Source organism: Typopeltis vanoorti, chromosome 3 (assembly GCF_054136105.1).
Source record: "Typopeltis vanoorti isolate ZY-2024b chromosome 3, IOZ_Tvanoo_1.0, whole genome shotgun sequence".
NCBI lineage: Eukaryota > Metazoa > Arthropoda > Arachnida > Uropygi > Thelyphonidae > Typopeltis > Typopeltis vanoorti.
Window position 1 is genome coordinate 77,397,505 of NC_143551.1, and position 144,179 is coordinate 77,541,683.

The window sequence follows — 144,179 nt, forward strand, 5'->3', positions numbered from 1 at the left end:
ATTAGGACTGGTTTTTATTTTTATTTATTTATTTTATTTATTATTAGTATTAATATTTTTTGAAGAGTGGTGAATGAGTAGAATTGGTTGCCATAGGCAACTGTAAATGCTTTGTCAATGAATGAGGTTAAGTAAAGATATGCTGAGTATTATATGAATAATAGCTTGTGTAAGCCTCCTACAATGAGTTTTCAGAGTCACTGGAAATGCCTGTACAAATAATACTTATAATAATAATTTAACATGGTACCAGACTGAGTGTAGTGAGAATGGACCCACAATAAGTCTCTTGACTTCATGGAGATCAAGTGATGGCAACAATAATAAGTTAATTATTAATATTATTATTATTAAAAATAAAGGAAGATTTATTTTTATTTATATAAATTATCATAAATTTGTAAGACCATGTTTTTTTAATATGCTCTAAGACACTATGAGGATGCTGAAAAGTTGTGATAATCACCATGAAGGAAATTGACATGTCTTCTTATATATTATTATTATTATTATTATTACCACCCCAAGACCTCATGGAGTCAAAGACTCATCTGGGAGGTCCTTTTATCACACACACAGCTCATCATACTGTGTTTTAAACATTCAAACTCTTTGCAGACACCACATTCTCAGGCAAGGCATTCCAATCATTTCACAATTCTGCATGAAAAAACCCTGCCTCTCACTCCCGTACTCACACCCTCTTTATACAGTTTCCAGGGATGACCTCTGGTTCTCCCCCTGATCTCCCACTATTCTCTAAAACTTCTCCAGCATTGATCCTATAACAACCTCTTAACAACTTGTAGGTCTCTATCATATCTCCCCTCTTCCTCCTGTCCACCAAACTCTGCAAATTACATCTTCTCAATCTTTCCTCATACTCGACATTCCAGAGGTCAGAAACTACCTTAGTCAGTCTCCTTTGGACCCTTTCCAACATCTCTTCATCCTTCTGAAAACCTGGTGACCAAATCTGGGCACAATAGTCCATGTGTGGCCTAATCAAAGCCTTATACAACGGAACAAGAATCTCCCTACTTCTACACATCAGTGTCCTCTGCATCATTCCCAAAAGCCTTTGTGTTGTCTTCACAATTCTGGCGATGTGTCCCCTAAATTTTAGATCCTTATCCACTATCACCCCCAGATCTCTTATTTCCTCTGCTTCCAACAATATGTTCTTACCAAGCACAAATTCTGCATCCCATCTTTGTTTTCCAAATTTTAAAACCTTACATTTTGCAACAATATATTCACATCCCCATTTCCATGCCCAATCACTCAATCTATTCAAGTCTTCCTGTAAGGTCACAACATCTTCACTACACTTCATGGTTCGTCCCAACTTTGCATCATCTGCAAACAACTGAATATCTCCATCCAAATCTTCACCTATATCATTAATATATAAGTTAAACAGCAATGGACCTAAAACAGACCCCTGAGGCACTCCACTAGTGACTTTCCTTTTCCTGGATAACGCTCCCCCATACACAACTTATTGATACCTATCAGATAGCCAGTCTCCAATCCAATGCACCAATCTAATATCCAACCCCATCTGCTCTAGTTTGACTGTCAACCTATCATGAGGTACTCTATCAAAAGCTGCGTGGATAGGCTTATGTGTTCGTCAGACATTTTTGTAATAGATTTCACGGTTTGATATGAACACAGATGATTAAGAAAATAACTATTTATTAACTTAAAAGCTAATATTAAAGATAATAATTTTTTATTTATTTATTTTTAAACCTAGATGGTGCCATATTAGGACTTTAGTCTTGTGGTGCATGCTGCAATTACTTTTACTAGCCCCACTGTTACACTGGATTGTGGTTGTTTTGCATTTGTAACATACTTTGTGTTGTGTGCTCTGAAGATGCGGGATATAATACCAGCGAAATATTAGCTTTTAAGTAAATAAATAGTTATTTTCTTAATCATCTGTTCGTATCAAACCGTGAAATCTATCAAAAGCCTTTGTGAAATCCAAGTATATTACTGTGCATCCTTTTCCTCTGTCCAAGGAAGCAGTCACTTTATTGTAATAAGTAGATTACTAAAACATGACCTCCCTTTAGCAAATCCATGCTGTCCATCAAAGATAATACCATTGTTATCAACCCAACTCTGGATCCTAGTTCTCACAAGCTTCTCCAACAACTTAACCACAACACCTGACACACAGATAGGCCTATAGTTTGATGCTTGAGTTCGATCACCTCCTTTATGAAGTGGCACAATCTTGCACTCCTTCCACTCCTTAGGAACTTGACAGAGTGCAAGACTCATATTAAAAAAATATGTCAAGGCAGATGTCAACTCCCTGGCATATTCTTTCAGAATACATGATGATATATTATCAAGTCCCACAGCCTTATTAACATCTAGTTTACTCAACTCCCCATACACCTCTTGCTCACCTACAGTCAGTCTCTCCTCGCCATCATCAACTGCTCTCAATTCCTCCATGAAGTCACATTCACAAGATTGAAAGATCTTTATGAACTGCTCATTAAGTATCTCCACCACACATTCTGCATCAGCTGTCTTTATACCATTTTCTCCAATCAATGTCATCCTTCCATAATTATTCTTTCTTTTGCTGGCTACATATCGAAAGAACTCCTTAGGATTCTTTTTGGCTTCATTAGCCCACTGCTGTTCATACCTCTCTTTAGCTACCCTCACCAACCAAGTCACCCTCCTTGCTTGGTCTTTGTAGACCTCATGGAATTGGTTATTTCCACTTCTCTTATGCTGCCTCCACAATGCCCTTTTTCTCTGTATCGCATACTTAATCTCTTTATTCATCCATCTCACACCCACCTTATTTAATCTTTTCACCCTTGGAATACATTTAGACATTGCATCTACTAAACAGTTTTTGAAAATCCCCCAAGCTGCATTGATCTCTTTTCCAGCTAACTCCTCATTCCACGCTACACCGAGGTCTGTCAGCACTGCTCTCTGGTTGTTGCTTCATGAATATGCTTAAAACACCATCATATATAGTGGTCCAAATAGAAAATACTTGTGTTAGAAACCCCAGAATTCTTTTTTCAGACACCAGTATTAGAATATAGAAAAATCCAGTGCTTATTTTATAAAACAACAGGTGCCGGTACTCTTTATTTGATATACTAGGTAAATGTGTAAAAAAAATTACACATTAACCTAGTACTTGTTATGTCAAAATGTCACTATTAATATAGGTGCCAGTATGCTGTGCTGTTGTGTACCATCCAAAAAAAAAAAAAAAAGGCTGAAGCAAATCAGGGCACTGTTGTCAGAATTCTCATCTCTTGAAATATAATTTTCTTCTTTCATCAAATGCTTTCCAAGCATGCACATATTTCCAGACCTCTCTTTTTTACATTCTCACCATCATATCATTCATTATCGCTGCTCCTCTCCTAAACTTTGCATTATCACACATAGGCAACAAATTCATTATCTTCGCTCTCACACTTTTCTGCAAGTTAGACACACATGAAAGCATACATATGTGCAGTGCCTATATTTCAATGCATGAAATATAGGCAATGTTTCTCAACCACCACAATTTTTATGTGATGGGTGAGGAATATATTTTATAGGAAGCACATATGCCAAACATAGCATGCTACAAAATCCTCTACTATGTTATGTAAAATGTAGTCATTAAATGGTAGTAGGCTGGGCAACACGTTCTTGTTCTTGTTTTGTCGTGAAATGTCATTTTTTTTTCCTATGAAATAAAATGTTAATGTTTTTTGTTTAAAAAAGGAGTAAATAATGTAAACAGGAATACAAGTAAAATACCCACAAACTGTGGCAACATGTTCAGAGATTGCTACAATTTGACTTAAGCTTCAATTCATATTCACATCCACTGCACAAAGCCTATATACAACAAAAGTAAAGCTAAGACAAGTCATAGTTCATGATATAATCCAACAATAAGAGTCCATTTCAAAACCAACAATTTACTGTTTGAGCAGTTCTAGTCCAAACCTAATTACAAAAGTGAAACTTTACTTTTTTTTTTCATTTTTTATTATTAACAACCAATGACAAAATGCAAGAGAAGCAAATGAATGAAAAGACTAGTGTATACTTATTAGAAGTCTGCTGATGGGATATCGATGAGAAAGCTGTCATTACTGGCATTAATTTTTAAAACAACAAAAACTGCACTTGCCATTTATATATTTCACATAGGTTTTGAAAATATTTTTTGAACATAAGTAATATAATGGGCATACATGTGAAATGAAGTTCCCAAAATTTAATCAAAAATTTATATGGGGACATCACGGTCAACCTCTGATAATCAACATTGCACACGCCACACACAAAACTGTACATATGGACCATAAAAAGTCACTTTCTTCAGATAAACGTTATCTACAAGAAAAAAAAAAGCTTTGTGATATCCTCATCAGTTCTTTTAAAGACCTCGCCAAAGTATGTGGTAGAAAACCACTTGCATTTTGCACTCTTGGGATCAGCAGTCCCCTAAACCATTATAGTTTAAGTTGGAAAGTCTTTAGTTCACAGTTCTTTCAGGTTTTCGTATGCCATGCATCCGAATATTAAACATGAGGTACTGGACTACAAGGATATGCTCCTCTTTCTCCATAACTATACCTTTCTGGCAAATATAAGTGATTACGTGACTGAAACACACTACCATTCATTTTTTCTACCTTCACTGGTCGACAAAAAGTAAAGTTCACAGAGATACTTACAGGATGGAGAACAGGGATGGAATCATCAACAGCACTGAAATAAGGAGCTACAAGTGTTGAATCTAAGGTAAGAGGAATGTAAAAGGTGCCTTTTGGATGTAAGGCAAATATTGGGACTCCAGGTGTTTGTAACAGCGGTTGCGGACTGGGAGAACAGTTGGACAGATTCTCAGGAGTGTGAGGATATGGAGAAGTAGCTGGTGACTGCCGACCATGTAGCTGTGATCTAAGTTTACAAGAAGAAATGTCACCTGATGTGCTGTAGCCCGAACTACTACCATTCGACCTCCCAATTGATGGTGGACTTGGATTTGAACCACAACTACTACCACAATCACCATGAGAATCCCAGGCTCCTGAGGATGCAGGACCTAAATCATTAATATTTCTTTCAGGTATTTTCACTGAGAGTTCTGCAGTATGGTTTTGTGCTACACTGAATGGGGGGAATGTCTGGCGTCCAAGATTACGTAAATTGTTATGAGTTGTAGGTGAATTACCTTCAGGAGAAAGAGACATGCAATTAGGTCCTGATCCTTGTGAGTGAGAGTACCGAAGTTGATCTGCATGTGACCTCTCATCCTCAGAAAATGGCATTAGTTCAGAATGGCTTTCAGTTGGAGAAGATGTGTGGTGCCTTAAATCTGCATTGAAACGATGCTTTATGTTATTTTTGAATTTATACACTTCATCTCCTTTAGTGTGAGAGACATTCTCAGAAACAAGGCAACTTGTTGATACATGTGAATTAGGTAAACCGATATTGTTTGTCAGCATATTAGTGTTACTAGATGCACGTTCCTTTGGCGGGCCTGGATTTTGTAACATCTCTCTTAGCTGACTTGTAATTTTTACTGGTGGTCCATTACTCTGAGGATTTTCTTCAGTTTTTTCTGTCTTCTCAATGTCTATAGGTAATGACACACTTTCTTGGCACTCTGGCATGCTTTGAGAGACCTGTTCATTGTCATCCATTGGCTTTGAATCAGAATGACAAGGAAGTTCTTCTGATGCAGGTGTGTCTGGATAAGATTCTCCTCCAGGAGTAAATGGTGAATGATCGAGCTCCATTGATATTCCTTTTGTATCATCCATACCAGTCATCATTCCTACAACGGGAGTAAAACAAATTCCTGAAAACAAAAATATTATTCGTCAAATTTTAAAATAATTTCAAATTCATATAGTGTACTGATAATATATAAATTAAATCACAAAATTTTCAATATTTTAAGATAAATGCCACATGAAAAAAGATTCAGAGGGAGTCTAAGATCTAGGTAGATTGGTGTAGTTAGAAGTACTTTAGAAGATCAAAAGATAAGATCTGACAATATTAGAGTCCTGATAGATAACAGACTAATTTGGAGGAAAACTGTTTATAGGAAGTAAGTTTTTTTATGTAGTGCTATCATGGTATCAATGTCCTGTATACCCTTTGAGGATGCCTATTAGGAATTTGTTGATGATGAAATAAGAAAAAACTTTCTCTGAATCTACATCGCCTCTCTCTTAAGCTTTAATCCTCATGATCACTCAAGTATCTTTAGATTCCAAAATCATAATTTAGTGGTAGTTATATGTTAATTGAAATATTTCTTGTCTGTATGCCTGCATTCTTCTGGCTGGTTTGCCTTTTTGCATGTTGAAAAATCTGAATTCCACGTGGAAAGATCCTGCCACCTTCATGAGAGAATGGCTAACTCAACTTCAGTCAAAAAAGACATTATAAAGGTTCTTTGTATCTTACATGGAATTTCAACTATTTTTTTTCCCCTCCAACCAAAGTGTTATACTGCCCTCTATTTGAAAACAACACCTTAATGAGTGATCTTTACATTTAAGTATTAAATACTATGTTTAAGATAATGAAATTCACAGGAATCTCACTTGATTAGCTTAGTTCTTGGAAGCAGTTAATAACATGGATAACCATCTAATAGATTTGTCTGTCCATTCATATGTATGTTATTCAGATACTCTGGCTAGATAAATTTTTTTGAAATTCACTATTTAAAATTATAAAAATTTGTTGCACCATCTCAAATTTTTGATTCAGTCAAGCATTTGTAGAAGCATTGAAGAGATAAACTATTTTAGTATATATAACTATGCTCTATTAGATGTAATTTAATAGAATTTAGAATATACACTAGTCCAAACAGTTCAATTGTGGTTTCAACTAAGCCACTACAACTGCTTTTATTAAAACTGAAATTGCATAGTCATGAAAACAAAAATGCAAAATCTGATAAAATAAATTTATATATCTGCAAGTACACAGTTCAAAAATGGCTGTTTCATGAGGCATGCTATAATTTTTAACACACTAGATTTTTACATATGCACCATCATTCAAAAGAATGCTGATACTTTTGTAAAAAACACACTGTAAACTTTTGTCATAGACATCACAACAGTTCTTGCAAAATTGATGAATGTATTGACAATTCAGAATTCACTATTGAACAATGTCAAACTGTATTGTATGTATGCAATTATAAGAGCTTATTAATATAATGTATAATTGGCAGAGGCGTAGCTGGGGGGGGAGTGTAGAGGGGGCGGTCTGCCCCGGGCGGCACTTTGAACCTTTTTGAGCTTTTGCAGTTAATTCTAAAATACAGTCTCGAGAACTCATTTCAAAATATTGTAATACTACTGCAAATTTTCCTCCCAATTGCTGTAAGTGTTGCTAGTTGTGAGAGGAATTTTACTAAATAAAATTGATTAAGAATTACCTACATTACCATGAAATTGACTTCGGCAATGTCATCGACGATTTTGCTAACAGAAAAGCAAGAAAAATAGCATTTTTGAATGTTGAAATTGAAGTTTTACTTCAAAAATAAACATAGTGTTTTAATTTATTTCCCTATACATCGTTTTGACTTTTTATAGTATTTTTGGTGTGTATTGAGAGGGGTGGCAAATGCTCTAGCTACACCACTAATAATTGGTTATAATTTTTAGTAGTTTTCAGTCTTAAGTTCAAGACTATTGATGAAAAATTCTTTGCAATTTTCTTTTTCCTAAAAAAAAATCCAAATTTAGAGTCAGTTTAGTTCAATTTTGGTTTCGATCAGACTTTAACATGAGGATCATGATCATTTCAAAAAGTATTCTACATACTGTGCATGAGTGGCCAGTGGATAACATAAGAGTTTCCACCTTCTCATCAATTGTACTGGAATCTACTGAGTAAAAGTGTTGTGTTCATTTTTTTGCTTCTAGTTATGTTCTATGAAACACGCATATACAACACACACACACACACACACACACACACACACACACACACACACACACACACACACACACACACACACACACACACAAAAAAAAAAAACATGTGCTTGTTTCCTGTTTCTGGACTTGTCTCACTCTGATCAGACATCATGCAATGACCAGCATTTGAATACCAAAATTAAAATCTTACACATATAACATGATTCACAATGCTTTTCACAAAAAAATACTTTTCAGAATGAGATTTATAAAAACTACTCTGTGGGAAATGCTTCACTACCATCCAGCAAGAGAGTAGTGAATCCACGAATACGAGATATCGAAATATATTGGCAGCAGTGATAAGGCAGAATGGAGATTATATATTGAAGGCCTGTAAATTTATTTTGTTAATTTTTTGAAATACCTTCACATTATATGGAATTCAATACCTTGATGTGATTAATCAAGCAACAAGTCTGAATTCTAGATGCAAGAGAGTAGTGGGAACATGTATGGACAAAAGATAGACCCACTGGCCTTGGCAAGGGATCAAAAGGCACAACTTCCATCTGGACAGGAGACAATCTTACAGCATTTGGTCCTCTAAAAGATTTTTTTTTTCCCAGTTGTGAACTGCAGACCGAGTTTGATGATAGAATTTTAGTCTCAAGACACTTACAGTATGCCTGAACTGCCTTGACACACTTGTTGGAGAACCAAGGTTTGTAGAGTGGTCAGGTATTTTGGGTGAAATTGGGATGAAGGCCTTCATTCCAGTAAGAACTGTTTCTGTTTTCTTTCTGTACAAGTGCATAAATCTACCAACTTTGCCACAAGTTGCCCCAGTTCTGAAAATACTTCAGGCACAAACTTTGTTTGCTTACACTTGGATAATGGATTAAACTAAGTATATAATTTCTTGGTATCTTTAATTTATTTTCATCTATGGAGATATAGACTGGAAGGAAGAAAGATCACATGACAGGAAGTAAATGGAATATTTACTTCCTGTCATGTGATCTGCTGAGAGATAATTACTTGAGGCAGCATGTGATGGAGGGGACTCAAAGTGCAAAAGTATAGGATCAGAATAGCCATCCATAACTAAGGTGGTCACATTGCCTCTGATTGGGGAAAGTAACCATGCGGGCTTGACTTAGGCGATCACAGAAAATGAGGAATATTGTCAAGAATTACAAGGCGGGTGATTATGACAAGCTTAGGAGGAAGCTCCAAGCTGTACCATGCCATAAAACCCTGCAAGGGAAGGATGTTAGTAGTGCATGGAAGATAGTTAAGGGGCATCTAGAAGAAGCTATATTAAATTGTATACCTAAGGTAAGGAGGGTTAATCAGGTGTTAGATGGATCAGTAATATCATTAAACATGAACTTCAGAAAAAGAAAATACTGTGGAAGGTATAGAAGGAGAAAGGTGACCAGAAAGATCATGAACAATATAAGGGTCAAGCAGGAAGGATTACAAGAAAAAAACTGTTCTTTTGCTGTGTAGCAAATAAGAGGAAGAACTATAGAAGAATAAAATTAATGAGTGCTGATGGTCAAGAAGTGACAGAAGCAGATAAAATAATTGAGTTACTGAGTGACCACTTTGTAAGGGTCTATCACACAAATAAGGTTAATGCTGTGATATATATGACAGACGTTGCCTTAGGTCATGCCTTAGTAATTTACTAACTTTTTATAATGGAGTGACAGCTGAGTTAGAACAAATGGGAATGTATATGACACTAGTTATGTGGATAAAAAGGTGGCTGCTGAACAGATATCAAAAAATGGTATATGGAGAAGCAGAATCCAGGTGAAAGCTGGTGACGAGTGGTGTGCTGCAAAGTTCAGTGCTAGGACCGCTGCTGTTTAATTTGTAAATAAATGATATAGGAAATAACCTGAAGGGGAATATTCAGTTGTTTGCTGATGATGCAAAATTAGGTAGAGAAATACTGAATCAAGGTGATGCAGAGAGCTTGCAGAATTTAAATAGGCTGTTAGTATGGGCAAAAGATAATGGGTATCAGTTTAATGTGGAGAAATGTAAAGTTATGCATTTTGGGATAAACAGATTACAAGCTGTGTACCACATTGATGGAACTGTACTCCAGGAAACATATGAAGATGGGATTTAGGGGTGCGATAGGCAGAGAGTTGAAGCTTAGAGGCGATACTGCTAAAGTTGCTTGTAAGATTATTTGGCTATTGAAGAACACACTAACAAGTAGAGATAAGGAAATTGTTATTCCTCTTTATAAGGCCTTGATATGTCCACATCTGGATTACTGTGCTCAGGTCTGGTCTCCTGGGTTTCTTGCAGATGAGAAAGTGGTGGAGAGGATTCAGAGGTAAGCAACTAAGATGGCGAGTTTTCCGTGGAATTTTCCTATGAAGATAGATTGAGGAGGGTATGCGTGGACTGCAGAATTTGGTTGATAGCTGCAAAAGACTGAATATGATAGAAACGTTTAAGTTACTTAAAGGGTTTTATAGGATCGATGCAGGGGAAATGTTTCCACACTTAGCTAGAGGGGCAGAAGAACAAGAGGTCATACCTGGAAGTTGAGTAAAAGTGTTGTTAGTAAGTGTGTGAGGACTAGATTTTTCATTTGAAGAGTTGTGAATGAATGGAATGGGTTCCCAGAGTCAGCTGTTAGTGCTTTGTTTGTTAATGCTTTGCCTGTTCAAGGAAAGGTATGATAGATTGTGACTAATTTGGGTCTCCCAAAATAAGTCTTTGGACTCCATGAAGGTAGTACAGTAATGATAATAATAATAATAATAAAAATCAACTGTAAAAAAATCCAGCTTTGGAGATAGGTAGTCAAATACAGTGGTTATCAATGGGAAAGTTTGGTAAGGAGATTTTGAGTCAGAGTAAATCATCCAGAGGACATGAGGTTTCTCTGACATGGGATGTCATCTCTTGAATGTACAAACACAGTCCTTGCGGCAGAAAGAACTGTGAGGTTTTAGTTTGCACATCTGAAATGGACAACAGTTGTTAATGATGCTAGGTAAGGTTTCATTAGGAATAATAAGTTTGGTTTGGATTACTGTAAGTGGTGGCAAACATCATTAACATTGACGCTGTAAATGTTGATCAAGTGGATAGAACATTTTTTCTTTTTTGTAAGGATTTTTAAAATTCTTACAAAAAAAAAAATTGTTTTTGATTGGATTTTCATTGCTTTTTTGATTTATGATAAGATTTTGTTTTTTTTTAATGCTTATTTAAATCATTTTTTGTGATTTGCAATAAAACTGCATATGTTACATTGACTTTCATTGTTAGTGTGGAGGAAGGGTTGAATAAACAGAAGGAGCATGCAATGCGATATGAGAGACTTGTAAACATACTGCCTATACAGAGGAATCATAATCTGAGCCTCTCACAAACTGCTCAAACAGAGAAAATTCTGTTTCCCTCTGCTTACCACCCTATTGGGCTTCCTCCTGGCAGAAGTAATCAGCAGCAGCAGTAGAATTTTCCATCAGCTAGTTCAGAAATGAGAAACCTTCTGCTGCATTATGATCAGGTTTCATTCTGAGTACAATTCAGTACAGCATTAATGATAAATTTTAAGTTTTCATCATTCATCACTGTCAACCTGGTTGTCGAAATGGATAGCATCACTGCTCTCAAAACAATGAGACAGAGGTCTAAATTCCTCTGTGGGGAATGAATGTTTGTAAATGTCTTTAGATAGTAAATGATCTTCATTGTCCAGTGCAAGACTACCACCCTTATTGGAAGTTTGAAAGGAAGTATTGCAGCTGGTCTCTAGAAAAGGAAAAATGGATTATCTAACCTTAGCCTCCCTGCTACTTGAATGTCTGAGGTTTACAACCTTTCGTGGGTGGTATTCACACACACAAAAAAAAAAAAAAATTGAAAGAATGTTCTTTATCCTATCCCATCCTCTCTATTAAATGTATAAAACCCAATGGTTTGTTAAGGCCAAATAGTATAGCAGTTTATAAACCTAATTTTGCTAATGATGGAGTAGTTAACAATGTCAAAATGTCAGAGCTAGGGGTGGATGAGTGGACATTCACTCCCTAAATAATAATCAGAGGCACAATGACTTATATGAAAAATAGTAAATAAATAAATATAAAAAATAAACATTTTGTTATCTCACATTATTAATGCTTATTAACAAATTGATTTTGACGAAAATTATTATTATTATGTGACACCTCCAGGGAGTCCAAGGACTCATCGTGGGAGGACACTCTATTCTACTTCACTAAATACATCTCACCCACTCCACTACTACTTAATTTTCCTACCATCAACTGCTTATCATCACCAACAACAGTATTTTTTGTCTGTAAGTTGTATGTGTTCTGCAGGCCAATTTGTCTATACACAGGATGAAAAACCGGAGTTTCCAGGAGAAAAAACTCTGCTGCCTCCGTATGAGATCTGCTAACTCACCTTCAATTGAAAAAGTCCATATAAGGATACCTCTTGTAATGACTAGAATCAAACTCAGGTCTTTTGCAATTGAAGGAAACAACTATAATAAATTTAATTTAATCCTTTATCCAAGTGTAGGCAAACAAAGTTTGTGGAGGACTGAGGACAAACAAAGGACTGCGGCAACTCCTGGTAAAGGTGGACCAAGCTCTCATCACTCCTTTTCTCAGTATCTCCCATAATGCAAAGCGCATCTCCTTGCGGACATGTATAATGCTATACATTAAGGGAAGGGCCACTACCCAGACCGGTTTCGACGTTTATTGAGGTCTCGTCAGTGGGAGGCAGAACCCAGAAATGGTGATACTAAGGCAGAAGCAATGGAGAGGTCATATTTATGTTACATCCTGAATGAAGAACTTTTAAAAGGAAACAATTCATTCGGGATTTAACAAGTCAGAAAAATCAGCTGAGAAAAAAAACTTGTACTCGAGCAGAAGAAATAAAGTACTAACTGTAAATAGAAATAGAATTACCTCCTTTTAGTAGAATTGTAATACCATGTAAAGAACTTCATGTATAAATTAGTATTATATGAATGCATCATGTATACAATGAATGGGTAAATTAGATGTAAGCAATAGTCCAAATGTCACGGGCGGGCCTGAGGCATTGGCAATCTCGGAAAGCGATGCACATTCGTTTCCCGGAAGACACTGCTAGAGATCTCGCGATGTGCCAAAATCCCCGCGGACGAAGAAAGTAGTGGGCAGGAAAAGATCGCAGAAAGTAAGAAGGCACTATCGCAGCTAGAGGGTGCTAAAAAGGGGGAAAGTGAAGGGAGAATAAAAAGGGTTTGCACCCCCTTTCCCAAGGCTTTTTTCGCCTATTTTGCTGGATGATGATTCGACTTCTCCCGTGGACCGGAAGTTTCTGATGGTGTTTCTTAGTGATAGTATGATATCGGACGGTGCGCCTTTCCCTTCGATGTCTGAATTTCTGCTGGTGCTAAAGCATGAGATGTCGGCATATGCTGTCTTCGCTCCTTCGCTGAAAGTTCCGATGGAATAATATCGCGGATGTATCCTATGAACCGGCAGTAGAAACAAGGATGGCCCGAAACAGATCCAGAATTGACGTGGGAACAATGCCAAGTGCAGAGCATAGCTTAATCTGATGATCATAGTGACCCACCATGTGGACGCAGGCTTATGGAAGTATCGAGAGGTAATTCAAACAAAGAAAGACAATTCAGACGGACCTGGAGATCCTGCCCCAAGAAATGATAAAGTACAGATTTTGTTGTATAATTACCCAGTCAGTAAAAGGGAAAGATCATTGTAGTATAATAATCGAGTATGGACAGTATTTGAGAACTTTAAGTGATTATTTAGCAGTGGCTAATGTCCATAAGACAAACTGTCTGGAATGATTATAGATGATTGTGACTAGTTTAATGTGCAAGAATAACATAGTAGGTAGAATATTGATTAGAAGTATATAATGTGTATATTATGTGTGTTTAATCTCTAACTTAAAAGAAGGATTTATTGTTTGCATTAGAGTATTAATTAGTTTGATACAGTTTGATTTAGCATGTAATTGAACTAATTGAAAGTGAGATTGGTCTACGTGTATATGTCTTTAGATTCCAATAAATATGTTTTTTCTTCTATACCTGAGTTTTGCCTGTGATATGAATCAAAATTACCATGCATTAATCTGAACCATGGTGAGGGGGGAATTGAAAGAAAGGTATAACATGTTGTTATAGAGGTTACGACTGCAAACCAAAATTTACTTAGCCACAGTAAAGCGTTTAATTCATGAGTTTAAGCACTAAATTTATTCACCTATGTGCACCAGAAGTCTGGAAAAATCTCCCTGAACAAGAGTCCCCCTCTGTTCTAAGCTATTGGCTGGTGCAGCTTTAAAAAATAAATTTGTCAATATCTGAAGAGGAGACAGCCCCAGAAAGAAATTAGAGGATTCGTTTCTTTTAGCAAGGAATAACCTTTAACAGTCAGGGTAAGCACGTGAGTAAAATTAGGAATTGGCTAGAGATATAGAATTTGCTTTCCTTATAGAAGTGATACAGAGGAATCATATAAGAAGTGATACAGATATTAGAGTCAGGGAAATTTTGTAAGTCTTGTAGTTATTGTAGAGAAGTAAATTCATAAAGAAAGTAAATTATTTAAGGAAAAGTAACGACATAACACTTATATGAGTTGCCCAAAGGTGTATCACCTTATTATTAATTTACTCTGGATTTAGAGAAAGATGTTGGAAGTTTATTTTCCACTTGGTTAGACTATAATAAATTTAGTTTAATCCTTTACCCAAGCGTAGGCAACTCGTAGTAAAGGTGGACCAAGCTGAGACAAGGAGTGATGAAAGTTTGGTCCACCTTTACTACGAGTTGCCTCAGTCCTGAAGATACTTCAGGCGCAAACTTTGTTTGCCTACACTTGGGTAAAGGATTAAACTAAATTTATTATAGTCTAACCAAGTGGAAAATAAACTTCCAACATCTTTCTCTAAATCCAGAGTAAATTAATAATAAGGTGGTATACCTTTGGGCAACTCGTATAAGTAAATATGACCTCTCCATATCTTCTGCCTTAGTATCACCACTTCTGGGTCTGCCTCCCACTGACGAGACCTCAATAAAGGTCGAAACTGGTCTGGGTAGAGGCCCTTCCCTTAATGCATAGCATTATACATGTCTGCAAGGAGATGTACTTTGCATTATGGGAGATACTGAGAAAAGGAGTGATGAGAGCTTGGTCTACCTTTACTATGAGTTGCCTCAGTCCTGAAGATACTTCACACGCAAACTTTGTTTGTTTTCCACTGAGGACCCTGAGTTTCTAGGAGGAAAATCCTCGCAGAAACGCAAGGAAGTATATGATATTTCCACATAAGAAACTGATCTTCAGTCATGACTCCTACACATAATTTGAACCTGGTTCTTTCAAAACAATGAGCATGCTTATTCTGATTCTTGTGACTGTGCTACAAAAGCAAGAATATTCCTTATATAAGTAAATTTCAGTTGTCATCTTTATATATCAGAACAGCCTAATTGATTCTCCATTTTGAATAATCTGTTTAAATGCTCTAAATATGCAATTAGAAGACTATTATTTATGCACATACAATAATACCATTTACAGGTGTTAATGTTAGTTAAAGAGTAATTTGGTACATATATTTCTATCAGTTGTTGAAGTGCCATATGCAGGGCCATTGCCAGATTAGATTGCGCCCTGAGGCAAACAATTAAATATCATCCCTGATGGATTATAAGACAAAAATATAAGAAAATCTCCAACTGCTATTTTGTTTTTATTACAAGAGAAACATTAATGCCAAACGATTACATAATAATATTAATTAAATGTTTACTGTATGAGGATATCGCATAATAAAACTGTTTTTAACCTCTTCTAAATTTAAATTATAAGCTGTGTCCACCTCTACCGATATAGTTGCTAGACCAACCAATCTCTCTTGGGTCATTGCTGTTCACAAATAATTTTTAATCAGTTTAAGCTTGGAAAAACTTCATTCCACACTTGCTATGATAACAGGAATTGTTAGCATAGAGATGGCACCTACCTCAATATGGTTGAACGAGCGCCCTTATTAAGCACACCATGAGGCAGGCTGCCTCTATGCTAACACCCTGTTGACAGTACTGGCTATATGATATACAAATCTCATATCCATTACTTTACTCAGAAAAGTTTTCTGTAAAACAAGTGACAAATGAGAGAATAGCCCCAAGCAATGCCAGCCACTGAAAGTTGTATAATATTCATTATACCACTACTGCTGCTGCTACTACCTACTAAAAGAAATTTATAATGGTAAAACAAGTATCAGGAGAGTCTGTTACATTATTTCATGGAATGCAGAGGGAATTGATTGGATAGATTGGGTCCCCCACGATGAGTCTTCGGATTCCATGGAGGTGCCCGTATCATAATAATAATAAACTGATTGGATAACAAATGAATTATTATTATTATTATTATTGTTCTGGGAAACTCCAAGGAGTCGACAGACTCATCGAGGGAGGCCCTAACATCATGTCTGGAACAACTATTCAATATTCACACAGTATCTATCATATCTTGCCTTGAACTCATTCACGGTCGTAGCACCCACAACAGACTCTGGAAGCTTATTCCACTCATTCACCACTCTCCAAGTAAAAAACCTAGCTCTAACACCCTTGTCAACCACGCTCTTGCCCAGCTTCCATGCATGGCCCCTAGTCCTCCCACCACCAGTCATATTTTCAAAAATATCTTCTGGATCAATCTTATAAAAACCCTTCAGTAATTTGAATGTCTCAATCATATCACCCCTCCTTCGCCTATCGTCCAATTTCTGCAACCCACAAATCCTCAACCTATTCTCATAAGGTTCATTCCACAGACCTGCTATTATCTTGATCACTCGTCTCTGGACCCTCTCCACTTCCTCCCCATCACAAAGAAACCTTGATAAGACCCCATCTGGACTTCTGTGCCCATAACTGGGCACAGAAGTCCAGATGGGGTCTTATCAAGGCTCGATACAGAGGAACAACAACTTGCTTCTCTCTGCATGTTAAAGTATTTTTCATAAGCCAAGTGATTTGGTGAGCTGTTTTAGTTACTTTTGCAATGTGCCCCCTAAACTTCAACTCCCTATCCACCAGCACTCCCAAATCCCTGGTCTCATCAATCTCCTGGAGTACGGTTCCACCTATGCGATATACTGCTGCTATTCTTTTCACCCCAAAGTGCATAACCTTACACTTTGCCACATTAAACTGACATCCATTTTTCCTAGCCCAGTCCTCCAAACTATCCAAATCATCCTGTAAAATTTTGACATCCTGTGCACTCACAATTGCTCTACCCAACTTTGCATCATCAGCAAACAAGTGAACACTTCCTCTCAAATCCTTTCCAATATCATTGATGAACAAATTGAAAAGCAGTGGTCCAAGAACAGAGCCCTGTGGCACTCCACTAGTCACAAGACGTCTTTTTGACTCCACTCCTGAATAAACCACTCTCTGGTATCTCTCCTTCAACCACCCTCCTATCCATCTTACCAACCCTATATCTATCCCCATCTGCTCCAGTTTACTGATTAGGGTTCCATGTGGTATCCTGTCAAAGGCCTTGGCAAGGTCCAGTAGTATCACTGTAAACCCATTACCCCTATCCAGTTCAGCTGTCACTGTGTTATAAAACATGAGCAAGTTACTGAGGCATGATCTACCCTTCACAAAACCATGTTGTTCCCCATACAATATCCCATTTTCATCTATCCAATCCTGTATTCTTTTCTTGACTAATTTCTCTAAGATCTTGACAATGATTCCTGATATGCTAATCGGTCGGTAATTTACAACAGCGGTCTTGGAACCACCTTTATGCAGTGGAACTATTTTCCCCTCCTTCCACCCGCTCGGGACTAACCCAGACCCGAGACTCAAATTAAACAAAATGGTCAAGGGTACTGACAATTCATTAGCTGCTTCTCGTACTACACGAGCTGGTATACCATCCAACCCCACAGATGTATTGACATTGAGGTTATGCAATAGACTACTCACCTCCACTTCATTCACCACAATTCCCGTATAATCTACTGGTTTATTCGTTTCTGCAATGTCACCACCTGGATGATATATTCTTGCAAAGTGCTCACTCAGTAACTCAGCTATCTCAACTGATTCAGTTACCTCCCTACCATCGGCATTCTTTAAAATCATTCTGTCATGTACATTTTTCCTTTTACTTGCTACATATCTAAAAAACTGTTTAGGATTCTCTTTAGCCCGCATGGCCAATGTTCTTTCGTAATCCTTTTTTGCTTTTCTTACCACACTCATCACCCTTCTGGCCTGCGCTTTATACCGTTCATGTGCCTGCCGGTCACCTTTCTCCTTAAATTCCCTCCATAGTTGTTTCTTTTTTTGCAGCTCAAGCTTAATGGTGTTATTCATCCATTTAACCCCTACTTGATTTATTATTCGGACTCTAGGTATACAGTCAGCCATTGCTTCATGCAAGCACTTCTTAACTACCTCCCATGCACTATCAACTTCTAGTCCTTGCAGTTGTACATGCCATGGCACTGAGCCAATCAAACTCCTAAGCTTGTCATACTTTCCAGCCCGATAATTCCACATGTACCCTGTCTTAATTGAAAATTCTACACATTTAGCCACCTCCCAAGTCAAGACCCTATGATCACTCTCACCGATTGGTGGCAATGTGGTCATATTTGTTACAGCCAAATCCTCAGATGTAATTACTAGGTCAAGCACTCTCTGACCCCTAGTATTTTCCATTACATGCTGTCGCAGATAGTTATCCCTTAATAACCGCATAAAATCCAATTCCTTCCTCCCGTGTGTCCTCTCCTCACTCCAATCAATGCGACCATAGTTGAAATCTCCCATAATAATCACCCTCCTTCCACTCATTTCTTCTATTTGCTTGTGCATACTGTCACCACCATCTTTTCCATCACCTGGTCTATAGCAGCACCCAATTGTATATTTAGTTCTGCTAGCCACAATCTCACACCAAATGGCCTCAAATGTGCTCTTTTCTCTATCCTGCAATTCAACTTCTATTCTCCTTGGCTGTAGCTCATCAGCTATCATCAACAATACTCCTCCCCCCATTTTATTCTCTCTGTCATTCCTGAACACACTATACCCATCACATTCAATCCCACTAGCTATATCATCTACAGTCAGCCATGTTTCACTAATACCAATAACCTGTGGTCTGGAAGTGCCAACCATGGCCAAAAACTCTTCCTTCTTGTTCCTAATACTCCTAGTATTAGTGTACATGAATTTAAGACCCCCATTAGCCCCAACCCTACCTTGATGCCTTATATTAACTATCCCACTCTGGTTTGTTGTCCTTATTTGCTCTAGCATATTATATTCATTCTTACATTCAACTGCCTCCCTAAGGACTGTATATCTACTCCATCCCTTAACGAATCTAGTTTCCCTGAATTTGCACATCCACTACATTCAGCAACACTTTCTCAAGTCTTCTTACACCATAACCATTCAAATGCAAGCCATCCATCTTATATAGATCCTTTCGCCCATCAAACTCACTCCACACGTCCACAAATTCCACACCACTCGTCATACATAACCCACGCATAAAGTCATTCGCAATTATGGCCCTCCTTTTAAACATTTCACTGTCATACCGTGGCAAAAGACTAATCATTCTAACTCTCTCACTCTTTTCTTTTGCTACCTCAAACAATTCATTCAGGTCTTCTATCATTTCCATTTTATCTCCTTTCAAATCATTCGTACCTGCCACAACAATAATTTCTTTCACCCTTTCCTTTTGCTCTCTAATAGACTCAGTTACATCCTTTATGGTCGCACCAGGTTGGTACGATTTTGTCAAATCCTCTACTAACACACCTCGTACTAACAAGTCTCCATACAGCACTCTATCCTTCATTTTGTTCATGTTCACATTCATACGCCTATTTTTCCTGTCATACCTTTTATTATTGGTTGGTTCATTCAGTCGACTTTTGTTCATGCACTCTTAGCTGCTGTTTTGCCCTTTCTATCGCACCATTCAACAACGCGATCTCATTCAATGCATCTATCTCATCTTTTTTATTCTCTGAGAAACCATTAATACTATCATTCACACTTTCTACATTCACACTCTCAGAATTCTCATGTACAACCTTGCCGTTTCTTGTCATATCACTATTTTCTTCATTCTGAAGGTTGACAAAAATATCACACTCACGATCCGAAATACACTTCAATTCCTCATTCTCCCTACATTTTCTACACACATTCAATCCTTTATTATCATCTATCCACACTCCGACTGCACTCCGTAAAGCGTACATTTCACAGCTAGTACACTGACTCATTTCTTTTATACTACTGTTCTTTGATAACGATGGCGAACCATCGTTACTGGCCACCATTTTCCTTTGCACAGGTACCATAATTATTGCAACGTGTTTTATCAAATAATAAGTTATACACACCAAAAACACACAAACAGACGCACTAAAATATGCAAGGCAAACACAACTACGCAATATTAACTCATTTTATCAACGATAACTGAAAATAATACTTATCTTATCAGGAGCTTGCACGAACACTACACACTACGATATAACCACGAATTGAAAACATTTTTCCCATTTTCAATAATTCTAACTTGCATTATGCATAAAAAATTGGTACCAAATCTGAATATTTGAAATGAAGTCCATTTATAAGACTATTATATACTATTTATTATTATATGCTACAGATAAATGGATATAATTTTCTTTCACACTGAATGACATCATGGTCACCATTTTCTCTTCACACACTATTAAATCTGGTGGCCTATTCCAATCTCACATGCCATTTTGTTATATTTTCAATGGCTTTCTATTCACATGTTGAATCCATTTGTTTCTCTAATTATCTATTGTTTTTGTCAAGTAGGTTCTTGCTATAGTTCTTGTAAAAGTTCTGTATTTTTTTTTTATATAGTTTAGTGTAACCTGCTGTTCTTCTCAGAATATAATGAAATAAAAAAATAGCAAATCACAAAATAGCAAAATAAATTAAAAGAAAAAAAATTATTTTAAAAAATATGTAATATTTTTGTACTTGCCTCCAGCAACTTTATCATAATGTTTTTGAAGATGATTAACTAAACGAACACACAGTCCATCACCTGCATACAGTCCTTCAATTTCCACCAAAAACCTTACAGTTTCTGACATACATTCTTGAAATCCCAGCCTGTACTGCCTTTTATGATCTTGTTCTGTTGTCTTGGCTACTTCACAATTAGCTAAAAAAATAAACAAAAAATTTAAAAAATAAGATAATGTTACATAAAAACATATTTTACAATTGTTGCATTTTAACTGTTAATACATTAAATCAAAGTAACAGCATATGCAGGTTTTTCCTAAGGAAGGAAGACAACTTTTCTTCTTCTAATTTTAAAAGCATTTAACTTTTAATGAAAACAAAAGTAATGCTATTTTCACTAACATTGAAATTGTTAGTTTCAATCATCAAATAAAAGCAAAAAATTTAAATATTAGTAATCTACTGAAATATATTTTCATCTATTATTAATATTACCAATACAATAACTGACAAAATATGCCAAAATGACTGCACTGATTTATCATTCTCTCAATGTTGCTTTAAATATAAAAACCAGTCCTCATCACTTGATATCAAAGTGCAACCAAAACTAACTTAATTTATTTGAATTAAATTTTACATTTCTTTGGTTTGGTAAACTATTTTGAAATCCAGTAAGTTAAATTAGGTTAGAAGATTTGATAACTTCAAGGTATTGATAAATCATTATCTATGGGGGGGGGGGGGGAAGGAAAGAATCCAGACCTTATAGAGCCTTCCCTCCTAGGGACAGACTTGCCAGTCTGTGGTAAAAAGAATATTAGTGAACGTCAGTACTACACTGAGTATTTTAAACTCCAAAAGTGTGGTCTCACGTACATAGTACTGAGCATGAACAAATACAGTATCCAGCGGTATGATTTTCTCCTAATTTATAGAAGTTTTAAAGGTGAACAACTCTTCAGAGAAAGTTCAGAGGTACTATTACCCAACTGAATTTAATCAAAATGATTGCTTCTTAGTCCTCCTGAAAATTTGGTCGATTCTCATCCATGGTAAATATCAAAAATCATTAACTATCAATTTCAATGTTTCTCAAAGTGTGGTACGCATACCCCGGGGATACATGAAAAGTCTTCAGGGGGTACGTGGCAATTTTCAGCTATGCATCATTAACGCATGGAATCATTATATTTCTCAACAAATAGTGCAATTAGAGACAACTGAAATAAAAACGGCACTCAGGCCTCACCAGTAGTGTCCGGCGCCTGTGTTTAAAACTTTAGTTGGCACCCCTATCCCCCCCCCCCTCCAATAAAAAAATCACTTTAAAAAAAACGTTTTTTTAAGTATTTCCTTCTCTTTGGCGCCTTTACTATCCTGGCGCCTGTGTGCATCGCACACATTGCACATATGGCAGGCACACCCCTGACGGCACTAACTAATGAATCACATCTCCTCTCCAACAGAAACTGCTGTATAGAATCAAGCAAAACCATATGTTGCCGGTGCAACATATGGTTTTGCTTGACACTACCCCATCATGAATGTGTTAAAAATAATAAATATATAGTGAATGTGTTTCAGATATTATGGAATTCGGTTGAAGAGAATTGGCATTTCAACTCAACAGTTGAAATGCTAATTTGTCTTTGGTTCACACGATCTTTTGTTAATACTACACCAATCATATGCACTTCTTCATAGCTGCTCTATGTATCTCAAGTCTTGTAAATTACTGGTAATTGTTGCTTGAAATAATGGGAAAGAAGATGAAGCTATTTGGGTAGATGACTTTGACATTGCTAAATTTATTATACTCTAACCAAGTGAAAAATAAACTTTCAACATCTTTCTCTAAATCCAGAGTAATTTATTAAAAAAGGGTGGCACACGATTTGGCAACTCCTATAGGTAGAGATGACCTGCTAATGCTTCTGCCTGGTATCTCCACTCGGGCCTGGCTCCCACTGAAGAGACCTCAATAAAGGTCGAAACTAGTCTGGGTTGTGGCCCTTCCCTTAATGCATAACATTAGACATATCCGCAAGGAGATGTGTTTTGCATTATGGGAGATACTGAGATAGGAGTGTTGGTAGCTTGCTCCACCTTTGCAAGGAGTGCCCTGTTGTTGTACCACCTTACCCCAGTCCTGAATCCTTTAGTTTAATCCTTTATCCCAGTTCACACATGGATAAAGGATTAAACTAAATTTATTATTTGACATTGCATACAAGGAAACTGTTCTCGATGCCTAAAGTAGCGATACTGAGTAGGAAAGTCACATCATTTGCAGTTTTTTTTTCTGAAAATTTTAGTTTCCGAAAATCCCCGCATATATCTCGCACCACAATTTTTTAGCTTTAATTTTGGGAAAAAAGTGCTAATTATATTCGAGTAAATACGGTAATTTTTTAGCTCTCAAATTCTTAAGTATGGATCATTGGTTAAAGATTGGATTTATAAAACCCACAAAAGAGAGCAATATAGCAAATACAAGTAGCTGTAAGCAACAAGAAAACATTGATATTGCATCTGGATTAAATGATATTGATAAGGGTGTGTCATCTGACATCTCCAGAGAACCGACTAGGAAGATGATGAAAAATCTTCGTAAGTATGATAAGAATTACTAACTATTATAATAACGGAATTAACTCACGTAAATTATTCTTTATTCGTATTACGAATAAAGAATAATTTACGCGAGTTGATTCCATTATTATAATAGTTAGTAATATGTCTACTCACGGTATTTCCTTACTGAAACTTATATGATCAGAATTACTTGAAATGTGGATTTTCATGGACGGGAAATGAAGAGAAACCTATTCCAAATTTTGTTCTATTAGAAATAAATCGTATTTTTTGTTTACATGAAGATATAAATTCAAATAAAATAGACATTTACAATGAAATATACTTTATTATTTGATAAGGGGGTACGTGTTAATAATGAAAATTAAAGAAGGGGTACGTGGATATCTGAAGTTTGAGAAACACTAATATATTTGATAGGATCCTTCTGGCTCATGGTAACTGCTATTACTGGTTAACCAATTGTTGTTTGACTTTGTATTCTGTCTCTTTAAATTGCTTGATGTTTCACACTGATGATGTATATACCATTAATTTCATTATGAAATATTTTTTGTAATTTTCAATAAATTTATTAACGTGTTTTACACATTATTAGTATATCAAAGATATCATTAAAGCTAATAACTAGTTGCTGATTTGGCAGACAGTTGAGATGTCACAGACTATACTTATTCTGGAAGCTCTTAAATTCAAATCTTCAGTAATTACTCTACACAACACACGCACACACTACATGCAGGGGTGAATTCTCCATGTTTGCTGCGCAAGCTCATTAATTGAGAAAGAAATAATATTTATTTGTTAATAAATGCATGCATTTAGGCTTTTATTTTTGTAGACTGAAGACGTCTTAATCTTGCGCGGCAATAATTGAGCTTTGCATTGTGTATCGAAGGCCGATGCTTGCTCGTCTAGTCAAAGCTACCTTGGCTTGCTCAGTTGTAGGAGCTTCCAGGTCTTCGCTGCAGCACTGTGATATCTCATGCGTGCGCATAGCCATTTTTGCTCCCTTCACGTCGTCTTAAACACAAAGCCATAAGCAGTCAAAGTAGCTCTAGCCAGTGAGCTTCAGCCAGCCTTTACAAGTGTGCGTGTTGCTTGGGAAAATTAAGTTGCAACCAACTTTTTATGACTATGTTATTGACCAGTTCATAAAGAACTGTAGGGTAGAATTTGTATTCAAGTAGATAAATTGAAAAAGATAGAATATCATTTGTAAAATAAATGTTGTGTTTGTATGACTAAATGTACATACATTTCTAAATATATAGTTTTAAATGGTCAGTAATTCATTATTCTGCTAATCAGACTTAAGTCACACCTCTCACTCCCTGAATGATAACAAGAGCAAGCGTGAATTTCAAGACCAGCATTCGCCCCTGATGTAAACTAAGATAGTGCTAAACAATGAGTAATATTAATTAAAATATGTATGCATACCATTTGCTATTTGGGCGCAAACCTAGACCTTATGTGTCTAGGTTTGCGCCCAAACCTAGACACATAAGGTTAAAAATACTCTTAACATATAAGAAGCTATATGTAGAGTTATTTAGAATTTATACCCAGGCAGTTAAAGGGAGTGTATTATGTCTTTTATACTTAACAAGAAATTATATTCTTGTCCTGTTTTTATCCTATATCCAAGTGAGCATGTAAAGTAATTTCAAGATAGTATTATACATTCTGTCTGTCAAATGCATGTATGTATTTGGTAAGCAGTTATTTATGTTGCAGGAGAAAACACCTTGTTCTCTCCATTTGAGAGAGCAGGGTGTTTTCTGGTATCATTTGATTTGATTTTCTATTGTTATTTATAGATAAAATAGTCTATTTCTTATCAGTTTCATCCAAAAACCTCCAATAAAGAACTAATTCAATCTAAATGGAACTAATTAGATCTGATTCAGATATTATACCAAAAATAAATTACACAACAGTACAATTATTGATATTTAGTAAAGATAATCAACCAACATAACTTGCAATCCCCATCCAAATGTTACTAACTATGACATGAAACATTTGAGCAAAAAAGTATATTGCAAAGTGCAACAACAGATTAACAGATTACAGACAGTAATATAACAGTGTGTTTAAATCACCATGATTCAGCTCTAAAGATGGATATAATATAAACTGAAATACATATAATAGAGTCTTTTTATGATTCTATTATATGTCATTATCACCTAAGAACAATGAAAAGCATTACCTATCTCCATACTTTTCTCATGCAGATATATTTTAAAACTTAAAATTGTGAGTTATAAAAACATATATTGTGATAGTTCATCCTATAGTTTATTATAATGTTGTGGGTTATTTTTTATGTAACTAAATCTTTTATTTCAAAAATGGTGATACAACAAATGAAACTAACCTGGATCTTTGCATGGATGGGCTTGCAAATGTTTAAGATGTTTAATGGCCATCTCAATTATTTCTGTCTTCTCGATCCTTCCTCTTCCCTAAGGTACAAATCATAAAAATTGTAATATGCATGCAACTTTCATATAATGAACTATTACTACATAAAAACACTCTTGTATTATTAAACTCAAGAAAATTGACTATAGAATCCACACCAATTCAGACAATAATATATTGCATTAGGGTTAGTGACTACAAGATGGCAGTGACTACATCTCCGACTGGCTAAGGATGGAGATTGAATACCCCTCAGTCTCCAAAAGTTAGACAAGGCTAAAAACACTCTCCCCTCCTCCCTTTAGGGAATAAAATGCATTAGTAAAGCAGATTATTATGACATGGGCATCTCCATGGAGCCAAAAACTCATTGCATCCAGCCCACACTGATTCTGATCATACCTTTCCTCTCATATCTCTCCTTACATGTTCACTGACAAAGCACGTATGTTACACTATGGTAACTCATTTCACTCATCCATCACTCTCTGAGCAAAAAATCTAATCCTCCCACATTCTTGCTACACATATTTATATAACTTCCAATGGCGAGCCCTTGTTCTCTCCTTACTTGTTATACCTTGAAAAATTTCTTCTATATAAACAACTTATGATAGCCTTTTTAGAAGTTATACATTTCTGCTATATTCCTCTCTTTTCCACCTAACAAACTCTCAATCTCCATAGTAAGCATTCCACGGCCTACTCACCATCTTGATCACATGCATTTCGATTCTCCATCACTTCCTCATCATTTTTAGAAGATAAAAAAAGTGCACATCTGTGGGTTCGAATCCCACTGTGGGCATGGCTGTATGTGATTGTAGGTGAGAGATGAATGTCATTGCCTGGTGTGAGACCATCACCCTGCTTATTGGAGGCCTGAAGTGGCTTGAAAAAATTCCATGTTTGGTCTCTAGAGCAGGGTTTGCAGACTACGTAAAAAAAAAAAAAAATACAAAAAATTATATATAAAACTGATAAAAAAACATATCCCTAGCCTGCCCAAGGTACAAAATGTACTATAGGCTTACAAATAATCTTTTGTGGGTGGGAGCAACATGAAAAAAACATCTAGGGATAACAACTAACCAACTTTAGTTATTAAATTGTTAAAACAATATTTTGCCTTTTATCATCATGGTATCTTCATGGGCACAAAGATATACCTCAACTCATGAATGCAGGTACATCAGTAGGAAGACAAAGAATGAGTATTTAAAATAATAATAAAAAAGATGTGATCCTAAATTTCAAGTTGCTGGGTGAAGTGATGGAATCTTGCTTATTCTAGCGAAGGTCTCAAGATGACTGTTTCCCAGATTGGGCATATCCCACAATAGTGTGTGCCAGGTAGGACTTTAGAATCCTGTTTTTTTTTTTTTATACTCAGTCTTTGTTTGTCTTTTTTACTAGTGTGCCTATGTGCATGGGTAGAGTCTATATCTTTGTACCCATGAAATGTTTGGTGACTAAGTGAAATATTGGTCTAATAATTTAATATATTATTATTATTATTATTATTATTATTATTATTATTATTATTCAGGCCTCCATGGAGTCAAAAGACTCATCGTGGGAGGTCCTTCCTAAGGACATAAAGTCTGTCAAGAACTCATCGATGGGAAGTCCCCCCCTAAGAAACACAAAGTCTATCATACCACTCCTTAAACTCATTGACCGTTCTCGCTCTCACCACTCCATCAGGCAATGCATTCCATGGTTCAACCACCCTCCATGCAAAGAAACCACTCCTCACCCTCTTGCTCACAGTTTCCTTTCGTAACTTCCAGGGATGGCCTCTTGTCATCACTCCTTCCCACTGTTCAACCAAGCGAAAGAACTCCCCAGTGTCAACCTTGTAATCACCTCTCAACAGTTTAAAAGTCTCAATCATATCATATCACCTCTCCTTCTTCTATCCACCAAACTCTGCAGTCCAGATTCCCTCAGCCGATCCTCATAACCAAAATTGTACAGTCCTGAAACCATCTTTGTCATCCGTCTTTGTATCCTTTCCACAGTTAATTTATCCCCTTCAAATCCTGGGGACCAAATCTGAGAACAATAGTCTAAGTGTGGTCTGATCAGAGACTTATACAACAGAATGATAACCCTTTTATCTCTGCAGGTCAGTGTCCTTCTCATAATTGCAGCAATCCTCTGTGTTATATAAAAAACTAAGTTTTTTATTTAGTTATATGTCTTCCATGGAAGGCTGTAAACCTACAGTATATTAGTGTGACAGGGAGGGCTAAGAATTTCTTTTATCACTTGGTATTATTCTTATTGATTTTTTTAAATAGTCCAGTAACCCATACTGGGCAATGAAATTCATCTTCCACTTAAAGACAATCCCAAACATTCATGCATGTAGTGGGAGAGTTGGCAAACCTTGTTTGTTAACCAATAGTCTAACTAAATGCCAATCAGGCTGGCATTTAGTTAGTTAATTATATCCCCAGATCTGTTTTCACTTTCTCAACAACAAACAACAACAATGAGTGATGTCTAAGCATCCATACCAGATTCGTCATCTCAAAGACCTCGAGGTGACTAGATCTGTGCACAGAGTTAATTAGCCAATTTAATTAAATAAATTGAAGTATAAGTTTTTGTAGCTCAGATTAAAGTTAACTACATCAGTCAAAATTATATGCCTAAATTTTTTGTTTTGGAAGCCATGAGGTTAGAAACATTCCCGAGGTCCAGTTGAACAGATCTTTTGGTAAGTATAAACTAACAACTATATTTAAAGTATCTTCAAGGCTACTAAAGTTTAGCAGTGGCTACACAATTAAATTACAATTTTCTAGTTACAGTGAGTTACATGACATTCAATCTTTTAATATCCAACCTTATATAAAACTAATTATTCTGATGCATTATTTGCAGCTTAAGGGTCAAAGCTGTATAACTGAGAGGAAACCTCCACATAGCCTTTAAAGGAATGCAGAGAACCGACCAGGGCTTCTGACCTAATGTCCAATCCTCACCTTCTCGTGGTGCACCCTGTTGGGTAGCTACCTGGATAGTACATGAACAAGGATGGGCTGGCAATTTGGGATTTAGCCGACCAAATTGTATTCTTATTGGTTAAACCAAAATAAAAAATGATGGTACAACATGACAAAATTTCATGCTGGCTGGGGCGTCACCCGGTTAAACAAGGCCCCCGTTGTTTTTGCCAGGGAACCAGGGTGAACAGCGAAAAGTCAGCTACTGGAACAAATCTGAAAACACACTCCAACTCAACATCACCAGAGTTAAAGGATCAGTACTATCAATATAAGAAGCCTGAATGGCAAAGAAATGGAGCTAGCTGAGGAATTAGATAAGTACCAGATCGACAACATAATAGGGGTGACTGAAACAAAAAAGTCAAAAACTGGTGAGATCTTTCTGAGGAATAAATACAAAATGTTATATTCAGGTAATGACAATCAAGGAAAAGAAGGAGTAGCCATAGTATTCAACACAAAATCCGAGGCTAATCGTCTTGAATGGCAGTCGGTCTCAAGTAGAGTAATGTGGGCAAATATGGGAATGGGGAACTGGACAATGAGACTTATTTGTGCCTATGGTCCCACAGAAGGTTCTACTAAGGTAGAAGTGGAGGAATTTTTTGAGGCTTTAGAAAAAGCAACTGACACAATGAAAAAGGAAAAGTTGGCCCTTGTTGGGGATCTAAATATCAGAGTAGGAAATGATTGTGAGACATACAGAAATATTTTGGGAAAATTTGGAGAAAAGAGCAAAGCTAATAATAATGGCAAATATCTGTTGGATTTCTGCTCAGGACATGGACTGGTTATTACTAACACCATGTTCCAACATAAAAATGTGCACAAATTCACATGGAGAGAAGAGGCAAGGAATAAGAAAAGTCTCATTGACTATGTTATTGTTGACAGTGATGTTTTCTCCCTGGTGCAGGACACCAGAGTGTATACAGAGAATTTGAAATTGGAAGTGATCACTATTTAGTCTTGAGCAGGATAAAATTGAATTTCATATTGAAAAGAATAGCATGTAAGAAAGTTTAAAAGCGAATAAAAGTTGAGTAGCTCTCAGATGTGAACTGTAGACTAAAATACACAAAGATTATTGAAGAAAAAATGAAAGAGTTTCAGAACAGGAATCAAACCTTGGAGATTCGGTGGCAAGCCTTGAAGAAAGCTCTGATTGATTCAGCTAGAGAGGCATGTGGTGAAGTTGTCTGCAAGGATAGAAAAATTAGAACTCCATGGTGGACACAAGAAGTTAAAGGGGCAGTGAAGGAAAAGAAGAAAGCATATCAAAAGTTCCTGGCAAATAAGTCAGCTTGTGCTCTTAGAGAATATACAGAGACAAATGTAAGAAAGCTAAACACTGTAAAACTAGCTAAACAAAAGTCATGGGAGGACTTTGGCAAGAATATAGAAAATAAATATCAAGAAGGTGGCAAAATATTCTGGAGGTTGTTGAAGAAGCTTAGGAATGGAGGAAAGAGTGCTGTAAAAGGAGTCAGAGATGATAAAGGTGACATGAAAACGGGAGAAAAAGATATCCTTGAAGTATGGAGTAATTACTTTGAAAAACTGATAAATGAAACAAGCAGTGATGACAGCACAGTGGTAAAAAACACTGACCAGGCATGCAGTGTTTTTTACCATATCCATACTTGAAGTAGAAAAAGCTATCAAAGGCTTGAAATGTGGAAAGGCAGCAGCAGTAGATGATATTCAACCAGAAATGCTGAAGTATGGTGGTATAAGAGTCGTACAGTGGCTGCACTGCATAGTTCAGGAAGCCTGGACAGAGGGATGAATTCCCGATGATTGGAGAAGAGCTCTCATAGTACCCATATATAAAAAGGGAAATAAAACTCAATGTGAGAATTACAGAGGTATTTCCCTACTGAGTATTCCTGGCAAAATCTATGCAAGTATACTTGAGAAACGGTTGAGAAGAATTCTGGAAGAAAAGCTTGGTGAAGAACAAGCTGGATTCAGGCCAAATAGAGGCTGTCAGGTTCAGATCTTCACTTTACGACAGATAGTTGAGAAATCATGGGAATATAACAAAGATCTGTATTTAAGATTTGTCGATTTGGAAAAGGCATATGACAAGGTGCCAAGAGAGAAGCTATTCAATACGCTACAGTTATATGGTGTCAATGGGGCATTATATCAAGCAATACTTAGTCTTTATTTGAGTTGTAAGTCAGCAGTTAGAATTGAACGAAGTACAGGAAGATGGTTTAATGTTAAATCTGGTGTGAGACAAGGACGCACATTATCCCCTCTGTTATTCATTATCATATGGATCACATTATGAAAGAAAGTTGTATTAAACATGATATCAAATTTCGAGATGTTAATGTCAGCTCTTTGCTTTATGCGGATGATGTTATACTTCTAAATAAATCCACTACAAGTCTGCAAGATTCTCTGACTAAATTGAATAACTGTTGTAATAGATATGGCATGAAGGTCAGCATTAAAAAGATAAAGACAATGAAAATAGGCAGAATCATTGAAAATGTCAACTGTGTTATGAATGGAGAACCTGCGGAACAAGTAAAATATTTCACCTACTTGGGCACGATTTTTAGTGAAGATGGTAAATTAAATATAGAAATAGACAACAAAATCAGCAAAGCTGTTATGGTGGGAAGTCAATTGAATAAATTCATATGGAATAAGAGAGAAATTAGTCAGAACACTAAATTAGCTGTATACAAGACAGTGTTCAAACCAGTTTTAACTTATGGATCTGAGAGCTGGGTCAGAAGTAAAACACTTGACCAAAGACTAGAGACTGCAGATATGAGAGTCCTGAGAAAGATTAGAGGCGTGAACAGATGGCATCAATGGCAATATCATATTAAAAACGAGGATATTAGGAAAGATCTTGACATTATCAGCATCCAGCAATGCGTTAGCAGAGCTAATCTCAGGTGGTATGGTCAATTAAACAGAATGGGCAAAGAAAGACTAGCAAAACAAGTTTTCTCTGCCAGGTTGGCATCAAAACGATCCAGAGGAAGACCAAGATATAGGTGGCTTGATAAATCAAACTATCTATGACAAATCTATCATCTAAGGCACAAAGTGCCTTAGATGATAGAAATATAAGATCTGTTAATGTTGGAGTCTTGACAAGTAACAGACTGATTTGGAGCAAAACTGTAGATAGGAAGTTAGTAATGATGTAATTTTCTTCATGTAGTACTATCATATCCTGTACACCCCTTGAGGGTACATGGCAGGAATTTGATGATGATGATGATGACTAATTATCTAAAATCAAACCCTTATCTAACATCTGATTATCCCAACCACCTGAAATGAAGCAATCAAATATCATGAAACTCACCGTAATTTGATATTACATATGTTAAATAAAAGAGAAGTAAAATTTTTGTTATTAATCCTACAAAGGTACGTGAGGCATATCACACCAGAGATAAGTACCTGGTGAATCTATAACAATAACTGTACCTTTCCAAGGCTAAATTTATAGGTTATGTAGCACAGAGACCTACCTGAGAATTCACTCAGAAATGAATTTTAAAATATCTTAATAAAAATTAAACTGAAATATATTCTTTATACAAAAGACAGAAACAGCAGCTTAAAGAAGAAACTGTTGTTCAAAATACCATAAACCTTCCTAATTATATTATACTTTACTTAGTAAATTCATAAAATCTTTAATTTAAAATAACTATACTATTCAATGCAAGAAACTAATACAAAAAAAGTATGAAAAGCAAATTTTGCATTTCACTTTCTGACCAGAAAGCAAAAAGGTCAGAGGTGTAGCTAGACGGGGGTGGTCGCCCCAGGTGGCACTTTGAACATTTTTGAACTTTTGCAGTTAATTCTAAAATACAGTCTCGAGAACTCAGTTCCAACTATTGTAATACTGCAGTGAATTTTCCTCACAATTGCTGTAAGTGTTGCTAGTTGTGAGAGGAGTTTTTCTAAATAAAATTGATTAAGAATTACCTAGATTACTATGAAATAGACTTCACCAATGTCATCGACGATTTTGCTAACAGAAAAGAAAGAAAAATAACATTTTAGAATGTCGAAATTAAAGTTTTACTTAAAAAATAAACAGTGTTTTAATTTATTTCCCTATACATCGTTTTGACTTTTTGTAGTATTTTTGGTGTGTATTGAGAGGGGTGGCAAAAGCTCTAGCTACACCACTGAAAAAGGTATGCCTACTATTAAAGATAACACCAACAGACTGACTTGCATACAGTTCACTTTCTTTTTTTCTAGCAGATACCAGTAATCTAAAAATATAGCTAACCCATTAATAACTAGAATAATATCAAAATATATTTTTGACAAATGAAAAAAAACATACTTTTTTTAAGTAAGTAGTGGGAACAAGGCGACTAAGGTCAGCCAGACAGTTGTTCATCCTGTCTCGCCGCCTCTTTTCAATAATTCGATGAGACATGGGATCCTGTAAAGAAGAAAAGTAAACCACTAAAATTTATGCCTTTTAAAGTAATAAAAATATTTAATCACTTGCATATAATTCAAATAAAGACATATAGATATTTAAAAGTTACATACTTTAAAGGCATGAATTTAAACAACAAAAGTCATAATGTATGTTTGTTTTTTTTTATATTAAATATACCATTGAGTTGTGCTTTGAATAATCTACAATGAAAATTCAAAAAGAAGGTTTGCTGTGCTAAAAGATATTAGCTCTTTATAAAAGTAATGAATTTAAAAAATTGTTTAACAAGTTTCCTTTTGAGCTATACGTTTGGATAGCTTGAAATAGTTCAGGTGCTGAGATTATGGTAATTTACAGCACCTTTATTTTATTAAAATTAAAGATGTTATAAATTACCATAAAACTCAGCCTGATTATTATTATTATTACAGGCAGCTCCAGGGAGTCGACAGACTCATCGAGGGAGGCCCTAACATCGTGTCAAGAACAACTATTCGACATTCACACAGTATCTATCATACCTCGCCTTGAACTCATTCACAGTCATGGCACCCACAACAGACTCTGGCAGCTTATTCCACTCATTCACCACTTGCCAAGTAAAAAAACTAGCTCTAACACCCTTGCTAACCACATTCTTGCCCAGCTTCCATGTATGGCCCCTAGTCCTCCCACCACCAATCCTATTCTCAAAAATATCTTCTGAATTAATCTTATAGAAACCCTTCAGTAATTTGAATGTTTCAATCATATTACCCCTTTTCCACCTATCAACCAATTTCTGCAAGCCACAAATCTTCAACCTGTTCTCATAAGGTTCATTCCACAGACCTGCTATCATCTTGGTCACTCGTCTCTGGATCCTCTCCACCTCCTCCCCATCAAGAAGAAACCCTGGCACCCATATCTGGGCACAGTAGTCTAGATGGGGTCTTATCAAGGCTCCATACAGAGGAACAATAACTTGTTTGTCTCTGCTTGTTAAAGTATTTAACAAGCAGAGACAAAGAAACAAACAGCAACCAAGTGATTTGATGAGCTGATTTAGCCACTTTTGCAATGTGTCCCCTAAACTTCAACTCCCTATCCACCAACACTCCCAAATCCCTGACCTCATCAATCTCTTGGAGCATGATTCCACCAATGTGATATACTGCTGCTAATCTTTTCACCCCAAAATGCATAACCTTACACTTTGCCACATTAAATTGACATCCATTTTCCTTAGCCCAGTCCTCCAAACTATCCAAATCATCTTGCAAAATTTTGACATTCTGTGCGCTCATTATTGCTCTACCCAACTTTGCATCATCAGCAAACAAGTGAACACTTCCTCTCAGATCCTTTCCTATATCGTTAATGAAAAAATTGAAAAGTAGTGGTCCAAGAACAGAATCCTGCGACACACCACTAGTCACAGGCAGTCTTTTGGACTCTACTCCTGAATAAACCACTTTCTGATATCTCTCCATCTCCACCCTCCTATCCATCTCACCAACCCTATATCCATCCCCATATGCTGCAGTTTACTGATTAGAATTCCATGTGGTATCCTGTCAAAGGCCTTAGCAAGGTCCAGTAGAATCACTGTAAACCCATTACCCTTATCCAGTTCAGTCGTCACTGTGTTATAAAACGTGAGCAATTTACTGAGGCATGATCTATCCTTCACAAAACCAAGTTGTCCCCCATACAGTATCCCATTTTCATCTATCCAATCCTGTATTTTTCTCTTGACTAATTTCTCCAAGATCTTGACAATGATTCCTGATATGCTAATCGGTCGGTAATTTACAACAGCAGTCTTGGAACTTCCTTTATGCAGTGGAACTATTTTCCCCTCTTTCCACCCCCTCGGGACTAACCCAGACCCGAGACTCAAATTAAACAAAACGATGTATGTAATAACAAATTATTTTAAAAATGGATGAAACTAAAGCAGTTGCTACAGATGTCCTTTCCACAAGAGTAACACTAAAATTTATTTACAAAAATAAATTTTAATTTATGCACTATACTGAAGAAGAACTTTTTAATATGATTTGATTTTTAATCCAATCTGATGCACAAAGACTCTCAAAGGAGTAGCTAATGTAATTTTATTGCTGTTTATTTTTTTAATAAAAATTAAACCAATTAACACTTCATCAGCAAAATGCTTGATCTCAATTCTGAATGGATAAAAAAAAAGATCAAGACTGTTAAACATAATAGCTTATACTTTGATGAATAAATAAAAATAATAATAAATAATAAATTCTCTGGCACCTTTTTATTCTCTAGGAGGAGCGGCTGGAACTCTTTCATCCTTAATGAACTTTTGGAAATCAGTAGGTAACTGGTTCACCACCCATTCTCACCAAGAGTTTAGCCAATAGCTTTCACCGAATTTGAAAACTTCAGTGTAAGAGTATAGCAGACAACTTCCACAAACATTTTGTATAGAGCATTCAAATAAAATTGGCAAAATTCAAAAAAAATTTTAAGTTGCCCTTACAGAGGAAAGGAGATCAGTAACACATTGGAATTAATTAATTAACATTTGAAAAGAGCAATGCTGAACAGCACTTCTAGAGTTTGCTTGGTAGATAAATGTATGAAAAGGATCATTAAGCAAGATATTATAGAGGAATTAAAAGAAAGAGATGTGTGCACACCTTACAAAATTACATGCCAGATGACCACAACAAGTGGCACTATCTTTTATCATGGGCTTACAGAAACCATGTTCTGGCTCCCCAAATTTAAAGGGACTACAAAAGTGAAAATAATCTTTATAATTTATTGGTGTACTTTAGGTATCAGATACATGCACAGAATGAAACACACACACATACACACACTAGATATTATCATATGGATATGTCTATTAACATTACAATATTTCAATTTACATTAATTGCTCTTTGTTCTTTTAGTGTTTTTTTTTAAATTTTTGTATTGTGCAATAATAATCCTTTGAAAATGGCTTATTATTTCATTGTACAATATTAATTCTCTAACCAGGAGATTACAATACTGGCATGTCTGAATGCCAGTTCCTTAAATTTCATATATATTTTGTACATTACTGCCACACACGAAAGACAGTAGGGCTTGTAGCAAATAAATGCTAGGTGCAAACCTATATTGTTAGGTTCTTTAAATTTTATATTAAATGCGATCACATACACCATTTATCCGATTTTTGGAAATTACCCAAACAAAACAATTCCGTAAGTGAATTAATTTCATTAACTACCGCAAGATGGCAATACAATACTTGGTATTGAAATCCCTACATATTTACACTGATGTGTTTCAAAACCCTTTCGAGGGCGTTAACAGCTTCTGATTATTCTTATTCTTCTTCTTATTATTATTATTATTACGTGAGAAGGGCTCATCGCGGAAGATCACTCTAGACAACCAATCTACACTATTTAATCCATCACTTACAATCCATAAGGAGACAATCAGAATCTCCAATTTATGGAGTCAGTCTAATTTTTGACCCGATCTTTTATTTTATTCACCTTCTCGGATTATAATTGCCATTACGAGATATTATAGCAGTTCAAAAATCTCTGCTTGTCTTGTGAGGTATATTCAGTCAGAGAGAAACTGGCAGGAAATTTTGGTATATCGAATATGATACATTCTTCGGAAATAGATTTCACCTCCTGTTAAAATAAATGGAATAAAAATCTATCTTTTGTAAATTAGATATGTACAAATAAAATGTTTTTTTTTAAAAAAAAAAAAAGGTATCATTGAAAAATGGTGTCCCCATTTCCGAAGTTGCCAAGAAAATATGACTACTTTAACAATCGAGCTGCTATAAGTGAATAGTAGATGACTAACATTCACTAATAGAATTTCTGTTTGTTAACTGCAAGTGTTCTCTGGCTGTAATAATAATAATAAGCCGATTTGTCTGTAATAATAATAATAAATTAATGAATTAACTGAAGAAAATATCTTGTGAGCACACAGTGATAATAATACGCATTAAGAAGGAAAATAGAAGTTAAAACTGCCGAGAACGATTAAGTATAGAATTTTTTTTAAAAATTAAAAAAGATATAAATATTCGTAACAAAAATGTTTAATATTACAAACGCCTAACAAAATGAGAAATATCAAACCGGAAGTAAAAATATTACAAACATTATCATATGTGCAGAAAAATGATATCAATATAAATCATTCTCATATCAGAATATTGTTTCATAAATTTAATATGAAAATCCACGGTAATGTTTTTTCATAACTACAGTTTCTGGAGCGTAAAATAAATAACGCCATTGTCTACAAGATGTCTACGTAAATCGATAGTCATATTGGTTTTATATTTTTAAAGAAAAGACCGGAAATTTCTATATTTTACTAATAATATTTCATATTAGAGAGGTGATTGTGTAATATTAAAAGCTGAATACAATTGTAAACCAACAAAAATAAAATAATATAAGAAGTGCAGATGGCGCAGTAATCCCATCGACATGCAATGATTTCGATGGAATAACTGCGAAATATACAAAATCGTTAGCGCGGCATTCTATAAAAATTGTCTCGAAATAAACTCATAATTAAATACAAAAATCGAAAATGCAACTACATTCGCCAGCAATCCCGATTAATCTTATACTGTAACACCTACTAGTGAAATAACCTCTTATATTAAAGGGTTGAACAGGAAATGCGTTTTACCTGAACCGACCTCTAGAGCCACCCCAACATTAGCATCCTCTGATGACTCCAATCAGCATTAAGGCCTCATTAAACCCTTCTGTGTGTCACTGCCACCATTATCCTCACCATTCCTGTGCACCATGAAAGGTATGCATACAATGCGGATACCATCAATACAGACATTTCCGTTTAAATTTTTCCCCTAAGGCAGGCCGGTAGTAGAGATGCCCAATTTATCTCTCTCTCTCCCTGTTCCTCGTTTTCATTATGTGACTAACGCTACCATAGTACACTTGAGCTGTTGAAAAATCATGAGCCAACACCGTCGCTCGTGTCCCTCGTTTGGCCTTGACTGAAGCAAGGCGGAGCAGCTGTGGTAAAAATGAACATTGAGGTCACGCTGAACATCACGTGCTACGTCGGCAGTCACCACGCTCCAACTTGTGCTCCGCTAGTTGGTGCAGCTATTTCAAGGGTTTCCACAGAAGGGATTTTTGTTGTTTTATTGTCTGTTCTTTTTTAATCTCTTTTCCCATCCTGGTTGAATCCTATAAGTCTCGATAGGTTTGTTAAGAAGGATGACTAACTGTCCTCTATAAAGTGAGGAATGTTGCATCGCTTGATTAATATTTTGAATACATGTATAGAAGTGATGAGAATGTCTCAAACCACCAAAAATATTGCATTTATTAATCTCTTAACACAAAAGAGTTAACACATATCTACAATAACAGCTGTAGTGCTTATTTGAAAGAAAAAATGAATCATTTCGTATGGTTATAATATTTGCCACGTATAAGAAACACTGCATATACATTGTTAGCAAATGTTTCTTAAGATATACGATATTATCTTTCTCATGTGTTAGAATGTTACCCAAACAAACTTTTTATTACTTCTTTACAGCATACCCAGACAAGTCTCCGGCCAGGATGTCCTTCCTTTATATCAAACGTTGATTAATCATGGAATTAACCCTGGCCTACTTCCATATGTGTAACCGACTGCAGAGTACTCGCGAATATATTGTTGTTGTTTGTTTGTTTATGATGGAGAAAGGAAAGAACTGGAGGTAACATTAACAGAAAACTTCATTCCATAAAGCGAACTCGGAACTAATGGAGATTTACTGATAATTCCCCCCCCCCCCCAAATATATGATAATTGTACAGCTGTATAATACACGTACTAAGTAAACTACTTATTTCAATGTTGTTGTTTTTTTTATATTGCATCATGTCTGGTTTTATATTAACTATCGAACTGCATGAAAACTAACATAAAAATTGAAATAATAAAAATATAAAAAATATAAAATATCAAAATTAAAACATAAAAATGATCATTTTAAAACGGAATATATTAAGTGAAATAAAACATTAATTATCTTAATATTTCCTCGTCACGCTTCACAGTTTTCTGCTCGCTTCAATAGCGTAAATTGGATTTTTGACTCTCAGCTGCAGGCTTTTAGTGGATCCCTTCAAAAACATAAGTGAGTCCCTGTGCGCCTTCATTTGATTTGCCGTCTCCCTTTTCTCCTGGTTTTGACATGTGACACGTGCACTTTTTGGGGGGAGGGAGGGGGGAACAATACTATTCAACAATTCCCAACAGAATAAAGATGAATTTTCTTTTTCTTTTTTTTTTTTTAATTATATAATAATCAAAACTCTCCAAAAATTTATATAACTTGGAGAATCAATTTTATGTGAATGTGTGCGCACATAGAAACACTGTCGAGATGCAAATGAAGGCAAAAATACTCGAATTTTCACAAAACGAATAAGGAAAGCATCATCAAGAATCATAAAATGAAACAATTCATTATTGCATTCTTGTACAGCGACACCATTCGCTTCCACCATCACCATTTAACCTATAAGTTCTTTTAGGCACAAGCACTATAGATATAAGGCACAGATAAAGATTTAATGACTAAAACTGAGAATAGATTAATGTGGTATTTTTTTTAAAATATATAATTAATGGTATTTAAATTATGTGTGTGTGTGTGTGTGTGTGTGTGTGTGTGTGTGTGTGTGTGTGTGTGTGTGTGTGTGTGTGTGTGTGTGTGTGTGTGTGTGTGTGTGTGTGTTAAAGATACCAAGCTATTTTATATATATAAATAAATATAAATATTTATATATATAAAATAGCTTGGTATCTTTAACGTATATTATACCCAAGGTAAAAAAAAAAAAATCTATCTACATACATATATAAGTCTAGAGTACATAAGTCAAAAACGGATCGAAATTTCATAAATGCCCTTTAACTTCTGACACTCGTCGGATGTTTGCAAAAGTACCACCTCTGTCAAGCCTTATTCAAATAACGTCTGGTCTATCACAGACATCATAACAGAAAACAACGCAAATATTAAACACGAAAGACAGAGCACATGGATGTTATGCAAATATTATGCAATTAATATTCGAATGGTTTTTACCAAATTTTGCAATAAAAATTATCCGATGGAAATCCTAGTTATTATTACACCTCCAGGGAGTCCAAAGACTCATCGACGGAGGGCACCCACTCCCCAACTCTCCGTATCCGCCACCTTCAACTAATCGCAACTACACCAACTACCACCACTAGTATTTGGCCAACCAAGCTGGCAATTATGTTTAATTATTTTCAGTTTATACCTAGTCATAGCAGAATTATTGTAATGTATAATTTCAAATTATCGCACTGAAACAAAAATGAAGATGAGCTAAATCTTTTTAGAAATTCCAGATACAGAATTTTAATATCTCTCAAGCTAAAATTCAGGAAAAACTTGCATACGAACAAAAAAAAAAAAACGAATTTAATAGTCGCTTGCGCATATTGAGAAACGTACTTAAATATTAGGTAAAACTGAATATATACCTCAATTTAGGACACATTTATTTAACTGAAATATGGAAATCAGGAAAAAGTACGACTGCTCATACAAGGAGACGATTCGGAGGCATCATCATCATCATCCCTTGTAAAATGTAATGATCATCCTAAAAATCAGCGACGCATCTTTCATTCATCTCAGCCAGGAAATTTTCCACATCTGGGCATGGTCAAAATGATCCGGTGAAAAGAAGGAAAGATAAAGAAAAAAATATTTAAATCCATGTTCTTCCTTGTCTAAATTAAACTGATCTAATGTATTAAAAATGACTGATAATCAGCATGGATTCCAAATTTCTTCAAAATATATCCGGCTAGAACAATTTTGGCATATGATGATGTGCAAGATATCAGCGTATGCATCTAAAAATGACTGCGAGCCGATGTTACGGTGATAAAAATGGCAATGGTATTGTGTAACAATGTTTTAGCATGAATTTCCTATAAAACAATAAATAATTAACCATCTAGCTGGGTTTTTTTTTATTTCTCAAAACAGTAGTGGAATTCTTTAAGTCCAAATTTTTGGAAATCAGTAGGCAGCTGGTTTCCACCTTTAATCATCATAGGTAGTTGAGTTCATGATTACTGACAGTTTGAGGATAGGGTGACAAAGTATAATAGACAACTGCCGTCATCTGATGTCCCTAACGTCGAATGGTATTACTGTGTAAAAAAGCATGTTCTATGATCGATTATTTTGAGTTGTCGAGTAAAAAAAAAAAAACGGAGTTTCTAAGTAGAGTACACGTACTTGCTTGCATCAAAGATTGGCTAACTCTGAAATTGGATGAAAAATTAAAAATAAACAAATATGGGTTTTTGTTCATTTTTAATTTGTTATGGGTTTGCAACCTTTCGTGGGTGGAAGTCGCATAAAAATAATAACATGATGACAGAGAAATGTCTGTTGCCAAGACTACACAGCGCCATGACGTATAAACATGTCAACGTCTAAGTACTCGGTCATTCGAACTGCAGTGATTTTATTTCTTGTAAGCGCAGAAGGGGAAGCGGAAGATAAAAATCATAAGATCGAGGCAGAAGTTTAAAGGATATTTTCCACTAAAAATAAATAAATAAATAAAATATTAACGTATAACAAAATGTGGCATTAAAAACGGTGGGAATTTTTATGTATATTTAAAAATGAAGCATATTTTTATAGGGAGGGATTAACATCACATTAAATCATCTTATCAATAAAACGAAAATTACAACGAGGAAAAAAAAACAAACAAACAAAAAAACTTTCACCAATCAGTCTTCAACCAATCATTGTTACATATAAAACAGTTTGAAAAAGTTCAGAATGGAAGTTTAGTTTATCAAGAAATTTTACGTGATCCAAAAAAAAAAAAAAAAAACTGTAGCAAGTGGTGATATATTTATAAAACTTCGAATTTGTCGAAAGTCATAGCACGTTTATGAAACTCCGATCCGTTTTGGGTTTATACACATTAAGCATATAATTTTGTTTTCTCTAATTTTGTTACTACAAATGATTCAGTTGAAAGCAAACTTTTCAGTTTTGACTGAACAAATTTTGAAAGAGATCCTAAATACACAATTCATTAAATTTAATATAGCTAATAAGACGGGAAACTTTCTTGATTTATTGTCTTAATGTCGAAAATAATATTTACTAGAATGAAGCCATTCTCGATTACAAGAGAAAAACAGATATAGATATAAAAACATAAATGGTGTATATAATTTCATTATATCATTCGATTCGCTTCAAACCATCGGATACTAAAAATAATACACCCTCTTAGTTATATTACAACAGAAAATCATTAATATACGACTTGTCAAAGGAGTTAATTAAATTTAAAAAAAAAAAGATTATTCACATTAACTAACCACACTACACTACCTTAACAAGTTACCTATATTTAACTCGAAAAAAAAAAAAAAAATAGAACAGTGAACTTTTCCTCATCCTGTCACTTATCCCACATCCTGTTCTAATGTCCTGGATTTAAGCAAGTTCTCGTCTTGCATCACTAAAAAACTATGCAAAGATTCCATATTTAAATCGAGTGTAAACATTGCAAAGCATTTCTTTGGAGTATGAAAACATATACTATTATATATATACAATTTATATCAAAGTATAGCAAAGCGGCAAATAGACATTTTCAAGTTTGCATTGCTTAGCATATTATTCATAAATTTAACTGTCGTTTTAATGGTATAGTTTGATCTAAATGAAAACAAAGTGACTCTTATGGATTAAAATTTATCTCATAATATATTTCAAAGATACTTTCCTTTGAAGAGAATCTCGCACATTTATTTCAAACACAGCAATAATCTACGAGACTATTCATATTCACATACAGTTTTATTTTGAGAATGAAATATGAGACGTCTGCTTTCATTTCAAGATAAACAGTAACCAGAATCGCTACACACGAGGGTATTGTTGCTAGGAGACATTTGCTGAGAATTTTAAACGCTTTCTATGGGGTTTTTTTTTTTGGACATTTTTATGTTATGTTTTTTTTTTTTTTAATGGTCTAGCCTTAACGAAAGGTATTTCACTTATTCAACCGGGAAAATATCTAGGTCGTCACACAGAAAATAGTTCCGAATTTAAGGGGGGAAAAAATGTAGGCTGTGAACAGGTCAGTGCTCTTTGAATTTTGTTCATCGAATCTGATCTTTGAATTTTTGTTCTGTTAACGAGAAGTTTTAGTGGCAATCTAATTTAAGACAAAAAAAAAAAAAAAGTGAAGAGAATGTAAATTTAAAGAAATAACTGGAAATATCTTATAATGTATCGTTTAATAGATCTATGTATATAATTTATTTACTGACAATTTGGATCTCTCTGGTCACGCATAAAATAGAAACTTAAGTCTATATTCTCAGGAGGGAAAAAAAAATTCAATGCTAACCATAGCAAACTTATAGTGGACTGTTTAACTGTCACGCTTGCAGCGCCACCAGTATCAAATATCAAAAGCAATCTCTGTAACAATGACAGATACTAAGAAAATAGACAAAAACGGTATATGATTTATTTAATAATATTTTCCAGATGGAAAATTTGGAAGACACTAACTTGAAAGAATAATAAGAACAGGCAGTGGGTTATTTAAGTCTACACTCAGCCATATTCCAAGTAGGACCACTTATTATTATTATTATTCCTGATACCTCCAAGGAGTCCGAAGACTCATCGCGGGAGGACATCTTCAACTGTCTCTACACCTTACCTCTACTACGAATCAACGCCATCTACCGCCCACCTCCAACACCACCACAACTAGTAATTTTTGTCTGTAAATTGCGTGTGTTCTGAAGGGCCGATTTGTATGTATGCGGGATGAAAAACCCGAGTTTCCGGGAGAAAAAACCCTGCTACCTCCGTATGAGATCGGCTAACTCACCATCGATTGAAATAAAGATTCCTCCCGTCGCGACGAGAATCGAACTTAGGCCTATTCCAATCGAAGGGCGCAATGTACCGTCGTTCTTCCAATTGCGCTACGGAGGCGCTTATTCTTATTCTAAAAGATCTTCTTCCAAATATTTTGCAATAAAGGTCTGTATACGTTAACATTATATCTCTTTGCTGTCAGTTATTGTATGTGTTCTGTCACAGAATTGTGCAAATTCCTTTGAATTTGCACAATTCAAAGGAATTTGCTTTTTTATTTTCTTGATACAGGATACCCATCGTCAACTTCAGTTGCCGATAATTGCATAGTGCGTTTGGTTTACTTATTGCAGCTGTTGAGCTCTTCATCATAGAGATAGCCAAGGCCGAAGTAAATGGTCTGTCTCCTGCTCAAATGCACTTGGACATCGTCGATGACAGGACTTCTTTCGCCTTTCTTCCTTTTTACGTGATCTTTTCCCTTAATCCCTTAATCTGGGACTAGTCCTTGAAACCACATACTTCAACCGAACTGTCCAACTTATTTGTTCTAACAAATTACATATAGTCCTATCAAAATCCTTTCCAGAGATATTGGCTTGAATATTAATTATAGTTACGAAGCGTGTAGATATTTCATAATATAAAGCAAAAGTTATAATTTGTTGATATGTCATATCTTACTATTTAGCAATAGCTGATATATATGAGCTTTTTTGTATCTATTATACAGAAATGACTTTATATTATTTTATCAGTGATGAAGCAATTCACAGGATTCTTCATGCTTGGCCTATGCCATAGAACGAGTTCCAGGAATGCGACTGTATGGCCAAGGTCACAGAAAATGTTTTATTCAACAGTTACAAGTGTGTGATCAAAGTTATCTCATTACTTTATTGTTTAAGGTCTTATTTGTGTAGAGATATGCGTTATCCACACGTATGCCTTTGGTTATATGTATCATTATTATTATTATTTCGCCTGCATATATTTAGCTATAATATTAACCAACAATGTACTGAAATTTCCGTTTCCAGAATTACAAACTCCAACATTATTACACCGAAAGCCTGTTTATTTGTTGATGTTAGCAACACAAATTAATGACGACAATATGGCTTCTCCGAAACAATTAAAGAAGGAAAAAAAAAAAAAAAAAAACTCGTGGGAGGGCAGGCGTTTTTTTTTTTTTTTTTTTTTCGTTTGTTTTGCGATCTCTTCTCAAATAACATCCGTTACATAAATCGACTTTTTTCCTTTGATGAAAATGGCCGGTCTTAAGTGGAAATTTATTTTTAGAAAGAATTCTTGCAGAAATCACAAGAGGAAAAGATTGCTTATGGTGTGGAGTGTGTTGCAAACATGCAACACTGGGTTTGTTCAGGTACGATGACCCAAGTAACTAGGAGGGGGGGGGAATCGGTACCCACGTGCCTGTCACGACGCATACCTAAAGTCGTTGGTTAACGATTTAACCAACGTGCCTGACAACTTCCTTATGAAATATTCAACAATGATGGCAGTCCAACGATGTTCTTAGAAACGAAAGGTTGTTTTTAAAATGCTAAAACCACTTAAAACCACAGTTAGAAAGGTGGGAGTAACATTCTTCCTCATTCCCTTTTATGGCTTTTTTTTTTTTTTTACGACTCCAACTCCCAAAATGTTGTACACCTGTACATTAGTAAAGTAGTCTAAGAATTAGATACTTTGCTCCAGAGATCAAACAAGGACCTTTTTCAAGCCATTTCAGGCTTCGATTAAGCAGGATGGTGGTCTCACAATGGGCTATGAAATTTATTTCCCACCTAAAGAGTTCCTCAAGCATCTCCACGCTCACAGTGAGATTCGAACTATTAGTTGAGAGCGAAGACGCTATCCATTCCACTCATCAGGTCGGCAATAGTTAAACAATTCAATGATTTCTCCAATATTTTACTACAAAATTTTACATTCGCATTGCAATAAAAAAAAAGGATTTTTATTACTCAAAATTTTGTCGGAGTTTAACTCCTACAGGGGATTCAAACCAGGTCTTTCCACTCAAAGGTCGTCTTCACCATCTGAGTTACGGAGGCTTCATTCTCTCACAGGTTGAATTAAAATCCTAACCGGTCCTTTAATCTATTCTTCAATACAATTTTCTGTCGGTCTCTTCTCCCACCCCAACTGCGCAACACTGGCTTTCAGTTTTTCCTTTCACAGGACCCACCGATGCTTTCCTTACTCCCGCTAAGTTCTTCCTCATCGCTCATTGCCCTTTCATGACATGAAAGGTAGAACCTTAGTGTTTAGATTAGTATCCGGTTCATTCCAACAGACAGGGTCGTCGTAACCCAGTAAGCAACTAAGACAATGCCCAGGAACGTCAAGTTTGGAGAACGGCAAACCCCGAAAAAATTGTATTATCATGAAACACACCATTTTTTTTGTTTTTAATTTTTACATATTTTCTTGAATTTAGATGTGACAAAATAGTGCTTGAATAAGGGGCTGCATATACCCTAACATTGATCCTGCCAACAGAAGTTGTTCGTAAAAAAACAGTAAATTAAAAAAATTGCTGAAAAACTAAGTTTCGAGATATTGGATCGTTTTGAATCACAATCGAAGAAGCAAAAACCGAGGCCATTATATTGTGAAGGTTAACTGTGTGTGTGTGTGTGTTCTTCTGTCATGGTTGTCTGTTTTGGAAGGATTAAAAATCCTGAGTCTCGTGTGTCAATGAAAGGAGAACACTTCCTTTCATTGACGTACGAGACCGGTAACTCACCTTCAGTTGAAAAGCAACTTCAACAGACGTCTGGTATTGCATATGGTATTAAAAAATTTCATTATCCATACAAAAAAGATATTCATCGCTTAAAATTACGCAGTATTTTCTACACAAATAAAAGGCAAAAGTTTTCCCTACGATCTATACCCGAAGCAATTTCCTCGTACGTCCATCCCTTACAGCTATTCTTTGTTTTTGTTAATAATAGACGAACGATAGAGTCAACAACCAAAACACTATTGCAACATTCCAACTTCCTGTTTTTTCTTTCTTTCGTAATCTTCCTATAATTTAATCTTGCTCAAACTATTTTCAGTATACTTTTCAAGAATTGATTCCATAAAATTTCACCTAAATTTTCGGAGCTGAGACGATATCTAGCCAAACACAAGAAATAAATCAATAAAAAGGATTAAAAAATAAATAAAACAGCAGAAGAAAATCTACGAATGGGTTTAGCTGCCGAAAGCATAACAACAAGTACCGTGTATAGAAAACTGGGAAAATAATAATAATAATAATAATAACAGACATTTGTTAGTGAATGGTTATTTAAAAGGTAAAGGGGGGGAAATGGATGATGCTATGCAAATGAGACGTTTAATCTCATATTAAGTTATAATAAAGCAAAAAAGTATGCGAACAGCGTAAAATATCATGTTGATAACCCCTTTCGAAGATGACGCACATGGGAAGAGGCATAATATACTACAGTGTGGATCTCGGAGTCCCTAAACACCGAAGTTTAGGGATGGAAGGCACACATTTTCTGGGGCCATCGAGATTTCCTTCCACATCAGTATTGACGTAATTAGTACAAATGTTTGTATACACTTATTTAATTGGGAATAATTACTAATTACTAAGAATGGTAGAGTATAAAAATACTCACTGGAGTTCCAGCCAAAAGGGGGAGGGGAAACAAAAAAAAATCCAACGCTCCGCCTCCGAAGAAACGTTACACGAAGCAGCCTTCTCAACACGTGCTCAACGATAGGCAGTGCCCTACCCTAGCCAAGCCGCTGGCCACTAATACATTTACGACAGGGGGATTGTCTGATCGAAGTTTCAGCCAGGCGCGAACCACGCCACGGCAGACAACGTCACCTCGCAAGATACCACATGTTTAAAGCTCGTGCCATCTCAGACTCTGTGTATGCCGCCACTGTTCTGGCACGCAGTTTCAAAACTTCTCTTCTCTTTTTCTCTCTCTCCTTCCCCTCCTATCGCTAAACACATGTCCGGCACGTGATAGCTTGACGTTCGCTTCGAGGTCGCAGTGCGTTTCGTCTTGGGTACACATATCCTCACGTGCCCACGTGCCACAGCAGTAGCAGCGGGCTAAAAGCGATGACGAAACATCTCGCCAGCCAGCGTGCGCAATCTCTCTCTCTCTCTCTTTCTATCTTTCCGTGTGTGTGTGTGTGTGTCGGTTAATCGTTTCGCCTGAAAGTTCGCCGCTGAGAGCGCCGATCTGTCCTTGACGGGGGAACATGAACACGTGCATGGAGAATGACCGCGTGTCAATAGACTTATCGGCGTTCCTTTGGTTGTCCTTTCACTCGCATCTCTGATGACCAGAAAGCGATTCTTCAATAGAGGCAAAATGGGAATAAAAGAATTGATTTTACAATGGCGAACAGAAATTCATTTCTTTTCGCAAACTAAAACCATCCTTTTAGAAGTTGATACGTAAGAAACATCATCGACAATATATTTAGCAGCAGCATAATGTCTGAGTTAGTTCAAGGTCTCTTCTAGGCTGAGGTTATACGTATCCGCGTTTATTAGCATTCGTTGGAAAAGACCAGAACACGAGATCTGATACAATCAGTACAAGCAGTTGAATTGTTCTTTTTATGAGTCATATATTTAACTATTTTATATTAGCGTTGATGATCCGACAGGGGTTTCCATGAGAAGAAATCGCCGTTTCTTTCCGAGACTAGCCAACTCAGCCTCGATTATGTTCGAAACTTCTGAGGTGTCAAATGCAAGTTTAATTCCTTCCCTGAGAGAAGGAATTAAATTTAAAATATTAAATTAATTAATATTTTAAATATTAATTAATTAATTTAAAATAATCATTGGGGCCAGTGGTAGTATACGTTTCGCTTGTTATCATCGTCCAAAGACGATTTAGCACTAGGGGTGTGCAATTTGCAAATTTTTTTAACTGACTTCACACAGGAGAAGTCACAAGACCTATAACATGACAGCCCTCATGTTCGTCAAGTGATTAAGGAGAGAGAAGGACTCTGTTAACAAGTTAATACAGTGTATGGGGAAGGCTGTTGCAAAGAATAGAGGTGGGTGAATGAAGATGAGGAGTTGATTCAATATGTTAATTTGTTGAACTAAGCACGGATGTTGACTAGTGGTCCTTCGTAAAATGAACATCAGTAGCGTGGATAGGTTTGCAGTGCCCTTGACAGATTCGTAGCTACGCACCTTTTTTTTTTTTTTTTGACAGTTTCGATAATTGCTAAAATATCCTGTCACTGGCACCGTTGGCAACTGTCCCAATGCCATAGCGTTCGTACGCCACTGATGACAATGGCCAGTTTGGTGGACAACGCCCATGAACGTACTTATAAAAAATAAATAAATACTGTAATAAAAAAAAAAAGCATGCAGAAACAGAGCACCTATGAGAGAGTGCCCGAAGGGAGTCTGTGAGAAAGGGGAATCATCCATTAAGTAGACTACCCTTTACTGTATACAGTGAAGAATTTATAGAGGTTTTGGGTGCTCTATCTCTTATGTGACAACAATGTTCGAAGGTCGGATTGAGGAAATGTTAGGAGTTGAGCAAGAGAAAAATAGTGAGTGTTCGAACGAACTCCATCCACAGAATTAAAACATTCCGCGGACGGAGTAGCATCAGAAAATATGAGTGTCCATTAAAAATAAATAATAAATAAAATAAAGCTTTTAAAAAAACGCTTGGTTTTATTTTAGACTTTTTTTTTATCACTTATCTTACTTTAAAAATTGAATATGAAAACAAAAACTTAGGTCAGTGATCGAGAAAGTGCTATCTTCCACAAAAATAATACTGGTCTTGATTTTGCTTAGTTTTCGGAGGAAAAAAAAAAACATGTTAAAAAAAGGACCATAACCTCTAAAGGTTTTGAAATAGTCCCCAAGGTACCGATGGATAAACCAAATTCATGCTTAGAAAACGAATCTCATAATCGGGACGGTAAACTGAAGGAATCAATGCGTGTGTGCAAGCAAATCTGCCGCATTTAATGAAACAATTATATAAAAAAAAGTGTGTCAAGTCTTAAAGAAAAACTAATTTTTGCATCGACGTTGGCGCCGACGGAAACTTCTGAAGCCAAAGCCTCTTTTAAATATGCCGAAGCTTCGCTGATATATGTTCTTAAGCTTGGGACGTATATTTTTTTCACTATCAAAAATAAAATAAAATAAATTAAAAAAACAAAAATAAATACTGGAATAATCCTAAACTCACTCACAGTGCTAGTGTTGGATAGGTTTCCAACAATTCGTGGGTTGGACTGTTAGTTTTTAAAAAATATATTTCCTTCTCTCTTTTTACGATAAACACCTCTCACCTAAGTTATAAAAACCTTCATTTGCAAGAGACCTTCTTTCATTCTTGGCGAAATATCAAACCTAACCATGTTGCCAGGACACACTTATCGACTGATGGCCTTTGTACTGGTTTACGGATCCACTTTCTACTAGATCAGACTTCCACGAACAGCACGACCTTGAGAAAAGTGTCATCTTCAGTGAATGGAACTCGGAAGCTTATATGTACACATCTCTTCAACAAGATAATATAATTGCTATCTTTCATGCAAATATGTCTAGCGTCTGATTTAGTTGGGAAGGAGATGGTAATACATTAAGTAGAGAATTCATATTTCTTTGTTTAACAGTGTCGTTTATAAGAATTCTACCGGTTAAGACTAACTTGCTTACGCAAATGTAAACTGAATCTGCTGTTCAAGGGAAATATTTGAATTCCTTTAGTGTGGGAACAAAATACAAAATTTGTTTATTTGAGGGAGAATGTTCATGTGACGCTCTAAAAATTAAAAAAAAAAAATCACATTTTAAAATATGAAAGCGTATTTGCTTTATATAAAATACTTTCTTTTTCAAGGCTTTTACGACGATCTTGAAAGTGGGTTAGAAACTTCATTCAGAATTTTTTTACAGGAAAAAATATAATAAATATAAGCGGCCTGGTTTGCCCGAGTGGTTAGCGTACTGCTTTGCAACCAACACGTTGCCAGTTCGAATCCCGCCGTGGGCATGGATGTTTGTGATTATCTTTAGGTGGGAGATGAATTTCATCGCCTGGTGTGACACATCATCCTCCTTATTGAAGGCCTGAAGTGGCTTCAAAAAGTTTCATGTTTGGTATTTAGACCGAACATGGAGTGGGGTTTCCAGATCATTTAAAAATAAATAAAAATAGAAAAAAGAATTAATTTAAAATAGGAAAAATGTTTTAGTCCACTCACAGTATTAATGCACTATAGGCTAACATAATATATATATTATAAATAGTTGAGAAAGCATTGGAATATAACAAAGATCTGCATTTAAGTTTTGTCGATCTGGAAAAGGCATATGACAAGGTGCCAAGAGAGAAGCTATTCAATACGATACAGTTATATGGTGTCAATGGGGCATTATATCAGGCAATACTTAGTCGTTAATTGAGTTGTAAATCAGCAGTTAGAATTAAAGGAAGTATACAGGAAGATGGTTTAATGTAAAATCTGGTGTGAGACAAGGATGTACATTATCCCCTCTGTTATTCATTATCTATATGGATCACATTATGAAGGAAAGCAGTATTAAACATGATATCAAAATTGGAGATGTTAATGTCAGCTCTTTGCTTTATGCGGATGATGTTATACTTCTAAATAAATCCGCTACAAGTCTGCAAGATTCCCTGACTAAATTGAATTACTGCTGTAATAGATATGGTATGAAGGTCAGCAATAAAAAGACAAAGACAATGAAAATAGGCAAAATCATTGAAAATATCAACTGCGTTGTGAACGGAGAACCTGTGGAACAAGTAAAACATTTCAGCTACTTAGGCACGATTTTTTAGTGAAGATGATAAATTAAATATGGAAATAGACAATAGAATCAACAAAGCTGGTATGGTAGGAAGTCAATTGAATAAACTCATATGGAATAAGAGAGAAATTAGTCAGAACACTAAATTAGCTGTATACAAGACAGTGTTCAAACCAGTTTTAACTTATGGATCTGAGAGCTGGGTCAGAAGTAAAACACTTGACCAAAGACCAGAGACTGCAGATATGAGAGTCCTGAGAAAGATTATAGGCATGAGCAGATGGCATCAATGGCAATATCATATTAAAAAGGAGGATATTAGGAAAGAACTTGACATTGTCAGCATCCAGGAATGCGTTAGCAGAGCTAATCTCAGGTGGTATGGTCACTTAAACAGAATGGGCGAAGAAAGATTAGCAAAGGACGTGTTCTCTGCCAGATTGGCAGGGAAAATGACCCAGAAGAAGACCAAGATATAGGTGGATTGATACTGTACAAAGTGCCTTAGACGATAGAAATATAAGATCTGATAATGTTGGAGTCTTGACAAGTAACAGACTGATTTGGAGGAAAATTGTAGATAGGAAATTAGTAATGAAGTAAATTTTTCATGTAGTACTATCATATCCTGTACACCCCTTGAGGGTACATGTCGGGAATTTGATGATGAGGTTGACATAAAAATCTTGGCTGGGAGCCACATAAATAAAAATTTAAAAAAAAAAATCCACAATCTATTTCATAAGCCTTCACATATGAAAGAACGTTAAGCAACATCCGAACATTGCAGTAATTGCCAGTTTTAAAAATACACTATGGAACGAGCTTAGCCAGAAATAAATTGTTAAATGGAATTGTGTCTCACCGTTAACAAGAAGCTTACAAATTTTGGGAGTGGAGAGGCATCTTAAAGTAATAGTTCAAAAAATAAATTAATTAAAACAACAATATAATAATAATAATAATAATAATAATAATAATAATAATAATAATAATAATAATAATAATAATAATAATAATAAAGTGATTTATATAATTATGAAATTTATGTTAATATATATCGACTGCAGATTTTCACAATTGAAATATCCTAATCTATCCTTGATAAAATACGAATATGTCCTCTACCATATGTTTTGAGAAACTCCCATCTTACTCACGAAAGATAATTGAATAAATAAATAATTTATCAAAATACATTACATGTCGCGAAGACTTACTCATTGCGCCACCATCGGAGAAAAAGTGCATAAGCTATTAACACTAGCTCAGCTACCACATGTCATAGACTGGCATTGTGCAGCTACCAACGTCAGTTCGTGATCTTTTTCCACACGTGCAGCCAGACACATGAGGCTGTTCCAGTTACTATGGGCACAACCACCATAAGGTTATTTAAATATGTCTGTTTGTCTCGTTTGCGAACACAGCTAAGCTAGCGAATACCTTACTGCTAGCTAAAGAAAAAAAAAATAATAACAAGTATCGTGTCTATCAGTTTTGTACGAAGTATGCATTTACTTGATTCAACGGAACATCACTTCAGGGGGGGATAGGCTATTACCGTAATGGCAGCGGTCGTCTGAAGGTCACAGAATAGCTGCGCTACCGCAAACATCCACGAACTTCCTGAGGTCTGAAGGGCAAGTGTGATGGCTTTTACGTAAATCGTATCCTAGCAATAGATACACGTGATTTTCGTCTGGGATTTTTCCACCTCGGAGATGTGTTCAACAGTGTTTTCATTGTTCGTAAACAACGGAGACAAAACGCAATCGAAATATTTCGACTAAGAAAGTACAAATTGACTTAAGAACGATTATCAGATTACTTATAATTATTTGATGCTAACAGAAATGATCGAAGATATATTAATTACGATACAAACCATGGTTAATACGATTTAAACTTGCACAAAAGTGTTAGATTCAAGCACAATTTAAAGGAAAGCATGTGACCTTAAACAATTAATCATTTCCGCCCTCTTTTTCATTTCAATGATCAAAGAGAGAAAAAAAGAATAATAGCGGAACTTTTGTTCGAAATTAAAATATCGGGTCGTAAAGTAGGAAACAACCTACTCTTCATTAAAGTGTCGGGAACCGGAACCTCCCCACGCACGTGTTGACATGCAAGGGGGGAAGGCCACGGGGAGGAAAGATTAGTATAGTCACATAAGGAACAGCGCTGCTCAGGAATCTGCACCCGGTAGCTGAGGGCCGTTAGCGGGTGATGGTAGATAGACGTAGGTGGTCGTTATCATTGGCAAATGGGTAGGAAGGAGGAAGTGAGCGTGCAGAGAGCTCCGGTCGGACCACAGAGAAAGTTGAGGTTACAGATATCGCTATAAATAGTCAGGGATAATGGCTGATGACAGCATTTGTTTGACACCCTCCTGTCTGTGGCATTTTAAAGCTTTTTTTCGAATGGGACAGCAGCTATGAGGAATTTCTTGAATTACAGTTAGGGATGTCGTTTATCGTTTGCCGTGTAGCACAAGAATGCTTAGCAACGAAATTCAACTGTTGCGAACCTAAGGAGGATCCACAGGAGGACAGAGGAAGTCACTCCCCTGCAAAAGTGACTGTGTGTGTGTTGGTTACTCGAACGTTTTGAAAAGAACTACAGCTATTTGTCTATTTCATTCTCGACATAATCAGAAGATATTGTTACCATGGAAACATGACGCCACATCTATTTTAATAAACATATGAAATTAATTATATAAAGATAGCCAAACTAAAAACAATTAAATATTATTAGTCAAAAACATAAAAGGCAAATAAACATAGTGATGGTTCTTATTACCTTAAAACTCAGTCTGGGGCATTCGGCTTTGGATTGCAATGGTTAACAGTAGTATCACAAACGGAGGAAGGAGAGGTTATTTTTTTTTTTTTTTTTTTTTTTTCAACAAAAGGTGGAACGGGTCAGAAGAATAGCACGTAATTAATACGCATAATATTCTGGCCTCGGATTCGATTGTGATTTCAACTACTCATCAGTAGTTCTTTGCAATAAAGTAAGATAGTACTAAGAAGAAGGACATATTTCTCAGTTACTAAAAGTCTTAAAAAGGTTGGGAAATTTGTGTGTGTGTGTGTGTGTGTGTGTGTGTGTGTGTGTGTGTGTGTGTGTGTGTGTGTGTGTGTGTGTGTGTGTGTTGTGTGTGTGTGTGTGTGTGTGTGTGTGTGTGTGTGTTAAAGATACCAAGCTAAAGCTATTTTAAACCTGGTTTTACTCCATTTCCTAAGCAAGCAAACAGACAAACAAGTCAAGTTTGCGCCTGCAAGTGTTGCACGTCTAGCTGACCCTGCACGTAGTGCAAGACCAAGGCATCTCATGGTAAAAGTAGAATAGGCTCTGATCACTAATCTTAATATTTACCCATAATGCAAAGCACATCTCCTGGAGGAGATGTACGATGCTTTATTAAAGGCAAGGGGCCACTACCCAGACCGGTTTCGACCTTTATTGAGGTCTCATCAGTTGGAGCCAGGCTAGAAATACCAAGATTTTATATATATATATATATAAAACGGAGAGATAAAATGTAATACTTTTGTCACGTTTATGACGTCAAAAATTTGCAATTAATTTTAAAAGAGATGACATCATTAATAATGTTATCAATGGAGGCCTGGTTGTGAGACCACTAATCCGCTTATTGGAGTTATCCGAGGCGGCTTGAAAAAAGTTCCGGTAACATTCTTTCCATAGTCTGGAATATGTATATATATATATATATATATATACATATGGAATATATATGGTGTAGAGAGAGAGAGACGGATGTGACGTAGTTCTCGTGATATCCACAATTTATTTAATTCATTCGTTTGTGAAAGATGCAAGAAAGAAAAAAAAATAAATAAGTGATCGTAACCATGGAGTTAATTGTGCTTGAATTTGTAACTTGTTGGGTTTGTGTCGTAATGGTTGCCGCGTTAACGATATGGAGAGGATTTATCCTCTCACCACCAAGAAGGAGCAAGGGTAACTCCGTAGATCTCTGCTTTCACCGGTAAACCGAACGCAAGCAAGGAAAAGGCGTTCCTACTCTTGTATAAAAGTTAATCGAAATACTATTTTTAGATGTTTATTCTGAGAGAGCCAAAAATTTAGGTTCGACCTCTTTGGTCTATGCATATTAATTGACACTTATTAATGTCATAATATTAATTATCAGTTATTACATTATTACATATTACATTTGATTATAAAGAATTCCCATCTTTATAAGTCAAAAATATTTATGACAATTCTTGACCTTCTTTCTTCCTTGGAATTCGTTTTTTTTTTTTTTTTTAACTACTTCTACAGAATTAAGTTTCCCACAAGGACAGGATAACAAAGGAAATACTATACACCAGGAAGAAATGGAACCTGCATAGCAACTCCATGGTGACGTGTAACAGTATATTTAGTTGACAGGTGCGTAGCAGAATCTCCCTCTATTTCGCACTTCCTGTTCGAAAACAGCACGTGTGGATCCATTACGTAATCACGTGGGCTCAACTGCAGAAACTTACGATCGCAGTTTGTCATTCTACACACTTGACCTTGAGAAACAGAATGACGCACGCAAAGTACGCAATATGGATCGATAGTAAGTTACGCAGACAGACAGACAGATAGCGATTGGTACTTCAATACGCATAAGGGCTACAGTAACAGTACTACTACTACTATGAGATGTTTTTTCGATCTTTTGCTTCTTATATGTAACTTCGATCTACATCTACATTCTCTAAGTTATAGTGTAGGATGCACGCTGTTCTCCAATATAGTTCTGTCTATAATTCTTATATACAAATGTATACTAGATTTAATTATACAACATATGTCAACTTGTCCGCCCACAGTATTGATTTTCTATAGGCTTTCAGGTCCCCTCCTGTGTGGGAGTGGAATATATACGTCACCACCATATATAAACTAAAACACGCATTTCACAAAATTATATTCTCTGCTATCATCCCTTTATTTACATACGAATTCTTCAATTTTTATTTTATTTTGTATGTCAATTTCACCAACAAAACTATTTAAAGAATTATTTTTTTTTTATGTCGATTTCACCAACGGGCAGACTTTACTGAAAGCCTGCAATGATATAGTAAAACCTATTTTTGATATTCAGAGTACGATTATTTCACCTTTGAACCCCATTACTGTATATTAAAAAAAAGGGCATTTATATACTAGTTTAATAATTACTTAATGCCTTTTTTTAATATACAGTAATGGGGTCAAAGGTGAGATAATCGTACTCTGAATATCAAAAATAGGTTTTTATTACGCCATTGCAGGCTTTCAGTAAAGTCTGCAATAGTGGGGGGGGGGGAACGGAAGGAAGAAGAAGAAAATGTCAGAGATCAATATCACAAACGATGGTTGGCAGAATACGTCACATCACATCACGTTGCATGATGATGAGATGAGATTCGAACCCAGGTCTTTCTGGGTTCTGCGTAACGGAGGCTGTTAAAACTACAGTAAAAAAAAAAAAAAAATCAAATAAATGTGTGCATTTATTATCTTTTATTATCTAGTCATGAGACTATTGAAATATAAGAGAATTACGTGTTAATAGTTAATATTAACACATATGTTAATAAGCCGTATTTCCACACCCAGCACCTGTATCGTTCTTGGTTCACTATTCTCTAGCTCAGTTCCACATTTCACTTAGTTTTAAAAATGCATATCTTAAATAATATTCTCACAATTAAATACGTTTTTATAATTATAATCTTTGTAATATTGAGAGATATGCTAACGTCCATTGCCTACCTACTTGACAAATTCAATCCTGGCGATAACAGAAAATTATATACATAAAATGTTAGTGCTAAAAATATTCTTAAATGGGAAAAAAAATCATACAGTACTGTAAATAACGATTATGCTATACATACTAGCCAATTACTCAGAGTCTGATTTACGCATAAGCTAGAGAAGATACAGCTTAGGGTCTCACATTACAATAGATCTCTGCTTCTGTGTAGATAACTAAAAATTACTCAATAATTTTTAGCGGTTCTTTCTCTCTCTTCAAAGTTATAACGTAGAGATCACAACAACCTTGAATCCAGCCTTGAAGACCGGTATGTCTTCCTTAGGCAATGTATATCTTAAATACAAATTTTGAATATAGTACACATAACGTAATATATAATTGTGAATTTTAAACATAATATATTGGATACAATCACAAAACAGTTATCCAAAAACAAGTCTTTCCCGTATTCAACGGTATTGTAACCATCAACCACGTTTAGCTCGTGTAAAAAAAAAAAAAAAAAAAAAAAAAAAAAAAATTTGGAACACATACACACACAGCTTGATAATTTGTGTCGCAAGATTTGGCAGATTCCACTAGCCACGTGTGTGATCACCTCTCTTTTTTTAACAACCTCCCCTCCTTATGGAATAGTCCATGTCGTAGAGTCTACCACATCAAAAACAGCGAAGGACCTTCGACCTTTCGTCAGCCATGAAAGCATATTTCATCATGACATTGTAAGATTTGGCAAGCAAAGCTTGAAGGCTTTGTTTGACGAATTTTATCCTTGCTCCATTTTCTGCGCGTGTCGTCCTTAACACTTCCTCTAGACTTCGTCATCCGTCTTTATAAACGTCTAAGAATAATGAACTAATGATGCAAGTCAGTAAAGAGTTTAAAAAAAAAAAAAAATCCTGTGTGGAAAGCTTGAAAAATATTCTGCTGAAATATTAGTTTAAAATAGTTACAGAAGGATTTCATAACAGCACATGTGCAAAAAAAGAAATTCAACAGAATGAGCATAAAAAAACACCCCAAAGTCAGACAGTGGACTTAAAACTGCTTATCAAAGAGAATTCGAGTAAGATCAGGTTAGGCCAAGGGCATTAAACTCATACCAGCCAGCACATCCCACTCTAACAAAGGCTTTTGCCATGTCAACATTTGGACAAGCCGAATTTATTTATTTTTTATCAATACAATTCTACGCCTCAGAAATGCAGAAAAAAAAAAAAAAAACGAGTATTTAAATTTCTTGCAACATTTTAGGCTAAATTTCATCCTTTCCTTTTTTTTTTTTCCCCAGAGGTAAGAAAATAATACAGTTTCTTCCCCTTCGGAATAACCTTTTATGGACCATTTCAGACGATAATATTTGTTGAGCCTTTGCGTCGAAAAAAAAAACGTTCCTCTTGTATTATATATACACTCACGAGCCTGAACATCATGATACTCGGCCTATTTCTGACCAAACAGATTGTATTTGGCCTAAAAGCTGACGGTATCCTGGTATAGGGATTGTTTTAATGGACATCCCTAAGTCCTCTCGTTCCCCCCAATGAACACACACACACACACACACACACACACACACACACACACACACACACACACACACACACACACACTGTGATTGCTAATTGTTACCCTACATGGTCCAAAGGATTTGGACTCTTCCCGCAAGACAACGCCCTCACAAAGCTCGCAGTGTGCAAGCATCGTTCGACGAACGTTGATTTGAATCCCTTCGAACTTTTGTGGGATCATGTAGAATGCAATATCTGCAGATGCCAGTGCCTCAGCTCACCTCCTGGACGCTATTCTGTGTAGTTGGTTTAGAATTCTTCAAGACACCATCCGTGCCAAAGTGGGGAAAAGTTATCTCAGACAAAGAGATTCAACACACAACTAGTAGGTGATCATAATATTTTGGCTCATGATTGTATATGTTATAAAACGGGATAACAATTGGTTGACCATGCATAAGGACTACAAAACAACACTATCATTGGTCAGTGATTTACCGAAGAATCAGTAAACTACTCATAAATGCCTTTTTTATTCATAAAAAATAGCTTCTCTTTGTTTCCTTTATATTTTTAAATATTAAATTTCATTTTAATGATATTTTTATACACCCTTTCCTTAACACCGTTATCAGAATATAATAATTTCCGCAGATAAACGACCCAGACGAACCCCTTGATTTCAAGGTGACCTGCGTCAGACAAATAATTGCAGGTGATTATTATAAACATACATGGAACAAACTTCAAAAAGGTAGTTAAACCACTCATATTAAAAAAAAAAAAAAAAGCTGACGCGGTTTGGGGGGGACGATTTGAGCAGCATTGCACAAAACGAGCACCAATATGCACTATTATCTGTGGACATTGGAACTTGTTGATTGCTTATCTCATGCTTTTCTTTATGAAATAACGAAGGCCTATTAATTGCACCAAAACGCCCCATCAGCAGTTCATATTCAATGGGAATATTAGGTTAGTTCGACTACACTTTCGTCGTTTTAAAAATATTAATATCGAATCCTTCATCGTGAATAACGTTTTAATTAGCGTATATTAAAACAGATTCGACAAGGTACTTTAAAAAAAAAACTCAAACAATCCTGGAGTATTATTAAACATAAAAAAAAGTGGAATCGAATGATAAACATTGGCTCACAAACTAACAACTGATAGACTACAGAGATCCGACATTGTTGGTCTCCTGGGATAACACATCAACTCACCACAACAATGCCTTATGCAAAGTGGCTAATTCTCTGGGAAGACTATGCAAAGTTAGTTAAAAGAACTCATTATTCACACAGCAAGTGTCAAGAGAAGGGGGTGGGCCACGAATATCCACGAAATCTATGGCGCTCCTATAGTTGTCACGTTATTGGGCCGTTAACCTTTCAAGGCCACGTGTAGCTTTTCTGACAAAGAAGAAAGAGATGGGAGCAGGGTGGTAAACAAGTGCCTATCGCGCGAGTTGTTGCAAGAACTAACGGTTCTATTGCCTCTGGCGGGAAATGGTAGTGTACTCCTTAAGGTCAACGGCCGGCTATTACCTCAACAGTCTGGAGACTTACGTACGCCCTATCTGCGTGTCACTGTCCTGTTTTCTATTTTTTCTCCTCCTCTTCGGAACCCAGTGCGTTGGGGAGTAACCAACTTGAAGTGTGGCGACAAGAATGTTTAAAGTGGCGCGCTAAGAGTGAGACGCTCTTTCTTGTGTCATTAAATCAATCCTGTTGTAAAGGCAGCATTGACGAAAGCCTGCGTGGGTTGGGGACGAAGTTGCAGATAATAGGAATCAGTATACTTAAGATGTCTGGTCTAGAGATTGGGTACCGTAATGGAGTATAGATGTAGTTGAATGATGGAATATTAGCATTGAGAATAACAAGCACGCAAAATACCGCCCACCCAGTAGGCAGAAAAGAGATTAGGTAATAAAGATTTAAAATTCAAACATTTGTCGAAACGAATATTACGCGAACATGAATGGATATTAAGCTTTTGAGAATAACAAACGTTTTAATGTATCGTGGATGTTGCAATCTCGAATTATTACTATATTTATCTTATTCTGTTTTCCATAGACTTACTCGGTCATGCTTTAAGTTTGAATATTTCAATTCATTCTCATCGGAGATTGTACATTTAATAAGGTCTAATACCCTAGTAGCGTCTTTAAAAAAAAAGTTCTGTAATGTTTAATCTAATTTTACGGCCGAAGCAATTCGGCTGTAAAAGTAGAGAATTTTGTCTGTTCGTTTTTTTAATTTTTTTTTTTTATTTCAAGGCTTGATCTCCGATAGTAGAGAATTCGAATAGTTGCGACTTCTTTATTGCAGTTTCCTCTACATACTTAAACCTTACACCTACTAATGATAATAATAGCAAAATGAGGGAAAAAAACAAAACGATGTCCTTCAGAAAAAAAGATTTCAAAATTTACGGAACTAGTCACAGTATCAATTTAGATGGTAAAAACTTGTTTTCAATGACATTTTACACAAGCGCAGAGCTATCCAGGAAACAGGTGCAAGGAAGGGGTAGGGGTAATGCGTAGAATGTCAATATATGTAAACGTAACATTGTTTTCACATGCAATCATTCGTTAACTATGTTATTATTTTTCACAAGTGAAATACTCATACTGTTTACAAAAAAAAAACCTTACTAACTCTTGCAGATTTCTTCCTAGTATATCCAAATTCATCATCTTCATGGACGATAGTTGAAAAGTTAAGATTTCTGAAAATAAAAATAAACAAATAATTGTTAAAATTGTGTAATTAATGATTTGATCATTTTGAAACTTACAAAACAGACTAAAAGTAAAATATCGTGACACTTCTGTTGAACTGTTTGTATCGCCACCTATCGGAGTAATGTATAGACAGCTCAGTGCTGATAATTATATGGTTTTAATTGTTACAGCACAAACTGTGCATATTTCAATGTAACTTCTCGCTACTGATTACTGATAATATGGGGTTAAAAAACAGTTCTGGATAATGAACTATTGCGCATTGTAAAGCATTCCTTGAAAGCGAATACTAAATTTTATAAGTATTGTAAGGTACATCAATCAAATACCATTTATTCCGGAACCTGTATCAGAAGCTACGCAACATAAAAACTGAGATTCCTCATGAAAGACTTTGGCATTCACACGCATTTCAATCCTAGTAATGAGACTGCGAAAAGGCCTTGGGCTACTTGCATATAGTAGATATTTGGCACTTCTCCCACAGGCCTAATAAGAATGCTCTCCATCTGTCCATACACATATAGGATCCGCCACGTGCTAGGGACAACACACACACACAAATGCTCACCAATGTGAATATAAAATAGAAAACAGAAAGAAATTGCCAAGAATTATTTTAATAGTTACTTACCGCTTTGCATGCAAAAAATAAAAAATAAAAATAAATAACAAACTTCCGTGTCCATGGTGAATATATTTAGTTTCTAAGGTATTGTGTTGATAACGTGAAGAACACGTTATCAACAACTGGTAGAATTTTCACATTCTTATTTAAATTCTCATACTAATTTTTCCCTAGAACATATAGTCTCTGTTCTATGACTTTTCTATTGCTACTTTCACTGTTCTCCTTGAACTCCCCTGCTGCATCCAGCCATTTTATAGTCCAGCTTCAAATCTACCGTACTAATAATTCATGCTATTCAGTTATCTCTGTCACCACACGTTATAGGGATGCATTACCTTGCCAGCATTCAACCAACGATGGACAGCTTCACTGCTCTGTAACTTAAGGCTTGTTTCCATCCATCTCCATAGACGAATCAAATCCCACCAGGCATAGACATTTGTGAATACCTTTTTCCCCCTTCCTCTTCTTTCCTGGTACATGAATTTCACTTCCCATTGTGCGAGACCACCACTTTATTCATTGGAGTCCTGAAATGGGTTTGAAAATATACTTACTTGGTTTCTAGAGCAAAATTACTTCTGAATAATCTAACCTTTAGCTCATTTATGGTACAAGTTTAAATGAATAAAACTGATATTTAAAAATTGTCCTATTTTCCGTGATCGCAGAAGAACTGGAAAAAAAAAAAAAAGAAAGAAAGAAAGAAAAAAAAGACCGAAAATGATTTGCTATGTTTGCTTCTGTCTTTTGATAAAGGGTTTATCAGAGGAATAGCAAACAAACAACGAACGTCATTGATAGCAACGTCTTCTCAACCCAACGCTACATCCCCCCCCACATTCAAATTATTCCCTTTTAACATTTTCTAAATATAAAATTGACTTATATCTTTACTTTTTCTTCTACTCACTGCATCTTCTGGCATTTCAAAGGAATAATTTGAATTTTGTTAGAAGAAAATGATCAAAGGCAGTATCTATCTGAAAGCTATTTCACGAGGTTTCAGGAATGCTTTCTAAGTGTTATCTTTAAAGCGTTTTATATATATATATATATATATATATATATATATATATTTTTTTTTTTTTTTTTTTTTTTTTTTTTTTTTTTTTCCCTCGATGATTTCCCATATCAACCTTTACCGGAGCAGTTCTTTGTTATTATTATTATTACTAGGTATCTTAATGGAATTATGAAAACCATAGATTCATTGCAAACGGTGCATAACCGACTCGACCCTACTTCGCTCTACCATCCACCCAGCTTCACTCATTGAATAACTGCTGATTGTGTGTTTTTTCGGTTTACCTTATTTGGGAAAGAGAAACCCTGCCACAGTCATTTGTGATTGGCTAATTCAATTCTGGTTGTATTAGTCGATCTCAAATGCCTGGATGACCAGAGAGAAGATGGAAAGATGAATTAGTGGGGAATGTTCGCATTGCGAAGCCTTCAATAGAGAAAGATGAGACAAATAGAAACGCCTATAACCAAAAATGGTTATAAAAAAGGGCTTAGAAGACGCGTATAGAATAGGTCTAGGCAGATTATATATTTTCAATCTCTGCGATTTTTACAATGCCGTTCTTAGAAACTATTAGTTAAAAATGAATTAGTGAAAAAAAAAAAATCGAAATAGGCATTTAAAGACAAAATAGGAAAGCATGAAAGGAAGGAGAGGAAAGCAGTCATATGCTTGATAATGAATCAATAGAACGGATAACACGATTCAGCTATTTACTGCTTTTAGTTAGGAGGACAAATTAAATACGAAAGTAGAATAAATTATTATGGTGGGAGGTGGTTGAATAAAATGATATGAAAAAGGGACAAAAATCAGGCAAAACACAAAACGGCATAACTGATCATCGCACAGTTTACTAAAATAGAGATGTGGCTGGAAGAGTTCCATTCTGGGTCTTTAGATAAGGATTCCCGGTCTAACTCTTAGCCACAAATTATATAATTATATGCTACAAGTTTGCAACGTAGGAATGAGACTGACATATTAGCAGGTTCGGATGCAAAATAGTAGAAAAGGGGTCCATGGGAAAACCAAAATGAAAAATGAATTGATCATCTGCTTTAAAAGTCAAAAGACTAAAAACAGTTAGATACAACTGGAAACTAAGCAGATAATAACACAACTGAAAAGTGAATTGTGTGACAGAAACATATTTTCGATTTTGTACAATATCTTCATTGTCATTTCCTGAAATATAATATAATGTGCTGACTCTAAACTCACAATATACAAAGTAGGAAATGACAATGAAGGTATTCAGATTAAATTAACAACCAATCACTGTGTGCAGCAGTCTTTCTTCTTTCATTTGTGTGTGTGTGTGTGTGTGTGTGTGTGTGTGTGTGTGTGTGTGTGTGTGTGTGTGTGTGTGTGTGTGTGTGTGTGTGTGTGTGTGTGTGTGTGTGTGTGTGTGTGTGTGTGTGTGTGAATTTTACTCATGAAAGATTTTAAACTTATCATCCATTAACCCAAGGTTGCCGTCTATAAATTACCAATGACAGATACATGGAATTGTGTGTGTGTCGTGTAAATGGCAGCAGTCGTGTGATTTGTATCGATGGTATTGCACAACATCATTTGTGACTGTGACATTTGCAGCGCTCACATGAAGTGAGGGAATAGTTACTCATTGGAGGATGGCATGTTCTATAAAACTATAAAAAATATTAACAAATTCTTGCGTTGCATTCTATGCCTGTGTAGATTCTTCATCAGGCTGATCAATAGGGTGCAATGGTCAACACACACACACACAGTATCATTTCTCGTCCCTTGAGTACTATTTGCGATCTAAATTACGTTGCAAACGGAGACATTTATTGGATATTTATCTGTTTCGTTGTAAGGTGACACACGAAGTCATGCATTCTTAAATGATGGACCTGGAAAACATCAGAATAACCTGTTCTACACACCGGACATTAATCATTGTGCGTCAATTTATTTTTACACAAAAAAGAAAATCGTCAGACGTAAGTTTTTATTGTTGAATGGAAGCAAATGTTCTAGTATTGATCATTGTACTCAAACCACAGCATTGAAAATTAGAGACAGATGAACTGGACATTGTATTTGATTAAACTTAAAATAAAATAATGTTTATCAGAGGTGAGGACTGATATTAATTCCAAATTATGTAAGCCAAACTCCATCTTAAATTCCATCTTAGAATAAGAATAGTCGATGATGATGTCTTCCGAAAAGAAAATCAAAAACGCTGCACAGAATTAACGACAACGAAATGGAATGTTTTGATTTCTTTTCTAAAAGCTACATCATTGGCATTTACAAAAAAAAAAATAAATAAATAAATAAAAAAATAAAAAAATAAATAATAATAATAATAATAATAGTCCGAGTGGCTATGCGCTTCGCAACGATATGCCTGGATGTCCTGGGTTCGATTCCCGTCGCTGACGTGAGGAGCTTAGGATTTTTCTAGGGAGGCATAAGGCTAGCCACCTTATCCTCGGGATGGGTACGGTTTGGAAGGGCTTAGGACAGCTGCGTAACAGGCCAATAGGCTTAATACAAAAAAAGGAATAATAATAATAATAATAATAATAAATCTTAATTAAGGATTTAACAAAGGATTTCAATGGCTCTCAATGAAGAGGATGGGACTAATTCTAGTGTTGGAACTGTGAAAAAAAAACAGCGAATGCATCCTGTTGGTATCTGCATGACAAAGAATAAGATCAGTTTTAGTTGTCCTCTAAGTAGAAAAACGAACCCCCCCCCCTTTTTTTTTGTTGTTGTTGTTTAGCGCAGCACTAAAAGTGTAGTAAACAGACTCATATGGAGGGGGGGGGTTAACTCTCGGAAACTTTTTTTTTTTTCATCACACAAAGCAAAATTAAAGAAATCCGAATAGAAATAAATGAACAGAGAAATAAGAACGCAATTCAATAGGTCACGTGGTCGTAGAAATCCCAAGAAAAAGAGAGCGTGAGTCCTGCAACAAAGACCATCCATACTGGTGAACTTTCGCCATTCCATGCGCTGCTGATCAACCAGCCGGAGCCGGATGGCAAGCTCAGGGCTACGCAGAAAGTCACGCGCACACACCTATTTACGACCGTAGTGAACGGTAACAAACGACCTTGCGACGATGGATCGAAGATAAAGCGTGATGACCCAACCCGTTGCTGCCTCAACAGATAAGGCGGCTTTACAAGCAGCACATCTCAAAGATTTCGTCTTTTTGCAACTTCCTTTCCTCCCCCTCCTTTCATCCACCCCTACTCCCTTCTACTCCCCCTTTTTCCCCACGTGTACGGTTACACGTGCTGAACAACCTTCGTAATCTCGTGTCCCGCCCACCGACTCGATGATGAAAGTCGTTGCTGTTCACGTTAGTCAGCCCCTTGCACTGTTTCTGAGGAAGTTTTTTAGTCAACAACCTTGGGAGCCTTAACAACAGTTGCAAAAATACAGCCTGCTGAGCGCCAACTCTCCCATAATAGCTACGATGGCAAGGTTACGACAGCAAAACACGAAAATATTTAAATATCACACAAACGCCAATGTGTCAGCCGAGTTCCGAAACATGCCTCTTCCTTGACAGTGAAAAATTTAAAGTTACTGAGTCCTCAGACCCTCACTAAATACCATTGATATCTCGTGTACACGTGGTTGCCAATGTTCGACACAAGGTGGAGCTACTGTCTTTGCCTCCTGTTACTGATGAAGAACAACAAAAATGCTGTTTACAAGTCCTGAAACCTTATCCTTGTAATGTAGCCTATTCGAACACAATTAGGCGTCGAGACAGACCATGTAGGTTTTAAATACTTCTCGCATTCACTGTGACTCAGCAGCATTAACAACCGAGGTTATGTTCTTCACACTGATATCCCGATATAACCTTTAATACCTTTCCATTACTCCCGTTTTTTTTTTTTTTTTTAATCCTCTATTTTGTGAAAAATAACTGGATCGGCTAACACATACAAACAAATAACAATGTATTTTTATCACAGTAGACAGATGGCTGGCAAATAAAGTCACCAGACGAATCTTTAAAAAAAAATATATTTAAAAAAGGTTAATAAACATTTTCTAGGTGGCGCTCCAACGTAAACAATGGAAGGATGCCAGCCATGATCAAATGAGAACGGTGTATATTTCGACACTTCTAAATATTATTGCACTGCAAACTGAACTATGAAAATTCTTTATTCTTGCATAAAATAATAGAGTTAAGGATGGAAAATCTACAATTTGTTTAACTACTTTACTGTATAATTGTGTAATTTCATTAATACTACGGTATTGAGCAAAAATGACACACACACACAGCTTTCAATTTAGAACAATGGAGTCGCTTCAGTACAATGACCACGACAAAAACAGCTTGCAAATACTGCTACCTAGAAACACAGTGTCTACTTCAGAAAAGCAAGGCCATCACTTTTTTTTTCTTTCATTCGTCTGCAAAACAACTTATAAACTTCATCCTCAATGGGTCACCATCATCATTTTTTTTTTTTTTTTTTTACGCAACGCCCAAGAATGAGGACATCATCCTGATAAGCTGTTATCCTACTAGTCGATAAATAAGGGATACTCGAGGTAATGTCGAGACCTCACGAACTCTCTTAGGAATGATAGTTACGACGTCCAGACATTTCTTTTCATGGGGGGGGGTAGGAAAGAAGGAGGGGGGGGATCTTTAGCCAATGCGCTGAGATTTGGAACAAACAAGGACACCATGGAACAAATCTCATTCGAAACTTAATCATACGATGTTTTTGAAATTCCAAATGTGGATATATAGAACTTTCGCCAATAAATAAAATCAATCATCAAGGGATAGAATCTTTCATTCTATCACTTGTTAACTATCCCTTTCGGAAGTTACCAAATCCTCCCTGAATTCCTCGCTTCCCATAAATCTTGCTTTTCAAGTATACTTTGTTAGAATGCAATCAAAAAGGAGAATAAACATGGAAGTATACTATTCTGTCAGCTTTTAAAAGATCTTTATACATTTCCAGCTTTTCGTCTCCTTCAGCTTAATTTCATTTACGCAAACTTCTAATAGTTTGAAACGGCCTTGAAAAGATCCATCATGCGCCAGTGGATTGTCTTAGATTAACTGTTTATTTATGCATTACAATAGATTTCAATATCTGCTGTCGCTTGTGACAATTTTTAGTTGAAAAGGAAGTCATCTCCCAAAATGTTTATTACCTTTTAAATTATTCCTGACATGAACATCGCATTGGCGCATTGTATTATATGAGTCCCACTCACGCAAGATTGGAATCTGTAATATCTAATATATACCGTGAGTAGGCAATAGGTTTTTTTCTATTAATTTATTTTATTTTTATATATTTTCACTTATTTTTTACATAGTTTGGGGAAACCCTACTCTAGCGACTAAACATGGAACTTTACTTCAAGCCAACTTCAATAAGCAGTGCTGCGTAATGCAGTTCTGCACCGGATAATGAAAATCACCTCTCACCTAAGTGCCGTGTGTGGGCAAGAGGAATAGAAGAAAGGAGGAGTCTGATCACATTTTGCTTGAACAGCTGAGGGTTGTAATCTCTGGGAAAAGCAGAGTGGGTGAGACTGTTCCAAAGGAAAAGAAGTAGATGGAATAAAAGAGGAGACAGTGAAGTGTTTCAGCGAGTTTTAAGATGAACTGTAAAAGGGTTGGTTAGCAGTGGTTCTTGCTTTAATGATTTTGGATGAGAGTGGAAGAATAACAGTTATATAATAACAGCCAATTCAGCAGAGCACTTCATGAAAGTATCTGAAGAAGGGACACAAGACAGAAACTGAAACGTCTGTGTGTGAGAGAGGAATTGAAGTGGGTTTGTGAGAGAGGGATCATTAATTAGCCAGAATGCCATCTTCTGGATAGACTCGAGCAATCTTAGAGAGGATTTTGGTGCACCACCCGAAATATGGAAGCAATATTTCATGGTTAGGGGGATTTGTATAGAGTTAGTAATTGTGAAGGTGTGAAGTAGTGTCTTGTGCAAAAGTACATCACGTTCTTGGCCGCTTCAGAAGCTATAGTTGAAATATGGTTGTGCCAGAGAAAGATCGAAAGTGCAAGTCAGTCCAAGAAGAGAAATCTGATCGTGTTTGGATATCTCTGTATTACTGAAGGTGAAGGGGAAAGGGTGTGCGAGTCCTTTCTTGCGAGAGATCAGACAGAACTGAGTTTGGTGGCATTGAAGTTTACAAGGTTGTCCTTGTCCCACTGGGATATAGCTAGGATATCGGCGATCCAGTTGCAGAGTGAGGAAGGCAGACCATGGTAGGGCAGTTTGCTGAGTAGGCCCCTGTGCCAAACCCGATCAAATACCTTTGAAATGTCGAGGGTAACCACTTGAGTTTCTTCAAACTTTACCACTTCCACCACTCATCCATGGCCTGAGTCCATAGATGGGTGGTGAAAGCAAGAACATCAGCTGTAGATCGCGAATGGCAGAATCCATACTTCCAGTCACTGATGAGTTGGTATGACTCTAAATAGTTCAAGAGGTGGTTGTTGATGACTTTCTCCATAATTTTTGAGAGAACAGTTGGACGATAGTTTGTTGATTGACTTTTAGCAACTTTCTTTGGGATGGGCTGGATGTGGACCTGTTGGATATGTGGATACTATTGATCTCCTTGTCACACACACACACACACACACACACACACACACACACACACACACACACACACACACACACACACACACACAGTCTAGTGGTCGGTTGCTGGATTTAGCAACTGCTAGCTATAATGATTTTTTCATTATAGATAGCAGTTGCTCACTCTAAGTATACAGTAACAATTACTGAAAATTCTACGACCTTCTCTTTAACTCGAGTGATATTTGGTAATCAAATAGTTCATATTAAAGTGTAGTCCCGCTGTGATCCCTTACGACACAGTTTTTTTAAGCGAATGCTGTTGCCAACCGATTCCTGGAAAACCCAAGGTCGTTCTGTCATTACAGTATCACTAATTAACTTCTGAATTAAATGTGCAATTATTTTGAATACAATAATGTTATTCGGACAATCTGATATTCGTGTTCTGAACACATTGAATACTGTGAAACAAATAATATTTGCTTACAGTCATAATAAAAGAGAATAAAGTTCTTGGCTAAAACTGTGCATAGCTGGCATGCGGCTTAAGCCTGCAAGAAATTGACTGGCACAGTGCCATATTAGTCTATCCAAGGTTCTCTATCGACGTCATACGTTCTCTCCCTCCCCCCCTACTCTTCCAACCCTTACACTCCTGTGCTCAAGGTTGCAGACATCTTTCACACATGAATGTTTTCGTGTGTGAGTGGCGAGTTTCCTAGTTGATCAACTGAGAATTTGTGTATCGTTACTGAGGCTTGTATGGCATAATACTGGTGTGGTAAGAATCCTTGTTTGTACAGAAAAGTAACGGCACTTAATCTCCTCCCTCTTTCTCCTACAATATCTTCTGTTTGTATATCTTAAACTAGGAGAATTAAGATTTGCCAATACACACACACACACACACACACACACACACAAAAAAAAAAAAAAACTGGTGAATTTTTCGGTTTATAAATATTAATTTCAAATTGCTCCATTTATATGAAAATAAATTATTATTATTATTATTATTATTATTATTATTATTATTATTATTATTATTATTATTATTATTATTATTGTTACTAGAGACTTCCAGGAAGTCATGGACTCATCGAAGGAGGCCACATATCACTCACATCACTTGTCACACCTTTCTTGAATCCATTCACGCTCATCACCTCCGCAGAAGCCATTCAAATCAATCACCATTCCATAAGAGAAAAATCTAGCTCTCTCACCTCTTTGTCGATTGTATTCATGCACTGTTTAACTCTGTTCTGTGTTTGTTTTATAAGCTTTCAAATCCAGAACGTCTTATTGTGAAGAGGTCTCTTGACTATAAAAATAATTGGGATTAGGATCGTGTTTTTGTTTTGGTTATGCCTAAAGCAATTAAAGCTGAGATCAAAGTATTACGTCTGTTAATTGCGTACGTTCTTCTGTCCAATATGCCTCCTCTGGAGAATGAAACATCCACGTTAGCCGTCTGAGACTGGCTAACTCAGTTTCAGCTGAAACTCTTATCAAGATGTTTTCCATCCTAAACAAGATTCGAACCTAAGTCAACCAAAGGACATGGTCGATACCGATTGAGTTATGGAATCTGGGATCATGATCATGATAATTCCTACTGCAAAACATGTTTGCAGTAATTTTGAAAAAGGAAAAAATCATTATAGAATAAATCAATATAGAATAAACAAAGAAAAAAATTCTCAATCATGATTCAGATTCTTTCGTCAGTTCAACAAGTGGAAGAAAAATAAATTACGATCATTCATGATCACCATTTCTTTTTAATCTTATAACTGGAAGCAACCTAGTCGTGATCATTCATGATTAAAATTTCTTTTAATTCCCCTCGTTGTCATAGAATAGCAAAGGAAACAAAATAAAGCAGTTACTTTTTTTTTGGAGCGTTTACATTGTTAGACTTTGCTCTATTTTCAAAATTTTTTACTTTGCTAAGGGTTAATATCAACCGTTTACATCAAGAACAATAAGATGTAATAAAGAGTTACTATTAACGCAAGAAATTCAGAAGTGAGTGTTGTCTGGTGACATTTCAGCGTCAATCGATCTTTAATCACGACATAATTCGATAAATATTTCGAAATAATATAAAAACATCAGAGATGTCACTTATCTGTCGGTAGTGGTATATTATTGAGGAAGGAGTTGATGAGGGTGGGGGCGGGGGGGAGGATAATATTCAGATGGCCTTGAAAGTTAGTTTCAAAATGTAATTGACTTACGTCAGTCCAGACATCTGTTCATATTATCCAGTTGTATATTAGACAACTTAGCTACGTATGAGTGTAGAAGAAGAGCTCTGGCAAGTCATTGGAGTGTGTGTGTGTGTGTGTGTGTGTGTGTGTGTACGTGTGGGCGCTGAAATGGGGAGGAAAAACAAGGGGGGAAATTTGGCATGCGCGCAATTCCAATGCAGAAAGCTAAATCGATCAACAGCTTTTCTTTTATTACAAATTCCCGTGAATGACGTGGCCAAACTCTAATGCCGCAATATATTGACGAAGTAGTTTTTTTTTTGGGGGGGGGGGGAGGGGGGAGGGGGGTTGTGAAATGCGTAAATACCTATTGATTCGTTTAGACTGTCCCTTGATAAATATATTAAAAAGAAAGGGACACAATGAAAGGCGGATGGACCTTTAAACGAATGAAAAATAGTCAAAAGTGCTTTTATTTATAAGAAAAACAAGGAAATATCGCCCTCATTAACCAAAGTTAATAAATATAAAAGCACTAGTAAAAATATACTTCTACTAGTTCTTAATAGAAGTATAATGTCTAAAAATTAAGAAAATGTAGCTATTCATTATATCATTGCTGCAATTGTACGAAAATTAAAGTATACTAGTGAATAATTTTGAGATTTTAATCAGTTAATATCTGCACTGTTGACCTTTTGGAATAAACTGCCAACATAACGTTTCCCACCAAATATAAAAAAAAAAAAAAAAAGTTTTTTCAATAAATAAACTATAAACTTCTCTGTATTGCTAAAATTCTAACGAACAGACCTTCTAATATAATTTTTATTTATTCTATGGCTTTATCAAAAATTACATTTGCCTTAGGGATTTTTGCATTGTGATCACGAGATAGATTCATCAGCCGTGGAGTTGCGTGTCAAGTGGACGTAATCGCAAACTTCCAAGCGCATTCATTCATCAATCATGATGTCAGCGTTCTAGATAGACAAACAGAAAGTGACACAATAAGTATTTTATAGGGAGTGATGATTAAATTTCTCCCAGAAAAACTGAGTATTTTAGTAAATGAAAACCTCACGCGTCATGAAGACCCTCTTTCAAGAATAACTGCGCAAAGTAATTTTGTTTTTCATCTAAAATGCATTCAATCAAAAATATTCCTAAAAGCAGGAAATATTTTTATGCAATTCCTAACAATCAACCCACTAACTACATTAGTGGGTTGATTTTTGTTCTATTTGTATTAATTTTATAATTTTATTTTTATTTATTTTTTTTACGTACTTCAGAAATCCTCCTCTAGAGACCAAACATGGAACCTTTTCCAGCAATTTCAAGTCTCTAGTAAAGTAAACAAGGTGGTGGTGTCACATCGGACGATGAAATTCATCTCTCGCCTATTTAGTAAACAGTAAACCCTAGGGGTGTCCGTTAAATCGAAAGTTCGTTAAATCGCGAATTTTTTAAAATTAAAATATCTGTAACATTATACTGCAATTTTATCAATATTATCACTGTAATAATAAAAAAATCGTTTTACACACAATTTTCACACTTTTAGATAAGTTAATGTGAAGTTAATGTCCGATGTTGAGGCGCTTGGTAATCCTGCTTTGAAAAAAACTATCGTTTTTATTATTTTTTTTTAACTTTTGAATTCTGCTGTTTTTTTTTTTTTTTTTTTATAATTAACTCCCTAAAATTACGAAAATGTTTGTAATAAAACTACCGCAGAAAAGTCACGCCACGCGACAAAAGAACCAATTACAGCGCGATTGGTGTTGATCATGTCCTAATCATTCGCCGAACATGTTTTATGAGCGGTGACTCATTTATGTCGGCTAAATTACGACAGTGTTTTTCCAACATATGGTGGCCTATTCGCCAAAATTTGTTAAAAATAACATCAAATTAATAACAAAAAATAACCTGTTAATTTCTGAAGTTCATTTAATGGACATTCCTGTCCATTAAATCGAGGTTTTTTTTTTTTTAATTGATAAACCACTTCATGAAGTCTTGTCTTTAGCTTTTCACGAACCATTGAGGTTCTTTAGTTGTGGACTTCACAACCGCGACCGTCTCGTTATGCGTCTTAGATGCGTGTATTCATGGGGCCGGTTTGCCTGTTCTGGAGAACGAAAAACCCGAGTTTCCGGTTGCAAAATATCCCCCTACCTCTGTATGAGACCGGCTAACTCACCTTTAGTCGAAAGAGACCAGATAAAGGTTCCTCCCGTCACTGACGGGAATCGAATCCAGGTCTTTCCGACCAAAGGGCTTCGTCTATACAACTGAGCTACGGAGGCTCTACTTCATGAAATACTGAACAAAATCGATAGATCGGTTATATATGACTGCATAAAATAAAATAAAAAAACTATCAATTAAAAGTGTAGCCCATTTTGATCTTAATTGACTGTATCTAGCTTCTCGCGTAGTTAGTTCTGAAAGATAGGAGAGAGAGAAAGAGAGAGAGAGAGACCGACCCAGTGTTTCTACCCAATGATCACTTGATGCATTTTTGTAAAATGTGTCAAGTGACGTGCGCAACATTCTTTGTCGATACTCATAATAATAACTAATAAAAATAACTGCCAAAATGACTTGGAAAACTATAATAAAAGATAAACTATATATATATATATATATATATATATATATTTAACAACAGTTTGATGCGCGTTCAATAATACAAACACGTTGCAACACGAACTAGTCACACTAATAAACACTGAGAAATACTTAGTGAAATATTCATTACATTTCTTGTTTTATCCATTTAATTTACTTCGTTTCACTAATATCATTTATTTCAAATTTTTAATTTATATTATAATTCAGAAAAAGCATATAAACAGGATCGTATTTTATTTTGTTACAATCAACACAGTATTCGCCCCTTTCAGTTATATCTAATTTCAACTCATTAGCTATTATTTTTATGAGATCTTTCTTCACTGCTGCTCGTATTTCAACATTCTTCCTATTTTTGAATTCATGCTATGTACAAAAAAAAAAAAAAAAAAAAAAGTTCCGGTTAAAACAAGTCCATAAAAATGAACAGACAACAGATTATCTGAACCAAGTGACATCTGATCTGAAACTCACTTTATAAATAAACTTTTAGCTGGGAGATGATTTTCATCACTCGGTGTGATACGCCACTCTGCTTAAACCTTTCTTTGATGGAATTTACACTAAAAAAAATGTGAATGTTGTCACCTGCCAGATACATGAATGCAACACCGGAATAAAAATATTTTAAACATTTTTTTAATTTAAAAATATTTAATGTAAATATTTTAATTTGAATCGGTTGTAAATAAATATTATTATTTTTATTTTATTTTATTATTTTTTTAATTGTAATATTTTAAATTAATTTTTGGGTTTATACAATTAGGTTGCAGATGACACACTGGGAAGTTCAGAGGACTACTGTCTGTTCGCCTTAACTACACCATAAATAGTCCTTTCGAACAATGCCCTAGCATTTTCTTCTGCCTTTCTCATACCTGCCTACTTTACCTTCACAATGAGGTCACTCATTTCTAGGAAACTAGAGGTGTTAGTCCTTGACAGTCTTCGAAATGCTACGGTAGGTTTGAGGCGTTCAGTGTCTACAGGGTCACAAAACGCGCTTATCGAGGTGGTGTGTGCAAAATGAGTCAGTTACCCTTCCTTTAAACTTAAAAAAAAAAAAAAAAAAAAAATCTGGAAATCTATTAGCGCTTATTCAAAATGTGTAGAGTACCGTAGACAACGTTAGAGGTCGCTGTTTCCTACAATGATGACGAATAACTAGAAGGAGGGTCTAGTCAAGGTTAGTCAAATAAACAAGTTTTACGGTTTAGCGTTGAGCAATTCGGAGTTTCAAAAATATGATATATATTTTATTTATCTATTTATTTTAAGAGATGAGAATTTTAACAACTGCATCAACAGTTATTTTTCCAATCGCAATTTCCAATTTTTTTATTTATTTTATTTGATTTTATTCATTTTTTTTTTTTTAAATAAACGGCGAATGATGTTAAATCTGAAAGGTCGATAACAACATATTTTCCGGTAAACAAGACTGTTCCTGGAAAGAATAAAAAGAAGGAAAAAAATATTTCTAAGTTTTCACTGAATCGTTAGCGATTGCAACAGACTATTCTTAGCTCGCGCTATGGGAGGATACTTTTAGGTCGGATGGTATGGTTAACCGTAGGTCTTCATATCCCTGACAATGACCTTCCGTATGCATTTCATATCATCTAACAAACACCTGTCGAGTAAAGCGAGTGTCGAAATAGGGGGGGAGGGGGTTGTTCATGTGCTAAGTTAGAGTTGCACAAACAAGTTCTAGAAATTGGATTGAAGAGCGCGCTGAAAATATCTTAGGAGCAATAGATAAGGAGTTCGAAAACAGACGTGAACATCATACCTAATTCGTTTCCTTGCGCAATAGTCGTATAATAAACCAAAAAGGAAACTTTAATTAATTAAATTTGAGGAGAAAATATAAATTATTGGTAAGCAGTGTGCTTGTTATTTTCAGCCAAGGAATGTCAAACACGTGTGTATGTATTTTCAGTTCTCTATTATTGGTCCAGTCTTTATTTGCTAGGTATGAATATCATACATATTTTTACTAATCAAATAAAGGTGAATTAGATGATTATGGAAATTAAACGCTTTCTTAAGACATTAAAAAAAATAAATTTGGTATTAGGAGAGGAAGACATACTCTCAGTATAATGATATATCAGATCATAGTAGTGATTATTTCATTTTTTTCTTCCCCTCATAAACGTAAAATCTACTTCTAACTCAATTCGCTAAATGTAATTTAAAAAGAGAATTAATCTGTTGATCTGAGGAGTATGAAATCGTCCAAGATGGACTCCGATCTATCTAGGATCGACGGAGAATGACATTACATGATTAAAAAAAAAAACCCACACTTTTTTTCTATATTATCCTTCATCAAATTATATTTGTTTTCAAAATAAGTGCATGTGGTTGCATGACAACAACATGCAACAACATGCACTTATTTTGTACCCTAGAGGGGGGGGGGGATTTTGTTCCCCCCCCATCGGGTATAAAAACAGTTGAAAATACACTACTAAAATACAGGTTCTAAAAATGATCGCTTCATTTTTAAGATTGCATTTTACCTACAAGTTTCAAACGAACCTCAGAGAATGAATCATCACTTAGAATTTAGACTGTTGTTGTCCTATTAAAACAATTTTCGATTATTCCTTTTACATTATGTGTTAAACTGCACTAACTAGGAAGATGTGACAAAATGATTTATAAGTGTATCGTAAGGCTACTTATATATAAGGTTAGAATCTTGAGAACTCTAAATTCTGTATTTTAAATTTAAAATTTTCATTTAGTTATTTTTTAATTAAAAAAAATTCTTATAGAGAACCAGACTGTACCGTCATCATCTTATATATTTAGGTCTACCTGTAGACGGCAATAATAATAATAATAATAATAAGAAGAAGAAGAAGAAGAAGAAGAAGAAGGACTTAAAAGTAGAGCACTACCAGCAAATAGAGGGAAACATTTTTTTTTTCGAGTAACATGACCCTTTGGATCCTATGTCTTGAGAACTCTTCAAAATCTTCAAAGTGGCGCGTTGATAATGACGACAAAATGATGATGGCAATGATGATGTAATGATGACAATACACATCCAGTGACAGATTTAAACTATAGCAATCCAGATCCATTTATAATTGGACCTTATAAACCTCTGCTTGAAATCGCATTCCTTTATAGTTGCAGTATATTCATTTCTTAGATCTATCGTTGCTTGCTGTTAAACGTGATACATTATTTTTTAATCCCATTAGAAAAATTTTGCCCCCAGATCGAAAACCATTTGAAGAAATATAATAAATCTGAAGTCTAGTAGACATCTCATCAATCATGAAATACAAAGCACTGATGTGGATACGAAATGCAATTTTATTAAGGTAACAAGAAATAAAAAATAAAATAATTGTCACAGGTAAAGAGCATGATAAAAACATCAGAAATAATTGCATTCCTGACGTTCAAAATATGATACGCATTTTCCCATCTGAGATTATCAAATTATCAATACAAAGCACATCCGGATTATTTACTTTTAAAAGTGCATCAAACAGATGTGAATAATTTCGTTGAAAATAATTTTGCACGGTCCACAAAAATATAAAATTAAAAAACATTACCCAAAAGTTCATAAAATGAAGTAAGGACATCTTAACGTGAACTTTTTTTTTTTTTAACAAGGTCATTGACATCACTCTAAGTGAAAAGGGCTGTTGACAAGGGGTAGGAGGAAGATACTCTCTCTCTCGATGGTAATAGGACTTCGATACTACCTGCTATTTTAAGGTCAACGCACACAGCGTTCGCTGCACACTTCCTTACACCCGCTAAAGACCTTTTAGGTAAGAAATTTTAGAATTATTAAGGAAGAGCATGGCGACCCATTTAAAACCACACTGCGATCAAGTTTTGGGTCGTGACCTATAGGGTAAGAAACAGTGTCTTAGAGCAAGTACATATTCAGAGATTGCTCAAAACGTTAAATTCATCCTCCCCCCCCCCTCTCAAACTTTCATGAGCACAATTCCAGACATATAAATATGCAAATTTAATTACCTAGGTCTTAATAATAATAATAACGAGCAAGTTATTATTATTAGCGAAGATCAGCAATTATTCGATTCTTTGTCGCGTTCCACATGAGGAAAAAAAAAAAAAAAAAAACCTCCAGAGAAAAATAACCGATTTTGATGGAACTTTTACATTCAAACTTTGAAGAAAAATTATTGAGTAGATTTAATTTTTACAAAATCGAAAAATAATCGTAAATGCATCGGAGATGTTGTACATAAATTTTTTAGAATTGTTAAAATGAAGTAGAAAAACAGGGAGATAGAACGAATTAAAGTGATCGAGAGAAAGACTGGACCACAAAGTTAAGATTTTTCATTGGATAAAAAAAAAACCGAAATCTATAATAATGAAAAAAAAAGTCACAGAATAAAAAAAAAAAAACAAATAAAAAAAAACCTAAAGCAATATCAGCGGATAAAGTGGATTTAATTATTTATAAAAATAAATAAAAAAACTACACCCTAACCGAAACTGCCTCTTAATTTTGGTGTGACACTTTGGTTTCAAGACGAGCTATCGTATTCTTTCAGACACAATGTCGCTACATCGGCAGTCGTTGGTGAAGATAGGAGCAAAGAGAAGAAGAAGCTAAACAATAAATCTCGTGTCAAAAAGAACAATGAGGTTTAGTAACAGGTGGCGCTACTATCTGGTAATTCCACCATATCGTAAATGGTCTGAGAGAGCAATTTTTTTTTTTTTTTTGGCTTTCTTTCGTAATGATTTAGTTTCAATTTTATCAAGCTATGTAGTAGTCGAAGACATTTAAAAAGGTTTTTTAAGTAGTTCTAATCATTCATTCTGAGAAGAATGGCTTCAGTACACAATAAAAAATAATAATAAAAAAGTTTTCTCTACATGAATTTCAGGCAATACTTTTTTTTTCTTTGTGTTTTAAAATGGGGGAAAGCCACCTCGTATTCCTTAAGCAGAGCGATTATTTTCGTCGTAAAGAAAAGAAGGGACGAAGGATGGTATCGAATCGAAAGGGAAAGAGGAAATAATTAATTGAATGGATAGAAAAGAGGGGGGGGAAGTACACGAACTCGCTAGCATTTTCCGCATTTTGTTTTTATTTACATATTTGTAGATTCGTCATATTTGATAACAGCGCGTGTCATACAGACGTCGACATGAATATGGTAATAAGTACACCTCACAGTATTACAATATAATACTTCGACTACATGTTTTCTATCTCTTGACACATTCGTTATTGTTCTGCATGCTATACCAGACGCGTGACCAATAAAAATCAACTACCAAAAACAACAACAACGACAACAACAACAAAAAAAATTGCTGAGGGAGGGATTTTACTGTTCTATTTATCAGGTCAACAAGCTTTCCATTCTGGGTCGACGCGTCCTTCCACGTACTAAAGTTCGAACGGATCTGTTTGTTTTTCCTAAACACTGACACATTTTCCATAGAGTCGGTTTTCAAACAAATAAAAAAAAAAAAATGTGCGCACAATATGTTTCGTAGGTCTATCCGGCTGCAACTGTCCTTCGCTAGTTTTTAGATGTTTACTTCAACTGGTTCAGGTCAAAGTCGGATAACAAAGTCACGTTCTTTTAAAACAAGGCTAATAATAGCATTGGAAGGCTTTCTTTGCATCACTTTGGAATTTCTGTACTTAAAGAGCCATTTAAATATCTCACTTTAATCACTGAAAATTGAAAATTTTTTTTTTTTTCTATCCAAAAATAGATCCCTTGAGTTAACCCTAACCAAATATAAAGTTTGGGGTAATACAGTACTTTAGTACCCGAACACGCACAGGAGAGAGAGAGAGAGAGAGAGAGAGAGAGAGAGAGAGATTCTTCCTTTTCTTCTTCCGTACTCTAGATATCATTACTACTAGACAACGAACTATTTTTAACCATCGTAATGCGCGCTTCCTATCGTTTCGAGCAATTCCGCTTACTTCCTTACACTTCTAAGAAAATAGAGGCAAAATAGAAACAAGGAAGGGTCTCAACTAGTTTAATTAAAAATAAAAAAAAAAGTCCACTAGAAAAAAAAAAAGTAATAAAATTAGTTCATAAATGATGACTTCAGATTTGACTTTAATGTACCCAAGATATAAAGCGACGTTTTCAATGATGCTTCCTCCAACTACATCCAGTAGTTAACCTTAAAAATTAACCTTACACAAGTGTTCTGCGTGTACTAGTACATTCCTTGTGCTGTGTCCTTCGCTTGGCAATGAGAAAATCGACCCGGAAAAACAGGACACGGAGCACTTGATGCGACACGTGGCTGTTCATGTGACCCGTCAGCTGAAGACGTGATCAGTAGCATGGCGTGCCTGGTAGAATCCATTTGATACGGAAGGTTAACAAAAAACGGGTAGATGGGAGGTAAGAGAATGTGGGATGTACGAATAGAGATCAAAGAAGATTTCGATAAACGGCCAAATATCTTGTTTTTATTTCTGCTAGACGATTAAGCTCATAAATTGCAGGAACTCCTCACTCATTCGTAAATAATTTATTAACGATATTACATTTATTGCTATCTGGAAGTTAGAACGGTTTATTTATTTATTTTTTTTCAATTTATCCATAAGTATTCTCAGGATTGCTCAGAATTCAGTATTCTCAGAATGTTTATTATTATTATTATTATTATTATTATTATTATTATTATTATTATTATTATTATTATTATTATTTTATTATGTGTATTCTCATATCGTATAAATGCGGTTTTCATTTACATGATATTGCCAGAGCTTTGGTGAGTTATCGAAGATCTAGGATGAATATATATCTACGGTTCCACCAGTGTGTGTGTGTTCGAAACTGGATAGGACATTAAGTGTATTTGTGACAAGACATGCGCCAACCATCAGTTGAAATCTGTAGATTCCTGTGCACTTTACTAGAATCGGAATTTCATCTTGTTCAGGAGTAGAATTTGCGAGCCTTTACAACATTTATATATTTCTACAGGTCAGTCTCCGATAAAAATCCGACAGATAAAAATTCTAGATGTAAATCATCAGTAGCGAAACCCGTTTAACTCTGAATGGATTCTGCGGCACAGGATATACACAATCACCCACTCTACTTAAGCTTATATGCAAAACAGTTCGATCTATAACCCACTTCTACCAGAAAGCCTAGATGAGACACATCGTATCTATCGACAGAAACATGGGACAAAGCATGACAGGTTGAAATATCGACTGAAGATCTACAGAGAGACCTCTGGAGCCCAGGCTGTGCATTAATAAATAGAAGAGAGACTTCGTACTCTTAATGATTTTGACAGGGATTGTGTGGTTGTTTTTCCACCCCTTAAAGTTTTGTTGACTTAGAAATCCTGCATAGCAAAAATTAGAGAATGGAACCATCTTTGGCAATATCTTTCTAGGATGTATTCCAAGTGCAAAGGGATATTTTAACTATCTAAAGCACATCGATCCCTCTTTCGTCCCCTATTATTTTCAATATCAAATCGACCATCAATTTATATTCGTTCCGTACGCTGCAATGAAAAAAAAAAAAAAAAAAAGCGCTAGTAACCGAATGAATTATACTTCCGTTTCCAATTGGTTATCATAGTGACCAAATTATGCATCCAGGAAGTCAAGAAAAGAGAAGATAAAGAAGAGAGCATCCAAAAATAAATAGCAACATTAATCCTACAATGACGCGCGCGCGCGTGTGTGTGTGTTGAAGATATTAGCAGCTCTTTTTTGCCCATACACGTTCAGCAGTTATTAAATGATAGTGTGAGCGACATGAAATAGTATCAAACGATGTAAGACATAATAATAATTGACGAAGATGTACACTTGTCTTAAAAAGTACGTGATCTTGCTGGGAAGTCACCTCCGAAGGGTGTTTTTCTAACCCCATGTCATTGCATGTTGTTGTTGTTTAAACGATTTCTCCAACTTTTCAGTTTGTTTTGATTATACACTTCAAAGAATTTGACCTCTCACAAAAGACACTGCGGAGATGTCATTAGAGTTTGTTTATTCTTGAATTGATCAGTACTGCTAACGACCTTCTTTGTCGCGACATACATATGATGAAGGATAAATGTTGTCCTTCGCATGAAGGACAACATTCATCTGGTAATGATCTGTGCCTTCACTACTGCTGAAGGTCGGGTACAAAATTAATTCGTTCAAAACATCCGTTTCCTCCGAAGGGTAAAGTAACTGTTGACTCTATGCTGTGTCGACAAATTTCGGGTGTCCCCTTTGAATATTGATTCCACTGGGGGGGGGGGGGGAGATTGGCATTTAAAAGGAATGCATTTCGTACTCATATGTAATTGTTTCTCGTTGGAATTGCCACACCCGCGTATGAATTACACCCATGCAGAGGAGTAGCTAGGTGTGTGTGTGGGGGGGGGGGGGTCCGCCCCGGGCGGCACTTTGAACCTTTTTGAACTTTTGCAGCTAAAATACAGCCCCGAGAACTCAGTTCCAAATGCGAATTTTCCTCACAATTACTGTAAGTGTTGCTAGTTGTGAGAGGAGTTTTTCTAAATAAAATTGATTAAGAATTACGTCCATTACTATGAAATAGACTTCGCCAATGTTATCGACGATTTTGCTAACATAAAAGCAAGAAAAATAACATTTTAGAATGTCGAAATTAAAGTTTTACTTCAAAAATAAACATAGTGTTTTAATTTGTTTCCCTATAGGTCGTTTTGACTTTTTGTAATATTTTTGGTGTGTATTGAGACGGACGGCAAAAAGCTCTAGCTACACCACTACACCCAAGAATGCAAGTTCTGCACAATATGAAAGTGCAGAGTTGAGATAAGGAATAAAGATGAGTTATCCTATCTCATACCGAGATGGAAGGACTCTTTCTATTTTTTTCCTTTTGCAAAATAGACCAAAGAACTGAAACATTGCATGCAGAGAATTCATTAGATCTATATGAGGCCAAGTTACTTGGCTGTTACAGATTAAGCCTAATAACTAAAGGAATATAGGATGAGAATTCTCATGAGTTTTAACACTCAGTAATATCATTTCGTACAAGGTTTGTAAAGAAATTTTGTATTTTTTTTATTACTTTTTTCTAAAAAAAACTACTAAGGATTCATATGAAACACGAATATTAAGCTGTAATGAAACAGCGGCCTCCTATGTGCGAATAGATAATATGAAATGTTAGATTTAGTTGGAAATATAATACAATATTTGGTTTTGTTTCCTATGTTCAGTAACCTTCCGCGTGTATTTATGTTTTAGGCTATATACAAAAACAACACAAGACTAGTGTTGTTTTTTGTATATACAGCAAAAGACAGTGAAAAACATGTTTTTCACTGTCTTTCACTGTCCTCATTCATGAAGGATGAGATCAATAGCTGATAGAACGTATCTATGACTTTAATTCTCAAAAATGAATATTTCGAAAAGAAATTTATAATTTTTATATATAAGTTGTTCATTCAATAATATGTAATATTATAAAACATGCTATGCGTTATATGATGTTCATTATATTGATTATTGGCTTTGAAAGGCTTTTTGTGAATCCTTTAGCTTCTAAAGGCTAAAAGTGTACTTATTACGCTTTTTACTTATTACACTTACATTTTGCACTACCTAATGGATCAGGTGCTGCACTATCCAGGTATTTGCTTACGCTTGGAATCGCCGAACTTTATATAGTTTCTATATTCGGCTAAGAAACAATATGGGATGTAATATCCCTTAACTTAAATAAGTTCAGGTCGCTGAATTGAAGCCTTTGGCTCTTCATATAATTAGTACTTATTGCAATTATTACAATTAAAATTAGTGTACTAATACAGTGAGTGGACTAAGAATTAGATGCTCAGAAACCATACTCTACAGCAGGGTTTCCCAAACTGTGTTCCGCGAGAAGTTCTCCAGGAATTTGTCATTTTAGTTTTCTAAGCATTTTTCATGAATAAATATTTTATAGTGGAAATATTCTGTGGAGGATAATATTCGTGAATATGTCGAAAAGCGCAGACCCAGAACGCCTAATAACATCTGTGTAGCAAATGTTAGTGACCAAGCCGTGTATTTTTAAAAGTGGAAGAATTCATGAATTATCGTTAATTTTCACACATCGAAACCCTTCAACATTTGGGAAAGGGAATACCGCTATTTATGACCAGTCATAAAAATTGCCTGCAAGCGGATTATAACAATGGGCGGCGTATCCTCTGTTCTCAAAACTGAAGGAAATGACATCTGTGTAGCAAATGTCAGTGACCAAGCGGCATATTTTTAAACGTGGAAGTATTCATGAATTATCGTTAATTTTCACACATCGAAATCTTTCAACAATCGGGAACGAGAATACAGCTGTTTATGACCGATCGTAAAAATTGCCTGCAAGCCGATTACAACAATGGGCGGCGTATCCTCTGTTCTCAAAACTGAACGAAATAACTGTGTTGCAAATGGTAGTGACCAATCAGCAAGGAAGTATTAAGAAATTTTTTCCACTAAAATTGAATATCAAGGAAGTCTGTATCCGGTTCTCAAATCTAGTAATACTGAATACTTTCTTCGCAAGTTCGTATTGTAGGGTGAAAGTTTCGAAACCGTAGTGCCGTGATTTTTTAAAAGTAATAGGCCTGCAGATTTAAATTTTAATATGAATAAGAGACAAGGGACTTTGTTTAATTTAGGTATTAAGAAATCTCTTATTGAAGGTATTTGTGACGCAACAGATAGTGAGTCATCCTCCACCAGCCTACAAAGCGATCTCCAGGATGTACAAAAGGAAGGAAAAACTACCAGCACACAGGAGAAAAAGTCTGCATTCGATCGTAAGTACTTATAATAATATTATAAATTTTTGGTGATCAGAATGGGATATGTCAATGAAAATCAGCACAAATTAATTGAATGATGTTTATGTTTAATTTATGTTTAATTAATTATTAATTAACAATAATAAATCAGCTAAATTAATAATTCATTATGAATTAATACATTACAAAATAACCGAGGTGTTCCGTGAAAATTTCAGGTTTTGTGGAGTGTTCCGTCGTAGAGAAAGTTTAGGAAACCCTGCTCTACAGAATAAACAGGGAAGTTTTTACTGTTTTATACATAAGGCTTTTTGGGAATCTTTTAGCCTTTAGTACACTAATGCAGTATTGTGAGTGGACTAAAAATTAGATGCTCAGAAAACCATGTCCTAGAGAATAAACAGGGAAGTTTTACTGTACATATACATCCAGTATCATATTTATGTGTAAGTCGGAGGAGGGTAAATTGATTACTTTCTTTGAAACCACTACTTTCAGTTTAAAAAAAGGTTAAAATCCAGACCTTTTTAACTAAGAAACCCACATTACCGACTACACCACCAAAGAGTCGTCTCTGAAATAGATTATCGAAATGTGGGGTGAGGGAGGAGGATCTAAAGAAGTAGACGAAAATAAGAAGTCTGATGTATGTGGATACATGAAACGTGGACTTGAAGTAAATCTTATCGTTTTTCTAAATGAAAAAAAAAAAAAAAAAAGAAGAAAGAAACATATGGAAAAGTCAAAGATTTTCCAAATGTTCCTTTTCATTTGGAAAAAAATAAAATAAAAAGTCCATTAAAGATTTTATATACACTACTTGCAACTAATGCTACTTTCTTAATGCACTTTTCGTGCATAAACCGAACGCATCTAACGTCTTGTATTACATCCCGTCAACCGTAAAAAAAAAAAAAAAAAAAAAAAAAAAAAAAAAAAAAATCTTGTTTATTACTTCTTTCGCTGCTTTCTTGGAAAGAAACAGATCGTTGAAGGAAACACGATCCCGGCGGACTGTGTTCGGGAGAGTGTCACTGCGAAAAGGGAAGGGGGGGGGATAACAATACTGCGCACGTGCAGGAGGTCGATGGAAAAATCACGTGTAAGGAAGCGCATTCTCGTTTGCAGAAAGACCAATACGGAGCCGATTCGCTTCGGTAACAGAGAAATGCGAAAGTTAAAACAGCACGAGGCGACAGTTTGTCGTTTGCTTCGTCCTGTAAGTCGTATTTAGGGTTATGAACCGGTTTGTAGAACTTCCTAGTCCAAATTTAGGAACAGTCCCGCGACACACCCACTCTCTATCTCCCTCTGGTATTCTCTTTTTACATTTCTCTTAATGACTCTGTCATTCTTCTTTTTATCTTTATTTCTTTTTCGTGCTCTCCCTTTCTCTCTCTCTCTCGCGTTCTGATACCCCCTCAGATCGTGTCTTTCCTTCTTTCTTTCTTCTCATTCTGCTCATCTGTGTGTGTGTGTGTGTGTGTGTGTGTGTGTGTGTGTGCGTGTGTGTGTGTGTGTGTGTTTTCTTCTCTTAATCTGTTAGTTATTCATTTTTCCATCTTCCTTTATTTTAAATTTCTTAAGGTATATCTTATATGTGATTCCCACCTTAAGGGTTGTAAACCTACATTACATTAAGTATCGTCGGTAATTTTTTAAAAAAAAAAAATTATTTTCAAGCCTCCATTAAGTCAGGCGATGATCTCACACCTAGCGATGAAATTCATTCTTTACCTAAAGACATGCGCAAAGTAGGAGTCGAACCCGCAGCCCGTTGGGTTGGAAAGAAGGTACACGCTATCCACTCGGTCGATGTCTTTTCCCACTCTTGTCTTTTCCATATGTTCCTTATTTTGTCACTCTGTCGCCATCACGCCCACATACATTCTCTTTTCTTTCCTTTCATAATCGTAGTTACTCATAAGTGGGAAGGGAAGAAAGAATGAGAGAGAGAGAGAGAGAACAGAACTATTTCTTACATAATTCTACTTTTTCTGTCTAATGTCGGTCTTTATCTGATTAATATTTATTGATCGTTATCATGCTTATTTCTCTTTTTTTTTATTTCTCCTCTTCCCCTTATATTATTTTTGACTTCTCTCTCTTTCTGTCTGTCTATGATAATTCTCTCTCCCTCCCTCCCTCCCTCCCTCCCCTGATCACGATCCCCCCTTCTCTATTGTTTCTTTTTCCCACCTAATAACTGTTCATTTTCATCTTCGATGTCTTTAACCATTCCAACTTTTTTATCTCTACCAATCTTTCCCATTCTGCTCTTAGATCCTTTTTTTTAACGTCTCTATCTATTCTTTTTTTTTTTTTTTACTATATACTTTCCTCTCTCTCTGTGTCCATCTTCATTTATATGTACTTATTTGTTTCTACGTATTTCTCTCTCACGCTCTTTAAACCCCCCTTTCTGGGGTGACATAATTACCGTGACTTACACACAGAAATTAAATTACAAGTTACAAGTAATTAACAGTTTCGTTATTCAACTTTTAATTAAACAATTTATTATCTACGAAGCAAATGAATCATTTAAAATTGTAATCTGTGATTAGAAATGAAGCCCAATAGCACTGAATAAATAAATACAACGATCGTCAAAATGTCTGTTAATACTTTAAATTAAACAAGACGACATTAAAATTTCTCGAACTAATTCTTAATTAATCTCCTAATCGAGACAATTTAAAGTAATGTTCGTAAATTAAAAATCTTCTCCAAGATCTAATTTTTTTATTTAGTGAAAATCAGACATTTATTATTTTAAAATTGATTTTTAAAGGAATAAATGTGTCGAATCACAAAACATTTCGGGAAAAAAAACTTGCATCTGTACATCTTATTTTGAAATCATTCAAGAAATTTGTCTGAGATAAGACAAAAAAAAAAAAAGAGAACAAAAACTGTGTATGCGCGCGTTTGTGTGTGTGTGTGCGGGCACTTAATGGACGGCACCTGCCTATCAGAGGTGTCTATCTCAAAAGAGACAAACCAGCCTAAGCACACACACACATTCAGCAGGCCTAATACGCTGCTTCCTCCAAGTCTTATCTACTTTTGCACCGATTCTAATCAACTAATTCAATACTCCAAATAAATCAAGTGCTGTGAATGCTTATTTATTTACAGTTTTCTCTATTATATGCTAATCAGCAAACATTTCAGTCGAATTTAGGAAACAGAAATATGAAAAGCTGTTTATATAATCCTACCCAGGTTACATGTCATTTGAGTTCATACTCGAGCTGCTTTAATGATGAGATTGGCGAAGAAATCCTTATGGCAACTTTTTCAGTTTGGCTCAGTACAAAAGAAGGTTCCGCAAACACACCTGCTAACTGCCTATTAATATAATGGGGACGTCATCTGCCCTAAATTTCAAACAGCACTTAGCACATTTCTACTTACAACCCGATGTATGAGATTAGCTAATCTTCCTTAATGCCTTGTACATCGTGATGGGCAGCATTTGACTAATATTACAATGCCCTGACTAGAAAAACCTTTCTGATGAGATATGCAATCCAATTACGAAGACAATAGCTATTCTAGAGAAATGATAGCGCTTCTAATGGACCACGCAGTAAATTTAAGAGACCCTAAAAGATTGGAAGATGTATGTTGCCTGGAGGGCCATCGGTAACTGGAGTCGTATCAAAAGAGAACAGTTAGAAAGAGGACATTGTGCCGGGCCATCACCTTGTGGAACATGCGGGGCCTCGTTGAAATACTACCGCAGAAAAAAAAAAAAAAAAAAAAAAAAAAAAAAATCGACGCCTTCTTAACAGCTTCGGTGGCTTCTAAAAAAACAATAACACGTATCGGAGAAGAAAATTATCCTAAATACCTTTACAAGTCCATAAAAATAATGGTGAATGCAAGGATCCACAAAAATTGCCATTATTAGGAATTTAAATAGATAAAAGTCATTTGATTAGAAAAAATAGAAATTAACTTAGTTATCCTTCATTAAAATAATGCACTTAATTATTATTAATCAAACAGGAATAAAAAGTATTATCCTAATGAGATTTTTAAAAATTGTTTATATTTGTTAAAATAATTTTGTACAGTAAACTGTATTTGCATTGTAATGGTTATTATGAAACAATTAATTAAATAAATTCGGGAATCGGTTTTTGATTTTTTTTTAATTATGCATTAATTAATCATTTGTAATATTTAAAAACTAACAATCGAAATCGCAAATTAATTGTCATCCTACGAATTTACATTACAATGATTTCATCCATTGTTATCTTCGTTTATACATTAACCCCATCTAGCGGTTCTTTTTATTTGCTTCTCCCTTTTTTTGTTATCTTTTGTGTCTAGTAGTTTAATGTGTTGAGCCAAGTAATGCACTTTGACATTGGCTAATGCATGTATTGATGAAATCTACACTTGTAGTTTCATCAGCGCATTTCAACAGGTCACGTGGTTCGGGATTTTCACAACATTAGCAACGCATGCATTTCTCACTAAAAAAAAAAAAAAATGTGTGTGTGTGTGTGTGTGATTGGTACATTTCGCAAACGACAAAAAAAAATAAATAAATAAAATAAAAAAATCAATTGCAACAGTCCAACACATTAACACCAACTAAGTCTTAAATCAGCCAAACGTAATGTACCAACTGGTCGCTAATCATAAGCCGGCGTACCATACCCGTCGATAAACACATAAGTTTACTAATAAGAGAATCACAGAAAAACCATCAACGACGACTTTCCCTTGACTCACCTCTCTATTTTCAGTCTCTGAGCCAGTGGTTCATCCCAACAGTTTTCCATTTTCATGTCTCTAGAAGCATGAGTGCGTTGTCTAAATCACAAGAAACAAAATCCTTTTCTGCCACCACAAAACGATTCACCTGACTACTACGCCAAGTCACATTGCAGTGCTCGTGGCATCGTTTGAGTCGAGCGCAAGGCCGTCCTCCATGTATGGGTGAGTGGGCCTGCTCGGATAATGATGCCGACTATCACGCGTATCATGCTCTCCCTCACGTGTCAGTCTGTGACGTCATGCACGGCTCCTGTACACAAGTGTCACGCGACTCTGAAGCGTGTTTATAGAGCAGCGAAGCGAACAAAGGCAGAACACTTCCACGTTTTCCGAATTTCGCTAGCGTTTTTCCGAGGTGTTTGTGTGGACGCTCTGCTGGAGAAAGTAAATTGATTTTGTTTGTTTATTTTTTTTTCCTCGGTTGCTGTAAATGGGTGTCGTTATTAAAGATTGTTGATTGTGTTGCTGAGGCGTTAATAATTAAAACGGCATCTCTCTCTCTCTCTTTTTCCTTCTTCAGAATTAATTCCATCAATTTCGTAGTGGCTTTTAAAATCTACATTTTTTTTTCCATTATAGTAGCACGAGATGATGCTTAAAATTGTATATTTCGCTTCAACAATTAAAAGAGTGGCTCGTGTTTGAAATTGTGCATTTCATTTCAACAATTACGTATGCTGCAGCACTTAACAACAATCACATGAGAGATTGCACATTTCATTACAATGATGAAAAATAAACAGCATTTGGAATTGTGCCTCACTAAAAAATGAATTAACAATTCTCCTTAAAACTGGACGCTTAAAAAGCAATGAAATAGGAATTAGAAATGAATTCTCCTTCCCATAACAGTTGTAACAGTGTCTCCGTTATCCTAATTTTCACAAGTAGAGCATTAAAAAACTCTATAAGCAAATGATTAATTAATTTTTTCTCCTGATTTAAATCCTTTTAGCTACAACTATCATGAATTCATCAACAGCCCACACCGAGTAATAAAGACGATATACAGGACTGCTGAATCAAACAGATAAACAAAGTAGTTGACGTAAATATACTTTAACGGTTTCCTTAGTTCAAGAATTAACATCGAAACAAACTTCTTTTTTTTTTCTTGATGGAACTTGGTTCCGCCTGAATAGCGATGTCATTGCAGCTTTCTGGTGGGACAGAAAAAATACTACTAATAGTTGGACCAGCGCACCTAATATTCTAAGTATTGAGACACTGGAAGGAAGATTTGTTATGTTGTGTATAAGCGTCAAACTCCAATGACATATGAAAAATATGCATGACTAACTAAGAAGGAATTATTTTCCAAAAGAATGTCTTCTTATTTAATAACTCTCGCATTGCTCAGCATCTCTTCTGCAACTGTTGCTTCAACCATCTTCTAATGGAAGTAAAGAGCCCAGTCAGTTTCCAAGCAAGCAAGCAAAACAACGCAGTGGTATCTTTTTTCATGATGCAAGGTTTCACTCCAGAAAATCGCCAGTTTTTGGTCAAGAAGAAGAACACACTCATTAATAGACATAACACACACTAGTGCTATAGCTTTAGTTGTTTCTTTGGCGATAACTCCAAAATGGCAACGCCTTTTCTATGATTCAACTAAACTCACACCTATAATCTCTCTGCTTTCCAAATTTATGAAAACACGTCCTGCAGCTTGCCAACAAAACACACACACACACACACACACACACACACACACACACACACACACACACACACACACACACACACACACACACACACACACACACACACACACACACACACAATGTTAGCGGACCACGACCTCCATGTACTGAGTAAGGATCGAAGAAATGAAATACTTGAAATGTGGAAACTAGAGATGAATCCTACTTCCGGTTTCCACACTCCCAGAATTTCAGAAGAATCACTTACGAACAAGGAAACGTTGAGATTTCTGGGTTCACAGTCTTATTTTCCCATTGAACTTTTTCAACACTTCTACTTTCATTCATGGTTATATAGCCTTTCTCCTTCAGTTTTATTCACAGTTTCAGCTCTTGACAAAGTAAAGGTGGGCTCAGAGAGAGAGCGAGAGAGAGAGAGAATAGCGAATTTTTGTCTCTCTGTCTCTGCACCCACCATGTAGGTTTTGTGATCAGGGGGTTGACTAAAAAAAAGGCCATTTTATATAAATGTATACAAAAGTCATCTAAAGGTAAGTTGTTGAAAGACAGGTAAGTCTTTCAAGTACAATTTTAGGATAGCTTTAGTCATAGGTTGCTATAGCAAATACATTGCTAGCACATGAAGATAATATTACATGTTGACAAATCTGCTGATATAAAATTATAGAAATATAGAGTCTTTAATGTGTTGTTTCTTCAAATTAACACGAAAAAAAAAAAACAGAAGGGATAAACAATACTATTTATTTAAGGCCATATATTTCTGCCTGAATATTACAGGCCATCATCAGTGGCGACAATAGTTAATGACAAAATAGAACGCGAACAATGGATTGATTTGAAACAGTGAGAGCCACGTGATGTTATACATAAAATAACACAATGGTATAACTAAGGAAATATTGCAATATTGATAACTCATTACACATTAAAAATTATTGATGTGTGATTCAAATAAGACTTTTCCAAATCTTCAGATTTAAATTAGACAATAAAACAAAGCCCCAGCGCTTTCTTTACACAAGAGTTCAAATTTATACGACATCGACGAAGTAAGTGTGTTTCGGATCATAGGATGTTGTGGTCTGTAATCTATCGTGTTGTACCAAGCCAGATTTTTCAGATTTATTATTGCTAATGTGGGATCGGTGTTCTTGTATTATCTTTTCCACAGAGTGTCCAGTTTGTCCAATGTAAGAACGATGGCAGTCACGTGGAACTGGTAGACGCCAGGGAGGACGTTTATCTTCAGAAGATGGAAACCATGCGGATAATTTGCTGATAGAAAGAAAATAATTTTTAAGAAATACAATTTAGTGGCTACTTTTCTTTTGATCAACATTATTAGCGACCTCAGCATTAGCGAACAAGCCAATGAGGCTCTCGAGATACAACCAATAACTCCAATTCGAACGAGCCTCTTCTGACCAGTTAAAAATTGGAACTCAAATGTGAAAAACCTTATGAATGCGGAACAGTCACTAGGTGACGCTTTAAACTATGTAAGGAATCTAATAAAAGTAGGTGATATTTTTATCAAGGAAAGCAATCACACCCAATCTCTTCAATTCCATAGGGAGCAATAAAGGATTGGATTTTGCGGTTGTGTCTCGCCAACGCAGCAGGCAAGATCAACGGTCTTGCCTGCTGCATTGGCGAGACACAAGCGCATGATTCCAACTGTCTTCGCCAACAGTTGGATCTTGTCAACCGCATGTGTTTATCGTTTTCAGTAAACCACTCTTCTGTAGCATTCAGCTTCCGTGGTGTAAACTTGGGATTTTATTTCCTGCTTTGGCGTCTAACCCTGAATGTACATTTCCGCTGCACGTGTCACGAATGAGAACTTTCCCGGAAATGATCGTATAGAGGCGCAGCTTCCGTGTCATAGATATGTCACTCGTGCCGTACGAAACTCTTACATTTAGTTACCATGGGAGGAGGAGGGGGAGGGAGGGAGGATATGGAGAAGAGTAAAGATAAGTGGAGGAGAAAATATGATGGTACCAAAGAGCGCCATCTATATCGCGTATGTTGAACTAATGAACTACTTCGTCATACGTGGAATTTCGATGGTTATTTACCAATGATGTCATCGGACTAAGGTTTGCCATCTTTTAAGCTGAAATTTCTGAAACTGATTCAGCACTTTGTTTCATTCGTGATGTGTAACTAAGAGGGAAACTTCTGAAATATCGTGATGGGCTAGCCAGATCTCTAGGATGTGTGTGTGTGTGTGTGTGTGTGTGTGTGTGTGTGTGTGTGTGTGTGTGTGTGTGTGTGTGTGTGTTTTGAGTCATCATAGTTTGAGCAATAGCACTTCAGTATGTTGATATTTGTTAAGAAATCATTAAACGGAACATTTTTAGGATATAAAAGCGAATACTTTCAGCAATGAAATGTGACAAAGCGAAAAAAATGCAGTTTTTTTTTTTTTTGACGATTGTCTTTAGAAAGATTTAAAATTATAGCGAATATAAAATTAATAAAACTATATAGTGTACAATTAGAGTTGAATTATGTAGTAAATTTGTTTTTAGAATAGTTTAAAGAGACCACAATAACAACAAAAGCGTCTGCATGCAAATAATTATACGTATTTAAACTGTGAGGGATGGTTAAAAAATATCCAAGACAGTTTCTTATACGATTAAAAAAGCGCATAGGGGAAATTTTAAATAAAGTTATTTCGGGCGACTGTAGGGTGGGTCAGAAGAATATCAAATTTAAGTTCTTAAATTGTTTCAAAGAGCCTCCGTAGCTCAGTGGTCGGAAAAACCTGGGTTTGATTCCCGTTGATGACGTCAGGAACCTTTATTTGGTCTCTTTCGACTAAAGGTGAGTTAGCCGGTCTCATACGGATATAGGGTTTTTTTTTCACCTGGAAACTCGGATTTTTCGTCTCCCAGAATAGGCAAACCGGCCCTGTGAACACACATCGATTACAGTCATGAATACGTCCCAGGCATATGCCGGTCCCGAGCCCAGATAAAATCGAGGTTGGGGTGGAGGAAGCAATGGTGAACTACCCTGTAAAAATCTTACCAGGAATATTTTGTGGGCAATGCTTACAAAGTCACCTACGGTCGGGGGAAAAAAAAAAAAAAAACACGACCGAAAGGGAAAATCGATTGTTTCAATAGGTTGTATCAGCTGAAAGATGGTATATGTTACTATGATGGGGGGGGAAAAAAAAGACAAAACACCTTTTGATCACGTGGTTTTTTGTTGGAAATACTTTCAACTCCATTTTTAAGTCCTTCATCTACTAATACAATTTCCACTGACTCGTATACTTTCATCATCATCCTACGCTGACATCATTATTTGTGTAAGTGTGGGCGGATTTTGGCTTTCTTTAATCCTAAAATTCCGACGACAACACGCTATTCTAATTGCACAGTCGGAATGGGGAGTTGAGACTAGTTGTTTGACTGAAGTAACAGACTATGCTGCTTTAAAAAAAAAAAAAAAAAAAAAAAAAAAAAAAGATTTTCCGGGAATAAAAAACCTTTCACCTCCGTATAAGATGGTCGGATTTTCTTCCTAACTCAACTTCAGATTAAAAAATAAATAAATAAATACTCTCTCTATCTAATCCAATGGCATTATCGATACAGATTGAACTACGGAGGCGCCACCTTCCGGTCTGGTGTATCATTCTCATACAATCAAAATGTTGACTGTTCCCGTAGCATAATGGGAACGAGGTCAAAGCCTTATCCTACTTATAAAGAATTTTTTTCTTTAACCTCTATGTACATGCCTATTAAACTAATCAATTTTGGTCTAATGAGAAACCACGTGTGTGCAGAAATATAATATTTGAAGAAAATGCAGCTCCAATTATAGATTTGCTAATGCAGTTTTTTCATAGATGGTCGGATTTTCTTCCTAACTCAACTTCAGATTTTATCATTTGGAATATTTTAAAAATGTTCACCGAGACAGCTACAAAGATCGTTGACGTTCCCTGATTACAACATTTCTCGTCACACAATAAATCCATCGATACAAAAACAACTAGATATCTCTTCTTTTCGATGGCATTTTCTTATTTTTCTTTCTTCGTCTGTTCTATTGTTAGGAACGTCGACTCTTATTTCATCCTCCAGATGACCTCCACATTGACTCGCGAATCGGTTCCACTCACCAAACAGATACACGAAAGAAAGCGAAGTCGCCCAAGACAACGCTGCTGTTCTGTGAGAACATGCGTGGTATTCTATTAACGGCATCAGCAAGGTTGCGTCGATTTCTTCTCCACGAGGTGAGTAATAGATCAACGACACACCAGGTTACTTCAGGGTAGATTTGATATTATTACAGAGTGCAATGCCATGAACAAATCGCTTGTTAGATGTATACAGAGTGATGATTAGGATGTGTTTATTTGCAAAATGTAAAGCTTAACGTGCATACAAAAATAAAATCAAACTGCATTTAATTCTAGATTAGAATGAAAGAAAACTTTTTTTTTTTTTTACTTTCGTATTCTTTTTTTTTTTTTTGTTCTGTTTCTGTAGGGTTTCAAAAACATCGATTGTGGCTTAAGAATCCAACGCTAAGTTCTAACTGGCATATTGTTATAATGCAAATGTTCATTGCTGCTGTAATATTAAAAATGTTCTACAAACAATGCAGCAGTTAAAATGTCGATTGCTGTTATGGTTGTTGATAACAGTAACAATCGTTTTTTTATATATATATAACAATTATTTGATAGATAACTAGCTACGTTTCAATTGTTGTACTTGAAATTGACTTTTTAACTGTTGTATTGAAATTGACGTTTTAACTGTTGTATGGAAATTGACATTTTCAAAGTTGTTATAGTTGAAATTGACGTTTTAACTGTCATTTCAACTACTTTAATATAGAATTTAGAATGACAGTTGATATTATAACAGTTAAAATGTCAATTGCAACTGTAAGAATTTACAACTATAGCAATTAAAACATCGATAGCTCTTCAGAGCTTAAAGTTTTTGTTACAGTGATAAAATAGAAAAAATAAAGTATGGTTAATATAGTTAGCAGGTTAACTGACAAGATTTAAAGACACCCCCCCCTCGATGCTGCATTCTTTTATTATGCTTCTTACATTAGCTGTATATTTTTGATCTCATACTTGTAGTGCATTGCTAACACAGCATTTCAGCATCAGACGTAACTTAGATGAAACTGTAGGTTCATCTAAAGTATTTTTTTTATATTTTACTCTTTTTTTTTCCAATCTTTTTTTTTTAATGTATTTCAAAGGGTTTGTGGTTTTGAAAACTAAAATCAGCGTCGAATCCCCAGCTCCGATTATGTCTACCACTTTTCTATGCGTGTTACTATCATTCGGGGGAAATTAAGACCCCCCCCAAAAAAAAAAACCACTCCATCAATTTTCTTGTTATCAGATCATCCAAGGAAGTGGTTTTCTTTCTTTCTTTTCTTTTTTTTTTTCTTTTTTTTTTTTTTGAGTTAGCCCAATTTTAGTTTTTCATCGAAGTTTTCGTTCAACGGACGCATTTTACTGGTTGCGAAGTTATTGATCGCTATTTTCAGGTGTTTAATTAAGATAATTAAGGCGAACGCTACGAATGCGTAATTAATATCTACGTCCTCAGTTTTGTGATGCTATCCTGACAAGGCTAAGATAAATGATCAACATATGAGCAAAGCAAAATGGAAGCAGTGAAGGAAACTTCGTGTCAATGACTGGAGTGTGATTAATAAGAGCAATCAATGCTAAAGTGACTGCTAATGAGTAAAGCTAAAGAATGTCTTAATTATAGATAGGTGAGAACTGGCGCGGGACAGACTTTTTTTTTTTTTTTTTTTGCTCTTGATCATCACCCGCGTTTTCGGTAACAAAGAAGTCCAATCACGCACGCACTCACTCACCAAGACTAATATCTATTACCATGGTAACGGCCAGTTCTGGTTGCAGTTAGCAGACACTGCAGTTTCTTCAACGTCTACGGAGAGGTGGACGATGGTTTCTTACCCCCCCCTCTTCAGTCCTTGATCACGTGATTCAATGTCTATATTGCATTGAAACCTCAACGTAAATTGCTTTTAAAGCTTCGAGGTCCGAAAATAATTTTCGTTTGTTCTTCTAATGGATCCTTTCAATCATTAAGATAATTGTACCAAATAAGATCAATCTATAAAGAATTTGCTAACTGTAGGATAAAAATAAAAGAACATTTTAAAGATATAATAGTTGTTTAATAATGGAGAAGTATATTGTCTTAAAGAGGTAAGCTATAGCTCAAATATCGCTAAGTAAATAAACAAAAGACTATTACAAGTAGAAGAATCGTTTTCAGACACTCAACAAGTATCGCATAAGATTCAGGTAATTTAACTTTTTCGTTTAAGATATTAAAAGTACTACAAAGTTAAGATCTTTTAGTATAAATTCACAGTTAGAATACTGTTAATTAATTGTAATTTTTATCTATTAACTTTTATCTTCACTGGCTGGTGGGGCACGATACTGTTTGCTGGGGGGTAATAACAGAACTTCCTTGCCCAACAATATGTATTTATGTAGATCAGTGGCGCACCCAGAGGGGGGGGGGGAAGGGGCCCGGGCATCCCCCAAAGAAAAGGAAAAAACACTAGAAATATTTCCAAAAATCTTTTCCTAATTAAAATTCATTTTTTTTATTTATGTTGTGTGCTACTTATGAATTAGCGATCACTGCAGATGCTCAGTTATAGGTCGTATACGATGTGTAGTGTGTATTCGCAAAACGTCTACTCAATTCGCCCTCCCCCCAAAGGTTAAATCCTGAGCGCTTGGCCTCCTCCAAGATTAAATCCTGAGTGCGCCACTGATGTAGATACACGGGATGGTTTACCTGTTTGTAGGATGAAGAATCTGAGTTTTTTCTGAGCGAAAAAATCCTTCGACCTTCGTATACTGGCTGAGCTATGGAGCTCTTTCTTTTATCTATTATTATAGATTAACTATTGTGTTATTATCGATTGACTATTAACTAAATATGAGGGTTCTTTATAATGAATAAAAGATCCAAAATGGCACCCATTAGATCAGAAAAATAGTAAAAACTATGCTGGCTAAACTTTGCCGAATGGGGGGCGGGGATGATGTCAGAATAACAACTTTAGTTTCATTATTGCTTAAGACAATTTACTGTAGATTTCAAGATTTACTTAAGAGTCCAAGTTACTGTAGATTTTTTATTGAATTTTTAACATTATTTTAATAAAGGACTGATATTAGTATATTTTGCAACGATATAAAGTAAAAAAGGGAAAGATTAAATTCAATACTTTCATATTTTTTAAAATGCGCGATTTATTAATTTGTATGTAGGTGAGGATCTGGAAAAAAAATAAAATAAAAATCATTTAAAGAAAATAAAGAGAGCTGCAATGAAAAGATTCCAAAACTGTGTTTGGGGGGGAGGGGGTTGTTGGGGGGGGAGAATCAACGCTACATAAAGTTCAAATCTAATTGAAAATCCATTGCATACATCCCACCTGATTATACCTAACAGAAGCTCGCTGTTTTTCTTAGGCCTAATTACCAATACAATTTACACCAACTCATGTGTGGCTAACATTCATTTTTTCTCTGACGATTATATTGAAACACGCTCAAAAGTGCACAGAAATACACGTTTAGTTGCCGATGTCACGCAGCGAAACAAAAGTCAAACACCGTTTGTGGGTCGCAATTCCATCTCAACCTGTCGTATAATTTGCAATAGTCATTTATGCTTCTCTCACGTGCCAAACAAAATGCCACTTAAAGTGTTCTAGAAACCTGTAGATATTTTCTAAACAGAAAGATATGTGCATAATAGAGGTGGTTAGAAAAAAAAAAAAAAAAAAAAGAATACTTTATTCAGTTTCCTTGACTCCAACAGCGTAGCTTTAACACATAGTAACGGCTGTTTCCGTTGTCATGACGTTCTTGACGTCTCTCTCTCTCTCTCTCTCTGTGTGTGGCTGTCATTAAAACAATGGATTTCGCTTTGGTAGCGTTTGACGCAGATGATTTCGTAAGTGGAGAAAATGCGTGCTTGGAGACTGCACATTAAAATATCTGCAAAGGGAGTGGGACAGTTAATCAAGTAAATAAGTACGAGGATAGTGAATGGCGGTTATAAATAGATGGGTATTTAGAAGGATCTGTTGTGAGGGAGGGAATAAAAAATCTAGCTTATTAATCTATTAATAAAGTTCTAAAAAATTAGAACCGATTAATAAAAGCTTTTGGTTCTTTTCTTTCTTTTTTTTTTTTTTTTTTACTAGCTAATCGCCTTTATTTTCAACTTTTCATTATTACGTAAATGTAGTTGAGGTTACATTATGTAAAACAAACGATAAACAATTACTATTCTTCTCACGCATGCGCCATGTATTTTGCAATTAAAGCTTCCAAAGTCATCGGCAAATCTTATTCAGTTAAATAGTGCAGTTCCAGTCTCAGTATCCAAGAGTGTATGGACTGTTCCAAAAATAATGCAGACTCCTATTTTGTTTCACGAATCCTTTATTTCTACAAACTTTAATATACCGGTGATTTCCCCCCAGGTCTCAGCTAGATAGAATTTTCACTCAAGTTTTCAAAATAGCAGAGTAAGCATATAACTATAAAGCTGTCAAAAGCCTGAAATGTGGAAATGTAGATGATATACGACCAGAAACGTTCACATATGAAAATATAAAAGTTTTACAGCTGCTATCCTGCTTAATTCAATAAGCCTGGTCAGAAGATCGAATTCCAGATGATTGTAGTAAAGCCATCATAAGTAGTATTCATCCAAAAAAAATAAATAAATAAAAAAGGAATAAAACTGAAATGTGAGAATTATCGCATTCAGTGTTATTTTAGTAAGATTTATGCCAGCATAAAATTCGAGAAGAATGGGCTCTGGATTCAGCCCATATAAAGATTTTCGAAACCAGAGTTTTTACTTTAAGACAAATCAAGAAATCATAGGAATATAGTACAATCTGAATTTAAATTTTATAGATCTGGAAAAGACACATGACAAGGTAACACGCGAATGGCTTTTCAAAATGTTACAATTATATAAGGGTAAATGGAATATCAGACAGAGCAATACAGTTATATAGCGTATAGTTGAATTGTAAGACAATTAAAGGGTACATTAGGAAGAGAGTTTGATATAAAATCAAGTGGAAGATAAGGATGGAATGCTGTCTCCACTGAGTCACATTATGAAGGAAATTGATATATTAAACCTGATATTAGATTGTAAGATTTTACTCTTGCCTCTTGATAAGATCCGAACCTTGAAGACTCAATAGTAAACTCTGAAGAAAACAATGATCAATTTAGCCAGACAGGAGCATGTGGGGATTTTTTTTTTTTCTTTTTACAAGGATAGAAAAAGGTAAATTTCCCAGTGGACTCAAAATGTTCTGGGACTATTCAAAAATCTTAGGAAGGAATCAAAGATGATAAAGATGACTTGAAATTTCTACACTCTTTGGCAGAGCTGTTATATTATCCGTTCTGCAACTAACAGGATGTGAGTTTTGAATCCTCCTCCTCTGGCATAAAAATTTGTGATTGTTTTTAGATGGGAGATGAATTTCATCGTACGGTGTGACACTTCCGCCTCGCTTATTAGAGTTCCATGTTTGGTCTCTACAGCGTCCCCGATTAGGTAAAAACAGTTTTAAAAATTACCAAAAATATATAAAATTTATAAAAAAAAATAGTAAAAATCCTTAGCCCACCCAAGATACTGATGTATTATATGCTTACAACCCTTTGTGGATGAGTTAAAAAAAATTGAAATATTGTTAATTAAAACAAGCAGTGAGACAACAGTAAGATAAAAGATTGAACAGCAATGCAATCAGGAGTACATAAAACGTCACCAGATATCTGAAATGAATGTGGAAAGGCAACTGGAGTAGATGATGGAATGTTCACATATGGAGGTTACAATGGCTGCAATGCACATTTCGGAAAGCATGTGAAAAGATCGAATTCCAGATGATTGGAGTAGAGAGCTCTCATAGTTTCCATTTATAAAAAAAGAGGAATAAATTGAAAGTACAGAAGAATTTCCCTACTGAGTATTCAAAGCAGAGCGTTGTAACCCACTAAGCAATTAAGGCAATGTCTACGAGTAGTGGCGCACCCAAAGGGGGGCAAGGAGCCCTCCCCCCCAAAGAAAAAGGAAAAAAAAAACACTAGAAACTTTTTCAAAAATCTTTTCCTAATTAAAATTCATTTTTTTTACTTATGTTGTGTCGTGTCTTCCATTTCTATACTATTTATGAATTATCGATCATTGCAGATGTTCAGTCATAGGCCGTAAGCGATGCGTAGTGTGTATTCTCAAATCGTCTACTCAACTCTCCCCCCCCCCCCAAGATTAAATCCTGAGTGCGCTACTGTCTACGAGGAGCAGCAAAAATCGGCAAAATTATATTTCATCCATAAAAACATTATTTTATTTATAATTTCACATATTTTATTGAATTTAGGGGCGGTAGAATAGTGCTTGCCTAGGTGTGGCTATTACCCTAAACAATGGGTTTCTTTACAAATAAGGTTTATGCAAGCATACTTGAAAAGGCACTGAGATGAACAGAAAAAAAAAAGAGGATAAAGCTTGGATCAGCACAAATAGAGGTTGTCAGGATCAAATTTTCACTTTTAAGACAAAAATAGTTGAGAAATTATCGGAATATCACAAGGATCTGTACTTAGTTTGTAGATCTGGAAAATGCATATGCCAAGATAAAAGCTGTTCAAAATGCTTCAAATGCAAATAGGACGTATTAAGCAATACATAGTCTATATTTGAGTTGTAAGTTAAAACTGAAAGAGACAGTGGAAGATGGCGGAGATAAATAAGAGTGGAGAACTCTATCTTCACTCTGGGAATGTACCTCTTGGGGGATGCGCATCAGGAAATGATGGTGCTGGTGCCCAGATATTATTTGAAACATAATGCATCTTTCTCAAAAATTTTTCATCCTACGAATATTGCAAACACCAAACAATAAATGATAATCAGGAATGTAACTGTAATGGCAATGACATGTCCGGATCATATAAAGATGTTCTTCTAACAGTCCTTTTGCTATGATGTTACAGTTTGTATCAATACAATGCGTTCATAATTTATTTTAAAGCTTTCTGATCGTAACGAAAAGGAGTGGAATACAGTTCACAGGAGCAGTTAATTTAGGCATGAATATCTAAAGGCTAACAATAATGTGGTTCTCAACATTGGATACGAGATAAGAAACGATTATGTTTTTTTGTTTTATTAATATAATTTATTCATTCTAATTAAAAAAAAGTTTTTCATTTAAATGAAAATGCACACTATTCATGAAAATCCACAACTATTATTTATTTCGTTACTTAACTAGTAAGCGAGAGAAGCAGATCTCGATGAGACACGACAATGTTGGGTCAAAAGTCTCCCGGAGCACTTGGCAATAGAAACTTCTAGTCCAATACTAAAGTTTGTTTACGGTTAATTGCGTCGTTGGTCTTATTGCCCAGGAATGATTTTGCTGGGATCTGATTGCGATAGCTGATGATTACAAAATGCCCAAGTTCCCTTCTACCGTCCTTAAAAATAACAAGGCTTGACTTTCGGATAAAGTTCTGTTTATGTCTTACTCCAGCATTCTTTAGTGATGAGTCATGCGTGGACCGTGACTGCAGATGAACAATAAGGAAACAAGACCACACGTAGCTAAGCAAACAACACTAAATGATGACGTGCCCAAGTTGTTTCTTACACAATTCACACGGACCCTACCAATCGATATGTGTCTGCACTACGTTGTTACCAGTTCCAAGAACCCAAGCACCCACTTCTAGCGGCGACGCCATAACAAGGGTTATAATTTTTTTTTTTTTTCCCTTCCTTCTCCCTAGCTCTCCTCTCACTCTTTCTTTGCCTGCGCGCACATTCTGACTAGCGTCGTAATATACGAGAGAGCGAGAGAGAGAGAGAGAAAGAGAGAGGAAAAAAATTGATCGTGTTCCAAAACGCAGTGGCAGCAATGAAAGGGGTGGTGGTGTTGTGTGTGTGTGTGTGTGTGTGTGTGTGGGTATTGGGAATGCCTGGAAGGCTCGTAATTGTCCGCACGTGTCGCAACAGACGCTGAAGCTCCCGCTTTACAGACAGTATGCGTGTGTTGGTGTGTGTGTGTGTGGCCGGGGAGGACAGTGAGCGGATGAACGGGGGGGGGGGAAAGGGAGGAAGGGTAGCTAACGAACAAGAATGCCCTCCAACGTCGACACATGCATCAAAAAGCACATTGACCACCGCGTGACCGACCTGGTACCGACGGCTTATTTTTCTGCACTAGTGAAAAAGCGACACACGTGGGCGCGAGACTGCTGGAGATGGGCGATGGCGACATTGTTTAAGGTCTTCGGTGTTTCTTTGTGCACGCATAAAGGATTTGACTCAACATGGACTGAACGTTGTTTGATTTCTACTGAAACAAGCGATATTATAGTACAAATGAATTTTAATTAATTATTAATCAGTGGTATTAAATTAATATAACTTCCTATATATTTTTCACATATTCTTTCTATCTTGTTCCTACGATCTGTTTCTTGTATCTTATTTTGACGATAGTTCCTTATAAGCAAATAAAGATCGTCTGTCAGCCACTTGTTTTAGTATCCCGGATGTTTTATTTTTTATTTATTTTTTGTCTGGGTCCAGTCGTCCAGGTTGTGAAATTATTTCGCACACTACAATTTTTACCTAAAATAAAGTGTATGTCCATTAAACTTTATATTTCAGCAGTTATTTCGGAAACGAATTAAAATAATCCGATCAAGAACAAGAGCTTCAGATAATCTGAAATTTAAGACGTCGAACGTTTGCACTGCATCTGCACATAATTGGTTTTAATTTTACTGTGCTTTTAATTTCAGGAAGCTATTTTGTCTGAAAAATAAATTTAAAAAAAAATTAAAAATCTGAAAATGACAAAATCAATCCTTCTTAAAATAAGTTATTTATATATTTTTTGTATGTTTTTGCAAAACGCCTGTTCGTTTTGTCTAGCATTTGGAATTCATACAAGCATTTGTTATACGACGTGAATTTTTGTTGTACCACTTGAAAGGGATATAAAAAAGTTTGATGGAATTGTGATTTTATGGCATAGGAACGATATAAAGGGGGGAAGGTTCGCAATTATATATTACAATAATAATGTTTTCGTTATATACAATGTATTGTTCACGTGGTTCAATTTTGGTTTCATTCGGATAATTTGAAGTGACAAAATTAAACAAAGACCAGTATGTACGTAAATATATGCACACTGCTTGGAAAGAAGTCAACGGGCACCATGGTGTCCACCTTAATAAGATGTAGGACCTCCTTTCGCCGCAATCATAAGGGGTATACTTTCCACAAATGTACAATAGGATTAATGGGAATTTTATACCATTCTTCCTGTACAAATGTAATTAGGTCTGGAATATTGTGTCGGGAACGTCCCTTGATTCCACCCGTCGCTCTAGTTCATACCAGAAATGTTCACAGGGTTAAGATCAGGACTCTGTGCAGGGCCAGTTAAGTGTGATGACATTCATGTTCACAAGCCACGCTGTTATAGCAGCACCCTTATGACGCAGTGCACATTGTCTTGCTGAAAGAAACCATGGTGAATTCCGTAGAAATGTCACAAAGTAGGAGGCACTGCATTGTCCAGAATTCAGATACCTCTCGAAGTTCAATATTCGTGGCGAAACAAACAAAGGTCTAAGGCCAAACTACGAAAAAAGGGAACATACCATCACACTTACCATCGCCCAATTTCATAGTTGGGGTTACACACTCTGGTAAGAAGCGTTCACCAGGCATCCACCACACTCACACCCGTCCATCTGCTCGGTAGAGAGTGTAGCGTGATTCATCACTTCATAACACAGCTTTTCAAGCTTCCATCTCACTGTACAATACATACATACATACACATACACACTTTGCACCACTGAAGATGACGCTGCATATTGGTTTGATTAATGTGGGCTTGCATATTGAGGTGCTATCACGGCAATCCATGTTGTGAGCGTCGGTTCTGAATATTTTAAGCAGATTCGTGTTCCAGCCGATGCTCGGAACTCCGCACTCATCGTGTCAGACGAAGAATGGCGTTTTTTTACGTATTATCCTTCTTAGCACCCAACTGGGACATTCGGTGAGTGATGGGTCGTCCAATGTGGAGTGCAGTGGACTCGTTGCGCTTCAATATCAATATGGTATCACTAATTGTTGACCTGGGATGGCCCAATTTGTCAACAATTTGCCGAACAGATAGACCCGCAACATGGCATCCTATCACGACGCCTCTTTCAAACTCCATCAGTTCTCTTCTCGGACCCATTTCAACCTGCCACAGTAATGGCTTGGGAGCAGCACAATCCTCCAATTTATACCGGCTACAAACAAGTAATTCATTATATGGCCAGATGTACCTTGCCTATGTGGGTATCTGTTGATTTCTTTCCAAGCAGTGTATATGCCTATAAGGCGCTGAAGTTTTACCGAATTTCTTGAGATTGGATTTTAATAGAACCCCTTTAATGACAGAATTAAGCTAAAGAAAATGGTCTGAATAGTGTATATGCCAAACACATCTCTTGATTCAATTGTTCTGACAATGAAATGTCAATTCACCGCACGTGAATGCGATTATGAAACACAACAAGTTAAGATAATCTACAATCGTTTTGTTACTTGTTTCGTTTATGACGTACACAATAACCTTTTATTTCGAATTTTGTTTGTTGACAATATGTGCTTTTTTAAAAAAAATTCCAATTAAGTGACCGGATAATTTCTTCACTGACAAAGGCTGATTACGAAGATTGACCTACCAACAAAATTTAAATTTCTATTGCTATGATTTTGGGTTGTGCTCTTTGTTTTCTGGAAACAGTACAGCTTTTACGATAGGTTGTTATATTTCTGTAAGTAATTTTGTAGTCGTGTGGATATTACTATCTCAAGAAGTTTAGAGAGGCAAATTAGCTATAGGTCTGTCGTTCTTTTTTTTTTCTTCTTTTTTTTCCCGAGTTAATAGTTCATTAAACGTAGACCATGTTTACTTCATACCTCGTACTGTGTTTCTCAAATTTCTGAAAGTAATTGTGTCTTTTTGGGCTCCTAATTTTAATTGTTTGTTAGTTTGTGCGTGCGTGCGTGCGTGCGTGTGTGTGTGTGTGTCACACATTAGCTCAACGACATAATATCTCTGTGTAATGACCTTGACTGTCTCGGTGACCTTTGGACTAAACTTCCGTTGAGTGGTCAGTAGTAGGTCACGTTGAAATTGGAACAAACATGGCCGCTACTTCGCTAACCTACTCTTTTTATATCCGATACTGAAACAGCTATTTTTCTCTTAATGCTGGCTACTAGTAAATCAGAGATATGGTTAAAGAAAATGTGCACTTAACGTTATCAACAGTTGTTGCATTAGTAGCTCTTTAAATATCAGATAACACTAAAAAAGACTTGATTTTATTAGACTTTTATTAGATTATTGTTAGATTGATTACAGCGTCGCCTATGAATATTAATAATAACGATATGCTTTTCAAAGCAGACGTATACACCTTTACAATGAGGGAAGATGACTTACGGAGGAAATTATAGCAATATTTTTTATTAGAAAATGAGTTTATATATTTTTTATATATTTTATCTTTTATTTTATTTTATTACAGATAAATTATAACAAATTATCATTTTTTTTTCAATATAGAGGTAATCCTCTGCCACTTTGTAGGACAGAAGAATAAAAACAGAATGAACTATTTCATCGCTGATAAAATTGAATGCTTCAATATCCCCTTTCAACTCTCCAGAACAATGATTATCCGAAAAAAGGAGACTTCTATTACTCTTTCCAGTTGCGAAAAACTTTGAACTCCATAAAGGCTCAATTTATTTCATTGAACTCGCATTACGCCCCTATAATGAGAAGAATCAATAATCCACTCCACTCCCGCTTCCGGTCTAGTAACAGGTATTAAAATATAACCAACCACTTGTGATCAGTTCTGTAATCTTGGGTCAAAGTTCAGTCCAGATGAGTGCAAAACCTCCTTTGGACTTGCACTCATCTTGGCATTGGCTCCACAAGTCCATGGAAGGTGTCAATGCACCATCAAGGCAGAATAACACCCCGAGGTCAGCAACCGAGCAAGACATTCACGTCTACAGGCAGATGCAGAGTTCCACATGATCCCACAAATGCTTAATGGGATTCAAATTGGGAGAATTAAGAGGACAAAAAAGCACACGGAATGATTGGATATGCTCTTCGAAAGATACTATATATATATATATATATATATATATATATATATATATATATATATATATATATATATATATCCTCCTGTAGTTCCAGTTATTATGAAAGCATTGCAAAATTTCAAGACACCACCACATTTCTCATAGCAATTTTGATTTACAATTAGGTAATGCTTTTTTTTAATTAACACATCTACTTCGAGTTTTTCCAATCCCATATGTATTTTACTTACCAATTACAGTTAATATAATATTTTCAGTTATATATCATTGTTGCCAATTACAGATGTTTCATTGTTGCTATTCATAGAAGATGAGTCATTGTCAATTTCAAATGCATCATTGTTGCTAGTCACAGAAGATGAGTGATTGTTGTTGATTACTAATGTTTACAGATGATTACATTGTTAACTACATTAGTGAATACATTTTGGTAACAAATAAAACATTGAATTCATTCACTTTTTTCCCATTTCTAATTATCTGTCTAAAATTTGCTACATATTTGAAAGTCAAATTCCAATTAGAATTCCGGCAGCCACTTTTCATCCATAATTAATGAGAGGAACCCACAACATTCATTTCCATAATAGGATGCAGCAGGTATGCCTTGATGCATTCATTCGCTCTCAACAAGCCTAAGTTCATGTTCGTTCATTTGAAACTTTAGTATGAAATACTGACAGAGTATTAAATTAATATTGGGTAACATATTTTTAGCAACGTGTTTTAGTTTAAAGTGCACACAGAAGGAGGTTAATACAGAATAGCGGTTCAACTTCGATAACAAGTCTAGCTTAGCACTGAAAATCACCTTTTGAGAGAGAGAGAGAGAGAGAGAGAGAGAGAGGAACCTGTTTGTGGACGAGTCAAAATAGGTGGATCACCACAAGCCTCCGCACTCTGTTGGAATGGAGGTTATGGAAGGTTAGCGATCTCTCATATGACACTTATATGGAGGAAAACAAGGAATGTCATTTTTTTTTTTTTGAGGGTGTAATCTCATTTAATAGAAATTATATCTGGTAAACAGCTATTCACTGAATACTCCATGTTTACCGAAAAAAGAATGTACTGCGCAAGGAATCACGGGCTTGAGACTACCTTTTTTTGACAATTAATTCAAAACATTTGAGGGAAGGGGGAGAAAAAAATCCAAATTTTTCATACGTAGATTTTTGTAAATAATTCTGTCACATTTTAATAAACAAGAACTAACATTTTTTTCTCCCTTTTATCTTTCCCTTTATTTATTATTTTTTTAAATGTTTCTATTATCGCAACATTTTCTGATACGGTTTCTGTTTTTTATGACAATTATTGAATTCTTTTGGTCTGCAAAAATGAAACTTGGGCCTGGAGTTGTGTTGGGTGTTTTACTTATACTGTATTGTAACTTACGTCTACTCTACTCTTACTTTCTCTCTCTCTCTCTCTCTCTCTCTCTCTCTCTCTCTCTCTCTCTCTCTCTCTCTTAATATGAAATCTTTTAATTTTTTAATGCTTTTTAAATTATTAATATGAAATTTACAAACTGCGTAGAAATTGTATAACTATCATAGAAAAATATACATCAAAAAAGAGAAGTTTGACTATTAATCACAGTTTTTCTTTCTTTCTCTCTCTTTTCTTTTATAATTATAATAAGCTGCTTATTTTAAAAGAACCGTTGCTTCTGTAACGAATTCGGGGTGCGTTTCCGCTACACGTACGCGATTATTCATTAAAAATAAAAAATAAAAATAAACAAACACATTCCATCATTGTGTACATTTCCCCCACCTGACGAGTCCTGGAAGACGAAACAGTCATATCTCATTCCGAAATGGCGCTTTATAAAAATTCAGACATTTTCTTTTTTTTATCCTTCAAATATTCGTTTGCTTTTGTCGGGAAGTGAAAGTGAGTCAAAGAAAAGAAATATTTCCACTTTTGTTCTGCACTCCAAAAATTACCACACACACGCGTGTTAGTGTACCCGTACCAAAACAGATGGGGGAACAGCTGTAATATGGGTCATAGAATTGAACCCGGAACTGTGGCGAGCAACAGTTTGTGAAAACTGTTATTATTTTAGGAAACAGGAAACTTAACAGATCTAAACAGGTTCCACCAAACATTGAACCCAGAAATACAGTTAACAGCCTCTCTACAGGCAGCACGCGCGGGAAAAACCATAAAAGGTCTCCTTAAGAATAACACACCAAAAGCATTAAATAATGACCTGTTCTCTATAGAAAATGGAAAGAGAGCCATTAGAAGGAGTCTCTATAGATTGTCGGATACCCTAGGAGAACTAACGGTGCCCCATACGGTCACCAGAAATCTTAAATAAACTCTCTAGAGGGAGGGGAAAGGGGAAGGTAAAGTGAATGCCCTCTGCTACCTGTAGCGCTTGCACTGATGCAAAAACATGTTCGGTACCTCGATGCAAGAAGAAAAATTCAACTAAGAGAATAGAGGACAGCCATGGACTTATTCTACACAAAGCGATTTCTTTGAACCAGTTTAAAATTTTTACGCAAGCTATGCTTTGATTTACACTTGACATACTTGGTTTATGAGTTTTTCCCAATTTGGAAATGGAATATTTTATGACTATTCGTAAGAGTCATTGACAATTGACATTTATGTCTTTAGGGGGTGAAGCAAGATGCTTTTTCATATTCCCCGCTATCTGTTGTGGTTACAGTGAGGGTAAAATTTATGAGCAGATTGCTCGCCCTGAACGGGCATGGAGATTATGCATCGCTAAAGGAAGCTAATATAGCTTTTGGTCTTCTATATTTGAATATGTCCGTTGCCTCGTATGCTGCAGCTTGCTGAACCAAATCGTTGGGGGGGGGGGGTGTAGACGTCTTTAGGAAAAACTTGGATGCTAAGGACTGTAGAAAAGAGAAAATATAAGGAATATTTGTATCTCTATGAAGTTGATGGTTTCTAACATACCATAGGGCGTTCAAAATCATTCTCAAGCACTTGTTCTGCACTCGTTGTATCTTGATAATGTTAGTATTAGAGGTGTGGCTCCAGGCTGGAGAGGCATAGGTGATTATAGGACGAATCGTCATCTGGTATAGCTGCAATTTGATTCTGTTGCTGAGTTTGCTATTTCTATTAATTAGCGGATAGATCTGAGCTGGCTTTAGATGCCTTTGCGTACGTAGGCTTGATGTGTTGGTTGAAAGATAGCTTTTTGTTGAGAATCACACCCAGGTAATTTGTTTCTGTCTGCCAGGGAATTTTAGTATTGAATAGTAACACATCTCCTGCAGGAGACATTGGCCTTTTTGAGAAAAGAACGGCTGAGCTTTTCTGGGGGTTGACTTCCAATCTCCATTTGGAGAACCAACCCTCCAGCTTTAGAAGGTTTTCTTGAAGCTTTCTGGTAACGAAATGGGGTCGGAGAGATCTGGTTAGTATTGCTGTATCGTCCGCATACAAGGCCAAAATGGAAGACATCGGATTGTGTGGGATGTCTGACATGTATACAGAAAAGAGCAATGGAGCCAGTAGGGCATAAGAGTCATAGTCATTATAAGGACCGGCTTAAAGGGGCGAAGCAAGAATGCTTTTCATCTTCCCCGTTATCTGTATCGGACAGTGTAGGGATAAGGTGTTATTGAGCTATTAAAGCTCTGATCATGGCAGGACGGTAACAGCAATAGCCGAGCCTCAGTTAGGACGTCATTAACTACAGCACTGCCATATTTAAAGGTAAAGTCGTCTCTAAAAATTCGGACGCTCCCTAGGCCACTCAATCGTGGGCGAGAGGCCGTCCATCTCAGCGTTGGCTCCACTCAGTGATGGCCTTCCACCCACACGCCACCACGGAGCAGAACCGCTCAAATTCCAAAGAAAAGCATTCGCCGACAAAGCCCCTCAGCGGGCCGTGGCGGAGAACACTTCCTCCGGAGACTCAAATTGCTCCCTTAAGGCAAAAACCTTAAGAGAGCGAACTCATAACTCTCGAATCTCAGCGCCCCTGAAGGATAACAGCAACATGCCGAACCTCAGTTAGAGCTTCATTGGCTACAGCATTGCTATCCGTTACCTTCCAAGCGTCCCTCCATCCATAAGAGTCAAAACATAATGTTAAGGAAGTAAGATAAATTCTAATTAATGATTAAAAAGGTGTATTAATATTTCAGCTTTTTATAAAGAATATTAATTATATATTCTTATTTTCCTATTAATTTATAATTATTATTTTATATTCTATGATATTTTAAAAAATTTTGAGAATGTTATTTTATTTTTATTGAAGTTCTCAAATACTTCATGAGAAGATGCCATTTTTTTAGCGAAATCACTGATTGATTTCATTGTTAAGGCTTGCATATAACGATGGGTTTCCATGACAACCAACTCTTAGCCGTGATGATACATCGTTGGTCTAACAAATTGATGACTTTCGATCTTCAGGGACACCCAGATAGCTGTTCCTTAAGATACAATAGAGCCGTCTATCCTTTTTCTTTTCTACCAGAGTCCTTTTATTCAAATATTTTAACTTTCTCTTTCTATTATTTTACTTTAGTTATCTATAGGGAAGACAGAACTGGCTGATAACAGGAATAGATTAACCAATGTCAAAAAATAAAATATTAAGCAATTGATGCTATTTTACGTTTGTTGTCGATAATTTATATCCTATTTTTCTAATTTTTTTTTAACATAAAAGAGGAACCATTCCTCAAGATTCTGTCCGACTAGTAAATAATTATAAGAAATAGATTAAAATTAAATCAAAAGATTTTGGCATCTTAGATTAATTTAAGAAATTATTTGGTTCGAATTGTTGCAATATGCCAACTTATCCCAATTATGGTGTATTGAATACATGTAAGAAATGGGGAAAATGTAGTTATTATTTACTTCAAGGAGTATTTTAAATAATTTATTTATAATTACATCTTGCATTACTAGTAAGACTAAAAATCACATTTTTTTAAATTTTTTTATTAAAAAATTACTGGTGTCTACTTTCCCCGATTTGTTCATTGAAAGAAAAATCCAAGGACAGAAAAAATAGATTAGTATAAATATCACAGACAATAATAAACTGCACGGAGATTAGATAGGCGAAAATATGTAGTTGGTGCTCTGCAAAGATGGATCAGTGGTCCAACAATTAACTTCACACTTATAAAAAAAAAAAAAAAAGAGAGAGAGTAAACAGAAGAATAATAAATGTACTTTAATGCAAAATAAATACATAAAAGATAGATAGATAGATAGAGAGAGAGAGAGAGAGAGAGAGAGAGAGTTAAGAAGTAAGGCATAGGAAGAATGAGTGAGAAAGATAGAGGGAATGATAAAACGGATAAAAGCGAGAAAGCAGTACGAGGAACTATGAGAAAGTGAAAGAGGATAAATGAATAAGATAGTAGATTACAAAGAAAGGTTGAGTGACATGTGATATCTTGAAAGGGAAAAAAAAAACAATAGGATAAGTATCTGGTGATGGGACTACGCCTTAGGGCAACTAGGCTAGTCTCTTTTAATTGGTCGAAACAGTTATGTAAAAGGAAAGAATCACAATCTCCCTCTTGAATACTCTAAAAGAACTTGGGGGAGGGGGGAGAAGTAGGAAAAAGAGAAGAAAGTAGTCGAATGAACAGTAGAAACTACTCTACAGATAATATGAGTGTATTATAGGAAGAAAGACCTGATCCGGCTCGGGTTTACACTCACTAACACAGGTCTCTGAGGTAATATCAGATTACTTTATTTCATGATTTAGATATAAAAAAAATAAACCAAATAAAGAAGATAGGGAAGACCTCGGAAAAAAAAAGCTCCTGTATTAAACAATGAAACCGGATCTAAACATCTGTGATTAGTGTTATGATGGTGATGATGAAAAGAAGAGAGAGAGAGAGAGAGAGAGAGAGAGAGAGAGAGAGAGAGAGAGAGAGAGAGAGAGTGAAAGAGGGAACATTCATTCGAGAAAGATAGGATTAGGGAAAGTATATAAAGATTAAAATAAAAAGAAAGAAAGAAAATGACCGATGACAAAACAGAAAATTGAGAAGAGTAGAAAGAGAAATAAAAGATAAGGAAAAAAAAAAGATGGAAAAGAGTGCGATAGAAAAATTTTGTGTGTGTGTGTGTGTGTGTGTGTGTGTGCGTGCGTGCGTGCGTGCGTGCGTGTGAGGAGTAGAGTGAAATGAGATAGATAACAGAGAGAGAGAGAGAGAGAGAGAGAGAGAGAGAGGGAGAAAAAAGGTATTTTTGTTATTTCTTCATCTCTCTTTCGATTATGAAGAAATAACAAATTGTAGTACGGGAAGGAGAATAAAAAAGAAATGAAATAAAAGTAGAAAAGATAGATAGATAGAGAGAGAGAGAGAGAGAGAGAGACAAGAAATTAGAACAGTAAACATAAAAGAGAGTAACAAATATTGTCTGGTATTTGGCAGAGCGAATGGGGCCGCAGGTCTCAACCAAAACCAGACTGTGGATTTGAATTCCACTGAAGGAAATTAGTGGATCACTAACACCCTACTTATTGGAGGCCTGAAGTTGCTTGATATACGGATGAAGATCTTGTATGGCAGAGTTTCCAGATTATCTAACTCTCAGCCCACCCCCTGGCACTGCAGTTGTACCACCTTCCCAGGACGGGACTCACATTTAAAAGATTTTAAAAGGTATATTTTTCTCCACACGCACGCACACATTAAAATGTGTGTGTGTGTGTGTGGAGAGAGAGAGAGAATTGGTGGAGACGCGTCGGTGTGGGAAATGGAGAACGAGCTATGTGTGTGTGTGTGTGTGTGAGTGTGCATCGTAGGGATGTCTTCCGAACTGGGTTTCACGTGCTAATCACTGTCAGGTCATTAACATCTGTGTAATTGCTGAAAAAATGCGGAACCGTGACCGCGTGTGATTGATTGCGCAAAGAAAACGGACTGCTTGACCTGTCATTGAGGCGAAGAAAAACACCACGCTTGTAGCCTCTTCCGTGCTTCTTGGTACACGTGACTTGATCCACGCGCGATTTGTACCACTTAGAGGTCGCTCCACTCTATTTCTTGCACAACACGAGGTCTACGATCTCTCTCACTATCGTATGTGCGCTCCACGTGTTCAGGGTTTTGTCAAGAAAAAGAGGGAGGGGAGGGGAAGCATAATTATCCTCCCCTCCTCAGTTAGGACCCGACCTGATATTCTCAGAGCTATTCTAAGAAAAAGGGCAGTAAATGGTGTAATAATAAGTAGCGACACCTATGAACGAAATAAGGAATTAACAAAGAATTCGTTTTTTTTTTTTAAATTCCATTTGATCGATCCCTTGTTATCATGAGGTTAAAAAAAAGGAATACAAGAACACACCCAGGTTACTAGGAAAGAACGATAAAAGTGAGAATGGAATGCACGTGTGTTAAACTGCGGTTTATTGACGTGTGCAACACAGGAATAATATGTTTGCACAGTTGGGTTGAACGCATGTGTGAAAAGATTACCATCCAAACTTACTTCTATCGGAAGGGTTAAAAAGGTAGATTTAATTGCTAAAAAGTGGTCATTGAACAGAAGGAAATAACCTGGCTCGAGTGTCAAGGAAATGCTTTTACTTCCGTAAACTGGCATGCGGATGTGAATTTATAAACGGTTTCGACGTTACCTGTCTCCATGCCGAGGCATAGATATTAATATAAGCATGAATAATAGCGGACATTTTAAAATCACCAGCATTGTGTTTAGCACGCATTAAATTTCTATCCAGTCTGACTAGTTTGATCAGCAGTCAACTTTTACTTTCCTGGAAAATCAACAGAAAGTTCAAATTACTTTTATGTTTCACTATTTGAAAGTTTCAAAAAATCAACGTTTCTTGTTGTACATACTAAATGGGAACAATGAAAACATGAAAATCTGTTATTAATAAAACAGAAATTTCTTTAATCCTCGTATAATCTCGTTCAGAACGGAATAGTGCGAGACTTTTTTTTTTTTTACATTTATATTTTATAACAAATTTTACATTCTTATTTTAAAAGTCAACATCCGAATTGAAAATTCAATGTCCGATCCAAAATAAACAAAATGCTTTGACTTCAAAACAGAACTTAAAACAAAAGAATATTAAAAATACAGAAAACTAGTATTTAATTTTTTTTGTGGGGGGGGGGGGGCTGCTTTACATCTCTAGAAGAGTTTATTTAGAGTATTATTTGGTATTTTGGAATACCTCTTATTATGCAATGTGCCACCTATATTAAGGCAAACCTTAAGAGTAGAAATCTGGGCTTCAAGGAGTAGAAATCACTAATAATAATAAACGTTATTTCTTTTAGACTTAGATGAATGAGACGAGATGCTTTCCTGTTTCCATGACAACAGCAACAATAGGTTCAGGATGCCTAGTAATAAGCAAGTGGTCTTTTTATGGCATTTTAGCGCAATACGCTAAAACAAAGCAAAAAAAAATCACATATTAGGTCGCTGCACGCCGAAGGGTCAAGTATAATTCACATTTTTGTTTTTTATGCTTTTCACGCCACTAGGGGGGGGGCCGAGAGGTATCTGCGTCTATCATGCAGCTACAACCTATAAGAACTACTTAGCACACAGCCAGGAAAAAGAAACGAAATAACACATTAGATAACGCCATAAACATATGGATCCTGGTCAAAGTTCTATAAATAAACACGTGGCGATGCTCATTACCCCCCCTTCTCCCCCTTCACTACACGTGTACTTCTAATTGGGTCGCCAAAGACGTGGACGCACCTTCCTTCTTTGCTCGGAAGTTAAGGGTCTTGCGTAACCTGTTCAAGAGGGAAGACAAACACAATACTCACTTGCGCGCGTGCGTATGTAGTTGTAAATTTCACCATCTAGACCTTGCTTCCTATTTCCTGACAGAAAAAAAAAAAAAAAAATTTGAACATACGGGACATTAGCTATGTTGCAACAGTAATTCTACTGTTCATAGATTTGCTATCTGAGTTTCTTTGGTTATTTATATAAATTTTTAAAAGATAATATTAATCATCCTTATTATTTATCAAAGTAGAGTGAATAGCCACTCTGATTTCTTTGAGTCGCGACTCAAAGAAAATCACAATTGCGATTAGCTTTACTTCCATTGACGAAGCTTACACGTGGGTATCTTAAATTCACTGGCATCCGGCCTATGTGAACCAGAATGCTTACGACCTTGACTTACTAATAGAAAACTAAAACGACACGTGTTGCCGAGGTTTCGTTTTTTTTTTTTTTTTTTTTGTGCGTATGTGTGTGTGACCTATATCTTGCTGTTTCGGGGTGCTATCAAGGTTGAATTAAATTTCACAATCCGGAGACATAGTTCTCCTTAAAAAATAACACGTCCATTTGTTTATAATTGTGGTCATCATTAACAGACCAATAATGTATAATCAAACACGTAGACCGGAGCGCCATCTAGTATCGAAAGTATTTACAATCATTCAGTGAAGTGGAACGAAGTCCTGTAATTTATAATAGGACAGCTTATGTAGCAATCTTAGAAAAATACCCTTCCGTATTTTTTTTTTTTTTTTTTTTTTTTTTTTAGATGTGCGTAAAAGTCACTGGTTACCAGGTTATAACGCTGCACGTGGAGAACCTTTCTCCCGATCGAATATGTGGACAGGTTATTTCGGTCGTACTATAATCGTCTGTCTGACGCTTTATCTCGTAGCAGACACCTCGTCGAGAATTTGCTGCCTGTAGGCAACACTGCACGTCTATAATCAGAATGCACATACCGGTGGTAGTAATGGTGGTGGTGGCAAGCAAACTGAAATTGGCTGCCAGCTCATTTCGAGTAATGATACTGGCGACACGCAGTCCTACTCATTCGCTATGAGCTGGAACAGCCTCTTTGCCACCTGCGTCAGTAAAACGGTGAAATATATTTGGAATACGCAATTCTTGAATATTCTATTCCTTTTTAACTCGTTTCGAGCCCAGTTAACAAGCGTCCTTTGACGGAACTGCCGATTCCTGGAAACTTTTTCCATAACTTCGTAAAATCAGTTTATTTTTGAAACCTTTTATGATTACTTTCGTTTGATATGTGCTATGATAATTATAACGAGTATAATAATTGAACAAAATTAAAAACGTTCATGCAGTTAATTTCAAATCCTTAAAAGTCAGACTTTCGAACTACGCAACGATCGCCATTATCCATGCCATAAGTCGAAGCGTTTAACTATTTCGTATAGCGCATTCCATAGAACTCCCAAAGGTTGACTTTACCGCGTTGTCTAAGAGATAAACGTTGACAAATAACTTTCAGACTCAGGCTCTGAATGTAAGCAAAGCCCGAGGATGCCACTAACGAGTGCTACCGACATTGAATTTTTAGGACAAACAACAGGAAAGCTTCTTAATTTATTTTCGAGAAACCAACGTATCCAGCTTTTTTGGATGAAGTATTTGCACTGAACACATAATTGAAATAATTCTTATACGTTTAGAAACATTTATTTTCCATTCCCGTATACATTCTCTTACAATGCTTAGGCACTAGTTTTCAAAGGGTGCTGAGGCTTATAAAAAATTCTTTCTCTCTTCGCTTTCTCATCAAGAATGAGGTCTATTGCTTATACAAGATAATAAGCAATATATCACAGCTAACTTTCATCAAAATATTCGTCTTCGTCTTCCTCTTCTGCTTGCAGCAAAGCCCGAAATAGTCCAAGCAAATATCACTATATCTAAAACTAACTTTGAAGGGGGCCAAAAGTAGAAAACTTGCATCATATCCAAATGGTTATGTTTTCTGGTTCATTGCCAAAGATACTGGCTGACTTTTGTCCAACTCTATTTTCACCTATTGTACATTCAGATGGATTTATTTCATCGTCATCCACAGAAAAAAAAAAATCTGGTTTTTTTTACTTCTCCAGTTCTTGCACTATTGATCTTATAAAGGTCCCCTTCCCCATCTCAAATTCAAAACATTGAATACTCCCTTAGTTTTTTCATCAGAAAGAGATCAAAAGAATATTGACTTAATTGAATACTAAAAAAGACTCTTAGTCTTAACTGACATTTCTCAGATTGCATTAAAGTTTTATATTAGAGAATTGACCCCTATTTTGTATCTCCTATCGAATATAAGCCATGGAAGGACATCAAATTGTAGTTCTATTGCTGTCATTTCAATTCTTTGTAAAGTATTCATACAGTTCATACCGACTTTGTCAGGTAATAAGTTAAAGCCTGTACGGATTCCACCAAGCTGTTCAATAAATGATCTCCTTACTTACTTACTTCTTGGTAGATACCATCAAACAGTCTGGGAAAAATTAAACTGATTTGTTCTTCTTATTATCTCTAAGGTACTGGATCAGTTTTGCTACAAAGGCCTATTAAGTAAGCTCCCATCTTATGTTCGGTTTCGGCAATTGTGTTGTAGCTTTCTCTCTGGTCGCATATTTGTGTGATGGTTCTCAAAATTTAATGAACAATTTTGCCAATGAAATATATTCTACTCTTCTTTCTCTTTTACAAACCTTGCGCTACACAAATGAACAAAACTTAGAATATCTACTTCAACACAAGAAATTCTAATCTCCGAACCATTCCTCAATAAGATTGACTTTGATAATCTTGACACCTTCAATAACCATCAAAACTCCTCCTTGATTTGAATTCCGTCTCTGACGCCAAGAATCGTGATAAGGATTTTTCCAATACACAGAAGAAGAAGATCGAAGATATTGAAGAAGTTCTTCTTTATTAGCCATTTCTTATCCACTATTGTCCGAAGATCTCTCCGAATTCTTCCATTCTGACCAATCTTGAGCTCTTCTGTGCCACCGAGTTCCCTCCATTTCTCTTTATCATCTATTTGACCTTCCTGCAGATCTTCCACAATGTCTGTTACAATGTCTCTCGCTCTGGTCTGAGCACTAACCCAATTATCGCTTTCTCTCTTGAATGGCACCATCAGTGATTTTCCATCTTCCTCCGGTTAATCTTCAGTTTTTCAGTCAATTTTTTAGTCAAAGTCCATGTTTCACTTCACGATCGGAAGTATGCAGCTGTCAAATATTTTGCGTTTAAGCAGATTGGGATGTCGCCTTTGTTTATTGAAGGTGTTTTCCAAAGGCCACCCAAGTAATTCTTGTAACTTCTTCGCAGAATATCTCTACTGTAATCTTTTATCATATGCAAACATAAGGAGTGACCATATTAATATCTTGGTGCTCCAGCTTCACTTTGTTGTTGTTATTGTTATATATTTATTATGCATTTTTTGTCTTTGTTTTAACTTAATCCTTTTTTTTTTTTCTTTAACTTTCTGCATTCACTCATAATTTCTTGACGTCCTTCTGCCGAATTGCTTAAAAGAATAATGTCATCAGCAATGATTTATCCTTTTTCATTTACTTATAATTCCTTTATTTCAGATTTTTAAATATTTATTAGGGTTGCCGTAAATTCCATTGAAACAATAAATCCTTGTTTCTGGTTTTAGTAAATATTTCAATTCTTCATTTTTTTTAAAAAAAAAATTCGTTGATTTTTTAGGACTTTTTAAAATATAGCTTTAAAATTTAAAATTGAATCGAATACCTTTTAGAAGTCAAATAAAGACTACATGTAGATGTTTTTTTTTATATTAATTTGTCTTTTCAATAATTTATTTTATTACGTAGATATGATTTTTGCTGCAGTTTTTCCTGAACTTTGCTTGTGGTGGTTGTTAAGAAGTTGAATTTGTTTATATTCTTTTGGTAATGACTTTTATAAAAATTACTTCTAGGGTGTATTTCTTCTTTCTTTCACTATCACATCTTTGCTTTCATATGGGTCTTGGTTTGAAGAAGACATTGCAGTATTATTATTTTTATGTTTGCTCCCATCAGATTATTTGCAAACCTATAGTACATTTATACCGCGGGTGGGCTAAAGATTTTTTTCAAGCCAATATCAGGCTTTCAATACTGGACGATAAAATTCATCTCACGCCTAAGGACAATCCCAAACATCCATGCCCATGGTGGATTCGAACCCGCAGTTTGTTCGCTGAAGAGCGAATACGCTAACCACTCGGCCAAACTTGACCGGCAAAATTTAATATTATAATTCTTATTGCTTTCTATTATAAATCTAATTTTCCTTCTAAAATTTCTAATTTCTTGCTTTCCTCATTGTTTTGCATAGCTCAGAGAATTTTGTTCTGCTTACCTTGTTCAGATCTCTTTTCATTTCTCTTCTCTTTCTGATCTGATAGTTTTCTTTCGTCTTTTCTTTGATTACTTCCATCAGTCTCTCTGGCATTATTTTGTAAGATTTCTTCTATTATTATTTGATAATTTTATCAAAGTCTTAATTCATATCAATATTAAGAAACTTTGGCCGGCCTTCTCTATAAAGGGGCCCGAAACATTTTGGGGCCCTAAAATATTTTTCAAAGGTAAAAATTAAAGGATTCGAAATAAACGTATTGTAAAACCTGCAAATGATTTTGGCACAGGAAAACAAAAAAAAAACATTTTTTTGTTTTCCTGTGCCATTCGAAATATAACAGGTTAACATAACGTTTGCTGAACACAAAACAAAAGTATTGAATAATTAAAATAAATAAATATTTAACACAAACAAAAGTAACCTGGCTCACCAAGTAGCGCACAAAAACTATTTACAATTCATTATTGTTTAAAGTAATTAAAAAAAATTAATTTAAGCACATAAAAAAATAAATAGGTTTACTATTTAAGGGCCTAGTTTTACTAACACGTATATTGCTTAATATGTATTTATTTAAATATGCGATTTTTTTTTTTTTTTTTTTTTTTTTTTTTTTTTGCTATGTCATTAATCATTTCCGAAAAATTACAATTTTTGGCAATTTCCTTTTCAATGCTTAATATAGTAAGTGCATTTAAGCGTTCTTCGAACGTACTTGACCGAAGATAATTCTTTATCAATTTTAATTTGCTAAAAGAACGCTCTGAACTTGCTATAGTAAACTGGTAACGTAAAAAAAAAAATTTCAATACAGTTAGCACATTTGGAAATAGTTCGTTATAACTATTATTTAATATATATTGCAATATGTCTCGCGCGTTATTTACATTTTTTGTGTCCAAGATCAATTCTCGTACAAATCAATTTCCTGGATTAAGTCTTCATTTACATCTTTACTATAATATTTTACAAAAATCCCTTGAGCGGTTTTCTAGTTCATTTCTTTCTAATGTTTTTATATCAGTGATTAATTTAAAATAAGAAATAACATTGGGTATATTTTTAAATCTCTCATCTATTTGTACAATAACAGTATCAATCACAAGGTTGAAAAAGCGACATCTAAATTCCTCTACCGGGTTTAGTAAAACTTCATCTTCTGCTAGTTCGGAAAATAATCTTTTTCTTTTTCGAATTCTTTTTTCAGGGAAGTCTTTGGAAATATTCAAGTTTCGTGCTATCATTTTTGCGTCGTCTAAAAATGCGTTAAATTTTGATCTTAAATTTTGGATTTTATTTTTAATTTTATTCACTAAATTAAAAGCAGAGTCAAGAACAATTATTTTGGCTTGAAATAGTTTGTTGATACTATTAATTTTTGACAATATTGTAAACCACACCGATAAGCTTAAAATAAATGGCATTTCTTGTAATGAATCTAGTAGACTTTTAGCTTCGGATACTGCTGTGTTATCGTTAATTGCACCAATAAATTCTTCTAAGGCTTTATAAGTTTGTTCAAACTGTGTATAAACTGCTTTGACTGCGTCTATTTTGGCTTCCCATCGACTATCACATAATGGTTTAAGCGTAATATTTAAATGCTTTTGTAATAATTTCCCACCTTTTTGTAGATGCAGAAAATACGCAGTATAAGCGTTGCAATATTCCGAAAATTTTTTTTACAATATATACTACTGGAAGCAGCATCACAAATTATCAAATTCAAAGAATGTCATAAGCAAGGTACATACATTGCATGAGGGTTTAAACTGATTATTCTAGATTGTACGCCTTTATACGTTCCCTTCATATTGCTACCGTTAGTGTATGCTTGCCCTCTATAATTCATATCTAAATCAAGCTCACCTATTCTTTTTAAAAGCGAATTTGCTAGTCCTTCACCAGTCACATCAGTTACTTCAATAAATCCTATAAATGACTCATTTATAATTAATTTTTTGTCTACAAAATTTACATATCTAATACTTATTGAAGTTTGTTCCTTGTGAGAAATATCAGGAGTACAATCCATTTGGATACTGTAATATATGGATGCTTTTATATCGTCTTTAATTTTATTAAGGACTTCATTACCTAATAGAGCAATAATTTCCTCTTAAAATCTATGCGCCAAATGATGCACAATTCTTTTTTTCGTATTTTTAATTCTGTTATCTTTTCCTCTTCTTTTGGAAAATAATAAACAACAAAAGCAAAACTGAATCTTGAACTTTTGAGTCAACTAACCAGCTGCGAAGCTGAGTTTCACCATTTGGCATTTTTTTAAAAATAGTACGCTGTAGAAAATGATCTACCTTCAACATTCTTAGCGAATGCGTCTTGATTATATTGTTTAGGTCCGGTTTTAACGGAAAATAATCTAAATTTATCAGTTATAATATTTGGCCACAAACCTGGATCATTTATATTCACTTGATCACCATCGTTATTATTGTTTTCATCGTTCTTTGCTGTATCCAAAACGTTTGTATAATCAGACGCGTCTTTTTCGACGAATCCCACAGTTTCTACATTTTCGTTGAAACGTTGTATAGCTTGCTTGGAGTTTTCTTCTTCAGTTAAAGTTTGAATCGCAACTGCTGAAGTCGTAGTAATTTTTGTCAGATTTATTTTGTAGCAATGAAAACAAATCTACTTGTGATTTTTTTGAGATTTTGCTTTTCTTCTTTTTTTCTTTTCTGCTGATTTTCTTTTTGACACCCAGAGGGATACTTTCTTGGCATGGACATTATGGGTTAAGCTTTGCCTGTCGAATAAGTAAATAATATTAAATATTTTTATCCCATGAATTAACAAAAAAGTTAAATATGTACATACTTTTTACAATATTACAAAATTTTAGAAACACTCAAGGAATGTGTTTATTTTTTTCGTTTGTTTACTTCCGTACATCAGTTTCGCCCTTATCTATCACTATTAACTGAATTGAAATTAACGTAGTTGAGATCTAATCACGTGCAGACAACACTTCATAATAATCCTGAATATTGATAATACATTTCACATAGCTTTAAAAATAACTTACCGTATTTATTGGAATATAACTGGTCCGCGCGTATTACTCGCATCCCTGATTTTACTTTGCGAAAAAAAGAAATTGAAAAGTTTCGCGTAACCTCGCACAAAAAAAAAAAAAAGTTTAATCACGTTCACCTCATGGCAATAGATCCCGTGGCAAACCACGCGTCCTCCATACTAGCCAATACGTCTGCAGACGCAAGTAAAAGCAGGTCGTTTTATTGTATCACTGAATAAGATACAAACATTTGCAGGCTGTGTAATATATTTTTCAACAAATAGCTCAATTAGAGACAGCTGGGATAAAAATGGCACTAACTAATGAATCGCATGTCCCTTCCTCCCAAAACTATGCTATTTAGCCGCAAGCAAAACCATATGCTGCACTGGCAAACACTAAAAACTAGATGTGTGGGAGTCTGTCCCCCAGCTCAAATGCAGAGCAACAATAAAAATCAACAGAAAGTGTTAAAATTCGTAAACGTGTTAAAGTTAGGAAATATATAGTGAATATTGTTATGGCACTTTCAGATACTGAATTTGGTTGAAGAGAATTAGCATTTCAATTCAAAAATTGTCTGCTGACTTTTATCTTTGACTCGCGCGATCTTTTGTTAATACCGCACCAATCATATGCACATCTATTTACTGGCTTAGTATACCATGGCTGTCTGTTCATTAGTCATTCGTGAAGGATTGTTCATTAAGTATCTCAAGTCTTGTACATTACTGCTAATTTTTGCTTGAAATAATGGGAAAGCAGATTTGGGTAGGATGCACACAAGAAAACTGCTCTCTAGGCATGAAATAGCAATTGCAATATATGCGGGGATTTTACGAAAAAAACTGAAAACTTTAGTTTCCGAAAATCAACGTAAAGGAAATTTGCTTTTATATCTAATAAGTTAAACATATTAATTGACAATAAATACTTCCAATCCATATTTTAATGACTTACGATTTAATAAAATCCAAATCTAAATACACTTTAGAAAACGGATACGTTCTTTACGAAATATGAAAAGATATATCAAATGATGGTAAAGGAGTCACGCCACGTCTGGATGCCCTGACGAATAATGCAACAACTGAACTGGACAAAACTTGTACATCAGTGTATCGCGGAGATATATCGATGGCTTGGAAATAGGATGTTTGTTTCTAATTTTCTTATTACTTATTATTACTCAAACAGTTAGTAGGGTTCAATTATTTATTGCATTTTTATTTGGTATAGCTGTACTTAATAAAATTATATTATATTAAGTTAAAATATGTGTCAGCGAAGATGTTTGAAATGTATTTTTTTTATTTAATTATTTTTTAAGATGAGCCCTGGGTTGCATGCCGGAAAAAAAGTCATTGGCGTGCCACGTTTGGCAGGCATGTTAAGGGTTGTCCACCCCTGTTCTAGACTAACCATATATAAAGAATATAATAAATATTTTTTCAACGGTTTCGATAACGAGCCAAATGATATAAATGTGTAACAGATTAGGAAAAAACTAATGATGAATCAGGCATTTTGATATTTTAGGGTAAAAACGAAATCATGTTTATTAATTTTTATACACTGCATAAACTCATCAAAACGGTTAAGTAAAAACCATAATATAATAGAGAAACACAGAGATATTATTATTACCGGGGGTCCTAAAATCCTGTCGATGAAATCCCTTTAGTTATAAGCAAAATTAGAAGAAGAAAAAAAAATATATATATATATATATATAAAATACGTTTCCGTAAATGTGTACCGACTGTACCCACTTGATCGTGGGGCCCGGGTGCATTATACTCATCGCACCCCCGAGATGGCCGGCCCTGCACACACACACACACACACACACACACACACACACACACACACACTAACAAGTAGACTAATTCTAATTTTTCGTTTGTTTGGTGACTACTAAAACGGTGTAGAATATTTGAATTTTTGAAACGGCGTAGAATTTTCATCCAGGATGCACAAACGTTCACTCGATTAACCGTAAGCTTGCATAATCTGTAAGAAGCTACACTACATGGATTTAGATGTACACCTAGAGGTTCACTTTCTTAAATGAGGACAAACTCGAAATACAGATTTCAATGGGATGTGGCTTTTTGTAACTGGAGGGTGGAAAGTCTTACGGAACAAAGAGTAAGGCTTTTAAATACAATCTTGCCACTTGTTAAGTGCCAAGATTGTATTTAAATTTACCGATTATCTAAGAAATATTTCCTAACGTAGTATATAATCTGAACAGTGAAGATTAGAATTGCTTACATCTCAAATCCTTTGGAGATTTATGAATCTTCAGTGGTAAAAATTTCAATTCCTGAAATTTTTATTGTCTTGCCAATCTGAATCTCATTTGCTCCCATTCTTTCATGGAGGGATTCAAGTGCTTCTTCTTTTTCTGCTTGCACGTACGATATTAAGTTGTCTTAAATTTCCGTTCTCTCCTTTTTCATTAAATTTCGTTTTCTGTCTCTCATATTCGGGTTCGCAACATATCTCTGTAGGCTGCCTGACGGCAATGTTACACAACTTCTTAAGCAGAAATATTTTAATTAAATGTTTCATTCCTGTCTGGTCTGTGTAGCTTTGTAGTTTTTTAGTGTTCCGCCAAAGCACCTCCTCTGGTTTTGTCATCATCTTCTCCTTCCAGTATCTACTACTTGTCAGCTGCTGAGATTGGTTCTTGCTATTTTCCATTTTATTTATTTATTTATTTTTATTTATTTATCTCCCCCCCCCCCCTCAAGTCGATAGTTTTCTTTTTTTTAACTTCTGTTACCACTTGCGATAACAGATATTTTCTGGATTTAATTTACTCGTTAATTCTCTTGGACTTCTCTAGCTTGTTTGTAATGTTCTATGTCATTGGTTTTATATTTTCTGTAATTTTTTTCTGACTAGCATTTAATCAATCATCATCGCATTGGATACAAACTGTTGATAGATAAGCCTTGTTAGTGCTGCCATCTAGTACCTTTATTTTGAATTGCCAATGAATCGATTTAGATATTAATTTAAATGAATTTAACAATAGCGGACAAAGACTCAGCAAATATTCTTGAGCATTATTTTTTATATTTTAAATGTCAAAATTTAGAAGCACAAATAAACAGGATTTCTGGAAGGAATCTTAAAAGCAAACAACATTTTGATTATACAGTAAATTAATCCTCGATTTAATATTGGCACTGTAATAACAACATTGGCACTGTAATATTGACACTGTAATATAACTCAATATTGGCACTGTAATAACAAAAAAAAATTGTGTTACACACAATATTTAAAACAAGTTTCGCACTTTTAGATAAGTTAATGGGAAGTTAATGTTCGATGTTGAGGCACTTGGTAATCCTGCTTTGAAAAAACTATCAAGTTTTTTTGAACTTTTGAATTCTGCTGTTTTTTTTTATAATTAACTCCCTAAAATTACGAAAATGTGTGTAATAAAACTGCCGCAGAAAGTCGCGCCACGTGACAAAAGAACCAATTATAGAGCAATTGGTGTGATCACGTGCTAATCATTCGCCGAACATGTTTTATGAGCGGTGACTTATTTATGTCGGCTAAATTACTACAGTGTTTTTCCAACATATGATGGCCTATTCGCCAAAATTCGTTAAAGATAACAGGAAATTAGTAATGTTAATAACCTGTTAATTTAATTATAAGCAAATCTTGGTTAAAAGCATTTTAAAATCAATAGGGTGTTAATTTTCACAAAATTTTGTCCGTTAAATCGAGGGTTTACTGTATTAGAGGTTTCTAAAATAGAATTTAAGTTCTCCGATGGATGTCGCCAAAATTACACAAAATGATTTATTATTTTGTTTTATTTAGTTTTTCTTTATGCTCCCGCAACACGAAGCCGAACACACTGTTGTTCTGGTTACTGCTGTTTACGCATATATAGATGTGTAATGTTGATGATAATTGCATTGTAATGGAAATATATTTAAAAGATTACAATTATAGAGAATTATTTTTATAGGAGATGTCAAAAAGAAAATAGGCGTTTTAGGGTTCAAAGCAGAGACGGTCAGGGGAACAAAATAAATAAATAAAAATAACTAAATAAAAAAAAAAAAATAAATAAATAAAATAAAAATAAATAAACAAATAAATAAAAAAAAAAAAAAAAAATAAACAAATAAATAAAAAATAAATAAATAAAAATCGTATACGCAAAATACTTTCTCAAGTACGTTCCCAAATGTTCCAGGCAACTATTTAAGAATGCTGCTATTCAGTATAGCACTTTATGACAGCGAAACATGGACAATGGGAACAGGAGATGTTAGAAGACTGGAGGCATTTGAAATGTGGTGGTTGAAGACGAATGCAAAAGATAAAATGGAAAAGACAAAAAATCTAATGAAGAAGTTCTTGAGGAAGTAAATGAATCCAGAACACTGATAAAGACGATAACAAGAAGAGACTGATGGATTGGACATCTCTTACGAACATGAAAGTCTGACGAGAAGAATAATAGAAGGCAGAATCAAAGGAAAAAGAGAAAGAGGAAGACCAAGGAAAAATCAAATAAAACAATGCACTGGACTAAAAACATATTAAGAAATAAAGAGGAAAGCAAACAGAAGAGAAGAATGGAAGAAAACGCTGATGAGCTACCCATAAGATTAATGCAATAGAAGAAGAAGCTATTCAGTAGTCGTCAATAGCGTTGATCACAATGGGAAAAATATAAGATCTTTCGGTGTTTAATAAAAAGGGCTTGTTGTGAGTACCCATTTGGCTTAAACCACGATTTTGAAAACAGTAGAGCTGACTGGTTTCTCAAAAGGGGAGATATCCCGGGTGTTTAATCAGTGGAAAAATAACCCATATTGCTTGTCTAAGAGGTGTAACTGTGGTCCTAAGACAGTCTGTTAGGAACGAGATCGCTGTGGTGTGAGAAGGCTTGTATGGACAAACAGAACTTCCTATGTGCAGCAATTGATCGAAGCATTTAATGAAGTCTGTTCTCGACCCATATCTCACCGACCCAGGGAATTGAAGAGGATCGGTATTGTCAGTAGCATGCCTATACGAAAACCACTCATTTCTGCGAAGAACCGGAAAGTTCGTCTACAGTGGTGTCAGGAACACCGTGGCTGGACACTGGAAGACTGAAAAAAATCATGTGGCCTGACGATTTACGTTACACTTCGTTGTGTACCGACGGTAGGCAGAGAATGTGGAGGAATCTTATCAAGCAATGTAGCCAGCTTGTCTTGTCAACACAACTCAATGTTCTGGAGGTGGTGTCATGATGCGGGACATGCTCTGATGGTACGGAACGGGTCTCCTGATATTGCTGGAAGGTTCGGTGTCCTTCAAGGAATATATCTGAATTTGTTGTTGATCGAGCCCATCCTGCAATGTTGATTTTTTATCCAACAGGTGACGGTTGTTTTACGGACGACAATGCTACTGTCCATCGCACAAGAATTGTTCAGCAGTGGTTCAGCGAGCATGACAGCGACTTCCACCATCTTCCCTGGCCATCACAAATCTTGGATCTGAACCCCATTGAGAATTTATGAGACATGTTGGAAAAACAGATCGTGGAAAAAGGTCCTCTTCCGTCATAACTGAGCCAGTTATAGGACTGTTTGGTGTGCGCCTGGTGTGCTGTAAACGTAAATGCAATCCAGCACCTTGTGGAATCTATGCGAAACTGCATATCTGTTGTAATTCGGGCTAAAGAAGGTCAAACGAGGAAAATAATAAGTTTTTTTTCTAATTCAATGGCCCGTACATGTATAAGTGACATTCATCAGTGATTGATAATACACAGAAATAGATATTTGTTATTATATGAAGCTTGCTGTAAATTCACCACGAGTTGCCTAAAGTAGAATGATACGAGATGATCCTGTTAGTTAATACGAAGTACGTTTTTCACGTGTAATGACTGATTGTTTAAATGATTGCTTTCCTGAGCTTGGTAATTACAAATGCTGATTTGGATAGGATCCGATTAAAGTTATATTTACATTGTTAGAAATCTTGATTTAGCTCTTTGCATTTCAATAAATAACACAAAGACATACAATATACACATAGAATAGAAGTTTTGTTTTCGTTTGCATGCTCAATAATTATGTAGAAGGACAAGAAGAACGGTTGTTGCAAAAACACGCTGCTTAAAACCAACACACATCTCTATAAATGTATCAGGTTAATGATTACATCAAATAATTTCTGTATATAAAAAGGAGATTAAAATAATTAAGATTATCTTTGGAAAAGTGATTTGAAATGCAGCTTGAAAGAAAACAAAGACAAGGTGGAGCACTATTAGCTATAAGGATACTCTTGTCAATGTGCGCCCTCTATCGGTGTAAGCGTGATATTTAAAAGAAGTTACTTAGCGGTGCACTTAATTGATACATAAACTGGACGCGAAATTAATGGAAAGGTGAAGGAAGGATTTCAAACAATAAAGAAAAATGTTTTTTCAGCCCTAACTAACATTTCTGGAAATCAGTGGACAGCCGGTTTCAACTGTTATCTATCAGTGATAGATGAGCCACCGATTATTAGAAAAGTAATATAATATTTTATTATGATGCAGGATATAAATTTTTGATGTAATAGCTTATAACGATTTGATGATGGCTGTCGAGTAGATCTAAACGCACCTTTCAATTATGACGTTTCTTTAGTTTTGAGTACCCATCATTGCAAGGAATTCCCCCCCCCCCCAGAATCAGAGACAAAGCATATTGATATAATAATAAAATAAAAGATAATGAGCTCAGTTCATTTTAGCCATAGAATTTAGGACTGTCTTAACGATACTGTCTTAGTGCAATACTAATCGCATCTGTGTGTCTACATCTTTTTTTGAATCAATTTATTTACATTTTTTTGCTTCAAAGACTGTTTTATTCACTTTTCACTTTTCACTGCCATTTAGTTTATGCATTAAATCCTCAGATCCTCAATAAAATTAATGAGTGCATCATATATCCTGGAATTCTATTTTATACCCATTTCGGCGAATTTCTCTATCTTGTTCCATATACAGTATATGAATTCAACTAACTCCCTCGCTAGTCTTGGGAATTGGCTTACTTCACTAAAATTTGTGCAGGTGAAATATATAATTTGTGCTGTAGGTTAACTAAACAAATACAACAGATGTTTACTTACATATTTTTTCATGATGATTTTCATATCAAATTTATCAGGGCAATTATTTATTTATTTAAAAAGTCTTGGAGATTCGAAGTTGATTTATTTAGGAAGGAGACATCATAAAAAGGATAATATCATCTGCATAATGTAAAGAAATGAGTATAATATCTTCGACTTTGATAACAGGTTTAATTTCGTGTTCCTTCATAATTTGATCCGAATTGACGTTCAACTCGGATCAAATTATGAAGAGGGTCAACATAATTATCAATAATGTTGACCCGTGGAAATGGTGTTTGCATCCATAGCTAATGCTCCCAAAAATGGATGTTTTAAGATCCATTCTAATCACCGGATAGAGGAACTTTTATCAACTCTGATCGACCAGTTCAATCGATCTCTGGCACGGTAAGCGGGGTTATCCTCCCGGAAACTGGCTTTTTCGCAGTAAACTGAAGAAAATCTTTCCTCCATTTTGAGGCTTTTTCAAAAGCCTCAAAAAGAGCAATTTAAAAGAATTAAAGATGGCATGGAAACTTAAAGATATTCAGGATGTTTGGAATTACTACTGAAGTGGTTATGAGGTCAGAGTTCATTTACGGTATGTTTGTAAATTGCGCGTATTCTTCTGGCTAGTTTGTGGAAAAGAAAACGTATGCTCCGTACGGATACGCAACTTTAAATGAAAATAAAAAGAACTAAAAAAAATCATATTTCGAATCCTAGACTGGATTTTAATCTAGGAATTTGCAAACAACGTAGATACTGACTGTGATTGAAATCACGCTGTAGTGGTGAAAAATATAGAGGAGAATACAAATTGATTATGCAAAACGAGAATGATCAGAGAAGGGGTATTTGAATAAAAAAAAAAGTCAGGAAAAAAGACCCAGAGGGAAACTAAAATGCAGGAGTTCTATTTTTGGACCAGGTCTTCCGAATTGTGCACTAGAACTAGAATACTTCTATTATTTTCATATTTCAGCATTAGATCGATATCATCTACTCCATTCACCTTTTCTCATTGAGATCCTGATGGCTTTTTTCTAATTTGATTCTCTTCCCCAATATCGAAATATAGTCAAGATTGCGCATCATGCTTCTCAGATATTTTTTGACAGTCAGAATGGTTTCGCTGCCATCAACTCAGGTTTTTAATTCCGGAGATCAAAGAAAGTGATTGTGGAACCAACACTCTTTCAGATATAATGCATACGTACCACGGATTATGGTCACTAGATGGCAGCACTTGACGTCCGAAGTGTTGCTCTCTCTCTCTCTCTCTTCCCTGAAAGTCTTGATTCATTGAGAGCTTGAGCTCACTATTAGTGCTGTTTAAAAGGTGGAGACCAACTATCCACTATCTCCAAAAAGTTAATTAGAAATAAAGGAGTTAGTCTTTACTTTCTTATTTAAAAAAAAAAAAATTGTCGCAGATGGTTTCCGATTTGGTCATCTTAGAACAGACATAAAGATTTTCCTCCCAGAAACTCGTATTTTAACCCCTCCTGTCAGAAAAATCAACCATAGAACTTCCACTGTTTCAGCGCACAATGTGCTTATAAGAATTTAAGAATATTACGTGGCAGCAGTTTTATTCTCTACTCTCTCATCGAAGTCATCACAACGTAGGTAGTTCTGAACATAAATTCCGTCAACGAGTAAAATTGGAGACTGGCTGCCTACCGATTTCCTTTACAGCTAAAAGGCTCTGCCTTTGGGAATAAAAGACGTTAATTTATTTTATTATTGCTTTCTTCATATTTGATGACATTTGATTCATTTGTGATCATCGTAATATTTTGCAGCCTTCATGATATTTATTAGGTATATTCTTCCCGTCCGCGGTTAGCCTAGTGGCTTTGCGCTTCGCAACCATATGCCTGGGAAAAGAGTGTCCTAGGTTCGATTCGCGTCGTCGACGTGAGGAGCTTAAGGATATTCCTCAGCCAGCAAGGTGTTTTCCCCAGTTTATCTGGGATTTTTCAGACCGCAAGCAGGCAAACCGACCCGTGAACACACAGGCTACAGTCATAGGACACTTCCAGGAACAAGGAGTAACCAACCTATTTGGTAGGATTTCGGTTTCGAATGCCCACACGTAAAATGTGCAGGTCTACTCGTGAGCGTAAATCAGGAGGAGAAGGATATCCTTCCCAAAGTCATCTTCCCATTATTTTTGTTCGGTTGATTACATGCCTGTTACAGTGCATTTATTATTATTATTATTATTATTATTATTATTATTATTATTATTATTATTATTATTATTATTATTATTATTATACTGTATGAGTACCTAGTGTTTCAGCTAGCGTAATCATTGTGGAATCATTAATTTCAACCCTTATTCCAAGAATTATTAACGTTAAAAATAATGCTTTCATGCCACAGTCGGAACAACATGATAAGCGCTCTTGTTTAGAAAGTGAGTCGCTACTCTCATACTCTAAATTGCAAGATTTTTTCTCCTCACAAAACAGTTTCTGCTATTAGGTCAGCTGTCTAGTGAGTGGCCATCATTAAACTTTGACCAAATATCAGTCAGCTAACATCCCAATCCCAGAATCGTTGACGAAAAAGGCAATAAAAAAATAAATAAAATAAATATTAAGGACAAAACTCTGTCTGTAGCAAACTTTTTTTTTTTTAAATTGTCATTAACCTATCGCTTTTATTAGATAAAAACATTCAACAGGACATAGTTTTCAAAATTTAAATCGTCAATTACAATTAATTGAAACAAAAGAACAGTTTCAATTAAAAGAGTAAAGCAATCAATTTCTAGTTGCCCTTATTCCGCACATACATCTATAGTTTGGCATCATTCAGACAAATTCTTTTTTTTTTTTTCTTTCTGAAATCCAGAGAGAGAGAGAGAAAGAATCAATGCAATCTGGCCAAGAGGAAGATTGTTGGGAAGGATCATCCTCCGAAGACACATTCGTAGGATACATTTTGGGATACCAGTAGCTTCATATAATTTCGGCAAAATTACACACACACACACACACATGAGTCAAAGCATTATAATCACCTACCTGGTAGTACGTTGGGACTCATTCATCGGAGATAACCGCTTGCACCCATCTTGGCTCGGCTCCACTAGACCATGGAAGGTGTCCTGAACTATTTTAGATTAACTAGACAGAATAACTGGATTCGACCGGCAGATGCTGCATTCCACATGATCCCACAAATGTTCAATGGGATTATAATCAAGAGGAATTAGACGACCAGGGGATGCATCGAATGCATGGATGTACCCTTCGAATTATGTTTGCACAATGAGAGCAGCCTTGTAACTAGGGCGTTGTCTGGCAGGAAAAGTCCAAATCCAAACGCCCACGTTGTGACTATGTACGGCAATACCTGATAACAAACAATTTCTATGAGAGGAACCAGAGTGATGTCTATGAGAACAAGCACCATATCAGGATACTGCATCTACCTGCCTGTTTCGGACAAACGATGCAGTCTGTTGTCTCTAACTTGAAGTAAAAGAAGAGAACAAAGGATTTTATATATACCCATGCGCCAAAACATTACACCCCTCAGCTTTTTAATATTGTTTATTTTTTCAAAATGGGAGGTTTTGGAAGATTCCTGATTATTAAAGACTTGGTGAAGTTTAGCCACAAGTAATTAAGTGTTTGAAGATCGGTGGGCACCCAGCCTTCGCCTTTTAGACAACATGGATAGTGAGCTTGAAGCTCGATAATATCAATGAAACAAACTTTCATGGAGGGAGGAATTACGGCAGACAAGAGCCGCCATCTCATAGTACTAATTTCTAACAGGTATATATTATGTATGAAATGGTAGGAATTTTAGTTGTTAGTGTGCTATTCCAAACTAGCACACTAACAACAAGTATAAAGCTGAATGATATAATCACGTAATCACAAGAAAGATATTTATTTAACCAAATATTTCGGTCTGGAAATAGCAGACCATCGTCGGTGGTATTACAAGAACAGTTTAAAAAAATATACAAGCTAGAATACTAACAATAGATCGTTGAAATTAGAACATGCCGCGTGATGTTATATCACTAAGTATGAAACGAAATATTTTGAAGTAGAAACATGATTGAATTTGCTATAAAAAAAAAAAAAAAAAAAAAAATTAATGAGTAATCTTTTTTTTTTTTTTTTTTTTTTTTTTATAGCAAATTCAATCATGTTTCTACTTCAAAATATTTCGTTTCATACTTAGTGATATAACATCACGCGGCATGTTCTAATTTCAACGATCTATTGTTAGTATTCTAGCTTGTATATTTTTTTAAACTGTTCTTGTAATACCACCGACGATGGTCTGCTATTTCCAGACCGAAATATTTGGTTAAATAAATATCTTTCTTGTGATTACGTGATTATATCATTCAGTCTTATGTCGCAAGTATCCTTAAAACAACAAAGTATAAAGCTGTGCTTTATATTGATCTTTGTAAGTTTCTGCTTATACGATATAACTATTACTCGATGAAGAGTATTTTTCTAGGCGTCGTATCATACGCTTTTTTTTTTTTTTTTAGATTTACAGAACAGATATGTAAATCAATCATTGTTTTCCCCTTGATTTTTATCTATTTTCTTAAAGTAAAAATCTGGTTTTTGATACCTTCTATTTTGTACTCGAATCCATCTTGTTCTTAGCCTCAAATTTCTCTTCTGAAAATTTTTTCTTTTTTCCTGGAATACTCAGCAGGGAAATTTCTCTGTAATTCTCACATTCACTTTTATTTTTCTTTATTGTAGATGAGTATTATGAGAACTGGATTCTCTTCATCAGAATTCGACCTTCTGACCAGGTATTCATAATTACCCTTTTAGCAGAATTCACATAAAATGCTCACACATTTGAGCATTTTATGTGAATCCAAATTTCTCATTTTTCTGTTCTTTCCAAACAACTTGGTCACATGCTTCTTGGACACCGAATGACTTAACATTTTCTCCAGAATTGCGACTGTCTTCTTACTATCACATTCTTTCATTCCCCATCCAATAAAGCTTGTATAGTTGTTTACAAATCACTTGTGAAAGATGTCGCGTTTTAATTCTTTATCAAACTGTCGTATAATTTTTTCTTTCAATATAATGTTTAGTTTCATTCTACTCAAATTAAATAAAGACACTTTAGATTCAAATCAGTGATTATTATTATTATTATTATTACGTAACAAGTCCAGGGAGTCCAAAGACTCATCGAGGGAGGGTACCTGCTCTATAACTCTCCGTCCCCACCACTCCACTAACCGCAAATACCTTCATCATCTACACCAGCGCCATCTACCGCCGACCACCACCACCATTTTCACTGACAATCACATTTTTGTATCCTGTATTTTGTATTTTCTCTTCTGAACCATTCTAAAGATATTGTTATCAACACTGGCACAATTACTAAGATATTATTATTTTTATTCATTTATTTGTGGGTGAATGAGTGCTCTCTCTCTCTCTCTCTCTGTGTGTGTGTGTGTGTGTGTGTGTGTGTGTGTGTGTGTGTGTGTGTGTGTGTGTGTGTGTGTGTGTGTGTGTGTGTGTGTGTGTGTGTGTGTGTGTGTGTGTGTGTGTGTGTGTGTGATATTTATGAATATTTTAATGTTGGATGTGAATTACTGGATACTTATCATTATTATTTGCTTTGCTCCATCTGCTCTCCAACAAGGAACCAACTTTTTATTTATGCCAGATGCTTCTCTACTGACTCGAAAATTCCTTACTCTTTACTTAGTAAGACGTTCTGTGAGATCAAAGACAAATAAACTCTTAAAAAATAATCAGACTTCGTCTACATAAATCAAAATATGCAAAAATATTTATAAATTTTGAAACCAGGATATTTTTAATGCTCTGACAAAGAATCCAAAACGTGGTATCCATCCAAACTAATTCGGGCATCCCAATCTCGCATTAGGTGATCACGATCATCTATCACCTTAAGACATTCACAAACATTCGTGACACAGCGAGAACAGCCCACGACCTATAGACTGGAAAGCGAAAATAGTAATCGCTCTGTCAACTTGGACTGGCCATGCATGCACGCACATAATTCTTTGGTCATGCAAGCAACATGTAATGACAGACTGAAAGGAAACAACCAACAAATGATGACATCTTATTTGCATTTAGAAAGTCATCACTCTGTTTCTGAGAGAGAGAGAGAGAGAGAGTGAGCGAAGAACTTAAACTTATATTTCTGAGTGATTTACAATGTTACCACATCCTTTGATGATTCAGGATGATGTCTTGTTCCCTCGTTTTCTTTGCTATTAGATCTGACTTTTTAAGATCTTAAGAAGCCTGAAGTGACTGGCTTGAAAAAATACCATGGTTGATCTATAGAGAAGGATTTTAACATTATTTAATCATTAGCCCATCTACTAATGTACGAGAGAGATTGTAACATTTCTTCAAGTGTTAAAAATACATCAGTAATAAATACGTCATGCACAATTCAGGTCATTTAAATTATTTCTGATCACGTGCTTATTGTTGTGCACGCTGGCGTGCTATTATTTTCATATTTGGCTGATCAAAGCTAGGAAACAGAAAGATTAATACTAGGGTTTATATTCAAGTGTAAAAGGTCTAATAACACCTCCAATGATTCCAGATTTTGCTTTCAGTCCTGTCATAACTGCATCGTAAAATTTCAGAATCGTTCCATAGAACTTTAACTGCCGAATCCCTCGATTAGTGCGCCCCCGATTAGTGCATTTTAGATTAGTGCGTCATTTTTTATCGATACCCAAATTCGATTAGTGCGCCTATATACAGTACATCTTAAAAATAAATGTTACAGATTTAAAAATTTTCGATCTATATATTTTTATGGCTAACTATTTTAAAAAATCACTCACTAGAATGAAATAATTTAGTTACCGATTTAATAAAACATTTTGCAAAGTTATTTTAATGGCCTACTACACTACTTCCATGTACACTATGTATACTATGTTCCAAATTTTTACCGCCAAATACAACTTCTCTCATACAACCTATGGACCAGGGGATTATTGCAACCTTTAAGGCATACTACCTGAGAAGAACATTTAAACAGCCAATAAAAGCAACATCTAGTGAGAATTCTATGACATTAATAGAATTCTGGAAGAAATTTAATGTTAAATCTGCTATTGAAAATATCCATCAATATTGGAATGAAATTACTGCTAGCAACTTGCGAGCCGTTTGGAAGCACATTCTTCCACATTGTGCAAAAGATTTTGGAAGCTTTTCAAATGAAATAGATAATGTTGTTGAGGAAATTGCCAACATCGGGTGTGAACTGGGTTTTGATGAGATTGACAATGATAACGTCCAAGAGATAATTAAATCTCATTCTGAAGAATTGAGTGATTCCGACCTGCTAAATTGAGATGCACAGCGGGAAGATCCCGAAGAACATGAAGACAATTTAATCATTGATAGTCAGCCCAAAGAGATTTAGATTTCACAGAATCAATTTGAAAATATTTTTCGTACAATCGAAGTTTTTAAGCAGCAATTCTTAGAGGCTGACCCTGATGAAGAGAGAAGTAGTAAAATTTTGTAGAAGAGTAGAAGAGGTAATAGGGCCATACCGTCGGTTGTATGAAAAAAAAAAAAAAAAAGAAACAAAATGGCCGCCAAACTACGTTAACTCAATTCTTTGTTAAGAAGTAGAATAATAAAATTCATATTCTGAATGTGTTTTATTGTCTTTCAGCTTCATGGTTTTCCTTTAACTAGGCCCTGGGTCGTACCTTAATTCTTTTATAAAAAAAAATTAAGGTTCAAAAAAGAAATTTGAGGAACGAATTATACTTTTTCCCATAGGGTATTATATATTCGATTGGTGCGTTTTCGATTAATGCGCCTGTTTTAAGGAACGCATTAGGCGACCAATCGAGGGATTGCTGTATATCTTCAATCTTCAATATAACATAACATAACACATATATCTTTGTGTATTGATATAGATCTTCAAGAAAATAAATATATTCAATTAATTAATTAAAAAAATGGTGTCTTTAATTAAAATTCTTATACTTTTTAAATTTCTAAAAATTGTATTTCTTTTTTCAAAAATTTTAAGATAATTTCATTTGCTTAAAGTTTTTATTACAATTTTGGATATCTTTTAAATATTATACTCAATGACGATACTATTAACTGGATAAAAAAAAATCCATTCCTTAGTCTGGTCATGTACCGTAAAAACAAAGAAAACAATTTTGCATAAACCAAATAACATTTAAACCACTATGAAACAATTGACATGAATCAAAGCGAATAAAAATGAACTCAAAAAAAGTTTTTCGAAAAATCTATTAGGAGAATGTCAATAATCAACACTGCTTTCGCGCACGTTCGTCAAATTATGAATATACGAACTGGATAAATCAACATCCTCCTATCTTTATGTTAAAAGATACATGCTCTTTAAATAGTTCTTGGTTTGTCCCCCCCCACACTTTTTTTTTTTTTTTTTTACAGTCTTATTTTCCGATAACATCTGTCTTGCAATAGCCCTTTGTAAGAATTTCAAAAATAGGAAATACATCAACCGTTAACACTTTTCTGCTGTGTGTTAGACTGTCACCCAACCAATAATCACCATTAGATTTAAAGATATCAGATAAGATATCTGATTTCTTATCTTTAAAAAATCAGATTTCTTAAAGATAATAAGAGATCAGATTTCTGATCTCTTATTATCTTTAATAAGCCCTGACACAGTTACAAGCAAATCTAGAAAATGCACTTCTCTATTACCAATTGGCACAAGCTGAAAATCTTGTCAAGGCTACGGATAGTGACAAGCAAAGGAAGAAGAATATATCTACCATCAAAGTAGCAAAAAAGTTAATGTTTGGCACCGAATTTGTGAATCCGCCTGTTCTGGGATGATGCAGCTATCCTCTTCAGAGTCGACGATCTTTACGCTTTTTTATTTGTTTATTTATTTTTGGTTATGATTTCTTAACTACAGCAACATATTTGAAAGTTCAAATATTTTGCTGCAACATAACAAGAAATGCATCACTCACAATTAGTTATTGCATTCTTAATATTTGGATTTAATTTTATAATATAAGACTATATCTTGAATACTATAATATGCTACTTAATAAACACATAAATATTACTTCAACACAATTTCAATGTTCACTAGGAATGTTTTGGTGTCTTTTTTTTTTGTATAGAGAAACAATTAATTTATTATTTTAAATAAATATAAATATTAATTTATTTTGTTTTTGTCATCATTATTAGTAAATATTAAATTATTATTAATATGGTTGTTAAATTTATATACTGTTATTACTCATTAAAACAAAAAATTTTAACTGTTTTTAAATAAATCTTTGATTTTAAACAACACCCTATTATTATTATAATATATTATTATTATTACAATCCTTATAAGAACTGGCTTAAACGGGCGAAGCAAGAATGCTTTTCATCTCCCCCCTTATTTGTAAAGGATTTGTAAAGGACAGTGCAGGGATAAGGTGTTATTGAGCTACTAAGGCTCTGATAGTGGCAGGAGGGTAACAGCAATAGCTGAGCCTCAGTTAGAACTTCATTGGCTACAGCATTGCCCTCCAAGGGTATTAATCATTAATCACCGCCAAGACCCAGTTGAACACTATTATTACAATAGTCCTTATAAGGACTGGCTTAAAGGGGCGAAGCAAAATGCTTTTCATCTTCCCCGTTATCTGTAGAGGACAGTGTAGGGATAAGGTGTTATTGAGCTATTAAAGCTCTGATCATGGCAGGAGGGTAACAGCAATAGCCGATAGCCGAACTTCAGTTAGAACTTCATTGGCTACAGCATTGCAATCCATTACCCTACAAGGGTATTGGATTGAATGAATCAATCACTGCAATATATTTTTCATAATAAATATAAGAAAAATATATTGTAATAACGATATGGTGTTGTTTGAAATCTAAAATTTATTCATAACAGTTTTCTAAAATTTAAAATTATAACCATCGAAAATTCAGTATTTTCAAATATATATAATATACCTATATTGAAAAAAAAACAAAATGAAAGACTGCCATTCAGTAATATGATTATTGTATCAACTAATAAATATTTATTATCCTTGCTTCTAATAAACTAGATATTATACAAGTGAAGCATGTGCTACCATCTGGCGGTGGTAGCTTAAACTACGCTAAGAGCATGAGGAATATCTCACATTTCATTTAGTTATGTTTAACTATCCACTTTGGTAAATGAGAACATGTTTCATTTTGCAAATCAAAATGATTTTCACTTAAATATGATTTCAGAGAAAATAATTAGGATTTATAACGGCTAATGAAAATTAAAAAAAAAAAAACAGTAGAAATATAATTTTATTATACAAAATGTTTAAATATTTTTTGGGGTACAATCTTATATTAAATTTTCATTATTAAGAAATTAATATTATGTGTGATAATATTTAAAGATGCTAAAATATTCTTCAATACTGTATACTAATGAAAAATTTAATATAATTTGAACATAATTGTCATAATTGTTAATAGATGGCGCAATGTACTAACACGAATTTGATTTCATGGAAAGGAGAATATTTATATTTATATTGCTTAAATTATGAAATGTTTATAAAAACTAATAATTTTACATAAAAAAAGTAAGTAAATTGAAATAAATATAAAACATTTAGAATGCTGCAACAACGTCTTATTAATCAGACACGTCAATCTTCAGTTATGTGTATTGAATGAAACAGCTATTTCATAGCAGGGATCGGAAGAATAATACAAGTTATTGGCTTGGCCAGTAATCATCATGAATATTGCAAGACAAGTACACAGCCCTACGTGTGTTTGTGTATTTCTAATCTATCATTTTCTATTTACAGTGACAGAAGTTCAAACGTACTCTGTACAAATATATTTTGAGCATGCGAGACGGTAAATAATTAAAAAAAAAATCGACGGGACCATCCCAGTGTAGGTAATTACATTACCAGAATCAGCAACAACTTATCATCGTTTGTATAGCTTTATTTATCGACCTATCTGTCATGTGTGCACACACAGACGCTGTTAATGTTTGTCCTACCTGTGACCTTACTGACCTCTCATTTACGGCTGCCGTACGGCTCGCCGAAATAACAGTAGCTCCTTCCCCCCTTCTCGAGAATCAAACACAAGGACTCTCCTCTCGATTACCCTGTCCGAACCAGCCACATGATTGATGACGTTGCAAATTGCTTTCTCTGAGACCTATCCTTGCAAGTAAGTGGCTGTCATACCGGTCCCATACACGCTAATGTATATAAGGAGTGCTTTGAAGATGGTGCCGGTGCTTGACGTTCTATGTAACTCTGCAATATGTCAGACGTGGGTGCGTGAAACAAATGAATGCCGTTTGACCTTTGAACTTTCTTGTATATAAAAGAGTTTCCATCGTTTTCATGATACCAAACATTGAAAACGATGTCTACTGATAAAGCCTTTTTTTGGGGGGGGATGTTGAAGATCGACTGACGAAAAATCCCACAATTGGACATCATTGGGGATAAAGTAAGAT

The 144,179-nt window shown here is 35.4% G+C and overlaps 1 protein-coding gene across 6 annotated transcripts; it reads right to left on the reverse strand.

The window, feature by feature from the left end:
* Positions 1-3,796: 3,796 nt before the first annotated feature.
* cwo (transcription factor cwo) lies at positions 3,797-91,396 on the reverse strand. Of its 6 annotated transcripts, none has more exons than XM_090390673.1 (6): positions 91,189-91,396; positions 62,402-62,471; positions 33,493-33,594; positions 26,081-26,168; positions 21,110-21,292; positions 3,797-5,872 (listed from the first exon to the last, which is right to left on the reverse strand). In XM_090390673.1, the coding sequence occupies exons 1-6, from the start codon at positions 91,242-91,244 to the stop codon at positions 4,584-4,586; spliced, it is 1,788 nt and encodes a 595-aa protein (XP_090246799.1). In that variant the 5' UTR covers positions 91,245-91,396; the 3' UTR covers positions 3,797-4,583. The 6 variants fall into 6 exon arrangements, with proteins under 6 accessions (XP_090246799.1, XP_090246800.1, XP_090246804.1 ...); XM_090390674.1 differs by having other exon boundaries at positions 62,398-62,471; positions 91,189-91,342; XM_090390678.1 differs by lacking the exons at positions 62,402-62,471; positions 91,189-91,396 and adding an exon at positions 53,636-53,772.
* Between the last annotated feature and the right edge of the window lie 52,783 nt (positions 91,397-144,179).

Excerpts from the sequence above, each read along its gene's own strand:
- cwo (XM_090390673.1), bottom strand. The coding sequence starts at position 91,244 with ATGAAAATGGAAAACTGTTGGGATGAACCACTGGCTCAGAGACTGAAA. Across the intron at positions 62,472-91,188 it reads CAGAGACTGAAAATAGAGAG|AAATCTTAACTTTTCAACTA; the intron begins GTGAGTCAAGGG and ends TTTTATTTTCAG. Across the intron at positions 33,595-62,401 it reads CTAGGAAGAAATCTGCAAGA|GATCCCATGTCTCATCGAAT; the intron begins GTTAGTAAGGTT and ends TCTTCTTTACAG.